Genomic DNA, 144,179 nt, shown 5'->3' with positions numbered 1-144,179 from the left:
ATGGCACCCAGGTGATGTCCAGTAAACTGCTGCACTGGTTTTGGTATCCTACAATGCTGCTCCGAAAATTGGCGTGGGGCGGCCCGGGGGGGGGGCGTGGGGGAGGCGGCGTGAACGGGCCTCCCCAGGTGGCGGCCATCCAGCTGAGTTGCGCCCGCTCTTGCGGCTACAGCGTCTCGCTCACCATGTTGTTGAGTTGCTCCCACTCTTGCAGTGCAGCGATAGGCGGCTGCCACATGACTCTTAAAATGGCGGACGGCTCTTCGGTTTTGGGCCTGGTCCACTAAAATGGCCCTGGGACACCTTGGAACTCGGACGCTTGCCTGCTAGGGCTTGGGCTCCATTCTCGAAAGCGTCCCCTCAGCCGTGAAGATTCTACAAAAGTCTTGGGGGCCCTCGACTCCTGCAGGCTTCCGGTGGGGAGCGGCTGCCATGATTGCTCGTGGAATGACCACGACGGAGCCACGAGATGGTGGTGCTCTCATGCTGACGCCAGCTTCAGTCTGAATCATCCAGAAACAAGGTGGGGCTTTCATCGTTTGGGAAAAAAAAATGTTCTAAACCAATGAAAAGTGTTATTTTTAGGTCATATGACCAAGCCTTCCATCTTTAGGAAACCAAAAGTAAAATGAACCAATGAAAAGTTTTATAAACAAGTCACATGACCTGTTATGCGGCATAGGGCTACAAAAAGCGTAGAAAATCTGTTGGCACGTGAGGCGGCGTCAGTAGCGGACCGATGTGCGAATAGGCCGAAGGCAGCACAACGCGCCGAGATCCGGATGGCACCGAGTTAGTGTCCAGCAAGTTGCTGCACTGGTGTGGCTATCCTACAATGCTGCGCCGAAAGTCGGCGTGGAGCGCCCCGTTGGCCTGTGAGGTCGCGTCAGTCAGTGGGGGCTGTGCGTCTCCCCCAAGATGGAGGCTCCTCGGCTGCAGTGCGGCGCCCCTTAGCGTTTCACTCGCCGTCCAACTGAGTTGCGTCCGCACTTGCGGCTACAGTAGGCCAAAGGCAGCACAACGCGCCGAGATCCGGATGGCACCGAGGTGGTGTCCAGCAAATTGCCGCACTGGTGTGGCCATCCTACAATGCTGCGCCGAAAGACGGCGTGTCCAGCTGAGTTGCGGTCACTCTTGCGGTACAGTGACTCGAACGCGCCGAGATCCGGATGGCACCGAGGTGGTGTCCAGCAAGTTGCCGCACTGGTGTGGCCATCCTACAATGCTGCGCCGAAAGACGGCGTGTCCAGCTGAGTTCCGGTCACTCTTGCGGTACAGTGACTCGAACGCGCCGAGATCCGGATGGCACCGAGGTGGTGTCCAGCAAGTTGCCGCACTGGTGTGGCCATCCTACAATGCTGCGCCGAAAGTCGGCGTGGGGTGCCCCGTTGGCTTATGAGGTGATGTCAATAGTGGACCGATGTGTGAATAGGTCGGAACCAGCACAAGGCGCCAAGATCCGAATGGCAAGTCCTGGATGTTCAGTGCCATAGTTGAGAGTTCTGAGCAGTGCTTGTAAGACTGTCTGAAGCTTATTTGCACCTGCTGCAGCTTCACTATTGCCCTGGTGTGGCCAAAGGTCGCACATGACATAGGCGGCCGGCTCCCGAGGTCCGACGGAACTTTTTTCCTTTTCCTTTTTGCTTCTTGTCCCACAATCCGTTTCATCTGAAGACATGACCAGGTCCCTGAATGTGTGCAGGGGGACGTTATTGATTGAATCAAAATGGCGGCTTGACACAAAGCTGACTCAAGCGTTGCTGTTGATGCTATACAGACAAAAATTGGTTTTCAGTTTGTACATTCTTCAGGATTTTTTTTCCATCCAAGGCTGATTGAGAGTTTGTAGAAAAATGGCTTCAGATTTTCCACATACTACTCTTCAACATTCTTCCTAAATGTAACAATGTGAGACTCACTAGGAGAACGGCTGTTTATGTTTCCTTTCAAAATGCTGCCAACAATATTTTCTGAATGGAAGACACCATCTTGTAGCATAAAGGGCCGAAAGGGGTTCTGGTCTGGCCGATGGTTGGTGGAGACATTTTGACTATATCTTGGACCTGCCCGGCCTCGCCCAAAATGGCGCCGGTATAAATGGGACTCGTAACTCATTGTTGTGTACTGGTTGAACAACCTTGATATCACGAGATATGAATGCAGTTTTGATGCTCATGGCGGGCGGGGACGAGAATTGATTGAATATTTCGACATCCCTATTGATATTAAGTTCTGATGTGTTATTGATTACTGTACTATTGAAAGTTCGAATTAACGTCACCCATGGTTTTTGCACGCAAATGTATATCTAGATAACTTTTTTGTAAGTGGCCCTATCGTATTTTAATTACAAAATGTACGTCCACCGATTCCGCAACTGTTATACACCTTAGTTCTTGCAACCTAATGGCTCGTTCGTTACGTTCCTCTATAATGTAAATGTCTCCTCATCATATACGATTTCAGTTTGCTCCGTGGCCGGCCCACGTGGTTATAGGCCCGTATTTGTATACTGACATTTTCACAATAAAGGTTTTTAAAACAAAACATGGTAGTAGTATTTACATTGGTAAAGTTTTTACTTTTAGTCACTGTTTTCGAATCAGTAAAAGGCAAGTGAAATAAAGCAGTCCAATTACATGACGGATAAAAGGTATAATATGTAGGAACGCAGTAAAGATAAATGGTCAAGGGCAGTTGTGTTTTCCACTCCTGCAACATAAAGTGATCGATGAGAATCTGATAATCAGGCGTATCGGCGACTAAGACAGCAGGCCGAGTCTCTTTTACTCAACGGCTCCGTCATGGAACGAAGAAACGCCCTTTTTCTCGAAAAAGGAATATATTTTACTTGCAGGACAGTTGTAAATTTTCGGGGAAAGTACATTAGCCTGGAATATTATAACATATATGTTTTAAAAAAAAAAGTTCGAAATCAATAAAAAGCGTATTTTTAGGTCATATGACCAAGCTTTTCATTATTAAAATAACAAAAGTAAAATGAACCAATAAAAAGTTTTATTAACAAGTCACATGACCTGTTATGCTTACGTTACGCGCTGCGCACCGCGCCCCGGATCACTTCCGGGTGCGCTAACGCGGCGTGTCATATAACGCATTACGCGACAACGTAGGTCAAGAATATAGTCAAAATGTCTCCACCAACCAGCGTTCGGAACACAACCCCTTTCAGCAGTCCAAAAAGTTCTGTAAAATGACAACAGAGGGGACAGGCAACAAGAACCATCAGTCAAAGAGGGGAGGGCAAGTTCTTCTCTACCGGGTCATGTTGGGGCGCTACCGGAACTGATCGAATTGGTAGTCTACAGTGTTTCTGGATGTTTCAGACTAAAGCTGGCGTCAGCATGAGAGCACTACCATCTCGTAGGTCCGTCGTGGCCATTCCACGAGCAAACATGGCAGCCGCTCCCCACCAGAAGCCTGCGGGAGTCGGGGGCCCCCAAGACTTTTGTAGAATCTTCACGGCTGAGGGGACTCTTTCGAGAATGGGACCCAAGCCCTATCAGGGAAGCGTCCGAGTTCCAAGGTGTCCCAGGGCCATTTTAGTGGACCACGCCCAAATCTGAAGAGCCGGCCGCCATTTTGAGAGTCCTGTGGCAGTCGCTTATCGTTGCATCGCAAGAGCGGGAGCAACTCAACTACATGGTGAGTGAGACGCTGTAGTTGCAAGAGCGGGCGGTAAACAGCTGAATGGCGGAAGAGGCACAGTGTAGCAAAAGCGGGCGGAATGGCAACTAAAACGGTAAAGGGGCGCCCCACTACAGCGTGTCTTCAGGTCATACGGATTGTGGGACAAGGTCCAGAATAGAAGAGTCATCAAAAGGCAAAAAGTTCCGCCGGACCCCGGGAGCCGGCCGCCTATGTCGGGGGCGATCTCAGGCTACACCGGTGCTATAAGACTTGGGGAGGGGGTCGGAGCCAAGCGTCTTCTCCGAGTCCATGGCCATCACACCGCCCCTCGGGGGCCTCCGTCAAGCGGTTTAGGAAGGTAACATATCACATTGTTTTCAAATGCAGTCAGGTCCACAAACGACACTCACTTACTTTGAGAATAGTGAAGCTGCAGTAGGTGGAAATAAGCTTCAGACAGTGTTACAAGCGCTGCTCAGAACTCTGAACTATGGCACCCAACATCAAGAACTTATGCCATTTGAGAATGGCAGTGACATTGAAGCAACTCAGGGACCAAAACCATTAACGTACTTTCACGTATGAAAATCTTACTTGGGGAGGGGGCAGGAGCGAAGCGCCCCCTCCCAGTCCGCGCCACCACACCGTATGTTGAAAATCTGAAGCCATCGTTCTACAAAGTCAACCAACCTTGGATGGAAAAATCTAGAAAAATGTACAAACTGAAAACCAGTTTTGGTCTGCATAGCATCAGTAGCAACGCTTGCTATCAGAGTGCATGAGTTTCATGCTCGATCGATTGAGCTAGCCGGATCGGGCAATAAAAAGTATAAAATAGTTATGTAAATAGTTATTTAATAAAATGTTTTACCCTGTTTCTTTGCTGGTGTGTTGTCTATATTTTTAATATTTGCATAGGGTTTGTCGTTATTTTGGGCGGGGTGGGTGACGGAGCCGAGCTGTCTTGCAGCCCTCATGGTGTGGAGCTCAGTTCATCTCACTATTTTCGTATTTCTCATGAAGGGTTGTTCCTAATATTTCTATTTTAGCGAGGTCAAAAAGAGATCCAATTAGTGGCCTACTGATTTTGCTCGATTACTTTTATTTTTTAACACGATTTTTCACGATTTTTCACTATCTGCAAAGACTAAACAGAGTATTGCGACTTTGTGCTTGTTTGTAAATAGAGAATGAACCAAAGAGAATCAATTGTAAAACAGTAAATGCTTGGATAACAATCAATCAAATGGAGAGACAAGCAGGCACGACGGATTACAATGGGGGTAAAGGCCTGCGTTAACTACTCTTCACTATCTGCAAAGAGAGAGTACTACTAAGAGAAAAGAGGGGAGGGGGGCAGCGTTCAAAGCACATCAGCGTGCATAAACACGAAAACGTTTTTACCTATCACGTACTTGACATTTTACAGCTTTTGATATTTGCTATTAAAAAACCAATGAAATTCACTGAAAAAACCATAGGTTATAGGCCATATATAGTTAGGAATTTACATTTACAAAACCTTGAAAATTCAATGAAAAAACCATTGGTTATAGAACATATATAGTTAGGAATTTGCATTTACAAAACCTTATTTTACTCGCATAAAACCATTGAAATTCCATATATAGTTAGATGCGCTAACTATATATCGCGCACCCGCAATCCACTGCTGATGATGTCACATATTACATCATTCATGACATGGTCAGTGACATCACTGATGACATCACTGATGACATCTCAAATGACATCACTGATGACAACATCCAGTGACTGTATGTTTCTGTAAAGTTAAAATATGTCTTACATATTGAAGAATGAGTGGATGTATAAATGTCTGAATGAAGGATTTAGTAGGTGCATGACTGATTGTATGAGGGAGTGATTAAATGTGTCTCACTGAGTGCATGGGTTAGTGATTAAACTGTATTAATTTGTGCATCATTATATCTGTTGTTCTGTAAACTGCTGCATGTGTTGATCAGTAGCTATATGAGTAACTATATGGGTTATTGATTGGTTGCCCAAGTATTTGTATGGGAGACTGAGTATGTGTGTGAGTGGCTGGGAGGTGTGTGACTCTGTGCATAGATGTGTGAACAGCTGATTCACTAGATGTATGGGTTCAAAATTGCATGTGGAAACAGCTGTATGGGTGGTTGACTGTGTGCATGAGTGTATTGGTGAGTGAATGGATATCTCAGTGCTACATGTCAAAGTAAGTACATATGTAAAACACAGTACATGTGAGAGTTGACATATATAAATAACTGTATAAGAGCTAGTGAATGTGTCAGTGGTTGCATGGATCATTGACAACTTGTATCAGTGATTGTATAAGAGAGAAAATATGTGTTAGTATATGTTTGAATAAGTAAAGTTTGTATAACTGTATAGTTGAGGAAATGGAGGTGTGATTGATTGTTTGCATGACTGACTAGTTGTGTGAGTAACTCCATGAATGAGTGACAGTCTGTGAGTGTCTGTTTACACTGATTGTATCTAAGGTTATATTAGAGTCTGAAGAGGTTCATCGTATTATCACATGAATGATATTATCAGTGATGTAATTTGATATGTCATCAGTGATGTCATCAGTGATGTCGTTTGAGATGTCATCAGTGATGTCATCAGTGATGTCACTGACCATGTCATGAATGATGTAATATGTGACATCATCAGCAGTGGATTGCGGGTGCGCGATATATAGTTAGCGCATCTAACTATATATGGAATTTCAATGGTTTTATGCGAGTAAAATAAGGTTTTGTAAATGCAAATTCCTAACTATATATGTTCTATAACCAATGGTTTTTTCATTGAATTTTCAAGGTTTTGTAAATGCAAATTCCTAACTATATATGGCCTATAACCTATGGTTTTTTCAGTGAATATATATATATATACATATATATAAGCAACGATAAGGCTCCTCTGGGATTAATCCTGTTGTCGGGTGGTCCAACTCCGGCTGGAACCCACTGCCGATTTGTTAATATGAAAAGCATCCAATTCTGGATAATGATGCACTCTCAGTGGTGGAATATCTTCACCAAAGATTTATTGACTGCAAAAACCGCTACGCGTTTTGACACGAAAAGTGTTTTGATCACGCAATTGGACTGCAGCAACAACCGTGCATAAATGCAAGAGTAAAATATAAGTAAACATTGACAGAGGACTTCATTGCTTAAAGAAATCTCAGAAAGTCCAGTAGAGCTCAGCGCCATTTTGTAACGGTATGAAAAGCTATGTTACATCCTACTTCATTCACAAATATGTACATTTCCCACATATTGCGGCACAGCGGTCTTTAAAACTAACATAATTAGTAAGTTATACTTAATCATAATCATTTCCGTACAAGTACGTCTAAATTTGAAAAAAATGATCAAAAAAGTTTCAATAAAGTTTTCCAATATTAGTGTAAGTCCTGGAAAAACACAAAAACTTCGCTCTGAAAGTTCCCAAAACTGGAATTTTACTAATGGCTGCAGTGATACAGACGGTATTAATAATCTCAGTCATACCTATCCTGTATTGAAATTAGGTGTAATCGGACTAGTGCCAATTATATCCCGAGCTGAAACACAGGACAATACTGGGGCTTCTTCTTCCTTCGCCAAGTGGCTGTAAGAATACCCCGTCATTCAGTTTACTAGAGCTCAAACAGAGACGCAACAAAGAGAAATCCAGTGGGAGCCAAGCGTGGACGCTACAACAAGAGGAAATAATAATGGATACCGGAATGGTAAATACCTGTCATCAAGAACATTAACTGACACTGATAAAAAGACATTATTCCTGGGTTTAAAATTTTTTCCAACGGAATTGTTTAATTTTACCAATACTCGAATAGATATATTTAAGTTTATTTGTAAGTTAAAGTTTAAAAAATGGCATACGTTGTACAACATGAGTTTCAATGACTCAGTGGTTAGCAATGAAGGAGGGTTTCAACCGACTACACTGTCTGTGGGTGATGTACATACACTACAAACAGTATATGTATTAGGAGGCATACTCCCAGATACACAGGAGACTAACGGTTTTATGAACTCGGGAGAGTTAGAAACAGGACGAGCTGCCAGTACACCTTTTAACCCTAAATCCATCTTTTCTCCTACACTGCCCCATGACTCCATAGACACTTTCCAAGAAGTGGTTGTCAAAGAACTTAAAAAATACAAACATACAAAGATATTCAACCTCTGAGAGTGCATCATTATCCAGAATTGGACGCTTTTCATATATATACACACTCAAAAGATATGGACATCTTTATAAGTATGTTGCCAGTGAAGACCTTTATTTTTCAGTTTTCAGTGCAGTCAATAATGACGCGTTTCGGCGAACGCAGTGGCCTTGGTCACATGATCACGTTATGTGTTGGTGATTCATTTATTGGATATTTTTCTGTCATGTGAGACCATGACTGCAACTTAATAGAAATAGACGACATACTGTGGCGCGGGTGATTTTAAACTACAAAACATATATACAGACTACTAATACTTGGCCATAGAGAACAATCCTTGCTGTACCACTTATAAACAATTATGGATCAAGGAAGTCAATGAATTCATAAATAACATATATAAATATATAAATCACCATCATAGAAGCAAAAAAAATATAAAATGGACAAATGCAGTTATTTCATATGCTCAAATGGTAGATAAAAGCAGCACTAAAATGCATGAAAAAATAAACAATTGGCACTTAAAATGTTCAATAAATAAGTCAATTAAATGACCTGTGCAAATACTGCAATGTAAACATAGTTATATAAATTTCATTGACTTAGAAAATTGGAATCAATTCTGTAGACGTCAAATCTAAAGTCCAATGCTTTGGTGCAATGTGCAAAACATAGTGCAGATGTGTTGGGTGTCTATAGTGCACAGATAAAAGGTAAAGGTAAAAAAATAGGAAAGCAACTGGATGCAGAGGGAACCAAACATGAAATAATGTGTATATACAGATGTTAGATAAATACTAAGACTCATTTTCATATGTGTAAGGGAGGCCCCTTACACTACAGTACTTCCTGCTAGAACCACCACTAAAAGCAACTGATCTTAAACCTTGTACATAATACAATATTACATTTTGGATATGTGAACAGCTAGACAATGGTAACAGCGATGGCCATTGGACATTTAATGAGTGGCATGAGGCTATAAATAACTACAGATAGTTGCGTAAATCTTCACACAAATTGAGACCCTGAGGAGATTTAGTATTGAGTTCAACTATGTATTTAGATTCAAGTTGTCTTAACTTTTTTTCTCGATTACCTCCTCGTTTATTGGCAGGTACTGTATCGATCACAAAGTATTGGAGACAATTAAGGTTGTTATTATGTTCCAATTTAATGTGACGAGCTACAGGGTATGTGGGTCTGAATTTACAATTGCACGTAAATGTTGCAATATACGTGCATATGTCTGTAGTTTAGTGCTTCCAAATGTAGCGTAACCCAAAATTACACTGTAAAACATAAACAGCATATTCTGTTCGATACGTATAATGACCGTTCAGTTTTACTGGTGTATTAGAGAAGGCCGTGGAGTATGCAGTGGTGTTTATTCCAAATTTGCATGAACAACATGTGCTGCACTTGTAAAAGTCTATTCTTGGTGATAACCAGCTAGTTTTGCTGTCATATTCTGGGCTGGTTTTCACTAGGTCATCGTGCATGGAATATGCTTTACAGAAAGTTAAACTGGGTCTCTTAGGCAATATTTGCTTAAGAGTAGTGTCAGTCAGCACAGTGGCCCATTGTGCATTGATGATGGCTTTAATAGCAATGACCTGTTTCCTGTAGGTGGTAATAAGCCTACACTGTGCAGTTTCTGAGTCATTGGATACAATGTTCCTCAGATGAGGTATGATTTGAAGGGGTTTCTGATGTTGCTTCTCTATTCTTGCTACTTAACAGCAACTGTCTGTCTTTGCTGCTTGCTTTAATTAATGCTATGTCCAATTTAGTAGGATTGTAGCCTCTTTCAATAAACCTCTGCTTAGCTACTCTTTGATAGAAATCTAAGGTCTCATTAGTACTGCATGCTCTTTGAATAAGTAAAAACTCTCCATAGGGTATGCTAGTGATAGTATATTGTGGATAGAAACTGTTCACGTGTAGTAATGTGTTTACAGCGGTGGGTTTTCTGTATAGACAAATGAGCCTTCCTTGATATAAAACGTTGGTAGTACTTGGGTTGATATGTGCAGTAAAATTTAAATTCATGCGATTACAGTTGATAGTATTTACAACGTTTTCCGCCTGGACTTGTGTTCACTTCCAAATTATAAAAACATCATCTATATATCTCCACCATTGTGCTACATGATTCTCTCAAGCAATCCTATGTTCAACCTGTAGGACATGCTCCTCCCACCAACCTACATGGAGACAGGCGTAGGTGGGGGAGTAGCATGCCCCCTTAGCTACACCTTGCATTTGTTGGAAAATATTGCCATCAAATGTGAATGCATTATTACACAAGCACCATCTAATCATTTTGAGCAGCATGATGTGATGATTATATCGGTCTTTTTTTCAAAAAGAAATTGACTGCATTTAAACCATCTCCGTGCCTGATGCTAGTGTATAATGCAGTTATGTCTAGGGTGAGGAACAAATGTTTGGTGGACCATATTTGTGTACTCAAAGAAATCATTGGTATTGATGCAGGGTTACTCCAGAAACTTCTTCAAATCCCCTCACCTATTCCTTGAAGAACTCAATCACACATTTACTCATCAGTGAGGCCCATAACACTGCAAGTCACTTCCACACACACTTGCCCTACTTCAAGGATTCAGTGAAGATCAAATAGGAGAGCGGCTGGATCATAGCGGAGTGTCTAGATTAAACACTAATATTTATAATATATAAATCTGCAGTTTAATCTTTTACCATGGTTTTTTACGAGAAAAGTATTCAGACACACCACCATTATTTTGTCAATGGATCTACTAGTAAAAATTAATTAAAGGATAAACAAGACCAGCTTAATTATTCATTTATTTAATTTTTATTGTAAAGCGAAAACCTTTTAGCATGACCTTTATTAAATTTTATTTTATTCATCTAATTCAAACATCGAAATTTATTTTAGCTCAATAGTTCAGGAAATAAGCAAATTATTTACCACAATCTCAAGACACAGACATTAGCATAGGACAAAATAGTTCCCTAATATCATCTTTCTATTCTCTCTAATTGTTCACCTCATCTAAAGACTCCGTACCCATTCAAGAAAAGTTAAAGTTCAGAAAATTTCAAAGTCCTTACGCCTCAGGAAAGATTCAGAAATCCGGCAGTATGTTGGGATGCAAAGATGAAAATCAGGAAGGAAGAGTTTTTTCTTAAGTCCGAACATACTCTTTTATACCATTTTTTACTAACTAATCTATCTACATTTTGAAACATTTGGGGTCTTTAACAGTTCTGATTGGTCAAATCGAGGGGTGGATGAACATAACTTCATCATTTTATTGTTCCAATTCTGCACGATCATCAAATATGAAAGTGGTCTTTGTTTTAGCTTATGTTGATTCCACTTGTGTCCTTAAGTCGATAGTTTCACATTTCTTCCCATGCTCACGATGCGGAAGTTCATTTTTGTTGGCATTCAATCAGGTCCCCAGGGCACATTGTCCTTGACCCATTCTGCACAGGCACAGGCAGCTCACTCTCGTTCGGAGCTCAGTCGCACATGCGTACAGCACTTCAATCTCGGAGTCACAGAAACGTCCATTTTTGACTCGGCCACATGGGCCAGAACGGGAACTATTATAGAAACAAACACAATTAAACATTAATTGTTGAAATTTAACCCTTCTGTTTACCTCCCACCATACTAAGGTATCCCTGTTAGTTATTACCTAGCAGATAAAGCAACATATGTGCATAGTTTACTCACCATTCTTCATTTTTTTATGCCGCAATTAAACAGACAAAAGCAATGATTAGAGAGGCAGACACTGATGCAGAGGTCTAGCCCGGGACCAGGGTTCAATTCCCCGCCTCAGCGGGTCTTGGGCTCAAAATTCCACAGACCTGATAATTCTCGCCTTGGTGCCTATTCCAATCATGGAGTCCCACTCTGCAACTCTGGGCAATAGCTTGCTTAATCTCCACAACGGCCCACACAACGCTAAGGATGCCTGGCCTCCACCTTGGGGGTGCCCAGGAGTCGACACCTCACAGGGAAAGCCAGGATGGGTTCCACAGCGGTATTCGTACAAGCGCCTTGAGACCCTTGCGGGTGAGTAGTGCGCTATACAAGTATCAATTTACATTTACATTTACATTTATGCCGCTTTTGATTATTTTATAGCAATTGTGTTAATTATAGATGTATCGATATCTCTTTAGTTTGTTTGCAACATATGCAAATTAGTTTCCCGCGTATATTTGTGTATGTGCACTCTATTCTATGTTGGTTAGTTTTCAAAATCACACAATTAGTTCATGTGACTGTTATGAGGAAGTAATTTCACGAGGGGTATACAAAATTTTGTTTTTCCACCTCACTCCATCAACTCCCTCCTTTGGTGATTCATCACCAAACAAATCCCAAAATTTAGCAAATGTTTATCTTAACATGTTTCAAGTGCTTTCAATTAGTATGAGCTATACTCTAGTATCTTCTATTTTCTTTCTGTCTTGATAAAGTTTCTCTTTGATTTCTTCCATATCAATACCTCCTTTTTCACGTTCTCTTTCTTGTTTTTCCTCAATCACTTTCTTCATAGACCTTTTGATAGTTCTCTTCTCTCTAAGTTTACAACCTAATCTTAATATTAGAATCACTACTATTATCATTGTTACTGGAATTAGTACCTAACCTATAATTGATCTACTTATTTCATAAAACCACTTTTTAAGTGCTGAAAAACTTCTACTAAGTTTCCCAAGTACACCACCAACCTCCAGTGGTTCAACTTCCTTATGCAGCTCTTTAAGATTTGTAATATACCTTTCAAGGTTTTGACTTTTGTCTGGAATGTAAGTACAGCAATGTTGTACCTTCAAAATTCCACAAACTCCACCTTCTTTTGCCAAGATTATATCAAGAGCAAGATGATTTTGCATCACCATAGCCCTCATAGCAACCATTTCAGTGTTTACCATTAGAAATCCACCTGCGGTGTCTGTTGACAAATTATCTACTATTGTTGACAATTTTCGAATTTTGTTTGCATTAAAGGAAATACCCACTGCTGGTATCAGTGCTCCAAAAACATCACCTATTATTTCTAACACACTTTCTCTTTTTCTACGACTTAAAGGTTTACCTATCTCATGTATTCCATTAGTACCTCTGTCTACATGGAAAGTTTAGGAAAAACCAGGCCTATATAACAGGACCCATACAGATGATCAGGCAATCTATAATAAGCTTTGTTCCCACAAAAGAAATAGATCACAGGAAAGACTGTCATTTCCACCTTTAAATCCCCAACCTCCTTTTAGAACATATGTATCTTCACATTGACTCCCTCCCAAAAAATAATTATCATACACAGTCTTATCTCTTTGAATACATAATTTCCCTATTAATGGTGTATCTATGTTTACGGCCACATTTACATTATGCCCTTCAATATTTTCATCATCAAATGTCCACATATTAGATTTAGTGTGCTTCACTTTTTCCCTCCTTTTGTACTGATTTCTTCTCTCTTCGACCATATCTAAAAAAGCTTTTTATTCATTCCTCATTTTACAAGTCAAATTATGTTTAAATGCATAATCATGAGTCAACTCTTGTGTTTCCAAAAAATATTCTCAAAAATATTTTGCAGGCTAAATTTTGTTTAGTTCAGCAACAATTTTCAGTTTCGCAAAAACATAATCAAAATTTGAATAATAATACTCCAATTTCCCTGTTCTATAAAACAAACTTGTTAACACACTGCATGTAACTCCATATGTAAGTGGAAGATGGTAGGAAGTCACCCCCTCCGAAACTGATGCTGGCAATTTTACACATACTTAACAGTCACTCGCATCCATAGTCTTAACATACTCAGATAATTATCTTGAAAAAGTATTTCTTGAGAAGCCACTTATTGAGTTATCTTTATGTATCTATTGCTTATACACATGTAATTTTTCATCTTTTAATTCATTATTTCTTTCATTCATACTTGCATTAGCTTTCATTTTTTTCAAAATCAGGTCTGAAAGGAATAATAATAGCTAAAAACAACCATATCAACCTTAATAATCCAGTGCATATTAACCACATTCTACACCATTTTCTATAGATAGCACAATTTGATTTAGTTACATTATTAGTAGCCATTTTGTTTTCAAATATTGTCTCTCATTAAATCTTTACTTTACACTTACAATGTTTTTTTATACCAAGATTTCAAATCTTGTTTCCATTATGCCTTTCCTTTTCCCAATTTCAAATCAAATATCTCTTTTCCTTCCTCTGAGTCACAGTCTTACTCACTTTATTTCTCTTTGCCTTGACAATTCAAGTTCTCTTGCCTGCTGTTTACTTCACCTATAGGAGGTAAGATCATGTAAGTCCATTCAGGTGACTTATATTTTTGATTTGGTTTCCTTACTCTTTTTGGCCTTTGAACCACCTCTATTTACTTTCCCAACAAATCCTTTTGACTGGTTATTTCATTTACTTGATCTTCTGGTTCTCTTGCTTTATTAACCAGTTTAAATTTCAGTCCATCAGCTCCTTTAGGCCAATTATCTCCTTTACAAGCTCTTTTTGTTTTTGGTTCAAGAGTGTTACGTTCCATTCTCCATGCTCTTTTTCTTGAACTCCTTCTCAATTGAGTTTCATCCTCACTGTCACCAGTTTCAGTTTCAGAATTTTCAACAGTTTCATTTATGATGAACTTTATGATGTCTTCTCCTTTCTCAGAATCTGCTTTCTCTTTGGTCAGTACTTCCACTCTGTTAGGAACATCTCCATAACTGGTACTGAGTTCTTTCCTCTTTTCCAGCTTCTCGATTTTGGTTCCTGCTTCCAGAGCTTTCTGACTGTTCTTCAGTATCTTCCTGATTATCAGTTTTATCTTCACTTTGCTCAGTGTCCTTACTGGTATCAGTCCCTACCAAGTCTCGACTTTGAGGTCGATCTTCAAAATTTTGTACTTCAATAGTTTCACCTTCTCCTTCAGATGTAGAGCTAGCATCTGATATCTCGACCAGGTCGAGCTTCAGCATCTGGATCTCTTTCTGGTTCACCTTCAGAATCAGTTGTGCTTTCACCTTCCTCCTGTGGATTCTCAGGCTCAGGCACACAGATGGTGTGGCTGGCGTGCACCCACCTCTTTACTCCTCACATTTAACTGCAGTTGTGCTGACCAGAATGACCTGTCTTGGTCTCTGCCAGCGTGGCACTAAGCAGTTTCTTCTTCGGTGCACTTTTATTCGAACCCAATCTCCAGGTACTAGATCATGAGCTGGATTTTTTTTTTTTAGATTTTATTTTATACATTTTATATAGCGCAAACTTGATCCCGAAGGATATCAGAGCGCTTTACATTTTGAGGCAAAGGTAACAATAGCCTGAAGCCCCTTTGCACCAGGCTGGTCCTGTACATGCATCACACATCAGCACTTAGCCTGAATGTTCATAAATCAACAACACCCTCGGGTCAAGACAATTACATACTCCATTTCTTTACAGCATTCTTAGTTCTTATGTTAATGTTATTATATCCTAATGTGGTTAATCAATCTTCCTCTAAGCATGAACAAATGCCTTTCTTTGGGTTGTCACACCTGTACAACCCCAAAGGCCACCCTAAGCCTATAATGACAAAACATCACTAAGCCACATATTCAAATATGAATACTAAATATAAAGTGCTACTTACTTCCATTACATTTACTATCGTCGGTAATCAGAAATGTCACAAAATATAAGTCATCGAAGCAGAGAACTTGAGAAGACACCTGTGCTTGTATTCACTTTCCCAATGCCAGTGTATAGGGATATAGCATAGGTGGTATCCCCATTTCCTGTGGCCACTACAGGTCCGAGACTGGAGGCTTGTTGGTCCAAAAGCATTTAATTTAAATGTATTATTGTTCATCCAAACTGCAACATCCTTAAGGCAACTCTTGAAGCTCTAAAAGGGAATACCAGCCAGGTGTCATCAGCATAAGATATTGCCTTGACCCCCAGTTGGCATTAAGTGAAAACAGGGGTGCCAAATAGATGTTGAACAGCAGTGAACTTAAAGCTGATCCTTGGGGCACCCCACACCACAAGCACTTCTGCTCGGACTGATAAGGTTGCATAGCCACCCTTTGAGTTCGCTTGTGGAGGAATGACCTCACCTGCTCAAGGGCGGTTCCCATAATGCCGAAGTCATGGAGGCATCAAACCAAAATATCATGGTCTACCATGTCAAATGTCGCGGATAGATCCAGGAGCACCAGCATGGCTGATGCCCCAGAGTCTACAGCCAACCTCAGGGATTCGGCCACCTCTGCAAGGGCTGTCTCTGTACTAAAACAGGCACAAAACCCAGATTGACTATCATGTAAAATGTTATTGACACTGGACAACCTTTTCCAGCATCTTGGCTGGCACCGGCAATAAAGAAATAGGTCTGTAGTTCAACAATACCCCAGACATGCCTCTGCCATAGCAGTGAGGACTCCCCCTCCGAAAAAATAAATAAATAAAACTCCTGCATAGGAAGGAATAGATTTTTCATGTTTAGTATGGGTGGAATGGTCATGATAAATCCCCCCTGTTGATGTATTGGGTTTTACCCTTACTATTGCAGAAAGCCACTTTTGGAAAGTGGACATGTCTCTGTCCTTCCCTATGTCATGTCCCTTAGGTTCGTTCCATCATGTATATACTGATTCCATACATTGTGTCCCAACCACTCGACATAACAGTCTTACATTGGTGACCTTTTACCCAGTAGCTTCCTTCTGTCTGTCCGACAACAGGATCTTGGTACCATATCTTAATCCCTGTACCTGACGTACACAAAACTTGTCCCCAAGGCATGGTAGATATATTCTGCACTTTTTTTCATTCATGGCCAAAATCCAGCTGCATATGCTCCTGTTTGTTTGGAAAAGGATTAACAGGGGATTAGAAAATGTTTTCAAAACATATCTATTCTAGAAAATCCCCGAAGTGACCACTTTAGTATAAAAGACCCACACTCCCCTTACCAAGACAGAGGAGAAATTCCTTCCAGGCTGGACCAAGAGTCTGCAGGCTGAGCCTTTGAAAAGCAGAAATTCGACATCCTGAGCGTTGTGCCATCCTTGACGCAGAGACAGAGTCCTTCATTCAGAACCATCAGGTCAGGGGTTAGCACTTCTCCGGGGAATTTTTGCTCCATTAGGCAACATCGGATTCCATTTGAACATATCCTAGCACTTACATATACATGCTTTACCTACACTTCTAGTCTAGGCGCAGTTAGGTAGGCTACGCATCATAGGAGTACGCCAACGCTATTGTTTTATGTAATATGCTTTTATTGATCTTATTAGCATTATCACAGAAATGTATCTACTTTTTAAAATATTGGTACTAGCCATTACATTTGTCTGCTCCTGTCTATTGATTGTCGCAGCTAGCATATTTCACACTAGACTTACGCTTGGCCAATAAATAATTATTGAAACCATACCAAACATCATTCTATGTATTCTGAGAAAAGCAAGCAAGAGTGACTGAGCGAAAGATACTGTATTGTTTCCACGATATCTGAGGAATCAGGGTTGTCATGTTCAGTGGTTACCAGAAACTACCTACCACACTGTATAGTACAGGGGGTGGTAGCGGCACTGTAGAGCTAGCAGGTCTAATGGCTGGCTCATTCTCTGGGGGTGTCCAGAGTCTGTCTTCACACCAAGCCCTCAGTTTAGGTCATCCAAAATGCGCAGGTCCTGGGGGTCCTACGGAAATACATAACACCTAAACTCTGTGTACCTGCTGCCCTCCTCAATCCACATATGGTCCAGGGTAGCAGCCCCACACTTACATACTCCCTACCTCCCCCAAACACAGGAAGGGCTGCCACATCTACATACTTATGGCATTCTTGGGCTGAGAGGATGGAGTAGTGATTCACACTTACATCTGAACTGTCTGATCCGGACACCTCACAATAGGCTTAACGGCTCTGCTTTTAAGGCAGACAGCAATGAACCAGGTCAGGTGAGAAAGGAAACCCCCAACATTTCAAAGACCTCTCTAGAAGTTTCTGCCCCCTTCTAGTAACTGAGCATCAGGGTATAAAATAGAGCCCTGGCCCCACATCTGTGTGACAGTAGTGGACCTGCCCGAAGCTGGAGGAAAGGATGCTGCATGGGAATGACTGCCTCTATGCTGTGTCTGGCTGGTCCCAGGAACTGCTGTCCTGCTTTGTTGAGCCACCCTCCTGCCTGCTGACCTCTACCCTGCAACCAAGGCACCAAGAACTGCCTACAAAGTGATGCTTGGGAGCTTGTCAACTGCCCTGTTGACCCTACTTGGCTTCAAAGCCTCACCTGCCTAGCAGGTCCTGACTGTGACCTTAGCTTCCATGCTGTCCAGGTGCAAGGGTCCTAGTGCACCATGAATCGCCTCAAGACCATGCCCTCGCCTTGTGACTGCATCAATTGCCAACCACTGGAGTCAAGCAATCCTGGCTGATGAGGGCTGAAAGCCGAAACCGGTCCATGCTTTCCAATATAAAATTGTAAAGCGCTCTGATATCCTTCGGGGACAAGTTTGCGCTGTATAAATCTTTATAAATAAATGAAAATAAATAAATGGACCTCCCTCACAACACCGGAGGGGCCCAGAAGACTCTAGCTCCAATCAACACCAGTTTGCCAGCTGATTACCTCTTCCCCCACTGCCTGTGTATGAGGACGGCCATGGTAACACCAGTCCCATGACTGTCTATCTTAGAAGTTCTCCAGATTCCCTAACCACCAGGCTGACTTCCACGGACCCTCAGCAGCAGTGTTGTGATTCATTGCCATCTTGGACACAACCTGTCTCCAGCGTTTTGGTGCTTTGCAGCTCAATGCCTAAATGCGCCCCCCACCTAATTACAGCTAAAATAGAGCCCCAGCAGAACAGTCTCACTTGCAGAAAGTGCAGAGGATTCTAAAATCACCGCAATGCCCCTGAAGGGAACCCAATCCGTTCAGCACTGTCTGCCTATAACCTTGTAAATCAACTCATATCCTGATTCTTATTAAGAAGAGATTGATTGTATTGTCTTATTTTACGGGCATGTAAATCACCAATATTTTTCTAACACTCTGTGGAGTCTATTTGTTGTGGTGTCCACTGTGACCTGCTCTGTGGGTGTATACAAATACTTTACCAATAGCCTCTTCAAGTTAAGCCTGTCTGCTCTGCGACAAGCTACCAGAGGGTGACTACACCATTCCCTAGGGGGATTGGGAACTTAACCTGAATAGAGTGGTGGTCCCTGATTGGACAAGGGTGCATACCACTGCCAATCAGAGACCTCATTTCCAACAGAATTATATAATTAAAAATCCTCTTTAATGGTAAAGTCAGATTTTAAGTTACAATTTTGGTCTCTGCCAGCCAGGCACTAAGCAGTGTCTTCTTCAGTGCACTTTTATTCGAACCCAATCTCCAGGTACTAGATCATGAGCTGGATGTTTTTCTTTCGTATTTGACTCACTTCCCACCTGATGGAACACAGAAGTTACCACGTCAGACAGGTTTTTGCAGTAATCCAGTATGATGTCATAAATAATAGTCAACAGTTTATCAACTGGCACAAATGCTTGTCTCATCACTCTTCCCATCAAAAGTGGCAATGCATCCGGCCACTTCAGTCCAGTACCCAAGCACATTTTTGCAATTCTGTTTTTTATTGTTCCATTCATTTGTTCAACTACCCCAGAAGCCTCTGGTCTGTAAGCACAATGCAATTTCTGACGAATGTCCAGTGCTTCACAAATCATTTGCAATAACTCATTCTGAAAATACGTTCCACGATCTGTCTCAATAGTTACTGGGAAACCGTAGCGTGGTATAATTTCACGCAACAACAATTTTGCAACAGTTACTCCATCATTCCTCCTAGTGGGAGAAAACAGACAAATGATCACAAGTACATATCTGAGTCTGTTACAAGGTGGTAGTTCAATAAAATCTAACTGCATTCGTGTAAACGGACCTCCCTCCCGTCCTATGGTTCCCAAACTCACAACTGTCTTTCGTCTTGGATTAAATTGCTGGCGCACCAGACATCTCTGGCACAGGCTCTCAGCGATCATCCTAAACTTAAGGTTATACCATGTTTGTCTAAACATTCTGATCATTGCGTCTCTTCCAATATGAGCTTGACCATGGTACATTCGGGCCATATTTGAAATCATGTTATCAGGCATTACTGGTCTTTCATCTTTGTAAACCCAAATGTCATCTTATTCTCTTTGTCTACATCCTGCCTTCAGCCAGATGTTTTTCTCCTCTTCACTATTTTCTTCCTACATCTGTCTCACTTCCTGCCAAGTCTCAACTACTGTGGTTAGCATTAAAGGACTTGAAACATGTTCTTCTTTTCTGTCCCGATTTATGGACGCTAGATTTTTAGCACAGTATTTTGCAATGGAATCAATATACCGGTTACCTCTGGTGACATAGTCATCTCCTTTCTTGTCTGCTGCACATTTCACAACAGCTATTTTATCAGGCAATTGAATTGCATCAATCAACATTTTCACAAATTCAGCATTTCGAATGGAGGATCCTGCAGAAGTTATATAACCTCTTTGGGACCATAGGGGGCCATAGTCATGGACAACCCCAAATCCATACTGACTGTCAGTCACTATGGTAACTCTTATCTCTTTTCCTAGTTCACATGCTCGAATTGAAGCAATCAATTCTGCTATTTGGGCAGAACGAATTCCTTTCAGACAAGATGCTTCCAGGACATCTGCTACTGTGCATACAGCATATGCAGCACTCAGAGCACCTTCATCCGTTCTTAGACATCAACCATCAACAAACATTACATAGTCAGTTTCAGGCAATGGTTCATCTCTGATATCAGGTCTTGGGTTGGTACAATATTCAAGAACATCCAAACATTTATAATCAACCTCATTTCTTACTTCAGCTTCCATGACATTAGGTAACAATGTAGATGGATTTACATTCACACATCGTGAAATTGTCACATTATCTGCACCTAGAATTGTTTTCTCATATTTTTTTGTGATCCTGTTATTAGTAAGGAACTGTGTTTTTTGTCCTAGTGAGGAGAATCTCCACAGAATGAGGTACATATACCCTCACAGGAAATCCAATCACTATCCCTTCACTTTGTTCCAGACTTACACTTGTAGCTGCTACTGATTTCAAACATTCTGGTAAGGCTTTTGCAAGTGGATCCAAAACAGCTGAGAAATATGCAATTGGTTTTCTCAGTTTTCCATGCCTTTGAATTAGGACTGACAAAGAACATCCTTCTCGTTCACTGCAACACAGCTCAAACTCTTTTTCATAATCAGGCATTCCTAAGGCTAGTGCTTCACATAAACTTGTTTTTAGCTGTTTGAATGCTTCCACTTCAGTCTTGTTCAGTACTATAGGGTATTTTACATCTGCTCTTGTTAATCTTTGTAAAAGTTTGGCTCTCAGTGAAAATCCACTAATCTATTGTCGACAATAACCTACCATTCCTAAGAACATTCTCACTTGTCTTTGTGTTTTTGGGGGCTATATTCCTTGTATCATTGTGATTCTTTCTACAGTGACTTGCCTAATTCCTTCAGCGATTTTGTGACCTAAATATTGTACCTCTTTCTGACAAAATTGTAATTTAGATGGATACACTTTATGTCCCTCTTCTGCCAAATGATTCAACAATGCAACAGTGTCTGATACACATGCATCTTTTGTTTTTGATGCTACCAATAGGTCATCAATATATTGAACCAATACAGATTCTCCAGGCATGTTCAATTTTTTTTTTTTTTTTTAAATGTATTCAAAGATTTTTCCCCTTTTTACTTGCACAGGGCACAGCAAAAAGAAACAACAAATACAGAAATACTAAGAAACAAATCAATAAACAATTACATTCTGTTTACATTTACCTCATTCATAAAGAAAAAAAAAAAAAACTAATGCTTTTAGAATATATTACAAAAAGAAGTTATACAGGCATTAACATTAATAGTACTCGTTTATGGCCATAAAAAACAAAACTAATCAGTGTTTCCCTCTTTCCATCTAGTTATAGGTTCCCAAATCCGCCTTTCCATTTCTTGCATAGATTGCCATCTCTAAATTATAAGTCGTCAGTAGTTTATCTAACCACTGATGTAGGTCGGAGGTAAGGGGTCAAGCCATGCTGAAGCTATGCACAACCTCAGTACTGCCATGGCAACAAAAATAAAGTAACAATCTACCATCTGTCTATCATCATTATTTATCCCTTACAGTATTATTTCCGGTGATAAAGTAATCTCTATTCCTAATGACCTATGGAGAAATGCCTCAATATATTTTTGTGTTGTTTGCAGGTAAGTACATGTTGCAAAAAAGTGAACTATATCAGCCTCTAAGGTCCACATCTTGGACATCTAATTCCCACTGTTCCCCCCCATTGTGCAATTCTTGCAGGCGTATAATATAATCGGTACAAAGTTTTATAATGCTGTGCCTGAAGAGCCGCTGAGCATAAAATACTCCGTCTCAATTCCAAAGAGAGATGGAAACATTATTTCCCTATATCTAATTTTTGTGCCCATTTATCCGCCCCCCTTTCCAAATCATCCTGCTTAGATTTCATCAATTCAGAGTAAAATCTTTTAATCGTGCAGTCTGAACCATCCTGTATAATCTCCATAATTGGATTCTTCTCAAATCCTGTCGTCCCTCCCCTCTTTGTTGCCATGAAACTTCTTACTTGTAGATACTTAAAAAATTGCCTTTTCTCTAGTCCATACTTTGCCTGCATCTCCAAAAATTTCATAATTCCCTGCATGCCCATAATAACACCCATCTTTATTATCCCCTGCCTCCCCCGTTCTTTAAAGACGGAGTGGGGGAGAGCAGGATTATCAATCATTATAGTATAGGCATTATACCTCCCAAGACCACATTTTTTCGTAAAAGCCCTCCAGATACTAAATACGGCATAAATCGTCTTGAATCGGGTCCCTTTAAAATAACTTGGATCCACATATTTCAAACATACATTCTCTGCTTCTCTTCCCAGAACTAAGCAATATATTGCCAAGGTACCAAACACATCCTGGCCTCTGCTGCAGTTTCAAACTAATGATTTCTTTAGCAATTGATTAAAGATGAATGGACTCGCAGCATACCCCTGAGGGATTCGACACCATGCTAAGACACAGTCTCCGAACCAAAACGCAAATATTGGCTGGCTCTTAGGATGTAATGGAACAGTAAAGAATACATTACATAGATCAATGACAGTATACTATTCTGCATCATGTGGAATTTGATGTAGGATTACTGCAGGATTTGGCACTATTGGACAACATGGAACAACGATCTTATTAACCTTTCTCAAATCCTGTACTATCCTAAATGTTCCATTAGACTTTTTCAATCCCATTATACGTGAATTACAAGGACTGCTTTCTATCTCTCTTAAAATGCCTTGTTCAATCATTTTGTTTATCACTGGGGTTATTCCTTCAATTGTTTCTGATGTCATTTTATATTGTGGAATATTTGGGTAACTCACTCCTTCCTTTATAGAAACTTTTACTGGATCTACACCTTTCATTATTCCAATGTCTTCTCCTGTAAAATCCCACACTTGCTCTTTAACTACCTCTTTCAATTCACCAGGTATCTTTTCTCGATCAAACACAGCAAACATTTAATTTTTTTCTGCTTCTATCAGTGACATTGTCATTTTGTACAGGCTATCTTCATCTGGGGGTTGTAGTTCAATGCCGTCTGGTGAACAGTATATGGCACAGTTCATTTTACATAGAATATCTCTGCCTAACAGGTTAACGGGACTGTTATCATACACCACAAATCAGTGCATATCTTTGAAATTTCCGATCTCTACTTCAACTGGTTTTGTTAGGGATGTTTTAATTTGGCTATTAGCTACACCTACGACTTGGATGTGTTCTCCAGAGAGAGAAAGATTTTGAACTTCTACTGATCTGACAGTAGACCGGGTAGCACCTGTGTCCACTAGGAAAGTCACATCTACATCATTCACCTTTCTTTTCACAAAAGGACCAGATTGATCTACCTCTAGAGTGGCGCCAAGTACGCACTCTTCTCCCTCTCTCAGACACCGTCAGAAACTATCATCCGACTCACTCCCATCTTCCTTTAACCAATACTGCAGACTCACATTCACTCTAGGTGATCTAATTACCTGCTTGCCTCCGCAGAGTCCTGTCTCTGTACTGTATCTCTGTAGATTTACACTGTGTGGAAGTGGCGGTTGTGGCACCTGACTTTGTTGAGTAACTACCTGCTGCTTTGGCAATGGCTGCAGAATCACCTCATTCTACACCTGAGGATTCAATGATGTATTTTTGGTATTAACCTTTGGTGGATACTTACACTCTTTTTTCCAATGCCCTATCCTGCGGCAATTATGACAAGGGTACTTTTTCTTAAGTTCATCCAAATTCCCTACTAATTTAGGTTTTATAAAATTTCCCTTCATTTTTCCTTGGCTTCCTTCTGTAATTTTATTCTCTAATTGAGCCATTTGATGTTCGGCTACTTTCACTTGTGCCCACATCGCTTTTTCTTTGAGCTTTCTCTGTTTTACTTCAATTTCATTACTACAATATTTTGCATGTCTCAATACCTCATCTACAGAACAGGATTGCCAACCCATTAAATTATGTTTAATCATGTCTCCTATTTCGGGTCTTAATCCAAACACAAAACGATACACAAAATGACTCATATCCTTTTCATTCAACTCCTCATATCCACTGTACTGTTTAAACACTAACAACAATCTCTCATAAAATGCATGTACTGATTATTTTGGTTCTTGTAATGTCCTGTCAATCTTTACCCAATCTGTTTCTTTCGGTTGAATTTTATTTTTCAGAAACACAATTACTTGTTCATACCTTCGCATTACTTCAGGTCCAGGAGCACCTGTCACCTTGTCTCGTGGATATTCAGTCTTTGGCCAATCAACTGTTATTTTGCACTCAGACCATAAATTTGCTGGTACTACTATGTCAAATAATCCATCTAGATCTTCCCATAATACTTTCAAAACTTTACAAATCAATCCACCTGTCGATACCATTCTACTGGTTTTTCTCTCAATCTGAGGAAATCAATAGTAAATGATAATATGTCCTGTCTAGTCCAAGGAACATGTACATATCCTCCTCCTGGTATTTCTCTCATAGAGAATTCATTTGCTACTTGCTCCTTTTCTCTCAGTGGAAATGCTAATGTGGATTTATCACTGCCTTCTTCTATTTTCTTTGCCCATTTTACTTTCCACTTATCCACATCTCCCCATCTTCTCAATAATACAATTAGTCCTTTTATTTAGGTTAATCTTCCTGCGGTATTTATATTCTCAATGTCCTTTTCCGTAAAGTCTACTCTGTAAGGTTTCTGCAAGGTTTTATTCTTTACAAAATCTACATTTAATTAATGAGCCAATCCTTCTAATCGGTCATGCATAGATTTTGCTTTCCAAGTAATACTTTTACACATGAACATCAGTTCATCGTCTTGGTATGTTTTTAACCTATCTGTTCCAATTGTTCCGATTATCAATTCTTACTTGTCAATTTTCAATCTAACCACATCTAATACTTTAGGTTCATGCTCTTTTACCTTTAAAGTTTTGATCCAATCACTTAATTCATGTTCTGTTTGTCCTACTGGGGTCTGTGATAAATAATTTTTTTCTGGAGTCACAGAATCAGATTCTGCACCCATTGGAAATTTATACAGTAAACTTTGATTGAAAGTCAAGTCAGGCGGTGTTATATGACTTGTACGCCTAACCTCAGATAGATCTGGATACACTTTTTCTCTTACTTTTGGCAAACCTTGATTCAAAGGAATTGTCAAAGACGGTTCTTTTATTTTCTGATTTTTGAACACTGGAATTACAGACCTATTGTTACTGGGAAAGTTACAACTTCTATATTTTTAGTAAGATCCTGTATCTTTTTTGTTAATTCATTTGTAGAACGTTTATATTCAGAAGTACTCGGTTGTTCTTCAATTTGTCTCTCTACTGTAACCATGCTTCTTCTGGTCCCATCATTTTGTTTAGGGGTACCGGTAAATCTAGTTTCTATCAATGGAGTATTTGAATCATATCTCATTTCTACTCTTACTGGAAGGTCTCTAAAATTTGAGAATTGTTTTGGAGTTTCAGCAAACCTATCCTCCATTGGAGGAGCATTTGGGGTTGTACTTATGGAACTCGGTTGATAAGGTGCTGGTCTTCTATTTAGTATCTCCTCCAGCACTGTATCCTCTGATTCACAATCCTCATAGCCTTTCCCTCCTATCTCCACATTGTTCCTTTTCTCCATGCATTTTCGCCCTACCATTTCATCAACCATTCTAACCGGATACATCCCATCACACATATCAGCATTTCTCCACCTTCCCATTCTACTTTCATGAGTCTCTTTCCAAAGTCCACGAAATCTACCTCTTGGTCCTCTGTAATCTTCCAACCTTTCTTGCTCCAATTCATGCATCTCATCTTCCCACTCAACGAATGCTTCAAATTGAGTCGGTCTAGGTCTCTGTTCAAGCTTCATCATTTTTTCTCTCAAATTCGGCAACACTGCAAGACTAAAGGATCATACTTCTGGAAATGCTAATGCACCATCATTCTTGGTATATCTAGCCCAATTTTCCAACCATATGCATGTATGATAGCCATATTTTGTCATCATGTACGAAGCAGGCGTTTTAGGTGGAGGGAGTAATTTTCCCTCTCTTGTTACTATCGCCTTGTCCTATTTGAATATATTTTTCAATTTCTTAAACCATGAAGGTTTCTCTTTCTCTTGTACGTCATAAATCTAAATTTGTCTGATGATTTCCAGACTTTCAAAACAATTGCGGACCCTTCCGTAAACTGCTTCGTAACACCAACCTATCACAGCGCGGGTCAGACTACTGTACCAATTAGAACAAGATACGTTTCCTTAGTGCTCAACCAATAATCTCTCTCTTTTGCCTGATGCACCAATCAACTCTAACCCTGTATTGGTCACGTGGACCAATCCCAGCGCGATACCTTTGACGTCAACCCTGCTCCGGTTTCTGCAGCTTCTGATGACTTTAGGCGATTCGTATTTACACTTGTATACAACTAAATCCGTTATAAACCACATAAAACAACTCCATTTGTCTGTTTCGCTAAAACTGAAGTGATAGTTTTCCTCTTTCACACAAGTATTGTGTATTTCCAGTAGCCACGCTTACATCTTCTCTACCACAGAATTTTAGACTCGCGATAAAGTAGCACATCCCTCTACCTTACTCTTCTCTCAAGCTCAGGTTAAGCCCTATTACTGTCCCAGCAGTAAGTTTTAAATCAGGATACACAAGGATCCCTGTACTTTAAGGCCAAGATTTTATAGACTGCCTTTGCTATGCATTTATCCTTTCACATGTAAAGTACCCTAGACTTGTGATATACGACGATACCACTACTTTGAAACAGACTATGTGATGTGCGACTTCACTTGCCACACTTCCTCTGCCTGCAGACAGAGTAACTAGCTTCCCACACTTTCCGGAAGCCTTTTCCAGACTACATATAATGTAATACAGACTCAACAGGTGTTAGTCATAAATTCTGTACATCAAAATTCTGTATACATTGCCCTATACTTCTTATCCTAGTTAACCTATAGCAACCTATTCTCTGCTACCAAGTAATTAACTGATGCAGCGCTTCTCCAGAAACTTCTTCAAACCCCCTCACCTATTCCTTGAAGAACTCAATCACACATTTACTCATCAGTGGGGCCCATAACACTGTGAGTCACTTCCACACACACTTGCCCTACTTCAAGGATTTAGTGAAGATCAAATAGGAGAGCTGCTGGATCATAGTGGAGTGTCTAAATTAAACACTAATATTTATAATATATACATCTGCAGTTTAATCTTTTACCATGGTTTGTTTACGAGAAAACTATTCAGACACACCACCATTATTTTGTCAATGGATCTGCTAGTAAAAATTAACTAGAGGATAAACAAGACCAGCTTAATTCTCCATTTATTTAATTTTTATTCTAAAGCGAAAATCTTCTACATGACCTTTCTTTATTCAATTTTATTTTATTCATCTAGTAAAACAACCTAGAGAAAGAAGAATTAAATTCAAACATTTATATTTATTTTAGCTCAATAGTTCAGGAAATAAGCAAATTATTTACCACAATCTCATGACACAGACATTAGCATAGGACAGAATAGTTCCCTATCATCTTTCTATTTGTTCACCTCATCTAAAGACTCCGTACCCATTCAAGAAAAGTTAAAGTTCAGAAAATGTCAAAGTCCTTACACCTCAGGAAAGATTCAGCAATCCGGCAGCATGTCGGGATGCAAAGATAAAAATCAGGAAGGAAGAGTTTTTTCTTAAGTCCGAACGTACTCTTTTATACCCTTTTTACTAACTAATCTATCCAAACTTTGAAACATTTGGGGTCTTTAACAGTTCTGATTGGTCAAATCGAGGGTTGGATGAGTATAACTTCATCATTTTATTGTTCCAATTCTGCACGATCATCAAATATGAAAGTGATCTTTGTTTTAGCTTATGTCCATTCCACTTGTGTCCTTAAGTTGATAGTTTCACATTTCTTCCCATGCTCACGATGCAGTCAGGTCCCCAGGGCACATTGTCCTTGACACATTTTGCACAGGCACAGGCAGCTCACTCTCGTTCGGAGCTCAGTCGCACATGCGTACTGCACTTCAATCTCGGAGTCACAGAAACGTCAATTTTTGACTAGGCCACATGGGCCAGAACGGGAACTATTATAGAAACAAACACAATTAAACATTACTTGTTGAAATGTAACCCTTCTGTTTACCTCCCACCATACTAAGGTATCCCTGTTAGTTATTACCTAGCAGATGAAGCAACATATGTGCATAGTTTACTCACCATTCTTAATATTTTATGCCACAATTAAAACAGACAAAAGCACATTTATGCCGCTTTTGATTAGTTTATATCAATTGCGTTAGTTATAGACGTAACAATTTCACTTAATTAGCCGATTATGGTTTGCAACATATGCAAATTAGTTTCCCGCGTATATTTGTGTGTGTGCAATCTATTCTATGTTGGTTAATTTTCAAAATCACACAATTGGTTCATGATACTGTTATGAGGAAGTCATTTCATGAGGAGTATACAAAATGTTGTTTTTCCACCTCGCTCCATCAGTATCATGTATGCACGTAGGGAGGTTAGTAACATGTTCCTGTAAATAATAATCAACGTATCTGCTAGTACACTCAAAAATATTTTTTTTGTGGAAATGATAGGTCTTCCTGGTATTGGGCTGACCCCTTTATGGACCTTAGGAACAAAATAGATTGTGGGCGTCAGGGGGAATTCTTTATTTAAAAAATTGAATTCGTCTTTTGATATCAAGCCCTCTCTTTTCCAGGAAGTAAGGTAATCTTTGTAGTTCTTGCTGATCTTTTTAACCTTCAAAGCACTGATTTTTGTATAACTATCTAGGTTGTTGAGATGCCGGCATGCCTCTGCTTTGTATTCATCTTTACCCCACAGTACAATATTTCCACCTTTGTCGGATTTATTTATGACCACAGTCGAGTTGTTTTTAAGTTTGGCCATAAGCTGAAAGTACTGTGTTGTACGGTAGTTGGACGTTTTTTCGTATCTTTTAGAGTAGCAGTAGTGATTTTTCAATTCGTCAGTCACTCTGTCGTGGAATATATCTCCCACATCACGGGGCATAACCAGCACAACCGTAGATGGTGCTTTGAAAGGGCTCTGCCCTGGCACCGAAAAGTTGACTCCTTCCTTGTCTGCTATGATCTGAGTGCTAATATCTGACATGTTGATATCATTTTGCTCTTCCCGTAAGGCATGTAATGTGGTCAATTTCGCCAGCCATGAGCCCAGTATTGGACACCTGAGTTGATGGTTCCTTTGTTTTGGTAGCATGTTTTTTTATTGTGAAGAACTTAGTTAATTTGAGCTTTCAAATGAATTTATACACATTGATGCAGGTTTCACTATAATTGAAGTTACTCTCCCTGCAATAACTTAATCCCAAGGCCAGTAATTGTATTTCTGCCTGGTTTAGCTCAATTTTGGTCAGGTTAATTATGGTTTTATCAATTGAGGTTAGCATTGTTGCCAACATTTCTTCTGTTGCCTTTGGAGCCTGAGGCATTTGCGCCTTTCGTGCCTTCTGAAGTTTTTTTTGTTTTGTGCTGCATTTGTGTTCCGCTGTCGTAGTGTCTGTTTCCGCTGTTCCCTGATAAAATCCATCTTCTCAGCATATGTTAAGATTCCCCACTACATTCTGATTCTGTCTCACTGGGAATTGTACTGGCATCAGATGTAGAGGCATATGTGTCATTGTTGATATTGGGGTTCACTTGCTGTTGTCTGAACTCTGGATTGATAGTTTTTTGCTTTTAAAGTGAATCATATTTGCGAGCGAAAGTAAACACTTGCCCCTGTTCATAGTTGTTTTTGTCACACGCAAATTTGTATGCCTTTCTATTTTTGATTACATCCACTTGTTTCTTTATTTCCTTAATGCTTTTTTTCAATGGAATCTTTGTTGCTGGGATTTGTAAGTTTTTCCAAATCATTGTAAATGCATGCAATGTCTGTCATATTGGTATCACGGTCTATTTTAGCATATTTATTGAGTAAACATACTATGCATATACTTTTAAATGTAATTTAAATACAAAATATTAAAACAATTAGAATTAATATTAAAATTAATTTTTTTTTTAGTAATGTAAACTATATATATATCTTCAATTTTTTCACAGAGTACATCACATTGTAATAGGAAGTCTTAAGGACTGAGGACATTAATTTTGGAAATGCGGATATAATCACTTGATATGAGGTGAATGAATGTACAGCTCTGTGAACTAGAACAGATGTTACATTGTACCCTATCTCATTTCAATGTATGTATATATTGTTGTAGGAAGTATTATCAATGATACTTCTAATTTATCAAGTGCATATATTTATATGTTAATATTTATAGGTATATTTATATTGCGATTTTGCACAAGTACCTGCCATCCATGATTGTTCCTGTGCCTTAAATATGTTTTCTATGTCTATACAACTGGTGACCTGTGTTTAGCTCGTTCCACAGTATTTAAACACTCCCATTGGTCCTGTAATGTCATGTGATCAAGGCTTCGGTGACGCAGCCGAAACGTGTCATGCTGGTGACAATGGAGAAATAAACCACTTGAATTGCACATTTTTGGCGTTTTTGTGATCTGTACATGTGGAGACACCGGTGATTGTGGCCGAAGTTCAGGACTTTAGGACTTCATTCAATTTTGGCAGAACGCAGCCGTTGCCGCCTTTACAGATCCTCTTCTCTCAACGGGCTGCCGGGCTATGCGGCCGATCTCGTGGAAGCGATTCATGACCTAACCCGGAAGGAGTAAGCAAGTCGACGGCCCCCCGCACGTGTGGAACAGTGGAAGCGAGCGGAATCACCGGTGGACTCAGAGTTTCCCTGGGAGCACCCAGCTAGAGTCGAAGGACCCCGTGGGACCACCAGGAAGTCTTTGTGGTAAGCCGGTGGGGGCTCACTAGCACACACAAGTGTGCGAACACAATTGTGCGGGTGAGAGGATATTTGCGCTATAAGATAAAGACTGCCTGAGACGCCATCTCGAGAGCGTTCTAGGTGAAGTGGATTAAATATTTCCTCATTTTACTATGTCTACACCAGCAGAGGCATTAAAGAACCGGGAGGCGTTGGCGGATGCCATGTTTGTAAATCTCCCGACACTAAGAACGAATAAAGAACAGACAGAGGAGAGTAGCACTACTACGGATTTGAAAGGCAAACTAAAAAAACTGGAGAAACTATTAAGGACTGAAACGACTAAATGGTGGGAGAAGCGCTCAACATGAAAATTATAGAGAAGTGGGAAGAGTACCGAGGGGGTTGAGGGTACTCATAGCACCATATTTTGAGAACCTCAAACCCCTCATGCTAAAAGAATGGGCAAAAAATAACCTGGAGGCATCCATGAATATGATATGCATACTTATCAAGCATGTGACATCGACAGGCATGACATTTTAAAGGAAATAGAACAAGTAAACAATGAGTTGGATAAACATGAGAACAAGGATTTCATCAAAAAATACAGGGATGAAATCGATGCCAGATTAGTGAAACATCAAGAGACAATAAGTACACGCAAACAATACAAATTTGCCTGTGATAAACAGGATTATGAAACATGCAGGATATTTACATTTGCGCGTAAATACGACACCATGAAAAGACAAGCTCTTATACCAAAAACTGTCACACAAACTACAAGTGATGGACTAGAGGCAGGGTTCTCTGAGACAGAATTAAGTTCTACCACAAGCAGTGTTAACTCAGATGATGGTATGGCAGGAGCATTAAATCAGGCTCAAATTCCTACTCACTATGCGCCATCCGAGGAGCTGGGTTTTTTAATAGAAGACAGATTCAAAACACTGCAACCACGGACCCAGCAGCAGCGGAAAATAAACGATGGAGTAAAAACAAAAGATGCAACAAAAGGAGGAAACGCAGGAGGGAGAGGTTTCACAAAGAGAGGCAGGGGGAAGAAATGGTAGGCACGTCTCGCGGAGTAACCAAAGGTGGCGATTTTGGGATGGAAACTGCACCTAACATAGAACCTGACCACAGTACATTAGAGGACAACACAGTGGTAAATGTATGCGATGTCACTCTTTCCAAAGCTGAAACACAATTATTGTCTCTGGGCCTCTCTTTTTGTCCAAAAAACTCCTTCAACTATGTACAAACTCGGATTGACGTTTTTAAGTTCATTCGGAAATTGAAACTAAAAAAGCATTTCAAGATAACTAATGCTCATGATCAAGCCACTGACATCACTAAAATGTGAGAATCTTCTAGCAAATTACAAGTGTCGGATATTAGAGCATTACAGGTCGCACAGGAATTGGCCTTGGAGGAGGATCATGTTGAAGGGTCAACGCAAGCAAATCTACAGGCAATGGGTATTAACATCACTCAACCCTGTGTCACACATTTCAAAGTACCCTCCACTTTGATTCCCTTAATGTCCAAGGACGCGATTGATACATTCAGTTACATTGTAATAGAAGACCTGAAGGGGTTACAAACCAGCATTTCTAGAAAGGCCAAAAGACAAACAGATATGGAAAAACAATATACAAGCCTTATGAAAAAGCTTAGGAATGACTCCAACCTTATAATTAATAAAGCAGATAAGGGAGGAAATATTGTTTTTTGGCCACGGACCCTTTACATGGACGAAGCTCAATGACACTTGGGTGATGTAACCTGTTACAGAAGAGGGAACTTCAATGACATAAGATGTTTAAAAGACAAAGTACATAAGGAGCTTAATCAATGGAAAAGAGAAGAACTCTTAAGCAAGCAGGAAGATGCTTTTTTAAAGAATGATTTCCCGGTGACTCCGACCTTTTACCTCATTCCAAAGATTCACAGGTTAACGACCCCGGTACCTGGACGACCAATTATCTCTGCCCAGGGAAGTTTGTTGGAAGCAGTTTCCAAATATGTGGACCACTTCCTCCATGACTTTGTAGAGAACCTTCCTTCATTCATTAAGGATACGGGGCACTTTCTTACCCAACTCAAGGAAGTGGAATGGGAACCAGACTTTGTACTTATTGCCCTTGATATCAGTACATTGTCTACTAGTATCCATTATGAAGATGGGCTCAATGCTGTCAAGTATTTTCTAGACAAACATAACATCATATTTAGACAGCATAACGCTATGTTGCTTAGAATTATACAACTTTGCTTAATGAATAGTTATTTTCTGTTTAACAGGGAAGTATACCAACAGCAAAGGGGTGTGGCTATGGTTGCATTCTTCTACCGAACCTATGCATGCTTGCATGTTGGGTGGTGTAAGGAGCATGTCCTCATGGGTACGCATAAGCTCAGACTTTCAGACAGCATAGTTCATTTTTAGAGATTCATAGATGACATCTGCATGATATGGAAAGGGTCACAGGAATCTGCTAGGGACTTTGTGATTGTGATAAGTGAAAATGTCTTAAATCTTAAATTCACGTCCCCAATAAGTACAACCCATGTTCAGTTTCTTGATGTAGAGGTCTATATTAATGACAACAAACTTGAAACTAGGCTGCACAGGAAAACTACAGCGGGTAATGCAATTTTGCATGCAAAAAGTGTCCATCCTGGCCACCTGATTAAAGGCATACCCTATGGGGAGTTCATTAGAATGCGTAGGATATGTAGCTCGGAATCTGAGCTGGAGGCCTGTCAAACTGAGGCACACAATAGATTTCTCGCCGGCGGCTACTGCCCAAAGGAATTAAAACACTCCAGGGAGAGAGCAACAGTATGAGCAGAGAAGAATGCCTGGCAGGCAGCACTAGTAGCAGACAAGTACACAGAAGCCATGACCTCAGTAAGGAAGGAGAGAGATATGCCTCATTGCAACTTTCAACACAGGAGAAAGAAAAGTGAGGGGGATATTGAAAAGACATTGGCCGCTGCTCAAAACGGATATCAGTTTAGCTCCATTGCTACCAGAGGCGCCATCCATCACCTTCAGGAGGGCCCCTTCCATGAGGGATTCCCTTGTGAAATCTTTCCTGAAGTAAAGAAGGTAAAGAACTGGTTATCCAATAAAACAGGTTTCCACAGATGTATATCATGCATGGCGTGCAAATTCGGTATTAATACCAGTGAATATTGCTCTGCATTTGACCCCAACCCAATTCAAATCAAAGGGTTGTACACATGTTGCACAGACTTTGCAGCATATGTACTTGAATGCACCTGTGGGCTCAAACATATAGGCAGCACAAAACTCCAGGCCTTCAATCGTATCCTCCAGCACTTGAGGGCAATTGTAAATTCAGATTCCAAAAATCCAGTTGCCCGCCACTTCGAATTAGTCCTTGGCAAAAACCTGAATGATTTGAAGTACTTTATAATTGATGCGGTACCCAAAAGTATAAGGGGAGGTAACAGGGAGAAACAGCTAAGGCAGCTGGAAAGCAAGTATATCCTTCTATTAGAAACTAGGATCCCTAATGGGATGAATACAGGGGAGGACTTACACAGTTTTCTATAGATTCTGAACTACTTTTTATTTTTCAACTGTGTTTAAGTGAGATAATGCGTTTTAGTCTCGTCTGATCCCTGGTCAATACCTAGGTGTTGAGGGTGGTTCCATTTTCCATTTATAGGGTTCCCATTATAGGTTTAACATTAGGGTCTTGCGAATACAGCTGCATCTTCTACAACCCACGGATCGGTGTACAGACAGTCCCATTCAGTTATGTTAACTCCAGCCTATTGTTTGCACTTTATGAATCGAGCACTTGCACTTTTAAGATGTGATCAGTCAGTTCTTAGTGCCTGGGATCTATAACAAATCTTAGTGATTACAACTTTAAGATGACATTTACATTTATTGATTTATTTAAACATTAAGTCAGAATAACCATTTGGAACATGTCATCCGTTCATGTGTTTTTTACTGAGACCTTATGAATTTTAATGCTTTTTTCTAACTTGGAGTTTTGATATGTCGTTTTTAATATCTTTTTATCCAAGACACTTTTAGAAATTTGCACTTTGCACACATTTGCACATTATTTGCACTTGCACTTGCACTTAAATTTTTCCACAGAGTACATCAGATTGTAATAGGAAATCTTAAGGACTGAGGACATTAATTTTGGAAATGCGGATATAATCACTTGATATGAGGTGAATGAATGTACAGCTCTGTGAACTAGAACAGATGTTACATTGTACCCTATCTCATTTCAATGTATGTATATATTGTTGTAGGAAGTATTATCAATGATACTTCTAATTTATCAAGTGCATATATTTATATGTTAATATTTATAGGTATATTTATATTGCGATTTTGCACAAGTACCTGCCATCCATGATTGTTCCTGTGCCTTAAATATGTTTTCTATGTCTATACAACTGGTGACCTGTGTTTAGCTCGTTCCACAGTATTTAAACACTCCCATTGGTCCTGTAATGTCATGTGATCAAGGCTTCGGTGACGCAGCCGAAACGTGTCATGCTGGTGACAATGGAGAAATAAACCACTTGAATTGCACATTTTTGGCGTTTTTGTGATCTGTACATGTGGAGACACCGGTGATTGTGGCCGAAGTTCAGGACTTTAGGACTTCATTCAATTTTGGCAGAACGCAGCCGTTGCCGCCTTTACAGATCCTCTTCTCTCAACGGGCTGCCGGGCTATGCGGCCGATCTCGTGGAAGCGATTCATGACCTAACCCGGAAGGAGTAAGCAAGTCGACGGCCCCCCGCACGTGTGGAACAGTGGAAGCGAGCGGAATCACCGGTGGACTCAGAGTTTCCCTGGGAGCACCCAGCTAGAGTCGAAGGACCCCGTGGGACCACCAGGAAGTCTTTGTGGTAAGCCGGTGGGGGCTCACTAGCACACACAAGTGTGCGAACACAATTGTGCGGGTGAGAGGATATTTGCGCTATAAGATAAAGACTGCCTGAGACGCCATCTCGAGAGCGTTCTAGGTGAAGTGGATTAAATATTTCCTCATTTTACTATGTCTACACCAGCAGAGGCATTAAAGAACCGGGAGGCGTTGGCGGATGCCATGTTTGTAAATCTCCCGACACTAAGAACGAATAAAGAACAGACAGAGGAGAGTAGCACTACTACGGATTTGAAAGGCAAACTAAAAAAACTGGAGAAACTATTAAGGACTGAAACGACTAAATGGTGGGAGAAGCGCTCAACATGAAAATTATAGAGAAGTGGGAAGAGTACCGAGGGGGTTGAGGGTACTCATAGCACCATATTTTGAGAACCTCAAACCCCTCATGCTAAAAGAATGGGCAAAAAATAACCTGGAGGCATCCATGAATATGATATGCATACTTATCAAGCATGTGACATCGACAGGCATGACATTTTAAAGGAAATAGAACAAGTAAACAATGAGTTGGATAAACATGAGAACAAGGATTTCATCAAAAAATACAGGGATGAAATCGATGCCAGATTAGTGAAACATCAAGAGACAATAAGTACACGCAAACAATACAAATTTGCCTGTGATAAACAGGATTATGAAACATGCAGGATATTTACATTTGCGCGTAAATACGACACCATGAAAAGACAAGCTCTTATACCAAAAACTGTCACACAAACTACAAGTGATGGACTAGAGGCAGGGTTCTCTGAGACAGAATTAAGTTCTACCACAAGCAGTGTTAACTCAGATGATGGTATGGCAGGAGCATTAAATCAGGCTCAAATTCCTACTCACTATGCGCCATCCGAGGAGCTGGGTTTTTTAATAGAAGACAGATTCAAAACACTGCAACCACGGACCCAGCAGCAGCGGAAAATAAACGATGGAGTAAAAACAAAAGATGCAACAAAAGGAGGAAACGCAGGAGGGAGAGGTTTCACAAAGAGAGGCAGGGGGAAGAAATGGTAGGCACGTCTCGCGGAGTAACCAAAGGTGGCGATTTTGGGATGGAAACTGCACCTAACATAGAACCTGACCACAGTACATTAGAGGACAACACAGTGGTAAATGTATGCGATGTCACTCTTTCCAAAGCTGAAACACAATTATTGTCTCTGGGCCTCTCTTTTTGTCCAAAAAACTCCTTCAACTATGTACAAACTCGGATTGACGTTTTTAAGTTCATTCGGAAATTGAAACTAAAAAAGCATTTCAAGATAACTAATGCTCATGATCAAGCCACTGACATCACTAAAATGTGAGAATCTTCTAGCAAATTACAAGTGTCGGATATTAGAGCATTACAGGTCGCACAGGAATTGGCCTTGGAGGAGGATCATGTTGAAGGGTCAACGCAAGCAAATCTACAGGCAATGGGTATTAACATCACTCAACCCTGTGTCACACATTTCAAAGTACCCTCCACTTTGATTCCCTTAATGTCCAAGGACGCGATTGATACATTCAGTTACATTGTAATAGAAGACCTGAAGGGGTTACAAACCAGCATTTCTAGAAAGGCCAAAAGACAAACAGATATGGAAAAACAATATACAAGCCTTATGAAAAAGCTTAGGAATGACTCCAACCTTATAATTAATAAAGCAGATAAGGGAGGAAATATTGTTTTTTGGCCACGGACCCTTTACATGGACGAAGCTCAATGACACTTGGGTGATGTAACCTGTTACAGAAGAGGGAACTTCAATGACATAAGATGTTTAAAAGACAAAGTACATAAGGAGCTTAATCAATGGAAAAGAGAAGAACTCTTAAGCAAGCAGGAAGATGCTTTTTTAAAGAATGATTTCCCGGTGACTCCGACCTTTTACCTCATTCCAAAGATTCACAGGTTAACGACCCCGGTACCTGGACGACCAATTATCTCTGCCCAGGGAAGTTTGTTGGAAGCAGTTTCCAAATATGTGGACCACTTCCTCCATGACTTTGTAGAGAACCTTCCTTCATTCATTAAGGATACGGGGCACTTTCTTACCCAACTCAAGGAAGTGGAATGGGAACCAGACTTTGTACTTATTGCCCTTGATATCAGTACATTGTCTACTAGTATCCATTATGAAGATGGGCTCAATGCTGTCAAGTATTTTCTAGACAAACATAACATCATATTTAGACAGCATAACGCTATGTTGCTTAGAATTATACAACTTTGCTTAATGAATAGTTATTTTCTGTTTAACAGGGAAGTATACCAACAGCAAAGGGGTGTGGCTATGGTTGCATTCTTCTACCGAACCTATGCATGCTTGCATGTTGGGTGGTGTAAGGAGCATGTCCTCATGGGTACGCATAAGCTCAGACTTTCAGACAGCATAGTTCATTTTTAGAGATTCATAGATGACATCTGCATGATATGGAAAGGGTCACAGGAATCTGCTAGGGACTTTGTGATTGTGATAAGTGAAAATGTCTTAAATCTTAAATTCACGTCCCCAATAAGTACAACCCATGTTCAGTTTCTTGATGTAGAGGTCTATATTAATGACAACAAACTTGAAACTAGGCTGCACAGGAAAACTACAGCGGGTAATGCAATTTTGCATGCAAAAAGTGTCCATCCTGGCCACCTGATTAAAGGCATACCCTATGGGGAGTTCATTAGAATGCGTAGGATATGTAGCTCGGAATCTGAGCTGGAGGCCTGTCAAACTGAGGCACACAATAGATTTCTCGCCGGCGGCTACTGCCCAAAGGAATTAAAACACTCCAGGGAGAGAGCAACAGTATGAGCAGAGAAGAATGCCTGGCAGGCAGCACTAGTAGCAGACAAGTACACAGAAGCCATGACCTCAGTAAGGAAGGAGAGAGATATGCCTCATTGCAACTTTCAACACAGGAGAAAGAAAAGTGAGGGGGATATTGAAAAGACATTGGCCGCTGCTCAAAACGGATATCAGTTTAGCTCCATTGCTACCAGAGGCGCCATCCATCACCTTCAGGAGGGCCCCTTCCATGAGGGATTCCCTTGTGAAATCTTTCCTGAAGTAAAGAAGGTAAAGAACTGGTTATCCAATAAAACAGGTTTCCACAGATGTATATCATGCATGGCGTGCAAATTCGGTATTAATACCAGTGAATATTGCTCTGCATTTGACCCCAACCCAATTCAAATCAAAGGGTTGTACACATGTTGCACAGACTTTGCAGCATATGTACTTGAATGCACCTGTGGGCTCAAACATATAGGCAGCACAAAACTCCAGGCCTTCAATCGTATCCTCCAGCACTTGAGGGCAATTGTAAATTCAGATTCCAAAAATCCAGTTGCCCGCCACTTCGAATTAGTCCTTGGCAAAAACCTGAATGATTTGAAGTACTTTATAATTGATGCGGTACCCAAAAGTATAAGGGGAGGTAACAGGGAGAAACAGCTAAGGCAGCTGGAAAGCAAGTATATCCTTCTATTAGAAACTAGGATCCCTAATGGGATGAATACAGGGGAGGACTTACACAGTTTTCTATAGATTCTGAACTACTTTTTATTTTTCAACTGTGTTTAAGTGAGATAATGCGTTTTAGTCTCGTCTGATCCCTGGTCAATACCTAGGTGTTGAGGGTGGTTCCATTTTCCATTTATAGGGTTCCCATTATAGGTTTAACATTAGGGTCTTGCGAATACAGCTGCATCTTCTACAACCCACGGATCGGTGTACAGACAGTCCCATTCAGTTATGTTAACTCCAGCCTATTGTTTGCACTTTATGAATCGAGCACTTGCACTTTTAAGATGTGATCAGTCAGTTCTTAGTGCCTGGGATCTATAACAAATCTTAGTGATTACAACTTTAAGATGACATTTACATTTATTGATTTATTTAAACATTAAGTCAGAATAACCATTTGGAACATGTCATCCGTTCATGTGTTTTTTACTGAGACCTTATGAATTTTAATGCTTTTTTCTAACTTGGAGTTTTGATATGTCGTTTTTAATATCTTTTTATCCAAGACACTTTTAGAAATTTGCACTTTGCACACATTTGCACATTATTTGCACTTGCACTTGCACTTAAATTTTTCCACAGAGTACATCAGATTGTAATAGGAAATCTTAAGGACTGAGGACATTAATTTTGGAAATGCGGATATAATCACTTGATATGAGATGAATGAATGTACAGCTCTGTGAACTAGAACAGATGTTACGTTTTACCCTATCTCATTTCCATTTATGTATATATTGTTGTAGGAAGTATTATCAATGATACCTCTAATTTATCAAGTGTATATATTTATATATTAATATTTATAGGTATATTTATATTGCGATTTTGCACAAGTATCTGCCATCCATGATTGGTCCTGTGCCTTAAATATGTTTTCTATGTCTATACAACTGGTGACCTGTGTTTAGTTCTTTCCACAGTATTTAAACACTCCCATTGGTCCTATAATGTCATGTGATCAAGGCTTAGGTGACGCAGCCAAAACGCGTCATGCTGGTGACAATGGAGAAATAAACCACTTGAATTGCACATTTTTTACGTTTTTGTGATCTGTACCTGTGGAGACACCGGCGATTGTGGCGAAGTTCAGGACTTTAGGACTTCATATCTATATATATATACATGTGTATATGATTTAGGTGTTGCTCTGAAGATGGGTTGGCCGATATACGGCGTAATGTGCACTGTAATGCTGCTGCATTAGTGAGCAATGGGGAGGTATTTAACGAAAGTTGATGGCACCCGATAGCCGATATACGGCGCAATAGAATGAAATTGTAAAGTTTGAGCAATGAGGAGGCACAAATTTGATTGTACAGTTTGTTGGATAAACATGATGATTATCCATACAATACAAGGTATAAATATATGAAATCCAATGTTATTATCTGTTATGTATAGATTTTAACCACTTCAATATGGTGGCCGCATGAAGTAAGTCCATTTTCCATCTCTGTGTCCTCGGAAGTCACGTGATCGGAAAGTCATGATTGTCGGTTTTGTATAAAAAAATGCTGGTTTTAAGGCGCGCATGTAAAACATCAGATGAAGGTGGATACTGAAATGCGTCATGTTTTGCTAAAATAAAAAACGGATGGATAAAATTACCCCCACGAGTGCCTATTTTCCTTGGTGAGACACGGAAAGAGAGTGAGAATTAATTACGAGGCTGCACCGCTGCGGCGAAGGCACCCGTATGAGAGTGCGCCCTACCGATGCAAACGAGCGGAATTTGGATTTGGGCTGCACCACCCCAGGCAGAAGCCCGCCACCGGGACTTCATGGCCGGAGAGTCAGAGGGCGCCCGACATGAGGAATGGAAGAGCGGGTAAGCGATTTCCAATTTTTAATGGCGCATTCGCTCCCGCACAAGTGGCAGAATAAGGGGTATAAGATTAAGTTGTCCTTGCCAGTAAACAAAAACATAACAATGTTTAACGTGTCGGCACGCCGAGAAGCGGCACAAGACATGTTCAAAATAGAGATACCATTGCAACATGTACAAAGTAACAAAGAAACAGGAGCAAACACCAACATAACTGCCAAATTTAACACATTGGAGCGGGTATACGAGAGAGAAATAACAAAATGGGAGAAGGCATCCTCCCTCCAAAGTTATATTGATATGGAACGGGTGCCGAGAGAACTAAGGATTTATACTATTCCGGCGTACGAAAAGCCAGATCCACAGTTATTGGAAGCATTGGTGGAGCATATAACGCAATCATGCAAGGAGATGCTGGTGATATTAGCACTGTTCGAGTGGAGTGACAGAGATAAGGCCACGCAAGAAATAGAAAAACTGGAAGCCGAAATAGATAAAGAAGAAGATAAGAAGAAAATTGAGAAACTCAGAGAAAATATGAAAAAACGCTTGTTGAAATATGAATCCAAAATAAAACAACGAAAACAAGAAAAGTTTGAAAGGGATGCTCGTAGCTATGCCCAAGGTCGAGTCCTAATGTTTGCGAACAAATTTGAAGGAGCCAGGAAAGAAATGGCGACAAGACCACCTCCTGTGACAACAGCATGGGTGGAAAAATCAGAGTTGGAAGTAACTGGTGAATCCTTTGGTGAAGATGTCGCAACCACCTCAACCTTCAAGAAGACCTCTTCTCAGGAGGAATTTCGGGTCACGCGTTAGACATGGCTAAGAGGGGGGAAAAACAAACCCCAGAAGGAACAAGAGGCCAACCAGGAGGGGAGGATGGAAAAGGTGGTCAAAGCGCCCGGCAAAGAGTAACTCGCAGCAAGAAGGGCAAGAGATGGACATAGAAAATCCTACCATCGTCAACTTAACATCGAGAGCACTATCAGCGAATGAAGAAACACTGATGAAATTGGGCCTCACGTTCTGCCCTTCATCCAACTTGGAATACACTCAAATGAAAATCGACTTATTCAAGATGACCAGAAAGCTGAAACTGCACAAATACTTTAAAACAAGACCTAAAGTGTGCGACAAACGGAAACCACATAGAGTACCTAAAGAAACAGATGGAATAACAGGTGAAGATCTGAGTACCTGGGAGGCAATGGTGACAATTGCTGATGAAAAAATAAACACTAACACATCAACATTAAACACAGTGGAAAGAGCATCTAGATTGGGGTGGAACAAGAAAGAGATGCTAGCCCCTTTAAACCTGAACTGCAATTCCTACCCCAACTACCAATGGATGCGATTGATGTGTTCTCAGAAGCAGTAATTAAAGACTTGCTGACATTAAGAACTAGGATGAATAACAAACTGGATCAAAATCTGATGAAAGGACAAAAAGAGGCTTTGAAGTTGATCAAGAAGATAAAACAATCATATGCAAGCCCACAGAAAAGGGGGGGAAACATTGTATTACAAAAGAGAGATGATTACTGTACGGAGGCATTCAGGCAATTTTTGGATGTAACTTGTAATAAGAAAGTTAACAGAATGTTTCATCAGGAGAGTATTTCCAAGTATGAAGATTTGATTTAAATGTGGTACAACAAGCAAATGTTGGACATGGAAGAACTTTTGTTTTTGAGATGTCCTAACCCTATTGTTCCCACCTTTTATCACGTACCCAAAATCCACAAAAATGCACAGAGACCACCTGGGAGACCTATTGTGTCTTCCCAGGGTAGTCTCACAGAACATTTGTCAATTTTCATTGACCACTTCTTGTTTGAACTGGTAAAGGAGTTACCGTCATATATGAAGGTTTCAAGAGATTTTCTGTGTTGTATGGAAGGGCTGTCATGTCAAGATGAATATAAAATGATTGTGTTAGACATAACTAGTCTATATACCTCTATAGATCATGAACATGGTTTACATGCAATATCTAATTTCTTGGCAAAGAGGGCTTTGAGATTTAGTATGCATAATGAAATGCTGTTACAGATTATAGAATTCTGCCTGAAAAATAATATCTTCCTGTTTGGGGAAGAATCTCTCTGGCAGACGTCGGGCACAGCGATGAGCACCTGCTTTGCCCCCAGCTACGTGAATTTATTCGTGGGATGGTGGGAGAAATAGGTGTCCAGTTCGCCGGAAGGGAAGATCTGGATGTCCAAGGTCATTGCTTGGTATTGTTATATAGATGATTTGTGAATAATATGGAACGGGTCAGAGGAATCTGCAAGAGAGTTCATCATCTATCCTAACAACAACACGGTCAATTTAATATTCAAAAGGGAAATTAGCAAAGAAACAGTAAATTTCCTAGACTTGCAAGTTAATGTCACTGAGGGAAAATCATGCATGTCCCTGTATCGTAAACCCACGGTGGGTAACTCCATTTTACATGCTGCTAGCAGTCACCCTCCACGACTGATAAAGAGTATCCCCTTATGGGGAATTCTTACGCACCAAAAGAAATAGTACCAAACAAAGTGACTTTGAGAAAGCAGCATGGGAAAGCCAGCAAAGATTTCAAAAGAGAGGGTATGATGAGGATTTGCTCAAAAGAATTCTGGGCAGAGTTACTAATATCCCCAGAAAAGAACTGCTGAAGGCAAAAGCCAAAGAAGTGAAAAATTATGAGAAAACCAAATTAGACTAATCACACCATTCTCAGGTAATGCCAACCAACTTAAGAGGATTCTTAGAAAAAATTGGCACATCCTGGAAACAGACAGTGTAATTGGTGAAGATATACCTGCCCAACCTCTGATCATCTTTAAAAAGGCCAGATCGTTGAAGGGTAGCCAGGTGCACAGCAATCTGGAAACCTTGCTGAGGGTAGGTGGAACCCTCAAAGAAATGAGGGGGTTCTACCCATGCAGCAAGTACAAAGCATGTGTAGGAAGTAGGAGAACATTTACATATGAAGTACCAGGACAAAAAACACTGAGGCTCATTAATAAGTTTCTGACATGCAACTCCTCCCATGTAGTATACTGTCTGGTATGCCCATGCGGACAAAAGGACATTGGGAGTACAATCCCTCTATTGAAAATTTGAATCTTAGAACATATGAGAGCGATTGCCAAGAATTATGCCAACTATAATGTGGTGAGGCACTTCACAGAACATCATCAAAGCAATAGGGATCTATTGCGGTTCTATGGATTGGATCAGGTGCTTCCAAATGTGCGGGGAGGTGATAGAATGAAAAAGCTAAGGAGACTAGAGTCTAAGTTTATCATTGATCTCGAAACAAAAAATCCTAAAGGGATGAACAGTGGGGAGGAGATGGCGGTACATTTAGGAAAAAAGGCTCAGTGGTGTAAGCTCAAATAGGATAAATACATGTTCAGGTTTTTACGCAATAATAAAGAAAATATGATCATGACAAAACGAAAAGCGATGATGATGAAATATTGCACAACTTAAGTGACAAAAGCCGATACACATCGGGATTTTTTTGAGTAAGGTGTTGCTCTGAAAATGGGCTGGCCGATATACGGCGTAATGTGCACTGTAATGTGGGTGCGTTACTGAGCAATGGGGAAGTCTTTAACGAAAGTTGGAGGCACCCGATAGACGATATACGGCGCAATGGAATGAAATTGTAAAGGTTGAGCAATGAAGAGGCACAAATTTGATTGTACAGTTTGTTGGATAAACATGATGATTATCTATAAAATACAAGGTGTAAAGATATGAAATGCAATGTTATTATCTGTTATGTATGGATTTTAACCACTTCAATATGGCGGCCGCATGAAGTAAGTCCGTTTTCCATCTCTGTGTCCTCTGAGGTCACGTGATCGGAAAGTCATGATTGTCGGTTTTGAATAAAAAATGCCGGTTTTAAGGCACGCATGTAAAACATCAGATGAAGGCGGATGCTGAAACGTGTCATGTTTTGCTAAAATAAAAAACGGATGGATAAAATGACCCCCGCAAGTGCCTATTTTCCTTGGTGAGACACGGAAAGAGAGCGAGAATATATACATATGCATATATATATTTTTAAATGCAATTAGAACAAAAGCATGGTGCACATTTCTCATAAATATTAAATTACTTTATTCTGCTTCCTCGGCAGACAAACGTGTTTCGGCCATGCTGGCCTTTGTCAATGTCAATGCAAACAATGTTTTTTTACAATTATATACACACCCTTTTCCTCCATATCATTACTGGTTGAGACAGAAAGAGGACTAGGTCATGAACTTTCCTCATAGTCCACACAGTTTTCACAGCAGCCATCTTAGACCAAGCAGGAAAACAATCGACTGTGTATCCTCTCAACATGATTTATATATACAGTACCTTTCTTGTTGCTTAAATAACCAAACATACATGCATTATTGTATAAATACATTTAAGTACTGGTTATAAGAATTTTTTGGTCATAAAAATTTCCACCACGCCATGTCCAGTCCTGAATAGTGAAATAGGTTGTGTATGCAGAAACTGCCAATACATCCCCTGATGAGGCACTCCGGGGGTGATCAATAATATGATTCACAACTCAAGAAAGAGGTTTAGTTCATTTATTCTTGGTGCGTTTATCCAATATCTTTAAACTGATATTAGCAGCATATCAGAAACAGCATAAATCCATGGAGGTTGACATATGAACATTTCTCCAATGCATTTCGGGCAAAAATGCCCTTGATCACGGAGTGCTGTGGAGGAAGGCAAAAGGGAATAGGTAAGGGGGAGGTTCGAGGTTGTGGGTTAGGGATCAGGGCTTATTCGTGCTATAAGTGAGGGGGGTGTGAATGTAAAATTACCCGAGTGAAATGAGTGGTGCTCGGTTGTTGCACGTGAGGGAATGGGTAGTGTAGGGAATTTTTACCGCGTGAGGTCAAGGAAGTAAAACGGATAGGCGGCGTGCGCTTCAAATTAATCTAAAACTGCGGGGGACTTACTTCATAGTAACGCGTAGCGGGGACCGCTGTCCATACAGCTGTGAGGTCGCTGTCAGGTGTGTTTGTGAATGGAGGTAATTAATGCGGTGCGTTAGAAAGCGACAAGGGGCTCACAAACTAAACAAAGGACTAAGAGAACGGAGGACTGGAGGGAAAAGTGGCGCGGCCATGTTGGAATGGGGTAAACGCTAAAAAGCTCATGTAGAATACATGGGGTGTGAAAGATGAGGGGTAGAGAGAGTAAGGAGCAAAGTAAACAGTTAAACAATACATCATCGGTACATTAGAGATAACAACTATATTCAATGCTGTCATTAAGACCATGAGGCTTCAAGGTCTGTAATCGATAGATCCATTCAAGTTCTCTTTTCAACAATAGTTTGTGATTATCGATCCCTTCTCTTTTCGTGAGAATTTCCAATACTATGAATTTCAGTTGTGCGATGGTGTGGCGTGAATCAGCAAAGTGTATGGCAACATTAGATTTCTCAAGTTTCAATCATATGTTGGACTTATGTTCATTTAAACGTGTTTTTATTTTTCGTTCTGTTTTGCCAACGTATAATTTCCCACAGGGGCATTTTAAGGCGTAGATCAAGTTCGTGGAGTCACATGTGGCATCAACTTGGAGTTTGATGTTGTGGCCTTTCATAGGGTGTTGGATGCTGTTGCCTTTAATGACACAGTTACAATGATTGCAGTTTAGGCAAGGTTGGGTTCCGCGATGATGTGGGGTAATTTCAATAGGTTTAGAGAGAATCTCTTTGATGTTCCTGCTTCTGGTGTGAGCAAATATGGGTGGTTTCTCAAAGATGCCCCGGAAATCAGGTGCCATCTGTAGTATAGGCCAGTGCTTAGATATGATTTTTTTGTATGTGGAGCTGGCTGTGGAAAACTTAGAGACTACCACCATGCGTTGTTCTGTCTCCTTGTTGGTTTTTAGTAGGCTGTCTTTCCTAGCAATTTTAGCCACTCGGGTCTGTGCTTCACAAAGAATGTTCTCAGGGTAACCTCGGTTGCGGAACCGGTTATGCATTTCTTTAATGCGTGTTTCAAATGTGGATTCATCAGATACAATGCGTTTGACGCGCAACATTTGAGAAAATGGCAGGTGTTTCTTCAGGGAACCTTGGTGGAAACTAGAAAAATGTAAGGAATAGTTGTGGTCTGTACTTTTCCTATGGAGATCTGTAACCAGGCCTTGAGGAGTGATTTTAATGTGGACATCCAGAAAGGAAATATCCGTGTCGCTGATTTGCCATGTAAGGTTGATTCGTGGATCCTTAGTATTGACTTCTGTGAATAGTCTGTTGAGTGAGTCTTTGGTGTCAGACCATATTATGAACAGGTCATCAATGTACCGAACGTACATTTTGCAATTGTTTTGGAAACTGGGATTGGTGTATATATGATGTTTTTCAAAATTCTCCATGTACACATTTGCATACGTGGGGGCAGCGCAATTTCCCATCGCCATTCCGGATAGCTGAAGGAACCATTGGTCGTCTAGTTTGAAATAACTGTGATAAAGGGTGAAAATCATAAGTTCCATTAGGAAAGTTTGCATGGATGTGTCGATATCACTGTTAAGTAGAACATGTTCAATGGCCTCGATTCCTCCTTGGTGGGGTATCGAGGTGTACAGGGAGCTGACATCAGCAGTACAAAGGACAAATGGTTCACAGTTATGGAGTTGGATTTCTGATAGTTTCACTAGAAAGTCAGTGGTGTCCTTAATATAGCTAGCTGTTTTGGTGACGAATGGTTGGAGGTACTTATCAATGAATTTGCCGGTACTTTCATGTATCGATCCCTTTGTGGACACAATGGGTCTGAATGGAGGGTCCATGAGATTTTTATGTATCTTGGGACACATATGGATGGTCGGACTTTTGGGATGATCAAGTAATAGGTAGTTTTTAGTGCGTTCTTCAATGGTGCCTGCTTGGTGAGCTTTATTGACAATGTCTTTCAAAATGTTCTGAAATTTAAATTTAATTTAATTTGAAGCGCACGCCGCCTATCCGTTTTACTTCCTTGACCTCACGCGGTAAAAATTCCCTACACTACCCATTCCCTCACGCGCAACAACCGAGCACCACTCATTTCACTCGGGTAATTTTACATTCACAACCCCCTCACTTATAGCACAAATAAGCCCTGATCCCTAACCCACAGCCTCGAACCTCCCCCTTACCTATTCCCTTTTGCCTTCCTCCACAGCACTCCGTGATCAAGGGCATTTTTGCCCGAAATGCATTGGAGAAATGTTCATATGTCAACCTCCATGGATTTATGCTGTTTCTGATATGCTGCTAATATCAGTTTAAAGATATTGGATAAACGCACCAAGAATAAATGAACTAAACCTCTTTCTTGAGTTGTGAATCATATTATTGATCACCCCCGGAGTGCCTCATCAGGGGATGTATTGGCAGTTTCTGCATACACAACCTATTTCATAATTCTTTGGTGTATGGACGGACAACACCACCCTCGAGAGCACCCTGAACTTTAAAAACGTTTTCTAAAAACGTCGACTAACTGTGCTGTGAACCCCCTATCTTTTCTTTTTGTCAGTCCTGAATAGTGAAATTATTGTGCTATTATACAAAGACATTCTGGTAACAAAGAATTCATTGAAACACCACACGGTATCTGGCCCTGAATGGGCAATTTCTGTCTCAACATTCCAATAAATGTCAGTTGACCTTTTTAATATACAGGGTTTTGGGTGTTAAATTAAAAAAAAAATCAATTAGTTTCTTAAAAAGATATTAAAAACTACCAGTTTCCTGAGGAGTAGGAGACATTGATCCACTTCAAATCCTCTATGGTGGGCAAGTCATATACAGGTTGGTGGTAATCGTTCTATCTACCACTGTTCCTCTAACCATCATATACACAAATGCAAACAAGTTTTCTAATAAAATATCAATTTGCAATTCAGCTCCTTCCATTCTTAATTTAGCATGCGAAGAGAACACAAACTGAGATTTCACACCTTTACAAATACAATATCATGTTTTTCATTACTTACTTGGCCTCCACTTTATCAATATCTGGTCAGTATTTTATAGTTTGTTTTATTCAGTTTCCTCATCCCATGTCTTAGGTTCTAACCCACACGTATCCACATTTCTTCCTCACAGTTTAATCCATTTGGTGCTAAAGTGCCGCGTTCAATTATATACATGGATTCTTACTGTCTGAGAGTTTTTATCCGGTAACCTCCTCTTCTAAGAGGGGGAACTCAATCCAGGCAGAAGAAGTTCATTAAGTTGCTGTTGCTTTTGTGCATTTCCGCAAAATGCCTGGCCACAGGATAGCTGGTGTCTTTCTTAGTTATTGCACGCATGTGCTCCAGGATCCTTTTCTTTGCCTGATGTATCGTGCTTCCCACATACCGTAGGTTGCACAGACACATCAGACAATAGACTGTGAAGTCTGAATTGCAGTTAAGTAATTTGGTGACAACTTTGGCTAGTTTACGCCCGGGATTGTGTAGGTTTTTACTGTTGTGCTATTTTTACACGCCTTACATTTTAGACATGGGTAGGAACCTTTAACGTCATGCAGACTGGCATCCCTCTTGGTAAAATAACTATGCACTAGCATATCCCTAAGTGAAACATGTTTTCTATAGGTTATGCTTGGCTGTTTAGTTATCTGCTGGCCTATAATTATATCTGCCTGAAGTATCCTCCAGTGATTTTTTAAAATCTGACATATATGTCCTGAATCTGAAGAAAAGGTTAAAACAAGTCTGTTGTACCTTCATTGTCTTCTTTTGGAGGTTTATTTAGAAGATTTTCCCTCCTACGCTGTTCTGCCCTGGCTACTGCTGTCTCCAAAACCCGCTGTGGGTACCCTCTTTGTTTAAATCGGTCCACAGCTTCTTTTGTGGCTTTTTCATAATTTTTGTTAGTGATACAATTTCTTTTTAAACAAAGACATTCACCATAAGGAATGCTGTTCACTAAGCAGCGAGGATGTTGGCTAGAAAAATGCAAAGTTGCATTCCCCGCTGTGGGTTTGCGGAACAGTCTAGTCTTTAGAGTGCCACCATCAGCATAAACTAACAGATCTAAATATGGCACTTCTCGTTCACTGATTGTACTGGTAAAGTGGAGATTCACCTTGCTATTGTTTAAATTACTGATATACTCTTCTAGCTCTTGTCTCCTGCCTGTCCAGGTGAAGAATATATTGTCAATGAAGCGGGTCCAGATTCCTATTTTCTGAGACCACACTTCATTGGTACCCGCCCAGGCCACGTGCTTCTCCCACCAGTCTATGAATACATTTGCGTAGCTGGGGGCGAAGTATGTGCCCATCGCAGTTCACTGCCTCTGGATATACAGTTGTTCACCAAAAGTAACATTTTTATTATTCTAACAAAATGAAAAAAATTGTTAAATCATCTGATTGTGTTCCGTATATCTGAGTGGTCTCGTTTTTAAAAAGGATTTCACAGCCGCCTCTCCCTGACCATGCATGTATATAAGCTGATGATGTCAAGAGTAACAAGTAGTTTGTATTGTTCCCAGCTGATAATAGCAATCTGTTTAATAAAATTAGTACTGTCTTTGATATAAGATACTAAATCAAAGACAAAAGGGCAAAGTACATTGTTCAGCAAAATTGAGGTATTCTCCAAAAAACTATCCATAGAGGAGACTATTGGTCTCCCAGGCGGTCTTTTGTTATTTTTGTGCAATTTTGGGATATGATAAAAGGTTGGGGTCACAGGGTTATCCATTTTGAGGAAATTATACTCATTTTGACCCAGAATCCCCTTACATTTCCAAAAATCAATAATTTCATGAAATACAAGCATACTTTGATCATCATTTTTGGTAGAGATCTTTTCATAACACACATGATCATTTAATTGTCTTAGAGCTTTCATTTTATATGAAACACTTTCCTGAATGACAATGTTCCCGCCTTTGTCTGAAGGCTTCATCACAATTGATAGATCTTCCTGTAGAGTTTTGATTGCTTTTCGCTCTTCCAAAGAAATGTTTCTGTGTTGTCCCTTTGTTTCTTTTGGATTTATTCTTAATCTATCCAGATCCTTAATTACCATTTCATGGAATCTATTGATCATGTAAAATGCAGTTCTCTGTATAAATTTTGATTTCTGCTTTAGATTGCTGACAATTCCGGTTTTTGCTGTGTCACTCTGTTCTAGAAACTCTGTGTCACTCACTGCTTGCGCCGTGTTTTCCCCTGAGGTTCTGCGATTTCAAATTTCGTCCCGTATCTAGCCACCATTTTGTGTCCCGTCGCCATTTTGTGTTGCCCTCACTCAGGCAGCACGGCGAACGATGTGCTTTTGCTTTTCCAGCTGCTATGTGTCCTTTCAGTTAAAAGTACCTCCATTGTCCTTGTTCATGAAACCCGATGTCAGGGTCTGGCTGAGTTTGTTAATCCATGTCTGGTTCAATTGATCCCTGTCTCGGCCGACTATTTGCCCTCTCCTATTCTTCCCTTATACTATCTTATCCGACTGGCCTTCGCTATTCTCTCCTTGTATGCTCCTATTACACAACCATCCTTTGAGGCACACAAGTACGTCCTGCCACCTGTGAAAGGGGATTGTGGACACTATCACTGATTAATTTGTCGGGAGGGGTAGCACACGGGGTCCGAGAAAGGGGCACATTTTTGGGGTACCTGATAACTTGTTTTCCTACTTTTCTCATTGGTTCGTTTTGTATGTGCAAGGAGTGGGATATTGTAAATGTGTTTGCTATAAAAGATTGTGCCCCACGGATTGAAGTGGCAGTCTCCTTAGAATCCACCCCGCGTGTAACTTCTAGAGCAACTGTGCTTAGCTGCAGCTAATAAACCTGGCTTCCACGCTCAACGGAGTGTCTCGTGTCTCTGTTAGTTACAAGACAGGTGAATCCGGGATTTAGGCGTGCCCTGCGCCGCCCGGCCCATAAGGCCCGGTTCTCCACCCCCTCCAGTTCTTCCCTTAGGCCATGAAGTGCTCTTAAAGCTGGTAATTTCCTTCCAGGTAATAGATCCGTCCAGTCAATTGTCCGGTCTGGATCTATACAGGATTTTGATGTTTTTCCTCCAAACATTTTCTTCAATTTCAACTTGCGTATAAAAAGATAAAGATCTATATGTGTTTGGATATAGTCCCATTTGTTTGTCGGACAGAATAACTGTCCCTTACGTAGTACCTGTTCCTCCACCTTTGATAGTTCTCGTTTTGACAAGTTAACTACGGTTAGATCGTCTTGCCTCACTTTTTGTTGCCTCCCCTTTTGCTCCTTGTTACTCTTGGGGTGTATTGCACATTTGCCTTTTTTGCCCATTCTTGTTTTCCTTTTTCTGATTCTGGGGGTCTTGTTCTCTGCTGCAGTTGGCGCCATGACTGCTGGATTATTTCATATTCCTGTGGAAATTTTTCTCTTCCTCCTATGTTATCCGTCACACTTGGCGCCCTTTTGTCTCAGAATGCTCTGTTTTAGTTTTTCTTGCCTCTTGAACTGATTTTCTGGGAAGATCAAATTTCTTAGCAAATTTCAGGACCCTACCTGATTCATAATCATGCTGGTCTCTAGCAAATTTTTCATGTTTACGTCTTCTAATGATCTCGTCATATTTGATCAGACGTTGTTTCATTTGCTGTCTTAGAGTTTCTGCTGTATCTTTTTCCGAATCCTCAGCAATCAGCTCCTCTAATTTCCTTATTTCCTCCAATAATTTGACTCTGTCGCTGATTGCGTATTTAATCAAAATTTACACCATCCCCTTTACTGATCGTGTGGTGTGGTCTGACCACTCTAGTAGCAGATTGGGATCTGGGTTCTCATAAGATGGCACTGTGTATATCCTTAGACCCCAGGGATTGCGATCAGCTTCGAGATAACGTTTCAAAGATGCTGACGCCCACCACTTACATACTTGTACGTTTTTTCCAGCAGTTGAAATATCCCTTTAACTAATTAGGGGGTGTGCTGTTCCCTTGTTTATTTTTTTCTTTTGTTCCTTCATGGGCTCCAACTGTAAACACCAAGGCAGCCTTGTGGTGTTTAATGAATTATTTGACACCATACTGTTTTTTTATAATAGCACAATAATTGCCCATTCAGGGCTGGACCTAGCGAGGTGAACATTTTTATGACCAAAAAATTCCTATAACCAGTACTTAAATGTATTTATACAATAATGCATGTATGTATGGTTATTTAAGCAACAAGAAAGGTACTGTATATATAAATCATGATGAGAGGATACACAGTCAATTGTTTTCCTGCTTGGTCTAACATGGTTGCTGTGAAAACTGTGTGGACTATGAGGAAAGTTCATGACCTAGTCCTCTTTCTGTCTCAACCAGTGATGATATAAGGGTGTGTATATAATTATAAAAAAACATTGTTTGCATTGACAATGAAAAAGGCCAGCATGGCCGAAACAAGTTTGTCTGCCGAGGGAGCAGAATAAAGTAATTTAACATTTATGAGAAGTGTGCGCCGCGCTTTTGTTCTAATTGCATTTGAAAAAATGTATTGACGAACTAACCGACGTCTGTGGTGGCACCCACCCAGCAAGTGTGCGGCGAACTCTTGGTGAAATATATATATGTGATCAAGACCGGGTTCCCTGGTCGAAACGCGCCATGTCTGCTTGGGAGGAATAAAGCACTGAAATGCATACTTCGCCGTCTGTGGTCCATTTCCTGAATGGTGCCTTTGGGAGAGAGAGGTGCTTCGCAGTCGGGAACTGTGTATTCATATATATATATATAGAAAAGAGAAAGCCTCTGAAAGGACCTATATTTCTTTTAACATTAAATATATCTAAACATTTTTGAGAAAGATGCCAAAGGAAACTTTAAAGTATTATTCAAACATGAAGAATTTATTTAACTATTTTTTCATTTTCAGCATTTTCGACATTTTTAAAAAAAAACTTTTGTGCAAAAATACATTTCATTATCGTAGTGAAGAACACATTCTTACATACAGATTTTAGTAATAGTAATCCTATCATTCAAAAATTGCCCTCTAATAGCGATTTATCCTAATGATCATGCAACACAGACTCATACATCAGTCATACATTTTCTAGAAGGTAAAAATACAATTCTAACAAACTAGACACATAGACAATATGGTAAAAAACATTAGACTGGCACAAATAGTAGCTCTAAGGTGTACTTAGTATGGTACGTATAGGAACCTAGATGGTATGGTTCTACTGGTTATGTTGAAATTAACCAGATCGTATCCCGGACAGTAGATGGTAGGCCGACGTACGTTTCGGTGAATGTCACCTTCCTCAGGGCCAAAGACAACGGACATACAAATAATTCATATACTATATTTAAAAATATGAGGGCTTGGTACAGAGTTCTGAAAAACAGAGAATACAAAAACTTTATAAATATAGAGATTTATTCACTTATTTTACATCATAGTATTGATCGGTGGCATCATATATATACATACGGTCTTTTTAAGTTTAATGAGTGCTCATAGCTAGCTAACACATCTTACTAAATAGAGGTTAGACCATAGAAACGGTGAATCCACATGGTGAGAAGTGAGAGGTAAAGGGTGTAGGGTAAAGTTACAGAGTGTACCCATTAGATCTGGTTCACCCTACAGTGCCAAAAACATGCAGTGCTTATAGAGTGTTTTAGTGTGCCGGTATCTGAGAGCTACTTAGCTGAAATGAGCTTTACCTATGATATAGAGGATCTAGGCGTGTCATAGAAGAAAAGCTGGCTGGTTTCTTTAAGACATTTGCTGGAAAGATATAAAGAATATTTATGTAGTTTGTATTGGTTATTGGAGGCTAGATTGCGAAATGCTAGAATGGTGGATATTAAATTACCTCAGTATCCAGAGTGCGCTCCTATTAAGTGTCTTAGTTTTTGAGCCACCCGGGGGACTTCTGTGTAGCAACAGTTAAAGCTGCATGAATACAGATAATAAGAGATGATCAACATTCTAGCTGCTATACAGGCAGCACCCCTTATACCAAATCCCGTGTCGGTACTTTAACAAACTCTATCTGAGCAGTTTCAGCTTTCTCATTGTGCGCTATACCTATTGTTCTAGAGGCTGTAAACACATGCATTCGAATTACTCCCCGTGGTGAGCTGCATCCCTGGAGGTATCGATCACGTTACTGGAACGTTAAAAATCAGGTAATTTGAACTCTTTTCAAACGCTTAGTCGATTCTCCGTCAGCATATAAACATTGCTGCCGTTCTATTCCAACGCGCTACAACCACAGTTTGCAGCCGTACAACCATCCTTTCGCCGCCAAATGTAAATCTCTGTTCAGCTCCTGCCATCTACAACTAATAAGAACCTCAAAAATTCTTTTTGGTATATAATCAATTCAGGCCCATTTGAGAGCAAGAAATGTTAGCATTAGAACAGGTGCAGTCACCACTGTGCGCTGCGCAATCTGCGTCATTAAATGCCACACTTTTTTATAACTTTGGCTATTTTCCCATACAGATTTAGGTGGTTTTTGCATCAAACGTTCAATGTACCCTTTCTAAAATCATCGCGGATTACGAACGATCAGGTACTATCCATAACATCTTATTTCAACTCACTCTCAGTCCTGCCTGTATAGCAGCTAGAATGTTGATCATCTCTTATTATCTGTATTTATGCAGCTTTAACTGTTGCTACACAGAAGTCCCCCAGGTGGCTCAAAAACTAAGACACTTAATAGGAACGCACTCTGGATACTGAGGTAATTCACCATTCTAGCATTTCGCAATCTAGCCTCCAATAACCAATACAAACTACATAAATATTCTTTATATCTTTCCAGCAAATGTCTTAAAGAAACCAGTCAGCTTTTCTTCTATGACACGCCTAGATCCTCTATATCATAGGTAAAGCTCCTTTCAGCTAAGTAGCTCTCAGATACCGGCACACTAAAACACTCTATAAGCACTGCATGTTTTTGGCACTGTAGGGTGAACCAGATCTAATGGGTACACTCTGTAACTTTACCCTACACCCTTTACCTCTCACTTCTCACCATGTGGATTCACCGTTTCTATGGTCTAACCTCTATTTAGTAAGATGTGTTAGCTAGCTATGAGCACTCATTAAACTTAAAAAGACCGTATGTGTATATATGATGCCACCGATCAATACTATGATGTAAAATAAGTGAAAGAAATCTCTATATTTATAAAGTTTTTGTATTCTCTGTTTTTCAGAACTCTGTACCAAGCCCTCATATTTTTAAATATAGTATATGAATTATTTGTATGTCCGTTGTCTTTGGCCCTGAGGAAGGTGACATTCACCGAAACGTACGTCGGCCTACCATCTACTGTCCGGGATACGATCTGGTTAATTTCAACATAACCAGTAGAACCATACCATCTAGGTTCCTATACGTACCATACTAAGTACACCTTAGAGCTACTATTTGTGCCAGTCTAATGTTTTGTACCATATTGTCTATGTGTCTAGTTTGTTAGAATTGTATTTTTACCTTCTAGAAAATGTATGACTGATGTATGAGTCTGTGTTGCATGATCATTAGGATAAATCACTATTAGAGGGCAATTTTTAAATGATAGGATTACTATTACTAAAATCTGTATGTAAGAATGTGTTCTTCACTACGATAATGAAATGTATTTTTGCACAAAAGTTTTTTTTTTTAAAACGTCGAAAATGCTGAAAATGAAAAAATAGTTAAATAAATTCTTCATGTTTGAATAATACTTTAAAGTTTCCTTTGGCATCTTTCTCAAAAATGTTTAGATATATTCAATGTTAAAAGAAATATAGGTCCTTTCAGAGGCTTTCTCTTTTCTACTTGGTTTGTCTCCCCCCTCTGGACCTTAAAGTATCTGGGAGAACTCTCTTCTCTGATATCTCTCAACAGTTTTTACTGTAGAGTTCTAATCTTCCCTGATTAGCTCTGTTAGCAGCTCATAGCACACATCTCTTTGCTTTTGATAGACCTCACTTACCACTCACACTACACATTTCCTTTTCCAACCCTATCTACGTTGAGTTTTATATTAAATCACATCAGTGGAGCCACATTTCCCCTTCTCCTACCAAAGTTATGGACTACCTAAAAACATTTGGTTTCTCCGATGAAGATTTCCTCACTATGATGGACCAAATTACAGGCGGTAATAAGACTAATACCACCAGTACACCTAGTACCAACACTGATTGGTTAAAACTAGTGAACTTAAAAAAGAAAGCCAAAAGAATGGAATCACATGCCTTCTTTATGGGAGAGTATTTAAAAGCGGGAGCTATTCCCATAGGACTTAGAGTTAGAAACATACCGGCCCTATTTGTAGAAGTTCGCAGTTTCTTAGAACGTTGGTCCCTCATAGCGAATCGCTGCTCACGCGATTGGATGATCCTCATTATAAATACAGTTAAAGATATGCTAGTGGCATTACAGAAAGAAATCCACGAGTTAGAAGAGAAGCTAAAGGCAAATCCATCGTTAGAAGAAGCCAAGAAAACCTTACAAGAAATAAATTAAGAAATAGAGGAATTTGATACATACCTCATGAAAAAGAAAATGGACAAACTAAGAAAAGATGTCCGCTGGTTTGCACAGGAAAAAATCTACCCTTATTTAAAACAAGATTTTTATAATCAGCAACAAGAAGACACAGCTGAAGGAACTAGATCATATGATCAAACCCATCACAACTCTAGATTCAACAAAAGAGTCAGATTTCAAACTTTTTCTAACACTAATTCCTCAGATTCAGAACAAGAGGGACTAATGACAGAAGAAGATTATGACTATGGCTACCCTAACCATAATCAAAGAGGACACTTCTCAGGAAGACCAAATCGAGGCCCACGACAGCCTTTTTTAGTGAGGGGCAGAGGACGAGGAAGACCTCGCTATCCGACAACAAACCAAAATCAATATCAACAACCGAACCAATACCAACAACCGAACCCTCCACATCCTCAGCCATATGTCCAAACGAGACGGCAACAATATTGGAAACAATAAAAAATCATAACAACATATCCATACCAATATTCAATCTTTCTTCACACAAATTATCATCTGAAGAAGTGAAAATCTTAAGCAAAGGTTTATCATACGTTCCAAGTACTGGAGCAAACAGATTCCAAATCCATCAAGACATCTTCTCCTTCTTCAGGAAAATCAGGTTAAGAAGGTACTTTGAAAACAAAGAAACAAGAGAGGAAGAGGAAAATCTATCAGGCTGCCACCCTCCCTCCACTTTCACCCCTACTTTGGACATGTTAGGACCGGAAGTGGCAATATTTGAGAAAAGTGTTCTGAATGAACTGGAGAGAGTTCTGAGATTTATTCCACTGCCCTACACAAACTTAGAAAAAGAGGAAAGATTAGCTTTGCAAACGCTACAAAACAATCAAGACATTACAATAAAACCATGCGACAAAGCAGGAGGGATTGTGATCATGGACACATGCCACTATGCAGATAAAATAAACCAAATGCTAGGAGTGGAAGAACATTACAGAAGAGCAAGCAAACGATCGCTTACAAATCTAGCAGAAGAAATTAAAAAGCTAGTATCAAAAGCTTTTGTAGAAGGGTTCATATGTCAGAAAGAAATGGACTATCTTATTAACACCTACCCTGTAGTTCCTGCCATTTATGGTGTTCCAAAAACACATAAAAACACTTTGGACCCACCCTTGAGGCCTATAGTAGCTTCCATAAACTCCAGCACGGAACCCCTCTCAAAATACTTAGATAGCTTCTTATGCCCTCTAACTGCCACATATGCCTCGTACATTAAGGATACTGGGCATATGATCAAAGTTCTTGAAAACTCCCCATTCAATAATACCACTCAACTGCTAGTGACATGTGATATAGAATCCCTATATACGAACATTCCTCAAGATAAAGCATTGGAATCTGTTGCATCCCTCCTGACAAGAACACCAGGAACAAGACCTGACACCTTCATTTTGGAGTGCTTAAAATGGTCCTACAAAATAATTTCTTTGAATTTGGAGATGAAGTATACCATCAAGTGAAAGGTGTAAGTATGGGGGCCTCTTGTGCCCCCAGTATTGCTAACATCTATATGGGGGAATTTGAACGGAAAAACATCTATAATGAAATCGCGCCGTTCTTTGAGAACATCAGTAGTTGGCACAGATTTATAGATGATGTGTTTTTTATTTGGTCAGGAACAGAAGATCTCCTAAAGGAATTTATGGAATGGCTCAATCTAGCCGACAAAAACCTGAAATTTACACATAATTTCTCCCCAAACCAAGTGGAATTCCTGGATATATGGGTCCGACATACAGATGGCAAACTGACAGTCGATTTATACCGCAAACCCACAGCTAAAAACACCATCCTGGAACACAGCAGCTACCATCCCAACTGCCAAAAAGACTCTATCCCGTTCGGGGAGTTCTTACGAATAAAAAGAAACTGCACATCTATGAAAGACTTCATGATACATGCCGACCAACTAACAGAACGACGACTAGCAAGAGGGTACCCCAAACGTCTCATACGTAGCTCTATGAAAAGAGCGAAATATTACAACAGAGATGTCCTTTTAAATCCAACTCCAAAATCCCAGGACCAAAAACTTGTCTGCGTCCTAAATCACTCTACCATTAACAATAAACTAAGGAAAGTGATTCACAATAATTGGAAAATACTGAACACAAATGACCAGGAAAGCAGATTAAGCAAACCGATCCTTGAATTCAGAAGAAACCAAAATCTCCGTGACAAGTTGGTACATAGCAGGTGGAAGAGCAAAGAAAGAAACAAACAGAAAACCTTGGATGGAAACCCCCTGCCAAAAGGCAATCACAGGTGTGGAAACTGCCACGCATGCGACCAGGTTATTCTAGGTGAAAAATGGACTTATGGACATAAGCAAGGAAACCTAAAAGAAATGACTAATTGCAGAACAAAAAACGTTATATACTTGATCCTATGTCCATGTGACATAGGATATGTAGGGGAAACATCGAGAGAACTCCGCACTAGACTCTCGGAACACAAATCTGCAATTAGAACTCAAAAAATCAATGCCCCTATGGTTTCCCATTTCATCCAATATGATCACAATGAAAAAGATATACGTTGGCAAATTCTGGAACATGTTCATACACCTCCAGGCAAAGATCCTTCAATCTTTCGCAAAAAACACGAAACTTTCTGGATACACTATCTGGATACAGTCCGTTTCGGACACAATGAAGAAATTTCATGGATAGTAACACTCCAGTAAGTTGGCCATCTCTGAAACTTTTTATCTTGCCACTTACAAACATGCCTTGCCTTAGCGCAAGACTTACTTGTCATCATTATTGACTGCATACTTCTACAAATAGGTCGTGTATAGCTCCATTGTAAATGAATTTTGTAATGTTTTGTCATAATTCGGCTCTATATGCCCCTACTTTTGATCACTTTTCATCCACTCCAATATGGCCACCACAGAGGTAACAGACTTTACACAAGTCCATCTACTATGTTTGATTCAAACACAATGCATTAGCCCTACATCTCTGTTAGTGTCCTCCCACTTGATCTTAATTGCTACCTTGTATTTAAAACGTTCCCGGCACTCACAATTCTCTCATGCAGGGATCACTGACCAGAACCCCCGGTTGCGGCTACAGCACCATAAACAAAAGGTAAGAGACATTGTTGGAACGCGCCTCGCTCAGGATGCCAAGTCGCACTTAGTCTATGTGAACCGCTCGTTTTAAAACGATACGCTTTTTAAGCGTGCTTTGCCTAAGTGAATAGCCACATTTAATTTATTCTGTGTGAGCTACTCGTAACGCGCCACCGCCCGCATGCAAAGCCGTACTTAGTTCGTGTGACCCATTCGTATCAAAACGATACGTTTTCTAAACGTTCTCTAAACGAGCTTTGCCGTAGTGCCCAGCCACATTTAATTTATTTGGTGCGAGCAACTCGTAATTGTAAACCAAACTGCAGCACCCCTTATACCAAATCCCGTGTCGGTACTTTAACAAACTCTATCTGAGCAGTTTCAGCTTTCTCATTGTGCGCTATACCTATTGTTCTAGAGGCTGTAAACACATGCATTCGAATTACTCCCCGTGGTGAGCTGCATCCCTGGAGGTATCGATCACGTTACTGGAACGTTAAAAATCAGGTAATTTGAACTCTTTTCAAACGCTTAGTCGATTCTCCGTCAGCATATAAACATTGCTGCCGTTCTATTCCAACGCGCTACAACCACAGTTTGCAGCCGTACAACCATCCTTTCGCCGCCAAATGTAAATCTCTGTTCAGCTCCTGCCATCTACAACTAATAAGAACCTCAAAAATTCTTTTTGGTATATAATCAATTCAGGCCCATTTGAGAGCAAGAAATGTTAGCATTAGAACAGGTGCAGTCACCACTGTGCGCTGCGCAATCTGCGTCATTAAATGCCACACTTTTTTATAACTTTGGCTATTTTCCCATACAGATTTAGGTGGTTTTTGCATCAAACGTTCAATGTACCCTTTATAAAATCATCGCGCATTACGAACGATCAGGTACTATCCATAACATCTTATTTCAACTCACTCTCAGTCCTGCCTGTATAGCAGCTAGAATGTTGATCATCTCTTATTATCTGTATTTATGCAGCTTTAACTGTTGCTACACAGAAGTCCCCCAGGTGGCTCAAAAACTAAGACACTTAATAGGAGCGCACTCTGGATACTGAGGCAATTTAATATCCACCATTCTAGCATTTCGCAATCTAGCCTCCAATAACCAATACAAACTACATAAATATTCTTTATATCTTTCCAGCAAATTTCTTAAAGAAACCAGCCAGCTTTTCTTCTATGACACGTCTAGATCCTCTATATCATAGGTAAAGCTCCTTTCAGCTAAGTAGCTCTCAGATACCGGCACACTAAAACACTCTATAAGCACTGCATGTTTTTGGCACTGTAGGGTGAACCAGAATGGGTACACTCTGTAACTTTACCCTACACCCTTTACCTCTCACTTCTCACCATGTGGATTCACCGTTTCTATGGTCTAACCTCTATTTAGTAAGATGTGTTAGCTAGCTATGAGCACTCATTAAACTTAAAAAGACCGTATGTATATATATGATGCCACCGATCAATACTATGATGTAAAATAAGTGAAAGAAATCTCTATATTTATAAAGTTTTTGTATTCTCTGTTTTTCAGAACTCTGTACCAAGCCCTCATATTTTTAAATATAGTATATGAATTATTTGTATGTCCGTTGTCTTTGGCCCTGAGGAAGGTGACATTCACTGAAACGTACGTCGGCCTACCATCTACTGTCCGGGATACGATCTGGTTAATTTCAACATAACCAGTAGAACCATACCATCTAGGTTCCTATACGTACCATACTAAGTACACCTTAGAGCTACTATTTGTGCCAGTCTAATGTTTTGTACCATATTGTCTATGTGTCTAGTTTGTTAGAATTGTATTTTTACCTTCTAGAAAATGTATGACTGATGTATGAGTCTGTGTTGCATGATCATTAGGATACATCGCTATTAGAGGGCAATTTTTGAATGATAGGATTACTATTACTAAAATCTGTATGTAAGAATGTGTTCTTCACTACGATAATGAAATGTATTTTTGCACAAAAGTTTTTTTTTAAAAAATGTCGAAAATGCTGAAAATGAAAAAATAGTTAAATAAATTCTTCATGTTTGAATAATACTTTAAAGTTTCCTTTGGCATCTTTCTCAAAAATGTTTAGATATATTCAATGTTAAAAGAAATATAGGTCCTTTCAGAGGCTTTCTCTTTTCTACTTGGTTTGTCTCCCCCCTCTGGACCTTAAAGTATCTGGGAGAACTCTCTTCTCTTATATTTATATATATATATATATATATATATATATATATATATATATATATATATATATATATATATATATATATATATATATATATATATATATATATATATATTATTCCAAGGTGCCTCTGAACACAAGGACGCCACTCCGCTGGTGCAGTGTAACAACACTATTTATTTCAAAAGGGCTGCAAAGTTGGTCTGGTTTTCATACATCCCCCCCGACGCGTTTCGAAGCTCCTGCTTCTTCTTCATGGGGTCCTGGGCAGCACGTGACGGAATTGACTGCAGCTGTCGTTTTTAACCCAAACTGCATGCTCTCCCTGGTGAGGCATGCTGGGGGCTGTAGTCCAATTTGCCCCTTCAGTGGGGTCCGTGATGTGTCATACTATTGATGCCTCTGGAAATTCGTTTCACAGCCCTCCAGTGGGCTTCCGGCACACAATTCAGCCCTTCAATTCTGACGCACCAGCGCTGAAATCAGGCAGAGAGAGCCCCGCCATTCAGTCCCGTTTTAGAGAGTCCTGCCGGGTGGTGTATCCTCCGCGGCTGAGGCCGCCGCGTACAACATTATTCCAAGGTGCCTCTGAACACAAGGACGCCACTCCGCTGGTGCAGTGTAACAACACTATTTATTTCAAAAGGGCTGCAAAGTTGGTCCGGTTTTCATACATCCCCCGACGCGTTTCGAAGCTCCTGCTTCTTCTTCATGGGGTCCTGGGCAGCACGTGACGGAATTGACTGCAGCTGTCGTTTTTACCCCAAGCTGCATGCTCTCCCTGGTGAGGCATGCTGGGGGCTGTAGTCCAATTTGCCCCTTCAGTGGGGTCCGTGATGTGCCATACTATTGATGCCTCTGGAAATTCGTTTCACAGCCCTCCAGGGGGCTTCCGGCACACAATTCAGCCATTCAATTCTGACGCACCAGCGCTGAAATCAGGCAGAGAGAGCCCCGCCATTCAGTCCCGTTTTAGAGAGTCCTGCCGGGTGGTGCATCCTCCGCGGCTGAGGCCGCCGCGTACAACATTATTCCAAGGTGCCTCTGAACACAAGGACACCACTCCGCTGGTGCAGTGTAACAACACTATTTATTTCAAAAGGGCTGCAAAGTTGGTCCGGTTTTCATACATCCCCCCCGACGCGTTTCGAAGCTCCTGCTTCTTCTTCATGTGGTCCTGGGCAGCACGTGACGGAATTGACTGCAGCTGTCGTTTTTTAACCCAAACTGCATGCTCTCCCTGGTGAGGCATGCTGGGGGCTGTAGTCCAATTTGCCCCTTCAGTGAGGTCCGTGATGTGCCATACTATTGATGCCTCTGGAAATTCGTTTCACAGCCCTCCAGTGGGCTTCCGGCACACAATTCAGCCCTTCAATTCTGACACACCAGCGCTGAAATCAGGCAGAGAGAGCCCCGCCATTCAGTCCCGTTTTAGAGAGTCCTGCCGGGTGGTGCATCCTCCGCGGCTGAGGCCGCCGCGTACAACATTATTCCAAGGTGCCTCTGAACACAAGGACGCCACTCCGCTGGTGCAGTGTAACAACACTATTTATTTCAAAAGGGCTGCAAAGTTGGTCCGGTTTTCATACATCCCCCCGACGCGTTTCGAAGCTCCTGCTTCTTCTTCATGGGGTCCTGGGCAGCACGTGGCAGAATTGACTGCAGCTGTCGTTTTTAACCCAAACTGCATGCTCTCCCTGGTGAGGCATGCTGGGGGCTGTAGTCCAATTTGCCCCTTCAGTGGGGTCCGTGATGTGCCATACTATTGATGCCTCTGGAAATTCGTTTCACAGCCCTCCAGTGGGCTTCCGGCACACAATTCAGCCCTTCAATTCTGATGCACCAGCGCTGAAATCAGGCGGAGAGAGCCCCGCCATTCAGTCCCGTTTTAGAGAGTCCTGCCGGGTGGTGCATCCTCCGCGGCTGAGGCCGCCGCGTACAACATTATTCCAAGGTGCCTCTGAACACAAGGACACCACTCCGCTGGTGCAGTGTAACAACACTATTTATTTCAAAAGGGCTGCAAAGTTGGTCCGGTTTTCATACATCCCCCCGACGCGTTTCGAAGCTCCTGCTTCTTCTTCATGGGGTCCTGGGCAGCACGTGACGGAATTGACTGCAGCTGTCGTTTTTAACCCAAACTGCATGCTCTCCCTGGTGAGGCATGCTGGGGGCTGTAGTCCAATTTGCCCCTTCAGTGGGGTCCGTGATGTGCCATACTATTGATGCCTCTGGAAATTCGTTTCACAGCCCTCCAGTGGGCCTCCGGCACACAATTCAGCCCTTCAATTCTGACGCACCAGCGCTGAAATCAGGCAGAGAGAGCCCGCCATTCAGTCCCATTTTAGAGGGTCCTGCCGGGTGGTGCATCCTCCGCGGCTGAGGCCGCCGCATACAACATTATTCCAAGGTGCCTCTGAAAACAAGGACGCCATTCCGCTGGTGCAGTGTAACAACACTATTTTTTTCAAAAGGGCTGCAAAGTTGATCCGGTTTTCATACATCCCCCCCGACGCGTTTCGAAGCTCCTGCTTCTTCTTCATGGGGCCCTGGGCAGCACGTGACGGGATTGACTGCAGCTGTCGTTTTTAACCCAAACTGCATGCTCTCCCTGGTGAGGTATTCTGGGGGCTGTAGTCCAATTTGCCCCTTCAGTGGGGTCCGTGATGTGCCATACTATTGATGCCTCTGGAAATTCGTTTCACAGCCCTCCAGTGGGCTTCCGGCACACAATTCAGCCCTTCAATTCTGACGCACCAGTGCTGAAATCAGGCAGAGAGAGCCCCGCCATTCAGTACCGTTTTAGAGAGTCCTGCCGGGTGGTGCATCCTCCGCGGCTGAGGCCGCCGCGTACAACATTATTCCAAGGTGCCTCTGAACACAAGGACGCCACTCCGCTGGTGCAGTGTAACAACACTATTTATTTCAAAAGGGCTGCAAAGTTGGTCCGGTTTTCATACATCCCCCCCGACGCGTTTCGAAGCTCCTGCTTCTTCTTCATGGGGTCCTGGGCAGCACGTGACGGAATTGACTGCAGCTGTCGTTTTTAACCCAAACTGCATGCTCTCCCTGGTGAGGCATGCTGGGGGCTGTAGTCCAATTTGCCCCTTCAGTGGGGTCAGTGATGTGCCATACTATTGATGCCTCTGGAAATTCGTTTCACAGCCCTCCAGTGGGCTTCCGGCACACAATTCAGCCCTTCAATTCTGATGCACCAGCGCTGAAATCAGGCAGAGAGAGCCCCGCCATTCAGTCCCGTTTTAGAGAGTCCTGCCGGGTGGTGCATCCTCCGCGGCTGAGGCCGCCGCGTACAACATTATTCCAAGGTGCCTCTGAACACAAGGACGCCACTCCGCTGGTGCAGTGTAACAACACTATTTATTTCAAAAGGGCTGCAAAGTTGGTCCGGTTTTCATACATCCCCCCGACGCGTTTCGAAGCTCCTGCTTCTTCTTCATGGGGTCCTGGGCAGCACGTGACGGAATTGACTGCAGCTGTCGTTTTTAACCCAAACTGTATGCTCTCCCTGGTGAGGCATGCTGGGGGCTGTAGTCCAATTTGCCCCTTCAGTGGGGTCCGTGATGTGTCATACTATTGCTGCCTCTGGAAATTCGTTTCACAGCCCTCCAGTGGGCTTCCGGCACACAATTCAGCCCTTCAATTCTGACGCACCAGCGCTGAAATCAGGCAGAGAGAGCCCCGCCATTCAGTCCCGTTTTAGAGAGTCCTGCCGGGTGGTGTATCCTCCGCGGCTGAGGCCGCCGCATACAACATTATTCCAAGGTGCCTCTGAACACAAGGACGCCACTCCGCTGGTGCAGTGTAACAACACTATTTATTTCAAAAGGGCTGCAAAGTTGGTCCGGTTTTCATACATCCCCCGACGCGTTTCGAAGCTCCTGCTTCTTCTTCATGGGGTCCTGGGCAGCACGTGACGGAATTTACTGCAGCTGTCGTTTTTAACCCAAGCTGCATGCTCTCCCTGGTGAGGCATGCTGGGGGCTGTAGTCCAATTTGCCCCTTCAGTGGGGTCCGTGATGTGCCATACTATTGATGCCTCTGGAAATTCGTTTCACAGCCCTCCAGGGGGCTTCCGGCACACAATTCAGCCATTCAATTCTGACGGTCCAGCGCTGAAATCAGGCAGAGAGAGCCCCGCCATTCAGTCCCGTTTTAGAGAGTCCTGCCGGGTGGTGCATCCTCCGCGGCTGAGGCCGCCACGTACAACATTATTCCAAGGTGCCTCTGAACACAAGGACAGCACTCCGCTGGTGCAGTGTAACAACACTATTTATTTCAAAAGGGCTGCAAAGTTGGTCCGGTTTTCATACATCCCCCCCGACGCGTTTCGAAGCTCCTGCTTCTTCTTCATGGGGTCCTGGGCAGCACGTGACGGAATTGACTGCAGCTGTCGTTTTTTAACCCAAACTGCATGCTCTCCCTGGTGAGGCATGCTGGGGGCTGTAGTCCAATTTGCCCCTTCAGTGGGGTCCGTGATGTGCCATACTATTGATGCCTCTGGAAATTCATTTCACAGCTCTCCAGTGGGCTTCCGGCACACAATTCAGCCCTTCAATTCTGATGCACCAGCGCTGAAATCAGGCGGAGAGAGCCCCGCCATTCAGTCCCGTTTTAGAGAGTCCTGCCGGGTGGTGCATCCTCCGCGGCTGAGGCCGCCGCGTACAACATTATTTCAAGGTGCCTCTGAACACAAGGACGCCAATCCGCTGGTGCAGTGTAACAACACTATTTATTTCAAAAGGGCTGCAAAGTTGGTCCGGTTTTCATACATCCCCCCGATGCGTTTCGAAGCTCCTGCTTCTTCTTCATGGGGTCCTGGGCAGCACGTGACAGAATTGACTGCAGCTGTCCTTTTTAACCCAAACTGCATGCTCTCCCTGGTGAGGCATGCTGGGGGCTGTAGTCCAATTTGCCCCTTCAGTGGGGTCCGTGATGTGCCATTCTATTGATGCCTCTGGAAATTCGTTTCACAGCCCTCCAGTGGGCTTCCGGCACACAATTCAGCCCTTCAATTCTGATGCACCAGCGCTGAAATCAGGCGGAGAGAGCCCCGCCATTCAGTCCCGTTTTAGAGAGTCCTGCCGGGTGGTGCATCCTCCGCGGCTGAGGCCGCCGCGTACAACATTATTCCAAGGTGCCTCTGAAAACAAGGACGCCATTCCGCTGGTGCAGTGTAACAACACTATTTTTTTCAAAAGGGCTGCAAAGTTGATCCGGTTTTCATACATCCCCCCCGACGCGTTTCGAAGCTCCTGCTTCTTCTTCATGGGGTCCTGGGCAGCACGTGACGGGATTGACTGCAGCTGTCGTTTTTAACCCAAACTGCATGCTCTCCCTGGTGAGGCATTCTGGGGGCTGTAGTCCAATTTGCCCCTTCAGTGGGGTCCGTGATGTGCCATACTATTGATGCCTCTGGAAATTCGTTTCACAGCCCTCCAGAGGACTTCCGGCACACAATTCAGCCCTTCAATTCTGACGCACCAGCGCTGAAATCAGGCAGAGAGAGCCCCGCCATTCAGTCCCGTTTTAGAGAGTCCTGCCGGGTGGTGCATCCTCCGCGGCTGAGGCCGCCGCGTACAACATTATTCCAAGGTGCCTCTGAACACAAGAACGCCACTCCGCTGGTGCAGTGTAACAACACTATTTATTTCAAAAGGGCTGCAAAGTTGGTCCGGTTTTCATACATCCCCCCCGACGCGTTTCGAAGCTCCTGCTTCTTCTTCATGGGGTCCTGGGCAGCACTTGACGGAATTGACTGCAGCTGTCGTTTTTAACCCAAACTGCATGCTCTCCCTGGTGAGGCATGCTGGGGGCTGTAGTCCAATTTGCCCCTTCAGTGGGGTCAGTGATGTGCCATACTATTGATGCCTCTGGAAATTCGTTTCACAGCCCTCCAGTGGGCTTCCGGCACACAATTCAGCCCTTCAATTCTGACGCACCAGCGCTGAAATCAGGCAGAGAGATCCCCGCCATTCAGTCCCGTTTTAGAGAGTCCTGCCGGGTGGTGCATCCTCCGCGGCTGAGGCCGCCGCGTACAACATTATTCCAAGGTGCCTCTGAACACAAGGACGCCACTCCGCTGGTGCAGTGTAACAACACTATTTATTTCAAAAGGGCTGCAAAGTTGGTCCGGTTTTCATACATCCCCCCGACGCGTTTCGAAGCTCCTGCTTCTTTTTCATGGGGTCCTGGGCAGCACGTGACAGAATTGACTGCAGCTGTAGTTTTTAACCCAAACTGCATACTCTCCCTGGTGAGGCATGCTGGGGGCTGTAGTCCAATTTGCCCCTTCAGTGGGGTCCGTGATGTGCCATACTATTGATGCCTCTGGAAATTCGTTTCACAGCCCTCCAGTGGGCTTCCGGCACACAATTCAGCCCTTCAATTCTGACGGTCCAGCGCTGAAATCAGGCAGAGAGAGCCCCGCCATTCAGTCCCGTTTTAGAGAGTCCTGCCGGGTGGTGCATCCTCCGCGGCTGAGGCCGCCGCGTACAACATTATTCCAAGGTGCCTCTGAACACAAGGACACCACTCCGCTGGTGCAGTGTAACAACACTATTTATTTCAAAAGGGCTGCAAAGTTGGTCCGGTTTTCATACATCCCCCCTGACGCGTTTCGAAGCTCCTGCTTCTTCTTCATGGGGTCCTGGGCAGCACGTGACGGAATTGACTGCAGCTGTCGTTTTTAACCCAAACTGCATGCTCTCCCTGGTGAGGCATGCTGGGGGCTGTAGTCCAATTTGCCCCTTCAGTGGGGTCCGTGATGTGCCATACTATTGATGCCTCTGGAAATTCGTTTCACAGCCCTCCAGTGTGCTTCCGGCACACAATTCAGCCCTTCAATTCTGACGCACCAGCGCTGAAATCAGGCAGAGAGAGCCCCGCCATTCAGTCCCGTTTTAGAGAGTCCTGCCGAGTGGTGCATCCTCCGCGGCTGAGGCCGCCGCGTACAACATTATTCCAAGGTGCCTCTGAACACAAGGACGCCACTCCGCTGGTGCAGTGTAACAACACTATTTATTTCAAAAGGGCTGCAAAGTTGGTCCGGTTTTCATACATCCCCCGAATGCGTTTCGAAGCTCCTGCTTCTTCTTCATGGGGTCCTGGGCAGCACGTGACGGAATTGACTGCAGCTGTCGTTTTTAACCCAAACTGCATGCTCTCCCTGGTGAGGCATGCTGGGGGCTGTAGTCCAATTTGCCCCTTCAGTGGGGTCCGTGATGTGCCATACTATTGATGCCTCTGGAAATTCGTTTCACAGCCCTCCAGTGGGCTTCCGGCACACAATTCAGCCCTTCAATTCTAACGCACCAGCGCTGAAATCAGGCAGAGAGAGCCCCGCCATTCAGTCCCGTTTTAGAGAGTCCTGCCAGGTGGTGCATCCTCCGCGGCTGAGGCCGCCGCGTACAACATTATTCCAAGGTGCCTCTGAAAACAAGGACGCCACTCCGCTGGTGCAGTGTAACAACACTATTTATTTCAAAAGGGCTGCAAAGTTGATCCGGTTTTCATACATCCCCCCCGACGCGTTTCGAAGCTCCTGCTTCTTCTTCATGGGGTCCAGGGCAGCACGTGACGGAATTGACTGCAGCTGTCGTTTTTAACCCAAACTGCATGCTCTCCCTGGTGAGGCATTCTGGGGGCTGTAGTCCAATTTGCCCCTTCAGTGGGGTCCGTGATGTGCCATACTATTGATGCCTCTGGAAATTCGTTTCACAGCCCTCCAGTGGGCTTCCAGCACACAATTCAGCCCTTCAATTCTGACGCACCAGCGCTGAAATCAGGCAGAGAGAGCCCCGCCATTCAGTCCCGTTTTAGAGAGTCCTGCCGGGTGGTGCATCCTCCGCGGCTGAGGCCGCCGCGTACAACATTATTCCAAGGTGCCTCTGAACACAAGGACGCCACTCCGCTGGTGCAGTGTAACAACACTATTTATTTCAAAAGGGCAGCAAAGTTGGTCCGGTTTTCATACATCCCCCCCGACGCGTTTCGAAGCTCCTGCTTCTTCTTCATGGGGTCCTGGGCAGGACGTGACGGAATTGACTGCAGCTGTCGTTTTTAACCCAAACTGCATGCTCTCCCTGGTGAGGCATGCTGGGGGCTGTAGTCCAATTTGCCCCTTCAGTGGGGTCCGTGATGTGCCATACTATTGATGCCTCTGGAAATTCGTTTCACAGCCCTCCAGTGGGCTTCCGGCACACAATTCAGCCCTTCAATTCTGACGCACCAGCGCTGAAATCAGGCAGAGAGAGCCCCGCCATTCAGTCCCGTTTTAGAGAGTCCTGCCGGGTGGTGCATCCTCCGCGGCTGAGGCCGCCGCGTACAACATTATTCCAAGGTGCCTCTGAACACAAGGACGCCACTCCGCTGGTACAGTGTAACAACACTATTTATTTCAAAAGGGCTGCAAAGTTGGTCCTTGTGTTCAGAGGCACCTTGGAATAATGTTGTACGCGGCGGCCTCAGCCGCGGAGGATGCACCACCCGGCAGGACTCTCTAAAACGGGACTGAATGGCAGGGCTCTCTCTGCCTGATTTCAGCGCTGGTGCGTCAGAATTGAAGGGCTGAATTGTGTGCCGGAAGCCCACTGGAGGGCTGTGAAACGAATTTCCAGAGGCATCAATAGTATGGCACATCACGGACCCCACTGAAGGGGCAAATTGGACTACCGCCCCCAGCATGCCTCACCAGGGAGAGCATGCAGTTTGGGTTAAAAACGACAGCTGCAGTCAATTCCATCACGTGCTGCCCAGGACCCCATGAAGAAGAAGCAGGAGCTTCGAAACGCGTCAATAGTATGGCACATCACGGACCCCACTGAAGGGGCAAATTGGACTACAGCCCCCAGCATGCCTCACCAGGGAGAGCATGCAGTTTGGGTTAAAAACGACAGCTGCAGTCAATTCCGTCACGTGCTGCCCAGGACCCCATGAAGAAGAAGCAGGAGCTTCGAAACGCGTCGGGGGGGATGTATGAAAACCGGACCAACTTTGCAGCCCTTTTGAAATAAATAGTGTTGTTACACTGCACCAGCGGAGTGGCGTCCTTGTGTTCAGAGGCACCTTGGAATAATGTTGTACGCGGCGGCCTCAGCCGCGGAGGATGCACCACCCGGCAGGACTCTCTAAAACGGGACTGAATGGCGGGGCTTCTCTGCCTGATTTCCGCGCTGGTGCGTCAGAATTGAAGGGCTGAATTGTGTGCCGGAAACCCACTGGAGGGCTGTGAAACGAATTTCCAGAGGCATCAATAGTATGGCACATCACGGACCCCACTGAAGGGGCAAATTGGACTACAGCCCCCAGCATGCCTCACGAGGGAGAGCATGCAGTTTGGGTTAAAAACGACAGCTGCAGTCAATTCCGTCACGTGCTGCCCAGGACCCCATGAAGAAGAAGCAGGAGCTTCGAAACGCGTCGGGGGGGATGTATGAAAACCGGACCAACTTTGCAGCCCTTTTGAAATAAATAGTGTTGTTACACTGCACCAGCGGAGTGGCGTCCTTGTGTTCAGAGGCACCTTGGAATAATGTTGTACGCAGCGGCCTCAGCCGCGGAGGATGCACCACCCGGCAGGACTCTCTAAAACGGGACTGAATGGCGGGGCTCTCTCTGCCTGATTTCAGCGCTGGTGCGTCAGAATTGAAGGGCTGAATTGTGTGGCGGAAACCCACTGGAGGGCTGTGAAACGAATTTCCAGAGGCATCAATAGTATGGCACATCACGGACCCCACTGAAGGGGCAAATTGGACTACAGCCCCCAGCATGCCTCACCAGGGAGAGCATGCAGTTTGGGTTAAAAACGACAGCTGCAGTCAATTCCGTCACGTGCTGCCCAGGACCCCATGAAGAAGAAGCAGGAGCTTCGAAACGCATCGGGGGGGATGTATGAAAACCGGACCAACTTTGCAGCCCTTTTGAAATAAATAGTGTTGTTACACTGCACCAGCGGAGTGGCATCCTTGTGTTCAGAGGCACCTTGGAATAATGTTGTATGCGGCGGCCTCAGCCGCGGAGGATGCACCACCCGGCAGGACTCTCTAAAATGGGACTGAATGGCGGGGCTCTCTCTGCCTGATTTCAGCGCTGGTGCGTCAGAATTGAAGGGCTGAATTGTGTGCCGGAAGCCCACTGGAGGGCTGTGAAACGAATTTCCAGAGGCATCAATAGTATGGCACATCACGGACCCCACTGAAGGGGCAAATTGGACTACAGCCCCCAGCATGCCTCACCAGGGAGAGCATGCAGTTTGGGTTAAAAACGACAGCTGCAGTCAATTCCGTCACGTGCTTCCCAGGACCCCATGAAGAAGAAGCAGGAGCTTCGAAACGCGTCGGGGGGGATGTATGAAAACCGGACCAACTTTGCAGCCCTTTTGAAATAAATAGTGTTGTTACACTGCACCAGCGGAGTGGCGTCCTTGTGTTCAGAGGCACCTTGGAATAATGTTGTGCGCGGCGGCCTCAGCCGCGGAGGCTGCACCACCCGGCAGGACTCTCTAAAACGGGACTGAATGGCGGGGCTCTCTCTGCCTGATTTCAGCGCTGGTGCGTCAGAATTGAAGGGCTGAATTGTGTGCCGGAAGCCCACTGGAGGGCTGTGAAACGAATTTTCAGAGGCATCAATAGTATGGCACATCACGGACCCCACTGAAGCGGCAAATTGGACTACAGCCCCCAGCATGCCTCACCAGGGAGAGCATGCAGTTTGGGTTAAAAACGACAGCTGCAGTCAATTCCGTCACGTGCTGCCCAGGACCCCATGAAGAAGAAGCAGGAGCTTCGAAACGCGTCGGGGGATGTATGAAAACCGGACCAACTTTGCAGCCCTTTTGAAATAAATAGTGTTGTTACACTGCACCAGCGGAGTGGCGTCCTAGTGTTCAGAGGCACCTTGGAATAATATATATATATATATATATATACATATATATATATATATATATATATATATATATATATATATATATCGTTTGCCACCAAACACAGCGTCCGCTGTGTGTATGCAACTCCACTCCAATCAATTGATCCAAATAATTACCATTAGACAGCGCGTTTTGCTGCGGAAAAATTTATTCCATATTCAGTTCCAGCATGTAGTACACGGCTAGTATAGAACCAACCCAACGCGTTTCGGCGATACCCGTGAGCAAGGCGAGAGGTATCGCCGAAACGCGTTGGGTTGGTTCTATACTAGCCGTGTACTACATGCTGGAACTGAATATGGAATAAATTTTTCCGCAGCAAAACGCGCTGTCTAATGGTAATTATTTGGATCAATTGATTGGAGTGGAGTTGCATACACACAGCGGACGCTGTGTTTGGTGGCAAACGATATTGACAGGGCGACCTCCGCCCCTGGATTGCACCGCGGTTGAAAGGTCCCAGCGTAAATGGAGGAAGTGGACTGATTTATATATATATATATATATATATATATATATATATATTATTTTCCTCGTTATGCGTTCCTTTCCAAGGAAAAACAAGCGCAGACCCAAATCCGTGCTTCGAATTCTTTATTGCCACCAAGCTAGTCCCCCATGATGCGTTTCGGCCGTCCCATGGCTTTGATCACATATATATATATGTATAAAGCTACTTGTTACCTCGCGCTGCCGCAAGAAGGAACCACACTCCAAGTTTCTTTAAAGCAAACTTTTTTAGTATGACTGATGTGTTTCGCCGTTTCCGGGCTGATTCTGAGTCACCGTCCACACACAGAGGTGCTCTACTTTTTCAATACAACAGTGATTTGTAATTCATAGACATAAAAGAAAGACCTTGCAGAAAAAGAGTTAATATGGTTAATATGCTCTTAATGAGAAAACAGACTAATATTCCTTCAAAATTAATGCAAAATAGCAACATTCCCTAAAATGTCACGGGAGAACGGCACAATTACATATAAATGCATTGTGTATTTAAATAATGTCAAGAGCAATTAATTACTCATTCCATGTAAATGCATTGGGTATTTAAATACTGTCAAACACATTTAATTACTCATCAATCATGATATTGGCCAGTGCCCTGATATGTTGGAGGTAATAGTTCTGTATTCAGCCGCCCAGTGGCGGATCCACACCTGTGATATGTGCTGTAATCAAATTGGTCCTAATCTTACTATGAGCTTCTCAGCTCAAATTAAGAGATAGTGCAAAAAAAATAGAAACTGTCTCACAAAACAATATGAAGCAAACCCCTTTCCCTGTGCTTGTTTCATCCCTACCATCTCGCACAGTATTTGAAACCAGAAAAGATCTCAATCAGACTTGAGAGGCCCCCAAGGGGGTCTACCCAGTGATGACTACCCTAGGTGCACATGGAGCTCCTCATCGTGGTTGAGGCCACCAGGGAACTTGCTTCCCAAACGGATTAAGTAATTCGATTCCATTCTTCTCAACTTTCTTTCTCTATCTCCCCCTCTTGTGTGACTCGGAATCCTGTCAATAACAAAGAAGGACATTTTAGAGGATATATTGCCACAGTCCCATGTATTAGATCACAGTGTTTGGCCAAAGTGTATTTCATATTCTTGTTCCTTAAACGTGAAGGGGGGAGGAGGCACACACCTGTTCTAATGTGTAAACCCTTTATGTCTGTCTGTAAACAGTGGTGCTATACTGTGACGCTTGCTGTCCATACAGGCGTATAAATCAAGAAAGGAAATACTAACCAGCTTGGTAGTATACACTGTGCATTGTGCACTAGAATCCTAACGGATCCTGTGATGCTCAAAAATATATTCCACCAATGAAATGGGTAAATCATCTTATACAGGATTGTGCATCCGAGGACCGGACCGGTTTCGAGGTAACACCTCTAATCAGCCCGGCTAGCTTGACTCCAGTGGTGTGGAGTGCCTGGGACCCATGTCTGGGCATCCCCAGCGCACTTATGGCGGCAATTGCAAACAAAACAGGTGATGGACCGAATGTGGATCAATGTCACACATTCACCCCAGTCCAAAGATCTGGGCCCAAATCCATCGTTTTTTTGCACTCCACACCACCCTGGGTTAGACAATGGCGATATGCAAATCAGCTCTGACCCTGTGCCCCATGGGAACAGTCCAGTCCGAACTACAAAAGCCATGTCCTTCCCAGAACGGAATCAAGCATCCGAGGACCGGACTGGTTTCGAGGTAACACCTCTCATCAGCCCGGCTAGCCCTAAGTGCGCTGGGGATGCCCAGACGTTGGTTCCCGGCACTCCACACCACTGGAGTCAAGCTAGCCGGGCTGATGAGAGGTGTTACCTCGAAACCGGTCTGGTCCTCGGATGCTTGATTCCGTTCTGGGAAGGACATGGCTTTTGTAGTTCGGACTGGACTGTTCCCATGGGGCACAGGGTCAGAGCTGATTTGCATATCGCCATTGTCTAACCCAGGGTGGTGTGGAGTGCAAAAAAACGATGGATTTGAGCCCAGATCTTTGGACTGGGGTGAATGTGTGACATTGATCCACATTCGGTCCATCACCTGTTTTGTTTGCAATTGCCGCCATAAGTGCGCTGGGGATGCCCAGACGTGGGTCCCAGGCACTCCACACCACTGGAGTCAAGCTAGCCGGGCTGATGAGAGGTGTACCTCGAAACCGGTCCGGTCCTCGGATGCTTGATTCCGTTCTGGGAAGGACATGGCTTTTGTAGTTCGGACTGGACTGTTCCCATGGGGCACAGGGTCAGAGCTGATTTGCATATTGCCATTGTCTAACCCAGGGTGGTGTGGAGTGCAAAAAAAAGATGGATTTGGGCCCAGATCTTTGGACTGGGGTGAATGTGTGACATTGATCCACATTTGGTCAATCACCTGTTTTGTTTGCAATTGCCGCCATAAGTGCGCTGGGGATGCCCAGACGTGGGTCCCAGGCACTCCAAACCACTGGAGTCAAGCTAGCCGGGCTGATGAGAGGTTTTACCTCGAAATCGGTCCGGTCCTTGGATGCTTGATTCCGTTCTGGGAAGGACATGGCTTTTGTAGTTTGGACTGGACTGTTCCCATTAGGCACAGGGTCAGAGCTGATTTGCATATCGCCATTGTCTAACCCAGGGTGGTGTGGAGTGCAAAAAAACAATGGATTTGGACCCAGATCTTTGGACTGAGGTGAATGTGTGACATTGATCCACATTCGGTCCATCACCTGTTTTGTTTGCAATTGCCGCCATAAGTGCGCTGGGGATGCCCAGACGGTGGTCCCAGGCACTCCACTCCACTGGAGTCAAGCTAGCCGGGCTGATGAGAGGTGTTACCTCGAAACCGGTCCGGTCCTCGGATGCCTGATTCCGTTCTGGGAAGGACATGGCTTTTGTAGTTCGGACTGGACTGTTCCCATGGGGCACAGGATCAGAGCTGATTTGCATATCGCCATTGTCTAACCCAGGGTGGTGTGGAGTGCAAAAAAACGATGGATTTGGGCCCAGATCTTTGGACTGGGGTGAATGCGTGACATTGATCCACATTCGGTCCATCACCTGTTTTGTTTACATATTGATATCAAGACATAAGAAAAATTCACAAATGTACAACATATCACATGAAAATCATATTGTGTAGTCATTACATCATGAACGACACATCAAATCATCCATAAATGCTTAAAAAGAGAGCATGACTGGAGCGTCCCTTCATCAGGGGAAACCTGTGAACAAAAACATCCCTGTCACAATAACATAAAAGCTTATAGGCTGTTTTTTAAGACATAACAACATGTGGGTGCCACTACATGATTTCATCAAAATACATAAAGTCGAAGTTGTTCAAAAGGGCTACTGTGTGTAGTTTAAAAAGTAATCACACATGTGCGATAATGGTGAGAAAGATATTCAGAACGAAACACATGAACAGTGTGTAAAATAGGTGAAAAAGGCCGACAATACGCGCAGTGATAAAGAAACCAAAACGATGGGGACTCCCGAGAGGAATGGGGACAACATAAAGAGTATAAGAAGATACCTCTTTGATCTCTCAGTGTCAGCAATGTGGGGAAAACCACTCCAATGCTGAAAACAATAAATAAATGCTGTGGTGAGAAAAGGTACTGACTGGAAAATAAAACACTGGTGGAAGAAGAGTGTGCTCACCTAAATAACTGCAGAGTAACAACGAAGAAGTGCCTACACAATGCCTACGCGCTGAGGGAACTGGTGTGACCGCAAAGTAACAGGCAACAAACCACGAGCCACCATTCACAAAAAACTTGGTGAAAATGTATGAAACACATAAAAGAAAACACTCACCGAATGTGGCGGGGGAGGAATTCCGAAACTAGATTGAAATTAGGAAATCCAAATGTCGGATATCTGCGAACAAATTGCTACCATGAGATCCAGAAAAAGTACAGAAAGTCAAAACAATGTGACCCTAGAATAAGCACGGAATAGCGTTTAACAATAACGCTTACCTTAACTCTAGTCAAACGGGACTGAGCGGGACTGGACTCTACTCAAAAACTGCTTGCAACTAAAAGAGGGGGTAAACGGAGTCACTTGCGGGCTCCGATATAATCCACATGATGGAGTTGAAAAGCGGACTGGGGAGGAAATAGGCGGAGACCATCTTGCTAGAGTGTTCAAGAAGAACACATATAATAAAGGAAAAGCGCAATAAAAACGCAGTGAAAGGAACGCAATGAAAAAACTGAAAAAATCCTAGACGGAGGACATAATTATACACATGTGTATATGGTATAGAAGGGCTGAAACGACCTAATCATAATGTAAAAGAAGGCCACAACAGGCCAACGGACACTGCCTGCAGAAAACACGTGTTGATAGAAACATGCCATTGGTAATGTGGTCGCAAAATGTTAATTTGGATGGGTGCACAGCTGATGTGTTTATTCGTTATTTGTTTGTTTTGTGGGTTCACCGCAGGTGGCGTTATTACCCCTAAAACGCCTCTATAAATGATTAGTACGCGATTCCAGTGGGTCACTGGGACCATCCCTGAGGGAACACCCGGTTCTCCTATCTGTGAACAAGAGGATTCCCCCATAGTTTTATCGATAATGTTGCAATATTTATTCTTTGTGATATTCTTCAAAAAAGTTCATTTAAGTTGTTTTATGTTCCATAAATGAGACATTATTATATTCAAATCATATCCAATGCATTTCGGGCATGTACACAGCCCTTCGTCAGAGAATAATACTGTTAGGGAAAAATAAAGGTATAACATGTTTGTGGTCATTATGCCACATTGTAGTAGAATCACGTAACAGTTACATTCATTACATTGTATTTACCATCTGGTCTCTTATAACGAAAACGCCGTGAGAATCATGTTTGTGGTCATTGTGTTACATTATAGTGAAATCACGTAACAGTTAAGTGCATTACATTGTGTTTGCCATCTGGTTTCTTACAACAGAAAAACGCAGTGAAAATCATGTCAAAATGGAAATTCTTTTTGATTAAAGACTTAAATGCCTGTCCTTGTTCGTAGTTGTTTGAACGCTAAAAACAAATTAGAAAAATAAAAACGTGTAACTATCTAGAGTTCGCATTCCTTCCATGACATTAAATGGTATCTAATGTATTGTCATGTTTAACTAACCTGTCGCGCATGGTTGGGTAACTTTGTTGCAGCGTTTTGGTGTCCTTCTGTGTGAAGACGCCACTCGGGAGAGTGTTCGCCATTATGTTTACCAGTTCGGGGTTAGTTGCGGTCACGTGGTGTATTACAACTAAGAACAGACTAATCTAAGGAGCTTTATTCCTCCATGAGGAAATTTCGAATAAACCTATATAAGTCTCGTCAAAGACAGTAAAGAGGTAACTGGTAATTGACAGGATGATGGAAAAATGGATAAAAATGAAATTAAAATTAAAGGTAATAGGTAGAATCGAACCCTGTGAGAGGAAAATAACATTTATGTGTGCTTTAGTGTGTTGAGCTATATGGTGGTCTGAGTAACAATGACAAATTCACATGTGTAAATGAAAACAGTATTGAGATATTCATAACAATCACAGTCGTACCAAGTGGTACCCATGGAGCATACTTATAGATAACACGAAAATTCAATCCTATCGTTAAGTCCATTGGGTTTTTAGGTACATAGTCTATATATCCAAAAATGTACTCTCTGTAGAAGATATTTTGTATTGTCTCTTCCTTCTGTTTTCTTGACACTTTCCAAAATCAGAAATTTAAGTTGTTCAATGTTGTGTTTTTCTTCCATAAAGTGCATTGCTACAGAAGATTTGATGTTATTAAGTCGAATGTTGGACTTATGTTCTGTTATCCTGACTTTTATGCGACGCTCAGTCTTTCCAATGTACATTTTGCCACATGGGCATTTTAATGCAAATATGACATTAGGTGTGTCGCATGTTGCATTTACTTTTAATTTAATTTCATGACCTTTCATGGTGTGGTTGATTTAATTGCCCTTTAGGATGTTGTTGCAATGGCCACAGTTTAGGAATGCCTTTGTGCCCTTGAAAGTTTCTGCGATTTGAACTTGGGGTTGGATCATTTCTCCCAGATTTCTTGCTCTGGTGAAAGCAAATAGAGGAGGTTTTTTAAAACAATTGTTGAAATCCGGTTCCAGGGTTAGCATTCGCCAGTGTTTAAGTATGGTCTTCTTAAATTTGTTGCTTGATGTTGAAAATGTAGATATTGCCACTATTCTTGTTTGCTCTTTTTTGTTACTGGGTTGTAACAATGTTCTCCTGTTGACCTGTGTTAGTTTGAATTTGGATTCCTCTATAATTTGTTCAGGGTACCCTCTTTGTCTGAATGTATTTCCTGTTTCCAATATTCTTTGTTCCATTATAGTTTGTTCTGATGTGATTCTTTTTACTCTCGCCATCTGGGAAAATGGTAGATATTTCTTAAGATTGTGTTCATGTGTTAGATTTACTATTACTATTCTCTCACCAATCTGATTAACAGCAGGGAAAGAGTTGGGCTTGAGGGTATACATTTGCTATTCCCACTCCAACACAAGCAAAAGCACTGAACGTGTTGAACTTTGGATGACTTAGAATCACTATTTCCTCTCCAAACTAAGCAACAGTAGAGAAAGTGTTGGGCTTTGGAGAGGTTAGCTCTACCATTCTAATTCTTAGTTACTTAAAAAAACACTTGAATATGTAACAACATATAAATATTGAAACACATTTAAAATAAATGAAAAATATATACAATGTAGAAATAAATTAATATGTCAATATAATGAAACAAAAAAATGAATAATGCAAAATAATGTAATAAATGTAAAGCACAATAAATATGTATTTAAAATAAGTACATTTCACCGTACTACTGAGAAAAACACCAATAGAAAAGAAAAAATTAAAACAATTATAAATATAACATTTACAACATTAAAGTCATAATTAAACAAAACAAATACAAATAAAGCAAAGTATAACTAGCAAATGCATCTTAAAATGTTTATGTACTTCAATTAATGTATTACTAATTAAAATACAACAAATATTTGACATAGCAAATAATCAATTACAAAATATGCATAATTAATTAACCAGTAATGATTTATTTTAACCTAAAAACTCATTTCAAATAAAAAACAATACTTCATATTTTCAATGAGTTCCCATACTACTCCTTTACAAACCCAACAATTTACTACAAAATTGTAAATTAGTAATTAAACTGTAGAGAATTTAAATTGCAAATTAAAAACTTTCAAACTTACAAAATACATTTTAATACTAAGAATTGCAATTAGCTAGTTAACTCCGTGGGCGCGGCCGCGATTCTGTGCCTGTGCGGCACATTCCGATCGCGGGTGTGGTCATGAGGGCCGGGAGCCGTAATCAGCACACGAGCACTGTGTGCCATGACGGCTCCTGGCCGTCATCAGCTTGGAAGGGGTTAAATAATTAACATGTATGAATGAATGCGAGGTATTCATATAGTAAACACAGCTACTCAGAAATGAGTGTCCCAGCGCTAAAACATAACTGTTCACCAACTTAGGGCCTGATTACGATGTCAGTTGGAAAAACTTCCTGACTCCTTGTCAAATTCGGTTGCAACTGACTCATGGTCAGATGTTCCGCCCAACCAATTATGATGCTTCAAATACTATTCAAAAAGTCTTCAATGGGAGCCTGAATTTCGACCGACAACACAGGCTCCCATTAAAAAAAAATAAGGGGTGGTTGCGGAAAACCTTGCACCCTGTTGCAGGCACCCTATGGTGCCTGTCACACTGTGCATTATTCTACAGGGAGATCCATTGGGTACCCCCATGGCCTGCAATCGGAGGCCTCAGGATGAAGGAGGGCCTGCTAGGGGCCCTCAAAGTCAGTTTCTGACAGCCTTTTTGTGTCGGATAGTCCGAGTAAGAAAGGCTGTCCGATTTCGACCTTGTCGTATTACGTCAGTCGGAAACACGGTCCATAGATCTTTACGATTCAGGTTCGACCGACTTAGAGTTTCCGAATGCCCGTCGGACCCGATTCCGAATTACCAAACGGTTACCTTTCCATTGTAATCAGTGATTCTGCAATGTTTCCGACACAGTTTAGGAAAATCCAAATGCTGTTCAGAGCCTTTCCGACCCACATCATAAACAGGCCCTAAATATTTAATATTTAATAACAAAAAATATTTTTGTACTTGGAAAAACAATTATTTAAAATGTAAATAGTTTCCCGTCCTATTCCCCTACAAACCCAACAATTTACTGCTAAATTATAAATTAAACTGTAAAAAATGTAAAATACACATTAAAACTTCAATTTAATAGGGAAAGTTTTGAAATCCGGCAGGGTCTGCGTTTAAATTCCCACTCCAATCTGAGCAATAGTAGGGTAAGTGTTGGACTTCAGAGTGGTTGGATTTTCTATTTCCTCTCTAATGTAAACAATAGTAAGAAAAGTGTTGGCCTTTGGAGGCATCAGATTTACTATTATTATTTTGGATGGGTCAGATTTATCATTCTCTCTCTTTATTGAAAAAAAAAATCTAGACCAAAAAAGTAACACGTCAAAACATATTTAAATAATAAATGTCTTGATTAAATATAAAACAAATACAATTACATTCATTAGCAAAATACAATTTTGCATTACAAATATAAAAAGTAAGATTTGAAAAAATGTTAGAAATACTTTCAATTGATACACTTGCATCCCTATTACCTTAAAACTTACAAAACAAACACTGACAAAGAATTAAAGTTAATAATAAAATAATAAAAAGTTAAGTTTGGTAATGTTAAATTATTAAAACGTGTAAAATTAAAACAACACATTAAATTTAAAATTAATTAACGCAATTTAGAAATTACGTAAACTGATCAACCAATGAACAATTAATTAAAAATAAACAAATAATAAACAAAAGTAAGCACTACATTAATTTTTATAATTAATTACATTTCACAAAAAATAATTATAAATTACAAATAATAATTTGCATTTAAAAAAACTTCTACCCTAGTCCCCTAACAACCCATCAACTTACTAGTAGACTAACAATTTCTAATTCAATTTTTTAAAATATAGGACCTGATTACGATGTCAGTCAGATGAGCATCCAGCCGACACCGTAGCGCAATGGAACCACCTGACTATTAGCCTGCGGTTCCATCCGCAGTACTAGGATGCGACCGCCCTATGGGTGGTGAAAAACATCAATTTTTCTAATGCAGCTTGTGCAGTGGCCGGAAAAGGGGTGCAGCACAAGCTGCAACAGAACAATATACCTGCACCGTGTGCCAGGCACCTTGTGGTGCCTGCACATGGTGCAGGGATGTTTAGTAGGGCCCCTATGGTGTCCCCAGGCCACATAGCGGAAAGCCAGGAAGAAGCGGGCCCTGCCAGTGGCTCCCAAAGTCACTTTCTGCCTGCCTTTTCATGGCAGGCAGATCGCCATGAAAGGCCAGGCGGAAAGTGACATCATAATCCTGACGACAGAGCCAAAGCTGGCTCCTCTATCATTTTGGGACTACAATTCCACCCACAGCCATGATGGGCTCTGTGAGCCAGTTGGAAGCAGAGCAGAATTCCCATATTGGGGTTCCCTCCGACCACCAGTATCATAATACTATGGTCAGATGGAAACCTATGATATTGGGGCGGAAAGTGTCATATGACCTGTAGGTTGACTTTCGGCCCAACATCATAATCAGATCCTTAATTTCTTTTACAAATTTACAAAGTGAACTAAAACAATAGAAACACATATTATTGTAATATTAACAACCTGTAATACTAAAATAACACATATACAACTATATTGGAAGAAACAATATTAGCCAACAACATGATATTCTTACCGTCTATATTCTATCCATGATATTTTTGCCATCACAACATTCTTGACAACTTATTTGTAGCCCACAATATTTGTTATACAATATTCTGTTGTAATTCCTTTCCAAACATGGTAAGCACAAATACCAAAGGTACAGTTTCTATGGGTAGTGCATAACTTTCAGGTAATTCAATTGAATGTCTTAATGGGCAATGTTAATTGTTCATCTTAATCTTATTACCATATTCTTATTTAAGGAGAATGCACATAATTAAAGCTTACTTCATAGGAAGTTTATTTAGGATACCTTTATTGAAATCTGGTGAGCCCAACTTTGCACAACATGGGATATTTTCATATTAATGACCTTTATATCTGTTTAAAGCATCAATTCAAAGTACATTGTATGAGAAGCAGACTTTTTTGGGCCAATGCCAGCCAAACCTCCGAAATTGAGTTCCATATTTAAGGGATGATTCTTACAACAATTTGTGGTCTTAAGTGGATCTTAGGTGATCAGTGAGTCAGATCTGTGCATGGTAAAACGTCATATTCCAGTACATAGAATCAGGGGCCAGGTGTACTAAGCATTTTAACAGTCGCAAATGCTCCAATTAGACATTTGCAGATATTGAAATTCTTTTTCTTGTATACTAATTACTTTTAGGAGTTGGAAATGTTTTTCTGACTCTTAAAATGGGAGTACGAATGTACATTGATTTAATATCTGGAAGGAGAATGTTGTAGGCATCCCTCCAAAATACCGAGTTGTTATCTAATGTATCAAATTCCAGTTTCAAAACATTGATACTTTATGAACCTATCAAAGGAGGTGGTAATGGAAGGGCAGCATTTGAAAGCCCTTAACCCTTGTGAATGTAAAAAATAGTTTTTATTAGAGGAGAGGATGTAGAGGAGTTATAAGTCCAAGCCACCTCCTACACAAGTTTAAAAAAAATCGATTTTATTAAAACTTCAGACCATTCATTTTCTTTAAGGCAAACAGGGTCCATTAAAGAATTGTATGGCCCTTGTACAAAACCATTTTGTCTCCAGAAAGGCTCCAATTCATAAATTCGGAGCAACTTCAAAATGGCATTTTCGTATTCGCAAAAATGGAACTTCGATTCGTAATACATTACTGAATTGCAATATGAGTTTGGGAATACATATCGAAACTTTTTGGGGATTTGGTAGGTTAATGGCATCCCATCCATATATTTAAGCCCCCATTAGGATGGCGGGCGGACTTTGCGCGCCGGCCATCCTCACGGTACTAGGGACCGCCCTCCATAAGGGCGGGGGTCCCGTGCATGGCATTAGGATGCACCCGCCACAGTGGTGGGCGCATCCAGCATTCCTACCATTGTGGCGGGCGGTGCACTCAGCACCGCCCGCCAGAATAGTAGGAAGGCATGCAGTGCACTTCCATGCACAACATGGTAGGCATTTCCACCACGGAAAGGCATTGAAAATTGCGCATCCTAATATGGCTGGCGGTGTCTGATAGACACCGCCACCATATAAACCCTTTTCTGCATCAGGATTCAAGCAAGCCGGGCCGAAGACGGCTGTAATGCCAGAAACCAGTCCCCAGAAGCTTGTTTCCTTTCCAGTTAAAGAATTGGCTTGGTAGTTTGGTCTGCCCTGTTCCCATGATGCACTGGGCCAGGGACAGACTAATTTGCATGTAGCCAGGTTCTGAGCTGGGATGGTGCAGTGAGCTAAAAAACGGTGATGGATCAAGCCCTGGTCTGTTGACTGGGTACGAGTGTTCTGCTTAATTCAGATACTCTGTCCATCACCACACCCTTTTCTGAATAGAATGGTAGGAAGGCATGCAGTGCACTTCCATGCACAACATGGCAGGCATTGCCACCATGGAAAGGCATTGAAAATTGCGCATCCTAATATGGCTGGCGGTGTCTGATAGACACCGCCACCATATAAACCCTTTTCTGCCCCGGTCGCAAGGCGACCGGGGCGGAAAAGCGCAGACTGTCTTTCCATCCTCCGCGGACCCCCCAGCCATGTTAATATGGCGGGGGGTCTTTGCAGCAAGGATGGCGGGCGGATTGCCCCTGCCAGGCCGGTGGTGGCTACCGCCAGCCTGGCAGCGGCAATCCGCCCGCCATCCTTATGGGGCCCTTATTCTTTAAGGTATGCATTAATGTTTTGCAACTACAAACCAGTCGCCAAACATTAATAATTTGCAGCCTACTTCTGATAGGTGGTAAGCCACTCTCAAATGGGAAGGGAACGCCAAGGGACTGCTTCCCCTTTGTGAATGATGAAAAATCATTTGTGTCTGATCCTAAAAACGTTTTTTTAAAAACACATCATGTTCTCCTTTAAGGCAAATGGGCTGCACATAAAAAAAGTTTGCTTTGTTTGAAAGCGATTGCAGACATGGTAGTCTGCTGGCCACCACTCCTGTCATTGTCACCAATTGTAGTGGGCCACAATTTGTGATCTACCTCAGGCATATTCATGAGGTAGGTCAATTTGATATTTTGTGAACTGACTCAGTAGTACATAAGACGCTTTGCAAAATACCAATGTATTTGGTAGAAGTTGATGCCCAAATTGCGACCACTTCTAAAAAGAAACATGAGTACATTCTATATTTAGAAATTACAATTTTAATGTGGTATTTGTCGCCTTTTATGATTTCTTAAATAGGATGTTTGCATATGAGGGCTCTACATTTGCTTTATTTAAAAACAAAAAATAACAAATATGGAGGTCTGCTGGCCCCAACAGGCCACCAGCCTTGTGATAGCCTCCAATGGTGGTGAATTACAATTTGCAACCTACCTCCTTAACAAGGTATGTTGAATTGCAGCCCACCTACGATTCAGATTTATAAGACGGACCTCTTAGTACATAGTCAGATTACTCCATACAATTACAAAAACAGATTACATACCCATACAAAGTGATGAAGCAGCATAGGGAAAATAATACAAAAATTGGTCTTACCTGCCGCTGCAGGGGTTCAGCTTTTCCACGAGCAAAGTCCATGGGCCACATTGCCCAGGCTTCCAGACTCCCCACCCAATCCAGACGATTCTCTCATGTTATTATCCAGCATGAGAGAAGCGCTGGGATTGGCCTTAGTACGCTGATTTGACACTATTTCAGGAAGAAGGAGCCTGTGCCTCTTCTTCACCCAGCTGTGCAATACAGCTCGGTTGGAGAAATGCTAGTATGCATTTCAGTTAGGCCATCCTAAGATGGCTGGCCAAACCGACAGGCACACTTACAGTGCCCAACTCTTCCTCCTCCCTGCTGAGGTCCATAGAGGATGGCCCTGCCCCACCCTAGACTTGGGCCACTGTGTGGACTCCGCTTGGCCAGGGAAAAATAAAATGACAATAATTGTTTAATTTAAGTGTATTTTTTTCTGCTGGCTTTGAGCAGTGGGGCGACGCTGCTCCTCCATAACCAATGAGCCACCACTGGGTTACTCTGGTCCTATCACCCTGCATTTGCTCTAACCTATTAAGCCATTCAACGTTTTTGGCTTACAATATACAAAACACAAGGGGAGCATTTCTCATGAGGCACATTACTTCATAATATCATGTTTTATATAACAAATATTCAGTTTGATTCTTTTTGAAACACAAATTAAAACCATCTACTAAAAAATAATTGTAATTGCTTTCATGAAAATTCCTCCTCAGGAATTTATCTGAAGGATTTCAAATGCAACTCTGCCCGTTTTTTGTCACAGCCCTTAAATTCTACTTTGTTTGCATATGTCAATTGTCAGTTACTCTTTCTTCTCAACCACTTTTCTGTGAGAGGCAGAATATTAGTTTTAAAGTTATTGGGTTGGTGCACAGGCTTTAGTTTATGAATTGTGGTGCTTTTGTGCGGTGCTCCCAAGGTATCACTCTCTACCTCTTAGAGTGTTAAGAATATGGATGATTGAAGCATCCCCTGGTTAGGGGATGCCCCTCTAGGCACAGCTCTCAATCCGCTGTATAGCGTGTAAACCTTGAAGAAAATAATCCGATCGGAATCTAGCTTTGAATGATTTGCATTTATTTAGAAGAAAATTGTATTCATTATCTTCTTGTCCATTTACTTTTTGATGTGTAACGTTTTTTTACATTTTTCACATTTATCCACAAGGCGTTCCCAATGCATTTCGTGCATTATGTGCACTTCGTCAGGGGAATATCTAAACAAAAAAAGCAATGATCACATTTAGAGGATAACATCCTACGTAAGTGTAGGTATTCAATATTATGATGTAACTTAAAACATCTGACTCGAGTGTCACGAGAAATTGTGGGGTTCATTCGTTGTTAAAAGGCGATGAATTTAGAAAAAGTGAAGACATGGATTAAAGAAGAATGAAAGTGGTAAATAAATGCTCCACTTTCTTTAGCCACAGCGATTTTATTTTGGTACACGCAACAATAGGATTAATTATTCAGCACCCAGAGAAATTAACCCGACTCTGAGAATCACCCATGAATTCACCCGTTTATTTACCGCTTTCACTCTTCTTTAATCCATTGTAGTGTAGTTCCTATTTTCCCAATAGGCCCTGCGCATTGGAATAACATAAACAGTAGTATCGACGTAGAAGTGCGGATCTTCCAGGCGTCTACTGACTATGCTAAACTTAATTGGGTTTGTTACGAACTAGCTCAGAGGTCACTGGAAACTTTCTTCTCTGAATAGGAAGTGATCAGCTTCCCTGGTACAGACAAGAAGGGATTCAGTTTTCCAACAACCGTGCAACATGACAACTTTGCTCCTCAGATCAAGAGTCAATCTCTAGGGTCGTGTGAACAATAGACAGTAATTTTACTCAGTCAGTGGTTGTGCAGTTTACTTTCACAATATGTAGAGAATAGAGAGACTGGCGTTTTCAATAAAGGGTAACGTTTATTGAACAGTCTTTCTTCTCGTACAAGAGAAATGAATTGCCACAATTGCAAGACTTGTTATTATAAAAAGTACGTACAGTAAGATGAGTATTACGAAATAATACTGTAAAAGCATTGATATGGTTTCTGAGCCATACAATGGTTTAAAATGAATAAAACATATATACATTCATATATACATTAGGCTAAAATACTCAACTGGTGCTTCTAACTACGCCTACCCCAGTGTACCTGACCTAAGCCTAATACTTGGGAGGGGAGTAAGTAAGTAGCTTTAAGTTAAGTTAGTTTTGCCAAGGTTTGCTTCAAGAATTCTCTCTAAGGGTTTAGTCAACACCATACCTCTGGAATAGTATGATGGAGGTCTGGTATCTCCTTCAGGGGGTCGATATCCCAGTCACCCGCGAGGGTAGACTAGAAACGCCGGAGCTGGATTTCTCTGCAGGAGAAAAGACAGCGTCTCTCTCAGCGCGTCGAGGAGGAGGAGGGGCAGCGTCCGCAGGCAGCTTGCATCTGCTGGGCTCTTGCAGGGGGATGGCTGTTCAGCTCCCAAGTTCACCACACCATTGTTCGCTAGTTAGCAGCGATAGCAGTAGCGATAGCAGCTATGGTATCATCAGCATAATAGCTTCTTCAGCAGCAGCGAGACAGTAGCAACATCAGCATTTGCTTAAGGCAACGTTGGTAATATTTATACCTGAAAGGTGCCTTGTTTGACGTACGTTTTTGGACATAAGACGTCAATAAAGATGACACTAGGAAGTGATCGTCTATCAGTGCTCATTAGAGTTCTATTACTAATCAAAACATAGCAAGCGGGGATTTCCAGGTTGCTGAGTTTTTATCTTGTTGAAGAACTCGGAGTGTTAATCTAGGAATCTTAGATAGTAACTTCTGCTATGTCATTGCACAAAATGGTTGCAAAGGAAGTGGCAGAGAAAGTGATTCTGAAATGTGGCTCTGTTCATGTGAGGCCAGAGACGAGTTTCTGAATATTGCACTTGAACGGTTATGCCAATATAGGGAATAAACGGATTTATAGCCGAATAGGGGCATAAGGTCACAGTATCGATCAGGGTCCTAGATTAGAACGCTACACCGACTCCACGAATTCATGTCCATCAAATTACTAAAACTAGAGCAATAAGATGCATGTGTAACATTGCCCACCCCAAAATACATATATGCATTTGAAATAGGCGTATATTGTAATACGTGAAAATTTAGGTACTGTACGTTTTTGAAGCATAGAAATCATTCAAAAATTATAGCATATGAAATCAATGAACGATTATGCAAAAAGAATTACACATGAAATATCTCTGAATACAGAAGAAGGGCGAGATAATTTCATCACATATAAATGCATTGCAGTAAAATGTGCTAGAGGCTGGTGTAAAGTTATTATGTCTCTAGATGTATATAGAAATAGAAGTAGAAGCTTCTGTTCTCTATGAATATTTTTACTTTAAGCAAAGAATTTTTCGTGCCAGAAAAAGGGTGAATATTAAAAAGTGTTCAATTCAAAAGAATTATTGCTTGAACGGGGACATTAGAGTTCCAATGCTTTTAGCAGTTTTTGTTGTTCAAAACTGAAGGCCGAATTCAGAGTTCATGGGAACGCTGTGTGTCGGAATGCTTCTCTAAAGTTATTGTTTCTGTTTGGGTGAGAACATCATATCAGACAGGCTCTCAAAGAATTGGTCTACAAAATCAGGTGACAGTTCGACCAAATTCGATAGTGCTGTAACTTGGCAGGTGTGAGAATGATTGCTGTCATCAAAGGCTGGATCAGCAATGCTCACAGAAGGTTGTACCTGGGTGATGTTGCTTTTGTAACTCGCTCCACTGTTACCACTTAGTCGTAGCACAGGAGTCTCAATGAATGCCGTCATCAGGATTGGTAGCCGCTGGGGACAACACAATGTGTGAGCCGTTATCGGACTGAGCAAAGTATCGATATCCATTGGTACTGCTGATGGAAGTGAAAGACAGGTGTCCAACACGCACTCATCTCCGCATAGCATACATCTAAGTACAGGTAAGATGCAATTTTGCCATATCGGTCTGAATGAAAGGAACCAGGTCATGTTTAGATCTCTCAGCCTGGCCAATCCAAGGACTCTAGTTATTCTGTCCCTGTAGCGCACTGCTAGGATTCTTTCTTCCATTCCCATAGGAGTCATGTCTGAGCTGTGACTTGCCATATCGAAGCAGGAGGGTCAAAAATAAAATCCCTGCTACTAGGCCCAAAAATAGGGGTATGCCGCCAAAAACAGAGTGGACAAAATTTGGAACGATTCCCAGAATTGCTTGAAATGGTGTAAGCAGTCCAGTAAAAATCGTCTTAAATATGCCTGGGATGCCTGTGGCACTAGACATGTTAAGGAGTTGGCTCAACATTTCTACGAAATGCACTGGGCAATTTGTTGATAAAAGGTCATGAACCTCCGTAGCTGTCCTTGAAACTAGGAGATCTTACGTCTCTTTTGATGACGTGATGGGCACTGTTGTCTGCAAAAGCACAGACTTCATTTTGCTTAAAGTATCAATTCGTATAGAAGAGAAATGCAGACAAGGCTAGATGGGAGTCTCTATGTCTCCAGGCCCGCTCGGGAACAATGCTTGCATACAGCATTTGACCATGGAAGTTACGTTTACGAGATAACTTTTCCCTGGAACAAGGCCACAACATCTGTGATCCGTTCTTAGAATGTAACTCCGATTCGCGAGTTGCATAAAGAAGGGCTCTATCTGCGTTGCAGGTGTGACAAGCTGGTGGCATGAAAGGTTGTTAGAATTACCTTCACAGGCTCTGTGTAAATTAATACCCTGGCACAAAAGTATACCGCTTAGTGAACGTTTACAGTTTTCACCACTAAGAAATACATTTTTGTCGCTGTCACTATAGCATGAATGTGTGTATGGTAATTTCCATGCTGACTTAACATATCCTTTACCTAATCGTTCATACTGGCCAGTAGGTATGTATTCAAGGCACTTTTTAAATCGGAAAGTTGTTATCGGAATAGTGATAATTCCGTGTATTATCCATTCAATGACAGGACTTTCTGACATTGTCAATGGTAATCTCTCAAGTTTTTCGATGCTCAGGATTGTATAGTCTGCTCCTTTCTGTGCCAAGCTGATTTGTTTATCAGTAAGGTTAAAAATGGAAAATAATGACGTTGTGTTGATTAAACTCCAAGGCACATAGCCTGAACGAAGATTTTGCAGCGTCCAGCCTAATTGTACAATAGAACATAATTGCGCCTAGCCATGCTGTAACATTAGCAAGTCTCTGTCTATTATATCAAAGGCAGAGGATACAATATTGTCCAACGAATATATTCTGGAGGACAGAGTCATTAACCCATTGTCCACTACAGAAAGTGATTTTTCCAAATTGTTACGATCAATTTCTCGTATTTTTTCTGCTGTTTCAATTTGTGTGACTTTCCAAGCCTCGTTGTACGCAGCATAGATGCTGGCCGCTATGAAACGCTTTTGACGCTGTTTGCGTGGTCCCATAATAAAATCGCGCAAATCAGCACCCTCTTTAAGTAAAGACAAGTGTTGCTTAATTTCAGCCAGTGTGGATGATCCTAGCCATTCGAGGAAGAGTTTCCCTACACTGTATGTTGTTACTATCCCTGGATGTTGTCTCTGGGAGCATCTAGGATCTTGTCTGGTCATTTTTAACCCCTGTGTTTTGTTCAGAAATCTATCTTGACAGTTGTTTGTGTCAGTAGGCCAGATTAACCACTTTTTCCAATCAGGATGTTTCCTGTTAAAATGTAAAATTTTAGTTACGTCTATCTCAATATCTGTTGTTGCATTATCAGGTATTGGCTTCGGAATAGACGGTTTGTTAAGGTCTTTGATCTTAGCTAGGCCAAGACAGGATGTTTGGTGAATTGTGTCATTTAAAAACATCATTTGTTCTGGTATCATGCAGGTTCTGAATAGTGCTTCTAGGCCTTGTACCTGCCAATCTTTTGTACCCCAAATGGTTTTTGTTTCAATGTTATTTTTCCAATAATCAAAACCAAATGTCATCATTTTTTCATAAAATGCTTCTGAATATATTAATTTAGTGTTTGTCAGCATTGTTTTCATTCCTGTTTTATCTAACATTTTGTAATAAAACGTTTCTGCATCACTGGTGTTAAACCCTGAGAAGTACTTGAATTTCTCAAAGAATGTTTTAGAACTACTTTTAGGTGGTGTAGCACAATCTTCCCATTGATTATACTTAAAAACATTTCTAGGCTGTGCAGATTTATGCAAATAATGATTGCGATAATGTGTATAACAGAACAACTGTTCATAACTAGACGAACCTTGTAAATAATCATGTTCTGTGAATCTAGCTGACATTACTAAATCAGACATCATGTCATTAATACTGTTAAAGTCCCAATCATCAGAGAATGTACTAGGTTTTACAAAGTCACTTAAGGAAACCTTCAGTTGATGAGGGTACTTCAGGATCTAGACCGGACCATAGATCTCATAGTCAGTTTTCTCCCATACTACCCCACCGAGTATTGGAATGGCTGTGACATTTACTGTTGACAGTTCTCTTTTCTTCACGTGGGATGATCTGTGTGGTTTGAGGACTAGGTTGATATTCTGGCTTGCTGTGTCCATTCAACTGTAATAAACTTTCCTAAAATTAAAACTAAAATTAGGCATAGTAGGAGTATGAGTATCCCTGAAATAATCCAATGCTCAATCAACGGTGTATCCAGATATAATTCTTTGATTAGTTGAAGGAGTTCTGTTGTATTTTCTTTAAAAGTCATTTTTGTTTCAGGCATCACTTCGGGGTTGCTTTGATCCTCGGAAAAGTTGTCGAAGTCGATGAAATAACCAGAGGCAGTTCTGTCAATTGTTGGGATTGTTCTTTCAATCTGTCTTTCGGTAGCACTTTCTGATTCCACATTATTGTAGACTGGTGTTTCTTGACGAACTGTTTCAATCTGTGTCTCAAGAGGCACGAGTTCCATGGTATTATTGCATAGTCCTTCTCTGTGCACTGCAGGCTGATCGAATGTGATTAGTCTTTCAGTTTGAACCTCTTGGATTGTTGCAAGTTTGGGTATTCTGTTGTTTCTTGGGAGTCCACTGGGCCTACTGTTGATTATAGGCCACATGCTTGTGGTTTTACCAGGTCGATAGATACAACTCTGTTCTCCTTTTTACCAGCAAGGGGTGGTAGTACAACTGATCTTGTTCCGGTGACTGCCAAGACAGGTACTGCTTTTCTGTAAGAAGGCCCAAATTCCTTCTTCACCGCTATTTTTTCTCTGACTAGATCCCCAATCTTTGGAATCCAGACAGGCCTTGCTGGGGCTGTTGCTTGTGGTGCCTCGTCAGTGGTATCTGGCTGTTGCTTTAACTTTATGTTGCTTAAGGATTTTCTTGTTTTATTCAAGTCCTGTGAAACAGCCAAACGATCTTTGATGTCAAAGTCTGTTTTCATATCTTGTACCACTGATACTTGACTATCTAAGTCCTGAACTCTCATTCTGATTCCGAACAATAGTTCGTAAGGGCTGAAACCTTTTAGAGAATTTCTTGGCAAGTTATTAAGACTGGTTTGGACACTTATTAAATGTTTGACCCACCCAGCACCCGAACCTAATACCTTCGCTGTTATAGATCGCTTTATGTCCCGGTTTTTTCTTTCTACCACACTATTCCCTTCGGGGTGTGACGGACAAGAATACCGCAACCCAATTCCCATGCTAGCCTTGGCCTCCTTATAAGCTCGAGAGCTGAAAGCAGGACCCTGGTCAGAATGGAACGTGGCTATTGCGTATGTGCCGATAAAGACTCGCAGATCTTTTATAACCGTTCTGGCGTCAGCCGAGCGCTGGGGCCACATCCATATGAACCTCGTACAGGAATCCACTGCTACCATGATATATCTATAGTTGCCGTCCTTTTGTAGGGGACCACAGTGGTCCAGGTAAACACATGTAAATGGTTTATCCGAGATGAGAAGGGGAGTCTGCGCTGGTCGTTTTACTGTTGATACTTTTATCCTTTGGCATATTTCGCATTCTAATACATACTTTTTAGTTTGTATTCTCATGCGAGGCCACCAATATCTCTGTTTTAATAGTGATATTGTTGCGGAAATGCCAGCGTGTGCAGAGGCAAGCCCTTCGTGTGCCGCTTTGATTAGTCCTAATCTGTGCTCCATGTTTGGAATTACCCTATACCCCACTCCAGGGATTCGAGCAAAAGGAACATTATTCGTATCTGTTGAATAGAAGTACTTTTCTGGAAAGCCTTTTGGGAGTGTTTTCTTATCATCTTTTACTGACGCACTGACAGCTTGTAGAATGTCGCGGTCTATTTTTGTTTGCTTGCAGCTACGGAAGCCGTTTGCACAGCTGCCTTCGCGGCTTCATCAGCCAATGAATTCCCTGCAACGTGAACGCCATCACGTTGATGATTCAGAGTGTGTATCACGTGAGTCTTTTGCAGTTCTTTCTGTAAAAGAACTACTTGTTCCCAAAGCATTTTATGCTTTATTGTGCCACCTTTTGCATCTTTGAAACCATTTTCCACCCAATTCTGCAAGTATTCATTATAAGATTGTACGCAATAATAAGAATCGCACACTATTAGTGTGGGGAATTCGCAATCGGTATTTTCTAGCGCCATCTTAAATGCTACCAATTCAGCTCGTTGAGCTGAGCAATCTCCTAGAGATTGTGTTTTAGTGACCATTGGTCTAAATTTACCTTTGTGCCAATGACCTTTAACAATCGCGCACGCAGCACTATAAGCTTGTTTGTCCCCAACTGCGGGTTGTGCTGATCCGTCAGTATATATAATACTTCTGTATTCTTCGAGAGGCAGGATTTCAATTGGCAGAGGACATTCATATTCATATTGTAAAAATTCCTGTGTTTTTAAGTTAGGATCAAATTCGTAAACTACGTCTGTTGCAGCAAGAGAATTAACCCACTGAATCCATCTCGATGCAAAGCTTTAGCATTAGGAATGCTTGCTTTAGTTACCGCTTCTAAAGCCGGTATAGGTGTTACGATTATTATTCGTTTACCTTGTGCTAGGGGCCTTTCTTTTGCTACAGCAGTCTGAACCGCAGTTAGAATTTTCTCAGTTGAACTGAATTTTATTTCAGCCTTTGTGTACAAATGTGATTTGTAAGCTATTGGTACCTTTTCTCCCTCATTAGAGGTTAGGTACGTGAATCCGCATCTTCCTGGGATGACTCGGATTACAAGATCGCGTGTGTTGTCACGTGTATCTAATTTTGTTTGTTGCTAACATGTCTGTTTGCAGTGATCTCAAAATTTCTGTGTGTTTTTGAGGCCAATTGATTTGTTTAAAATCAGGTTTAATTAGTTCGTAGAGAGGTTTAACCCTCTCTGCGTAATTTAGAATGTATGTTCTTCCGAAATTCAGAAAATCTAGTATGGATTGTAAATTCTTCAGCGTTTTTGGAGCTTGGAGTACAGCGCACTTCTCTAAGAAGTTGTCCGCTAGGCTTTTTCCTTCACTTGATAATTCGTATCCTAAGAATAGTACTGTCAGATGGGCAATTCGAGACTTTTTAAAGTTGAATTTGTAACCTTCTGCTGCGAACCCAAGTATAATGGTGTTCACTCTTTTCAAGTGAGTATCCAAGTCATCGTCTGTGAGATAGATATCATCTACGTAAGATAATGCCTCATCATCATATATTTGTAGTAACTCTGTTACTCTAGCTGAGAATAGTCCTGGGCTGTTCTTGAACCCCTGTGGGAGTCAACAGAAATTTTTCTGAGACCCCATTATGGAGAAAGCGGTCAAATACCTGCTTTTTGGTGCAATGTTTTGACAAAAGAAACCATTAGATATGTCTAATGTCGTTTTATACTTTTTCCTAATTATGTTATTCATTAGTGCAGCACTCTGCGAGTTTTGTACTGCAAAAGTTTTGCAACATGCATTAAGGTGTCTGTAGTCCAAAACTAGACGATAAGAATTGTCTGGCTTGGAGACAGGAAACAAAGGATTGTTCATTTGAGAGGTGCATGTTTCAATCACCCCCTGGTATTCAAGTTGATCTAAGATCTCCCTGACTTGTTTTTTAGCTTCTTGCTTAATGGGATACTGCCGTTGGGCAGTTGGTTCACTTTTTAACTGGATTTTGTGAGGAGGTGAGTCCTCATCCTATCCTACATGATTTTTATATAATGCCGGTGCCTGGGCTACTGCCCATTTCCTTGCATAAGTATATTTTTTGTGAATCGGAATGTGATTCGAGAAGGCAGGCATAATCATTTCTTTGCCACGAGGGCACTCCCTGACAAACTCTGGGGGCCAATCTTTTTCAGCTAACAGAATATCATAGCCTTTTGAGAGTTTATCCCAAAATAGACCCTTTATTTTCCTAGTCTTATCACCCTTTATACGCAATGTTATTTCGTATATTTTATGGGGCTCGCTAAGTCTGGTGTCAGCAGTTTCAACCTGAATGTATTCATTCGTGTCCACTGTCTCCAGATGACTCATCAAGATCTTGCGGGCTATAGTGATTTCTGCTGTGCTGTCTAACATTGTCTGTGCCCACTCCCCGTTTTTCAACTGTGTCCTCAGTATTCTCGGCATGGTTGATTACTCTAATACTGGCTACCTTCTTTTTTGGAAATTGAGATTTTTTACTCTGAGCAGGTTCCTTGTCTTTGGACTTGGTGTGCTGTCCTGGGTCTGACCGTCCTCTTCTTTCCGATTTCTGCGAAAAAGATCGAGAGGGACGTGTATCAATACTTTGATATCTATCAGGTTTTTTCAAATTATCCCTATTTCTAAGGTTATATCTTTTCTCAGAGGGCTCCCTCTGGGGAGACTGGTGTTCTCGAGTCGGAGTTCTTTCCCTCCGTCGAGGAGACCTTCCTCTGGACTGGAAAACTTTTTCCTTGGGAGTGGATTGTTTATTTCCATCCCAGCTCTTTTTAGGAGTATTTGAATTATTTTTAATAAATAACTTTTCAGGATTTTCGAGCAGTTGGGGCTTTACTGGTTTTCCACCCAAGCTGTCTCTACCTAATTCTTCATAGCATTTCTCTATGATTCTGGCAAGCTCAATTGGCTGATCTGTTATATCTGTTTCCTTCAACTTCTGGCGGATCGCCACAGATGCTGCTTCTCCTTTCATGTTGGCTAATAATATAGCCGAGACCTGCTTGAAGTCTTTCAGTAATTTCATACCAAGAGTTAAAGCAGGTTCAGGACCGTATTCATTTTGAATCTGTCTTAGTACATCTGGTATTACCGCCATAGACGGAACACCATGTGTTTTTGTGTAAATGGAAGCAAAGACTGTACCCCAAGTGTTGCAGTCCTCTACGTGTGGTGCGATTCCCATAGGAAGGCAGATTGTCAAGATTCTGTGTTTCTCGATAGGGGTAGTATCCGGAAATACTGCCTCTATTTGAGTTATTTTTTGTGCTAACCAGAAAGGAATTTGTTCCCGTTTTATGGGTGTTTTACCAAGACATGACTGTATGTTCTGTGGTGTAATTTTATTAGTGTTCCCCTGATGGGGGTCAGCTGTGGTACATTAACAGCTGGTTGGACTGTTGCAGTCCGCATTACATATTGGACTAATTGCCTATGTATTTTTATAAGTGTTTTTAGCTGTACTAACAGCTCTTCTTTAGACATTTTTGCAATGTCCGGATGTGGTGTGTAGCTGGTTTAAAGCGGCCACGTTGCTCCTGGTCTACCTAGTGGACCGAGCCTGGTAATATGATCATTATGTTTTAGGGCGCCATTAAACCAGAGCAGGTGCTCTTGGAATTTTAGTGGGATTTCAGTCTCCTCGAAAGGAGCGTACTCATCCGGAGGTTTCTCCATTTTGTAATAGTGAAACTCTTTTGTTCTAGCGTTTGCCGCTGGAAAGTTTATCCATGAATAGAATACCTCTGTCTGCCGATATTCGTGTGCCTCTATCACGAAAATTACTGTACCACCTTGTGGTGTCAGTCCGTTTTATATAAGTTTTAAAGTTATAGATTTTCTTAAATGTACCGGGATGATAATTGCATCCGGTTCAGTCTGTAGGAGACTCGTGTCTTCCTCTATTAGTAGGGTTGCCAGTCTAGCTGCTTCCCTTTCTTCTTCACTGTCTGACATTTTATTGTCAGAAAAGTTTTTGCAGAGTAGGTCTCCAAGGAGACAAAGATTAGGTGCACAATATTTTGGAACACTGTATCCTTCAACGTTGAATAAACCAGAGCTTTACATAGGAATCTCTTCCTACTGAGTTTGGGTGGATTTTAACCTTTCACCCACTCCAGACGTCTATTGGAGTATTTACGGGAGAAAGGGGTCTGTGTGAAAAATGCACGACTGAGTTACTCTAATGTCTTGCGTTAGTTTATCGCCTTACCAAACGTTTGGGCGCCATGTAGTGTAGTTCCTATTTTCCCAATAGGCCCTGCGCATTGGAATAACATAAACAGTAGTATTGACGTAGAAGTGCGGATCTTAAGGCCTCTACTGACTATGCTAAACTTAATTGGGTTTGTTACCAACTAGCTCAGAGGTCACTGGAAACTTTCTTCTCTGAATAGGAAGTGATCAGCTTCCCTGGTACAGACAAGAAGGGATTTGGTTTTCCAACAACCGTGCAACATGACAACTTTGCTCCTCAGATCAAGAGTCAATCTCTAGGGTCGTGTGAACAATAGTCAGTTATTTTACTCAGTCAGTGGTTGTGCAGTTTACTTTCACAATATGTAGAGAACAGAGAGACGGGCGTTTTCAATAAAGGGTAACATTTATTGAACAGTCTTTCTTCTCGTACAAAAGAAATGAATTGCCACAATTGCAAGACTTGTTATTATAAAAAGTACGTACAGTAAGATGAGTATTACGAAATAATACTGTAAAAGCATTGATATGGTTTCTTAGCCATACAATGGTTTAAAATGAATAAAACATATATACATTCATATATACATTAGGCTAAAATACTCAACTGGTGCTTCTAACTACGCCTACCCCAGTGTACCTGACCTAAGCCTAATACATGGGAGGGGAGTAAGTAAGTAGCTTTAAGTTAAGTTGGTTTTGCCAAGGTTTACTTCAAGAATTCTCTCTAAGGGTTTAGTCAACACCATACCTCTGGAATAGAATGATGGAGGTCTGGTATCTCCTTCAGGGGGTCGATATCCCAGTCACCCGCAAGGGTAGACTAGAAACGCCGGAGCTGGATTTCTCTGCAGGAGAAAAGACAGCGTCTCTCTCAGCGCGTCGAGGAGGAGGTAGGGCAGCGTCCGCGGGCAGCTTGCATCTGCTGGGCTCTTGCAGGGGGACGGCTGTTCAGCTCCCAAGACCTCTCCCCTCAATCCCTGTGCAGCCAGTATTCCCCCATTGAGGAGTAAGCGTTTTCAATTATTCTGGCAATGTGTGTTTAGTGTGTTGTTTGTCTTGTATTGTATGTGATTTTGGATCAAGTTGGAATATTATCACGTCGGTAATCCCTAGCACTATTAATATATAGTCATGACCTAGGCACGCACGATCTGGCTTGTGAAAGACTGGCTATTAAAAAATAGAAATATTTATGCGTGTTCACCTTTACACCCATATTGATATGTGTGTCCTTTTAGAAACTAAATAACTTCCACTCAGAAACAATGCCGATTCACCGCACTATGGATAATTCGCATTAACTGAATGTGGGATGATTCACAGATAGAGCGGACTACGTCACTTCACTACGTTGCAGGCATGTAAACAGCTTTTATGACTTACGATCCTCTCTTTCTTCACAGGTTTTTTGCCTTTTATTGTAACCACCTCTGGGTTACAATTATATTTACCCACTTAGCGATTTGCTATTTTGGGTCCTGAAAGGGTTGCAGGTATGGCAGGGTGTTAGTGTACCCTGACCACCCAACTCCTTTTAATCATTTTTGGTCCTGAAGAAAAACCGGTAACTCCCATTTGGTTTGAAACATGTAGACCCAACACATACCACAGATACATTTGGTCCTAATTAGGCCTTTATTGTATCAACATACACTGTTTTTAACATTGTCCAGTAGTCTTAGAATAAATATTCTTTGGATAAGTCATACCAGGACAATTTTTAACTCACTGACTTTTTTTTTCTTTTTCTCCACATTCATCACTCACATACCCGCTCCACTGTATCTCAGGTGTCGCAGCACACCTTGACGGCACTCGGCTGTCAAGGTGGGCCCGATGATGAAGCATGTCACCGACCAGGTTGGTGAGTGAGGGGTTCTTTAAAAACAAAGAAGGACTTCTTCTTTTTTTACATTAGTGTCTCATCCCACCAATATCGGTTGTCTAACCTTGTCTTTGGTGGTACTCCTTATTTTTGTTATATAGTTACCTAACCAGGGGATCGGGAGTACCTTTCCGTCCACCTAAGTGGATAAAATCCCTTCGCTCTCTAACTTTGTTCAATACAGCTCCCAAGTTCACCACACCATCGTTCGCTAGTTAGCAGCGATAGCAGTAGCGATAGCAGCTATGGTATCATCAGCATAACAGCTTCTTCAGCAGCAGCGAGACAGTAGCAACATCAGCATTGGCTTAAGGCAACGTTGGTAATATTTATCCCTGAAAGGTGCCTTGTTTGACGTAAGTTTTTGGACATAAGACGTCAATAAAGATGTCACTAAGAAGTGATCGTCTGTCAGTGCTCATTAGAGTTCTATTACTAATCAAAACATAGCAAGCGGGGATTTCCAGGTTGCTGAGTTTTTATCTTGTTAAAGAACTCGGAGTGTTAATCTAGGAATCTTAGACAGTAACTTCTGCTATGTCATTGCACTAATTGGTTGCAAAGGAAGTGGCAGAGAAAGCGATTCTGAAATGTGGCTCTGTTCATGTGAGGCCAGAGACGAGTTTCTGAATATTGCACTTGAACGGTTATGCCAATATAGGGAATAAATGGATTTATAGCCGAATAGGGGCATAAGGTCACAGTATCGATCAGGGTCCTAGATTAGAACGCTACACCATGTCTTCACTTTTTCTAAATTCATCGCCTTTTAACAACAAATGAACTCCACAATTTCTCGTGGCACTCGAGTCAGATGTTTTAAGTTACATCATAATATTGTATACTTATACATACGTAGGATGTTATCCTCTAAATGAGATCATTGCTTTTTTTGTTTAGATATTCCCCTGACAAAGTGCACATAGTGCACGAAATGCATTGGGAACGCCTTGTGGATAAATGTAAAAAATGTAAAAAACGTTCCACATCAAAAAGTAAATGGACAAGAAGATAATGAATACAATTTTCTTCTGAATAAATGCAAATCATTCAAAGCTAGATTCCGATTGGATTATTTTATTCAAGGTTTACATGCTGTACAGCGGATTGAGTAGTAAGTTTCAATGGGGTACACCCTAAGAAACCTCTGACCTGGGTCAGTGAAGTTAGTTACAATAACAATGGTCAGAGTCTATCGATTCAATTGAAACAATAAATGTAAGACAAGCAATTAATCAGGTGTAGAACAAAATGATATTGTATGCCAAGGTGTGCTTATGTTATTTAATCATCAGTTCAGCACAGTATTTCACAAGTACCTGGTTCAATTCAACAGGTATCTAGATATAAGGAGTATCATTGTATCCAAACAAAAAGAAATACAATTATTCAATTACGTCATTGAATCATATACGTATCAATGGAAATTCTTCTCATAAATATATACCATTTACAAGCTTCATATAAGGAAACAAAACAAAACGTTGTACATCAATTATTTACATGAATTAGTTAGGTAGGATAGGTGTGATGGGGAACATGTGAGGACTGGGTAAAGGTGGTTGTGACTAGGAACAATCAAAGTAAGCCATTTCTTTTTACATGTTCCCACCAGTGTGCCTGTCAGCCTCTTTAAAACATGATACACTCATTTGAGAATATTATTATTCATAGGCGCTCCTGTTTTCTCCTGTCCTGATGAAGACCCCAATATGAGGATCAAACCTACCCTTTAACCAGGGGGTCGAAACGTAGACCTGATCACAAACACTCGCCAAGCATAGGATTAATCAACAGAGTAACACATTTCCTATGTATATGTGTATATTGGAACTTCAGATCTAAAGACAGACTGTAAAGGGTTTATTTTATCCCACTGTGATTGTTCCTAGTCACAACCACCTTTACCCAGTCCTCACATGTTCCCCATCACACCTATCCTACCTAACTGTTTTCCTATTTCCTATCACTTAGAGCGCGATATTCATGTAAATAATTGATGTACAACGTTTTGTTTTGTTTCCTTATATGAAGCTTGTAAATGGTATATATTTATGAGAAGAATTTCCATTGATACGTATATGATTCAATGACGTAATTGAATAATTGTATTTATTGTTGTTTGGATACAATGATACTCCTTATATCTAGATACCTGTTGAATTGAACCAGGTACTTGTGAAATACTGTGCTGAACTGATGATTAAATAACATAAGCACACCTGGGCATACAATATCATTTTGTTCTACACCTGATTAATTGCTTGTCTTACATTTATTGTTTCAATTGAATCGATAGACTCTGACCATTGTTATTGTAACTAAGTACAGCGGATTGAGAGCTGTGCCTAGAGGGTCATCCCCTAACCAGAATAATAGTTTTGTCATATCTCTAAAATGTATTTGTAGGCTTGGAAATAGACCAAATTGAAAATGTTCAGTCTCTAAGAGTTGATTATTGGAGCAATGCAGAATTTGATTAAATACCTGGAGTAATCAAAAAGACCCAGAGTTGTTAAAAGGGTGCATACCAAAACATGTTTTGCAGTGAGCTGCCTCTTCCTCAGGACTCGCATACACTCTTAATAATTCATGAACAACGTCTAGAGATAATCCTTGCTTTTACTGTTGATGAGCATACTCACCTGAGTTAGAAAAAATTAAGCTACAAGCCAGCAGCTATGATCTCAGACATGCCATGATTCGGACACACTGCGGGAACTCCTTGAGTTTATGACCAGGCAGATTGAGCACCCCAGAAGTGCAATCATTGTAAATATGTAGGTTAGTGAAAATATTTCCTGTTCGCAAACTGGTCGCAATTTGCGTCTAGTATTTTGGGATCAGTTATTTGTATATCTGCCCTGGGATATGTGTTTCTACAGGTGTAGATGACACGTATTACTCTGAAACATCTTTGAGATAGCCAACTTATTAACTCCTGCAAGTCTCTAGAAGGGATTAGACATTGTGTTCACATGGAAGTGTCAGGATGGTGGTCATTGCAAGACCTATGAAAATAGAAACTGTCTCATAAATAAATCTCAGCCATAACAACTTGAAAGCATCTGTAAAGACCCAATAAATGCAGCAACATGGGCACATTATTAACAACGGAATCAATAGCTAACCCAAGTTATTGGGGACCAGCTGACTCAAGAGCATATAAGAATTCATCATTCACATTACTGCTCAGCTCCAACACAATAATGCAATGTAATGTAATTATATGTATAAAGTGTTAGCATTCACCGATGGCTCCTTGGCACTAAGAAATAAACAGAATTCTAAGACAAAGCCAATTGAGAAGGCACACATGTAAAGAAACAGGGGGCATATTTATCAAAGTTTTGCGTCACCCTTACACCATACAAGGTAACACAAGGGCGACACAAAACCTAGGCGAGATTTCACAAGCCACAGTAGGCCACCTTGCGTGACCCGGTGATGCTTAGTAAATCTGGAGTAACGCAAGGCAGCACAAGTTGCTGAATTGAATTACTCTGCCTCAGGGAGGAGTTCCATGGGTGGGGCGTGGTGGTTCCCATGCATCCACCCATGGATTTTGGCACATTCCCAGATTTACCATGAGTGGTCAACCTGAGAATACGTCAAAATACTACGCCTTCCCATGGGAGGTGTAACACAGAGAAATATCTTTATTTCTTCTAGTTTTTTCACAAAATCTTCACGTGCTTTATTCTGCAGCACACATAGGAATAGGAAAAGTCTCAAAAACAATCTTGCCTGCAATGCAGGCAACTGGCGCTAGGCAACCAAAAGTGTGTGAGTGCAAGGAGAGAGCAGTAATTCATCACATCTTAATAGATATGGCTCATTCCTGCCCTCTGCTTTCATGCAACACAGCACAGCAAGGTGTCTTGATGTGTTGCATTGTGTTGAAACTTTTTAAATATGGCCCAGGATATTTAAGGAAGGATCAGCAACTTTATATACGAATTTTCCATTCGCAAAAAGTGGGCGCAACTTTTTGTGTAGAGAAAGAAATGTTGTGAACTGACCCGTGTACTAATAGGTCAGCTCACAAAATTCAGAATAGTAGTGGGTCTAAATTTGGCCTACCTATTTGCGACCCATATGATTGGCTAGTCACAGGCATTGTGGCATGTCAGCAAATGCTTTTAAATAAAGCAATTTTTTTTTTTTTACTGCAGCTAATTTTCCTAAATGAAAAAAAAGAGATGCATTTAAGAAAAAAATGAAAATTGGCGAATGGTTCACCATCAGTTTTGAATTGGTGATAAGATACTAACGTTTTTCGACGAGATGTCCATTATAAAACAGTATTGCATCCCAAGCCTTTCGTCCTGATCATGAAAGGGACCTTTATTATCCGGGATAACTTTTTCCTGGAATAGTTTAAAGGGTTTAAGGATTTGTTTCTCTTAATCTCTGTATAATCTCTTTTAGATGGTCCCTCAAACCTTCGACTTTAGAATGGGATTTTCTGCTCTAGAGACTTCTGATTAGCCTCCAGTTTCCAGGATTTCACCGACAGGGCCCTTCGCCCCACTTTTGCTGAATCCACTGAAGCTACAGCTGCCCATACATTATCAAAAGTCACATCTAATAAAAACTGTGACAGGACTTTTATTTGTGCCAGAATGTTGGTAAAATCTGTACCATTTTACATAGAGTCAAACACTTCCTCAAAGTTCTTGAATAGCATCTGAGTGGCATAGGCTGCATGAATGCTAGCTCTTATTCCAAAATTAGCAGCAGGGTATGATCATTTTAGTTGTGACTCACCTTACTTGTCAACAGCATCTGACAATTGTGAATCCTCAGATGACAATGATGAAGAAGTCGTCATAGATGACAAAATGGAGTTAACTTTCATGATCTGGGGAATGGTGTCCTCAAATTGTTCAATCACACATTGTTTATTGAAAAAACCGTAGTATATTTTCCAATATCCTTCCATTCCTTGGGGAGCAGCAGACTGTCAATCACAAGTCCAATGTACTGAGTAATGTTAATGTTAATGTTAATGGGGACTTATATAGCGCACGGCTACTCCTAGGAGTGTCCCGGCGCTTTCTGACCCATTACTGAAAAAGGAGATGAAAAAACAAAAACATAACAGATTACTGATTGTAAAGCCAAGTTTTCAAGGCCTTTCTGAAGGCAAACAGGTTGGGAGTGTGGCGAAGATCAGCAGGAAGGGAGTTCCATAGTTTGGGGGCGAGATGTTTAAAGGAACGTCCACCTATCCTGACTTTCCTAATGGGAGGCACCGTTGCCAGGCCAAGACTTTCCGAACGGAGAGATCTGGTGGGTTTGTAGAGAGAGAGCCGTTTCTGAATGTACGAGGCCCCTACCAAATGGAGTGCCTTATGGGCCAATGTAAGAGCTTTGAATGTAATTCGCTTCTTGATAGGAAGCCAGTGAAGGGAGGAAAGCAACTCAGATGATCTAGCTTGCCGGGGTAGGCCAAAAATAGCCCTTGCCGCAGAATTGTGTACTACCTGGAGTTTATGCAGGAGGTAATCCAGTATAAAAACATCTCCTCATCTTGAGTGTTACTGAAATCCTAAAACGTCCGTGGAAGGCTTTTGTGGGACTCCTTTCCCTCTTCAGGAGTATCCTGATCATTGACAGTGTCCAATTTCTGCTGGTTAGGCTGTGAATCATTTAGTGCTGCCTTCACAGCTTGATTAATCATGAGCTAGAGGTCTGCCCTAGACATTGAAAGCATATTTTCCTTCCCTAAAGTCTCCACATTTTTCGTTTTTGTGTAGACATTCCTCCTAGTGTAGCCTTGTCAGTGTTCAAAAAGAATCTGGCAGCAAATGTGCACAACAGGAATCAAAAGAACCAAGAATGAACTTTCAGGTTGCATACCAACCAAATCGCATTGTGGAACGAGAACGCAGGGCTTGAAATAAGCCCCAAATAAGTCTCCTGAGACTAGTACACCTGCCACATGTTCACTTGGTACCAGGAAAACCACTGGAATACTCTGGTTCCTGCTTGGACTATCCATGAACCATGTGGATTTCAGCTCCCCGCTCCAGTCACGAATAAGGGCACAAACAGTGCACTTTCTTCCCACCCCCTGCACTGCACTGAGCAATCCCACATCAAAGCAACACATGAAACAAACCGCAAAGTATTTAAGCAAAGTGAACGTGCGCATCTTATCGGTCTGAGGCAGGTATAGTAAACTGGAGGTGGGGATTGCGCAAGAAGCCAATAATGAGGTATAGTAGACACTGAGAAAACACTGCGTGGCTGTCAGGAGGAGGGGCTGCCTCAGCGATATAATGACTAGGATGAGGAGGACCCATGAGGGGGTAATTTGTTCTTTCAGTGATAGATGGACTAAAACTGCACTGACTGTATTTATTTGAGAAGACCCGTTTTAATTGAGAATCACATTTTTGTGTTTTATCATCTTTCTTAAGAATAAAGGCACATACAAGTAGATACAATTACAACATAATTGAACTTTAAGCTAACAAGGATTATTAAACAATGCAAAAGTAACTAAAGCTGTTTATAATTTTACAAATTTCATTGGAAAAGAAGGGAAGAAAAAGAAAAAAGAGAAGGGAATGGACGCATACAACAGTAATGGAAGGCTGAGAACAGTAAACTAAACTTTAGAAATAAATTGTTGGTAAGATAAAATAAAATTGAAAGATAAAATAAAGTTGAAAGTATGCAGATAAAGTAAAACTTTACAGTGGTTTAAAACTTTCAGAGACTATATAATTAGAATTTTACAGAACAGTGTTGTCTAAGAAAGGTAGTAATGGCACCCAATATAAAACTCTATTGAATTGTGCCGGACAAGAGGAGGCAAAAGTACCTAATCTATGATAATGACAAACATTGTACCAAAAGCTTCAAATGAGATATTAGAAGAACATTTCCAATTAATTGTAACTTGTTGAAAGACTAAAGCCAACATGAGGTCAAACAATCTATTTGTAGAAACTGTTAAAGTGGCAAACTCATATAAACTCCCTACAAAAAGTGATTCTGGGGACATAGCACAGTGTATATCAAAAACTGTGGTAAGTTGTGACCAGACCTTTTTCCAGAAGGATGCAGTGGGTGTACATAGAAAAAGAAGGTGCTTGAGGTCACCATTGGGATGACCACAAGACAAACAGGCAGTCATTAATTTGGAGAATTTGACAATAGTGAAGGAGTATGATATAATTTGTGATATAAAATGAATAAGTATTAAGTAGTGGTAGCAGTTCTAGAAATCTTGTTTAATCTGGACCAGATTTTATTCCAGAAGAAGATTGACTAAGCCCATCCCAAATCTGTTTCCCAATTAAGTTCTATTTTGGTTTTAGCTCGGGATAAATAAAGGGTGAAAAAAAGATTTATAAATAGGAGAAGCTTTAGGGATAGAGATCAGTATTCTAATTAGCTGTGATCCTGGCAGAAAGGCTTTAGGAATTGAAGGTAGTGAGTGAAAATTATATCTATAATACTGGTAAATGTATGCCTGAATGAGCGAGGACACTGCAATGCTGTCTGGCTTTGAAGAAAGAAGATATGATTAGAACCATCAAATAAGTGTTGAACCCATACTATACCTTTTTGTCTCCAAGAATTCCAATATAGGGGTTTATTTTAAATAGTAATAAGATGATTATACCTTCGGGAAGATTGCAGAAAGGAGTCACAAGAAATAGTATAAGGTTGATAATATGGTTTCAACAGAAAACAAGTAGGTTTGAATAATTGTGAAGATGTATTAATGTTCTTGGAGGAGAAAGAAAAAGATTCTTGAGGAGAGAACAGAGGAAGGATAGAGTGTTCAATAGTGAGCCATAAAGAGCAAAGGAGGAAGGTGAATTAAGGAGCCATTTATAGGCTTGTCTCAATCAGAAAGTTTTATGATAGTTCCAAAAATCAAGAATGTTCTACCCACACTCTGTCTTGACTTTTTTTAACATGTGATAGGGATGTTCTAGATTTGTTGTTATGTGAATGAAATGTAGAGAGGAGAGAGTCAACTTTTTAATAAAAAAATGGAAGATGAATGTATACTCGAAAGCATGGACAAAATATACAACAGAAGAGCTCCAATCATCATTTTTATGGAATCAAGACCACCCGACCAAGAAAGGAATAAAGGATTCCAGGAATACAGTAATTTATCAAGTCTATTTATTCCTTCTATCATGTTTATGGTGACCGATTCTTTCATAGAATGGTGAACCAAATACCTAAGTATTTAATCTTAGAAGTATTCCAGTGAAAGCCAGTAGAATCAAAAGAGTGTTTAAGACATATTTTTGGTAATGGGTCAGACTTCCGTTTCACCCTAATTTATTTTATAACTAGATACTAAAGAGAATTTAGATATTTCATGAAGCAAGGCAGGACTTGAGCGATCTAGGTTGGAGAGAAATAGAAGAATTTTGTCTGCATAAGACAACAGTATCAAGTGTTTATCCTCATACTGAAAACGTGTTATCAGGCTATTGTGGATTTTGGACAAAAAGTGTTCAAGGGCTAAAACAAATAAAAGTGGAGATAAGGGACAATCTTGTTGAGCACCTCTTTTTAAAGGAAAATATTGGGAAATTAATCTAATAACTACTACAGAAGCGGTGGGAGCTTTATAAGGAAGAGATATAAGAGAGATACTATTGGATTCAAAACCATGCAGAGTAAGAGATTTAAGTGAAAAGGTTCAGTCAATACTGTCAAATTCCTTTGCTGCATCAATAGCATATTGCAGCCAACAAGATAGAAAGAGAAGAGGCTTTATTTAATCCATTAAAAAGATTCTACCCTTAACAAATTTAGATTGCTCCTTGCCTACCAGTTTAGGTAAAAATGATTCTAGACACATGGCTTATAACTTGGCAAAGATTTCATAGTCCACATTTACAAGGGAGATAGGCCTATAGTTGTTGCACTGTGTAGGTTATTGACCATCTTTATGGATAAGACATAAAGTTGCTTCTTGAAAAGTGCCACAAGCAGTCCAGGAAGTATTTAAAAAAATGAAAAAGCTGCAAAGGTTTAGGAAGAAGAATACTTGAAAAGTGTAAATAAAACTCAACCGTGAAACCATCCGGATATGGAGTTTTACCTTTCTTGAGTGAGTTGAGAGCTTCGAGAATGTCTGAGAATGATAGATCATTATCAAGGGATGCAAAATTAATATCATCATGGACAGGAGGAGTGATATCTTTTAAATATGCCCTAATACGAGAAGGTTGAGCAGAAGATTCTGGAGTATATAGGTTTTGATAGAGTTTCATAATTTCCTTTGAAATATCTTGATCTTTTTACAGCTGTTTTCCAGGGGAAGAGTTACTAGAGTCAATAGTAGTATGTTGTTTCCGGATTTTTAACTAGAAGTTTTCATACTTTGTTATGTCCTCCATAATAGCGAGCACTGCTACAAAGTTGTATGGAAGATACATTTTCTGTAGTTATTTTGTTAAAATGACATTTAGCACAGTTCTTGTAGGTTAGTTCCCGAAGTCAAACTATAACATAGGTGCTCTAGATGTTTAAGAGTAGATATTAAGTGTGAGAAGGTGGGTTGGTATATGCTGTCCACTAGTTAAAGTGGGCACCTTGTACCAGTCCACACAACCCTTATGATGTATGAGGTCGAAGATAACCTTTATTAACAGCTTTCCTAGTGGTAGCTATGGAGAGCAGCCTTAATGCTTAATCTTGAAGGCATGTAAAGCAGCTTGTTTTACCAGGATATCACCTCCTAAATGAAAGGAGAACTACACAGTGTTTATATAAAATATGTATTTGTTAATATAACACTCTCTACTAGTCTCTATTGGAGACTAGGGCATAACGCACACAATACTGAATCAATAGAACATTCGTAAATAGCACAATACACAGCGGGCTCCAGTGGGAGACCGAACCATATACTAAAAAATGGTATAACAACTACTTAACTAGACACAGTGCCTAGAGCACGTATAATTGCTGGGACCCCAAGGAACCACTCAGAGGAGTGACACAGGGAGTCCACAGAGGACGGGTGCAGTGAGGCAGCATGGACGCGTGCTCCGTACAACCCTTTTGAAAAGTTGCACTTGGAAAATTACAAGTTAAGGACACTTCTAAGAGGACTTCGAGAAGACCCTTTGGCACTTAGGAGGTTCCAAGGCAGATCCACCCATGAGTACCATGGTACCCGTTTTACCTCTCCCAGACTAGCTGGGTGCATAGATGTCATGTGGTGTCGGAAACCTTAGTAGTTTTCAATGGAGAACTGCAAAGAAGTACTGCTGCCAGGAAGGCGAAGAGTGTCTGGTGGAATCCAAGCCTATAATCAAGGTGAGAGGAACCTGAAAGCAGAGGGGACAGAGTCTGGGTAACTTCTGGTGACCAGGGGTTCGGAAGTCGAATGCCCACCGATGTCGGGTGCTTCAGATATAAAGAAGTGTTACTTGACTCTGCAGCCACGGGGACCAGCAGACATCTAGGACAACCAGAGTCCAGAGGTGAGCTGTCCACGAAGGATGACGAGAGCTGAGGGGTCGATGTCTGGCTGGAGCACCAACAATCCTTGGCAACTGCAACCCACATGTTTAGATGAAACAGGTTACCGTGTGAACCAACAAGATCTAGGGGACTCTCCAAGCAATGGAGAGTCAGGGCACATCTGGAGCAACTGGGTAATCCCAAGAATTCACAAGGTGACCCTCGATAGGACCCACAGGCTAATGGACCAGCGATCACAAGGAGACCTCAAGCAAGTATGCAAAGTACCAGCCCACAGGACACTCGTGGAGTGGAGGCCAGAAATCTTAAGTGCAAATACTGCTCAGGGTCAGGACTATACGAAGTCCAAAGCACAGGCTCAGGAATTGTCACTAAGCATAAGCAACTGCAAAAATACACGGTGCACAGGGGTTCCGGTTGCACGGCCCCCATGAGGGATAAGGGTCTCAGAATCACTGAGAGGGTAGATCAACATCAGTGACCTTCGGGAACTCACCTCCTGTGTTGCTGAAATCTTCAGAGTCCTCAGGAGCTTGGGAGAAGCAAACAGAGTAAATGCATTTAGGTGCCTGCTTTTGCAGGGGAGTAACTCCTTTACTCCAAGAGAGATTCTTCAGTCGTGTAGCATTGTGCAGGCAGTCAAAGAACGTAGTTTCTTCTTAGCAGAATCTTGTCCAGGTAAAATCTAAAGTCCTGTGATCAGGTAACCCACTTTATACCCATGGGAAGGGGTTGGATAGACTCTGTGGATCCTCCTATGGGAGCGGCAGGACAGAAGGGTGGCCACACCCATGTCCTTTTTCCAGTTTCATGCCACCTCTATTGTTAGAAATAGAAGTGCTAAACTTGGACAACTCAAACATTCCAATAGATGCATGGAAAAGAGCAGTAAACAGACAGGTCAAGCATATATCACATGCAAGAGACCTGGAAAGCTTACATCACCAAGTATAATTTTCCTCATTGGACGCCTAGTATATAGAAAGAAAACCAGAGCCTTATCTTGAGCAAGCTTTATCTGTCCAAATCCGAAAAAATATCACTTACATGAGGATTCTCGCATTGCCCATCGTGGATTTTAACCAAAGCTGGGCTCGTCCGGATAAGTTAGTTGCATGTAGACTTTGTAATTACCATCAGGAATCCTGGCTCCACTTGTTGTGCTGTTGCCCAAAGTTAGCTAGTGAAAGGCACCAATTGGCTACCCCAATCTGCAGAGCTCAGGGCATCACACGATGCAGTGAAGTCTCAAACTTGTGTTTCTCTTCAATCTCAACTCAAACAGTGGCACAGCTGGCGAAATTCATAGATCTAATTCAAGCCGCATTGTCCGCAAAAATAGAGCTCCAAAAAGAAAACAGTCGGCTCGGAAGCATGGGAGCCGCGGACACACCTCCCGTTTAAAGCGAATGCACTTTGCACTCAAACTGTATATCTAAAATGTGACACTGTTTTTAAGGTTTTATGCTCGACCTGGTCGTAGTAACAAATAGGGAACTTAACGTATTTTCTTTTTTCATAATCTTTGTATATTGCTAGTATATTGTAATGATTTTAAGTAATCGAACAATAAAATTCTTTTTGTTTCAGTTTGCAGAACTGGTTTGAACCGGACTATTCACTGGGACACCAAATGTGCCCCCATTGCACACTTTCTGACAATCAGAGTGTGCACCCACCCAGCCCCAATCCTGTCTGGGAGGTGGTTACACCTCCCTGTGACATGATGCCTATTGTCATGCCTTCCTCTGTGCCAGCTTAGCTCAGCAGCTGGAGGGCAGACCCGCGTCTGTGGCTGGCAGCATCCATTGTGTGCTGCCCAGGTAGAGAAAGCCGGTACTGTGTATACCAGTGAATATGTCCCTCTAGAAGAGTGGAATCATACCTTCTACACCAGTTACTGGTGTGGAGGTATAATTCCAAGGTGTTTGACACCAAACACATGTTTCTAAGTAGACGTTTTAAAGTTAGCATTTACCGCAAGGTTATAACGCACTTAAAAATATATGTCTGGCTGCATCACAGACAACTCCCGAGAATGGTCTTTGAAGGCTGCAGAGGGGCTCTGCGCATGCAGGGTCACCCTCTCACATAAAACCCAGCACCCTGCCTTCAGGATTGATAAGGCCTGCAATAGGGGTGACTGATAGGTGTTTAAGTGTAGTGATTTAGAGACCTATAGTGAACCTATTTCTCAGTAAGTGGTGCAAGAACCATCTTACACAGTCTGCAGTAGTAGGCCTGTTGTGTCAATTTGGATTGCCTCTCATGGGTGGTATAATACATGATGCAGCCCATGGGAGGCCTTTGGGGTACCTATGCCCTGGGTACATGGGTACCATATACTAAAGACTGATAAGGGTCCCCCAGAATCCAATCCGGAGTGTACCTAAAGTACATGCATTGAAATTTACAGGAGAAAGTAGATAGACTGTGGTCCTGGATAGCAGGATCCCAGTCAGAGTAAGCCAAAAAACAGTGTGACATCAGCGGAAAGTGGGGGTAACCATAAGAAGCAGCTACTACTTTCCTACAGAACCCCCAAACGTAAGGACATTAAACTAACCTTGACCAGTTCAGTCTTCATGTTCAAGTGGAAATAACTGGAGAGTCCATCGGCATTGGCATGGTTACTCCCAGGTCTATGTTCCACTCTATAGTCTAACCCCTGCAGGGAAATAGACCACCTCAAATGTTTGGGGTTTTCACCCTTTATCTGTTTTAGGCATAAGAGGGGCTTATGGTCTGTCTGAACAATGAAGTGAGTGCCAAACAAGTATGGTCTCAACTTCTTCCAAGCCCAAACCACAGCAAAGGCTTCTCTCTCAAGATCTGACCAACGTTTCTCTCTGGGGGTCAGCCTTCTGCTAATAAAAGCTACTGGCTGAGCCTGACCCTCTTCATTCAGTTGTGATAACACAGCCATACCCCAACTCAGATGCATCCGTTTGAACAATGAATTGTTTGGAATAGTCAGGACTTTGCAGAATAAGAGCAGTGCACATGGCCTGCTTCAGGTCATGAAATGCCTTTTGGCAGCTAACTTTCTTAGGCATTCTTTTGGAAGTAAGACCATTCAAAAGGGTCACTATGGAGCCATAACCTTTGACAAATCTCCTATAGTACCCAGTCAGGCCGAAGAAAGCTCTGACCTGAGTCTGGGTAGTTAGAGCAACCCAATCCATGATGGTTTGGATTTTGTTCTGCAATGGTTGAACCTGTCCTCCACCTATAACGTGGCTTATGTATACAACCATACACTGCCCTATCTGGCATTCGGTGGGCCTTGATAGTGAGGCCTGCCTTCTGCAGGGCCTCCAAAACATTTCTTAGGTGGACCAGGTAATCCTCCCAGTTGGAGCTAAAGACAGCAATATCATATGGATAAGCAGCACTATAGGCTTCCAGACCTGTGAGAACTTTATTCACCAGCCTTTGAAATATGGCAGGTGCATTCTTCAAGCCTAAGGGCATCACCACAAATTGGTAGTGCCCACTAGGGGTTGAGAATGCTGTTTTTAGTTTTGCATCCTCAACTAATCTGGTTTGCCAGTAACCAGCTGTCAGGTCAAATGTACTGAAGAACTTGGCTGAGGCCAAAGTATCAATAAGCACATCTGCAGTTGGAATTGGATGAGCATCAGCCCTAGTGACTGCATTGAGTCCCCTATAGTAAACACAGAACCTCATCTCTCTCTTACTACCCTGGGTGTGAGGTTTTGGTACTAAGTCTATTGGACTAGCCCAAGGGCTATCCGAGGGTTCAATTACTCCTAGCTCCATCATTTTTCAGGCTTCAGTCCTGATACAGTCCCTGACATGATCAGGTTGCCTGTAAATCTTACTTTTAACAGGCAGACTGTCACCTGTGTCCACCTCATGTGCACACCAGGTAGTGTGACTTGGAGTCAGTGCAACCACGTGTCTGTACTAACTAAGAACTGTCCTGCAATCAGTCTGTTGCTGTTCAGTGAGGCTGCCTGCCAAGGCTACTCCATCAACTGAACTTTTATCAGGGTTCTGTGAGAGGAGATCAGGGAGTGGATCACTCCCTTCCTCCTGTCCCTCATCAGTAGCCATGAGCAAGCCCATGTTTGCCCAGTGCACATATGGCTTGAGCCTGTTCACATAGAGTCCCATGTGGGGGCTCTTGGGACATCCAAGGTCCACCAAGTAGGTAACCTCTCCCTTTTGCTCATGAAGGGTATTTATTAATTATTATTTTATTATTATTATTTATTAATGCAATTTATAGAGCGCGAACAATTGCCCGAGGGCGTCTCGGCGCTGTGGATGAAGCAAAAGGAAGGGAGGAAGAGGAAGAGGTTTTATTGGCAGAATAACCACGTCTTTATCTTGCGTCTGAAGATGGTCAGAGTGGGGGCAGCCCTTATGTCTGCATCAAGGGAGTTCCATAGTTTGGCTGTTGACACCGTAAAGCTGCGGTCACCCCATGTGACCGTCCTAGTGCGTGGGTCCGTCATGATGGAGGCGTTCATGGATCGAAGTGATTGTTTTGGGACATGGAAGGCGAAGGATTTAGTAAGGAATCGCGGCCCTTGATTGTGTGTGGCTTTGTATGCGATACAGAGGGCTTTAAACTTGATTCTGTTTTTCACAGCTAGCCAGTGGTATTTTTTGATGATGTGGGCGATCAGTTGGAATTTTGGAGTGCCTGAGAGTAGTCTGGCCACTGCGTTTTGGATGGACTGCAGCCTTTTAATGATTTTGTGTTGAGCATTGACCAGGAGTCCGTTGCAATAGTCCACGGAGGACATGACAAATGAGGTGATCAGTAATTTGCCAGACTCGGGGGGGGGGGATGGGAGAATCTTTTTTATGGTTTTGAGTTTAAAGAAAGAAGATGATACGATGGAGTTAACATGTGCCGCATAGGTGAGTTTGTCGTCTATAATGATTCCCACATTTTTAACCTTGGTTACTGGGCGAGGTGGGGGACCTAGGCTGGAGGGCCACCAGGCGTTGGGCCAGGTGGGGGTGAGCTTGCCAAAAGTCATGACCTCAGTTTTGTTCGAATTTAACTTGAGGCAGTTAACTGACATCCAATTGCTGATGGCCAGCATGCCCTGATGGAAATTGGCCGCTACTTTGTCACCGTTCTCTTTGATGGTAAGAACCAGTTGGGTGTCGTCAGCATATGATGTAAGCCCCATCCCCCAGTCCTTAATGACCCTGGCTAAGTCAGTAACATAGATATTAAATAATGTTGGACTGAGGGATGAACCTTGAGGGACACCACATGGTAGGGTCATTTGTGCTGATTGGAAAGTGCCCAACTGGACGGTCTGGGTACGGTGAGCAAGAAAAGAAGTCAGGAGGTCTTTAGCTTTGGCTTGGATACCTATGGCATTGACACGATCGAGCAAGATGTTTTGATCGACCGTGTCAAATGCCACTGTAAGGTCCAGTAAAATGAGCACCGCTGCTCCGCCCTGGTCGAGAGCTGTTCTTATCTCACCGGTGGCTTTGATGAGCGCGGTCTCAGTGCTGTGGTATTTCCAAAAAGCAGAATTGGCTGTCATCTAGAAGGGAGTGTTCTTCAATGTATTGGGAGATTTGAGAGTTTATGAGTTTCTCTGCCATTTTGGCTGGGAATGGCAAGCCAGCAATCGGTCAATAATTGCTGGAGTCATCAGCCTCGAGATGGGGTTTTTTCAGCAGGGGTTTGATGATTGTGTCTTTCCAGGTAGTAGGATAGCTTCCGGTATTGAACATGGTATTGATGATCTTGGTAAGTTGGGGTGCTATGATGTCTGCTATGGGAAGGAGAATGGATGAGGGGCAGGGATCCTTATCAGATCCTGATTTAATACTGTTCATGATTTTAGCGACTTGGGTAGGGTTGGTGTTTTGAAATTGTGAAAGAGAAGAGTGATCTGTGAGGGTTACAGTGGGGTTGGATTTGATATTTGTTATGTCCGCGAATTTAATGTATATGTTGTTTACTTTATCGAAAAAGAAAGTGGCCAGGTTATTGCAGAGGGTTTGGGTGGGTTTAGGAATTGATTGCGGGGGCAAGTGTGAAAGTTTTGCTACTACTTGGTAGAGTTCCTTGTTGGAACTTTGAGCTTGCTCGATTTGAGAGGAGTAAAAATTGCTTTTAGCTTTGCAGATCAAAATTTTATATCGGGTAAGTTCTTTTTTGTAATTTTCCTTGTCAGCAAGGGAGCATGTTTTTCTCCAGCGTCTTTCTTTATTTCGGCACAGCTGTTTCTGTAGTCTTAGGGCCTCGGTGAACCAGGGTGCCGATGGGACGCTGCGGTTCTTGGATGTAGTTGTGGTAGGGACTAATTTGTTTAAGGCCAAGGAAAGCCAGGTGGAGTATTCTTCGGCTGCAATATTTGGATTTTGAGATAGATCTGTGGTGGAAACGGACAAAAGGTCACGGAGTTGATGGTAGTCAAGGTTTTTCCATGATCTGGTTGTTTTTATAATGCGAGCAGTGTTATCAAGGGGCAGAAAGGGCCTGGACGAGATTGTGAATGTAACCGCGTGGGGATCAGTCCATCCTAGAGGGAGGATTTCAAGGATGTGTACGTTTTTGTCATTGTTGAATATGCCGTCTAACGTGTGCCCTGCTTCCTGTGTGGTACCTTCGACCAGTTGGTGTAGGCCGAGAGATTCTAGATCAGTAACAAGGGTTTTGGTATCATTATTAGTGAGGTTTACTAGGGGAAAGTTAAAGTCACCTAGATTGGTGATGTTGTCAGTGGCGAGGGATTCCATCTTCTCTGCAAAGGTGGCTAGAAATTGAGTTTTACTGCCTGGTGGTCGGTATAGGAGAACACCTTTAAAACGTTGGGATGGGCCTAGTGCTACAGAGAACTGCAGAGCCTCACAGGTTGAAAGTGGTACAGAGCTGATTGTTGTCATAAACTTGGTCCGATGGATAATAGCTATTCCACCTCCAGTCTTTATTTGTCTGTCCTGCCTGAAGATGTTATAGCCTTCAGGGGTGGCTATCAGGAGGTCAGGTTCAGATGAGGGGTTGGTCCAAGTTTCTGTAAGGAATAATAGGTCTAATTCGAGAGTGCAGATTAGTTCAGCTACCTCGTCTCTGTGCTTGCCTAGGGATCTAGTGTTTATTAGTGCAGCTTTGATGCGATTGCGAGTCATAGCGGGCCGGGTAGTTTGTATGCTTGTATCTGTTGAGGAACTTCCAATTTGTAGTGACAGTGTGGCAGGAATTGAGGTGATAGAGCGGATCAGTAAGGTTATAGTTGAAGTTGGGACATAAAGATGGTGGTCGAAGGTTATGGAGGGCATTGCGATGATATAGAAGGGATGGGGCTGATTGAAAAAGACCAGGGGGTGAGGCCCTTGGCCCGGGCGAGGCGCGGACGGGCGCAGACGGGCTTGCCTTTGGCGTGCCTTCAGCGTGCTGCCGGCGCGTCCGCTGAGCTTGCGCTTGCCCTCCGCCCTAAGTAATCTGGGGCTGCTTGGAGACTGGAGAGCTACTTGCGGGCCCATGAGCCGGAAGTGAGTATTCTGTTTGCTCCCGGTGTAGCCCTCCGTACTAACAGCACCAGCCATGTCGGTCAGGGGCCTCGGGGCACAGGGTGAATTACACAGTAATCGTGAGTGGCTCAGAGTAAGTGCAATTTTAAAAAATACAAGTACTTTCAACAATTTAAAAATGTCCAATATTTAAAATTGACGAGCAAAAGAAAGCGGCAACCTCTGAGTCAGGCTGCTAGCATCCACTGGGCTCCAACTATCTCCTCGCCCTAAGTAGTCTGGGGCTGCTTGGAGACTGGAGCGCTACTTGCGGCGCCATGAGCCGGAAGTGAGTATTCTGTTTGCTCCCGGTGTAGCCCTCCGTACTAACAGCACCAGCCATGTCGGTAAGGGGCCTCGGGGCACAGGGTGAATTACACAGTAATCATGAGTGGCTCAGAGTAAGTGCAATTTTAAAAAATCCAAGTACTTTCAACAGTTTTAAAATGTCCAAGATTTAAAATTTACGAGCAAAAGAAAGCGGCAACCTCTGAGTCAGGCTGCTAGCATGGGGCCCACTCCACTTGTCTCGGAGAGCTGCTGGGTCCACAGGCACCAACACCTATACATTCGGTCCTTGCTGGTACACAATCATAACACCTTTTTGGTCATGCCAGGCCTTTTGCAATTCCTGGCTCGTCTCAAGGTTTTGGGTTGCCTTCTTCATGTACTCAGCCATCCTGGAGCGGAGACCAAGTACATAGTACACTATGTCCTGTTTTGGTGGTTTGAGAGGTAACTCCCATCCCTCTTTAACAAAAAATAAGGAACCCCTAACTGGATGTCCAAACAGAAGTTCAAAAGGGCTATAGCCAACCCCCTTCTAAGCATGGGCGGAAAATCTGTTTCGCTCGCGGATTTTGCGGAATTTCGGTAACTTCGCGATCCGCGAGATTCGCGAATTTCCCGCAAAATCCGCAAATTCGCACGCAGCAGATTTTTGGTTTTTGGTGATAAAATTTTGCGGCGTGCGGCGTTCACTTACCGTCATTCAGCGTTTGCCGAGTTGTTTTTCTCGATATTTTTGCGAGTGCTGCGTCATTTTGGATCTTGCTGGGGGATCCCGCAGGAGTTTGGCGATGAATCGCGAGAGTTCGCAATTGCGAACATGTAGGTGCGGCGGGCAACAACAATCTTGCGCTCGCAAAATTACAAAATTTGCAATTCTGCACAAGAAATCCACTAGCAAGCAGCATAGACCTTCTGAAAATGATGATTTTTAGCAGAATAACTCCTCAGGTTGACATTTGCCTGCACTTTTTTGGATTTGAGGCCTTTTAACTCTCTTTGGATCACTTTTGGATTAGAAATCAACTTTCATAAGTAAGTTTGTTTGGGGCATTACAGTTGTTGTTCTGCAGAAAGCACTCAACAGGTGCAAAAGTTCACTCATCATTAGTAACCATTCCCTGTAGTACTTCCTGAGGGCCCCCTCTAGAGTTCAGTTGCCTATGTTTGTTTGGGGCATTACAGTTGCTGTTCTGCAGAAAAACGAATTTTCAAAAATGAAAGCACTCAGCAGGTGCAAAAGTTAAAACTCATCATTAGCAATAGTAACCATTCCCTGTAGTGCTACCTGACTGGGGCCCCTCCAGAGTTCAGTTGCTAGTTGTAACAATTGTATTACCCTGCTCTGACCCTCACAGCAGGCTCATTGAATATCTACAAGTAGGCCACAAAGGTCCTGGAAAAAAAAAGTTGCACTGCAACAGAAAGCAAATTACAGATAAGGAAGCAGGTGCCAGACTGGAATTTTAAAACAGTGACACATTAATAAACCAACCCCAAATTAATTCATGTCAGTTGAAGCAGGGCAGGTGTGCTTGCTTTTCCCCCCCATAATCTACAGTGATGATGAACCAGAGGGTGGCATTGATGTACCAGAGGGTGGCATGGGTGAAACAGAGGGTGGCAGTCGTTAAACAGAGGGTGCTGGGAACCTGTGATGATGAACCAGACGTAGAAACAACATAGTCGCGATCGTTACGAGCCGACAAGTAAGTTCGCAATTGCGAACCGGTACCAAACCCTCGCGAACTGGCAGAAACCCTTGCGAACACAAAAAAAAAAATCCGCGAATTCGCAAATACGCAAATTTGCGAACGCCAGATTCGCAAAATTCGCCCATGCTTCTGAGAAACCTCTTTGTAGGCAAAGAGAAGCCAGGGCAAACGGATGTCTCATCTGTGCCTAAGCTTTTCAGGGAGACCTTTCATCATGCCCTTGAGGCTTTTGTTGAATCTCTCAACTAATCCATTGCATTGTGTGTGATAAGGGGTGGTGAATTTGTAATTCACTCCACACTCCTTCCACATTGCAGTCAGATAACCAGACATAAAGTTTGCATCTCTATCTGATACTACCTCCTTAGGGAAACCCACTCTGGAAAAGATTCCCAGGAGAGCTGTAGCCACAGCAGGAGTTGTGGTAGTCCTAAGGGGAATTGCTTCTGGATACCTAGTGGCATGGTCCATCACCACTAGTATAAATCTGTGCTCAGATGCAGTCAGATCATCTATGGGATCAACAATACCAATTCCAACCCTCTCAAAGGGAACCCTCACCACAGGTACTGGTACCAGGGGGCCATTTGTAGTACCACCTGCCTTACCACTGGCTTGGAAAGTGATGCAGGAGCGACAAAACCCCTTTGTGTCTTCTGATATGTGAGGCCAGTGAAAGTGAGGGACAAGCCTGTCCCAGGTCTTGCTTTGGCCTAAGTGTCCTGCTAATGGGAGGTCATGTGCCAGTGTTAATAGGAAACCTTTAAACTTCAGAGGTATAACCAATCTCCTGGTAGCACCAGGCTTGGGGTCTCTACTCTCTGAATACAGAAGTCCATCCTCCCAGTAGATCTTGTGGGATCCACTGGCACTCCCAGCAGCCTCAGCAGCAGCAGCTTGCTGTCTGAGGGGTTTAAGAGAGGGTCAGCTCAGCTGCTTCTCTTGGAAGGCACCTGGTCCATCTTTTCAGGATCCAGGGACTGTTCAGTGGAAGACATATTTGCCTGCACCTAGTCATGCACTGTTCCGGTCCAGGGAAGGCATGGCTTGGCAGTTCGGGCTGGACTGTTCCCATGAGGCACAGGGTCAGACTGATTTGCATATGGCAATGTCTGAACTGGGGTGGCAGAGTGGGCTAAAGATCGGTGATGGAACAAACCCAGATCTGTTGACTGGGTGTGAGTGTTTGATTAGTTCAGATGCTCCGTCCATCACCACCCCCTTTTGTACCTCCTTGTTCGCCATAAGTTGGCAGGGTATGCTCAGACGTGAGTCCCTTGCTCACTTTGCCACTGGATTCAAGCAAGCCGGGCTGAAGACAGCTGAAATGCCAGAAACCGGTCCTCGGAAGCTTGTTTCCGGTCCAGGGAAGGCATGGCTTTGCAGTTTGGGTTGGACTATTCCCATGAGGCACAGGGTCAGACTGATTTGCATATGGCCATGTCTGAACTGGGGTGGTAGAGTGGGCTAAAGAACGGAGACGGATTAAACCCAGATCTGTTGACTGGGTGTGAGTGTTTGATTGGTTCAGATGCTCCGTCCATCACCACCCCCTTTTGTACCGCTTTGTTCGCCATAAGTTGGCAGGGTATGCTCAGACGTGAGTCCCTTGCTCACTTTGCCACTGGATTCAAGCAAGCCGGGCTGAAGACGGCTGAAATGCCAGAAACCGGTCCTCGGAAGCTTGTTTCCGGTCCAGGGAAGGCATGGCTTGGCAGTCGGGCTGGACTGTTCCCATGAGGCACAGGGTCAGACTGATTTGCATGTGGCCATGTCTGAAATGGGGCGGCAGAGTGGGCTAAAGAACGGTGACCGATTAAACCCAGATCTGTTGACTGGGTGTGAGTGTTTGATTCGTTCAGATGCTCCGTCCATCACCACCCCCTTTTGTGCCGCTTTGTTCGACATAAGTTGGCAGGATATGCTCAGACGTGAGTCCCTTGCTCACTTTGCCACTGGATTCAAGCAAGCCGGGCTGAAGACGGCTGAAATGCCAGAAAACGGTCCTCGGAAGCTTGTTTCCGGTCCAGGGAAGGCATGGCTTGGCAGTTCGTCTGGACTGTTCCCATGAGGCACAGGGTCAGACTGATTTGCATATGGCCATGTCTGAACCAGGGGGGCAGAGTGGGCTAAAGAACGGTCATGGATTAAACCCAGATCAGTTGACTGAGTGTGAGTGTTTGATTGGTTCAGATGCTCCGTCCATCACCACCCCCTTTTGTACTGCTTTGTTCGCCATAAATTGGCAGGGTATGCTCAGACGTGAGTCTCTTGCTCACTTTCCCACTGGATTCAAGCAAGCCGGGCTGAAGACGGCTGAAAAGCCAGAAACCGGTCCTCGGAAGCTTGTTTCCGGTCCAGGGAAGGCATGGCTTGGCAGTTCGAGCTGGTCTGTTCCCATGAGGCACAGGGTCAGACTGATTTGCATATGGCCATGTCTGAACTGGGGTAGCAGAGTGGGCTAAAGAAAGGTGATGGAATAAACTCAGATCTTTTGACTAGGTGAGAGTGTTTGATTGGTTCAGATGCTCCGTCCATCACCAACCCCCTTTTGTACTGCTTTGTTCGCCATAAGTTGGCAGGGTATGCTCAGACGTGAGTCCCTTGCTCACTTTCCCACTGGATTCAAGCAAGCCGGGCTGAAGACGGCTGAAAAGCCAGAAACCGGTCCTCGGAAGCTTGTTTCCGGTCCAGGGAAGGCTTGGCTTGGCAGTTCGAGCTGGTATGTTCCCATGAGGCACAGGGTCAGACTGATTTGCATATGGCCATGTCTGAACTGGGGTGGCAGAGTGGGCTAAAGAAAGGTGATGGATTAAACTCAGATCTTTTGACTAGGTGAGAGTGTTTGATTGGTTCAGATGCTCCGTCCATCACCAACCCCCTTTTGTACTGCTTTGTTCGCCATAAGTTGGCAGGGTATGCTCAGACGTGAGTCCCTTGCTCACTTTGCCGCTGGATTCAAGCAAGCCGGGCTGAAGACGGCTGAAATGCCAGAAACCGGTCGTCGGAAGCTTGTTTCCGGTCCAGGGAAGGCATGGCTTGGCAGTTAAGGCTGGAGTGTTCCCATGAGGCACAGGGTCAGACTGATTTGCATATGGTCATGTCTGAACTGGGGTGGCAGAGTGGGCTAAAGAACGGTGATGGATTAAATTAAACCCAGATCTGTTGACTGGGTGTGAGTGTTTGATTGGTTCAGATGCCCCGTCCTTCACTACCCCCTTTTGAAGAGCCTTATTAGCACAATCTACCAAGTCAACCCAGTCCTGAGTCTCTGCCTTCTGAACTTAATCCTGAATTGCTTAGTGTTTAAGCCAAACCCATCAATGAGAGCTCTCTTCAAGACTGAATAATTATCAGCATCCTCTTCTCTTACAACGAGGAGCTTATCTCTTCCTTTGTCAGCAAAGGAGATCCACAAGGTTGCTGCCCACTGCTCTTGATGGACCTTCTGTACCTTACAGGCCCATTCCTAGTGCAGTTATCCATTTGTGGATGTCGTCCCCACTTTCATTGGGAGGGACTATCTTGTTCAGATTCCTATGATCGTGAGAATACTCTCTACTTCTAGAGACACTGATGCTGCCACCATGGGACTCTAGTCCCAACCTTTTAATAGCTCTCTTGAGCTCTAAGGCTTCCCTATTCAATGCCAGTTGCTCTCTTTTGAGCCTAAGCTTGACTGCCTCAAGCTTTAGGAATTACCACTCTCTATCATAAGAGTTTTCTCTCTTATTATATGCCGAAGTTCCTACAGAAGTCCCTGAGTGTCTAGATTCTTCAGAGGGAGACCTAGGTCTACAAGGTAAACTCTAAATTCTACCAGGAGGATTAAAGAGGGGGCCCTCAGGGCCTTCTCCATGCTCTTCCTGATCCTGATTTGCCAGGTTAGGATCGACTTGATTCTCCTGGTCAGGGTTTGATTCTAAGTCAAAGAAGGTGAGACCTCCTAGCTTATCCTCATTCCCTGTACCACCCACTCAACCTACTTCATCAGACCCTGGGGTCTTTCTGAGGTCATCTAGAAGCAATATCTCTATAAGACATTGAGTGTTGGCACTCCTCCCTGTCCTCAGCTTCCTTGACACACACATGGCTTTCAATTCTAAAAATGGAATAGCATTGCACCTAGTTGGCAGAGAGCCTCTGGTCTCTTCTCTAGAAGGCATACTAGTGTTATGTGGTGTAGAAACCTACCAAACCTAGTGGAGACTAAACTCTCTTGAGTTGGACAAAGTGTGTGCTAAGACCCTTAAGTTACCCAACTCCAAGTTCAGTATAAATTAATTTATTCTAATCTTGATTGTATTATATGTACCAAATACTTTAGTGGTTTTCAGTTAATCATTCAATGAGATTTATCTGGCAAAACAATAGCAAGCTTGAATCCAAACTGCTGCACACCAATGTGAGAAGGTGGGTTGGGATATGCTGTCCACTAGTTAAAGTGGGCACCTTGTACCACTCCGCCGACCCTTATGATGTATGAGGTCAAAGATAACCTTTATTGAAAGCTATCCTAGTGGTAGGTATGGAGAGCAGCCTTTTTGCTTAATCTTGAAGGAATGTAAAGCAGCTTGTTTTACAAGGATATCACCTCCTAAATGACTAAATGAAAGGAGAACCGCACAGTGTTTATATAAAATATGTATTTATTATTAGAACATTGGAATGTTGGTAGCTCCATTGAAAACAATGGAGTGCTCCGGGCTTATAATGGCTGGTATAAGCCCGGACCTCCAACATTCCAATGTTTCTTTGTTCACAGCTTTGGATGTGAACAAAGGCTTCAGGAAGCCTGAGGAGATTTCAATCCCCTCACATTCCCTGAAGGCTTTGTTTTATTTATTAGAACATTCTGCCCTCTAGTGGCAGAATGTTCAAATAACCTTATAGCCCTTCGTAGCAGGGCTATACTGGCAATTAAAGTCTATGGAAAGTCGCGGTTTGAAAATTACAAGTTAATGATACTTCTAAGAGGACTTCTAGCAAACCCTTTGGAACATAGGAGGAAATAAGGCCAACCCACTCATGAGTACCGAGGTACCTGTGTTACCTATCCCAGAGGACCCGGGTACATAGGTGTCAAGTGGTGTTGGAAACCTTCATCATTTTCAATGGAGAGCTGCAAAGAAGTACTGCTGCCAGGAAGGCGAAGAGTGTCCGGTGAAATCCAAGCCTAAATTAAAGGTGAGAGGAACCTGAATGCAGAGGTGACAGAGTCTGGGTCACTTCTGGTGACCAGGGGCTTGGTAGTCGAATGCCCACCGGGTGCTTAAGGTACAAAGAAGGGTTGCTTGACTCTGCAGCCACGGAGACCAGGAGATGTCTAGGACAACCAGAGTCTGTAGATGAGCTGTCCCACAAAGGATGTCGGTGAGCTGAGGGGTCGATGTCCGGCAGGAGCACCAACAAGCCTTGGCAACTGCAACCCATGCGGTCAGAGGAAACAGGTTACAGTGTGGACCAGCAAGGTTCAGGGGACTCTCCAAACAATGGAGAGTCAGGGCACATCTGGAGCAACCAGGTAAGCCCAAGAATTCACAAGGCAACCCTTCACAGGATGCACAGGCCAACAGTTCAGGGATCGCAAGGAGACCTTAAGCAAATATGCAAAGGACCAGCCCACAGGACACATGTGGACTGGAGGCCGGAAATCTTCAGTACAAACCATGCTTGGGGTCAGGACTACATGGAGTCCAAAGCACAGGTTCAGAAATCATCACTAAGCATATGCTACTGCAAAAATACATCGTGCACAGGGGTTCGGGTTGCAGGGCCCCCACGAGGGATACTGGTCTCAGAATCACTGAAAGGGAAGATCAATCTCAGAGACCTTCGGGAACCCACCTCCTGGGTTGATGACATCTTCAGAGTCCTCAGGAGCGTGGGAAAAGGAAACCAGGTAGATGTGTTTAGGTGCTTGCTTTTGATGGGGAGTATCTCCTTTACTCCAAGGGACATTCTTCAGTTGTGCAGTGTCATGGAGGCAGTCAAAGTACTTGGTTTCTTCTTAGCAGAATCTTGTCCAGGTAAAATCTAAAGTCCTGTGATCAGGTAAGCCACTTTATACACATGGGAAGGGGTTATATAGATTATGTGGACCCTCCTGTGGGAGAGGAAGCACAGAGGGGTGGCTACACCCATGTCCTTTGTCTAGGTTTGTGCCAGAGCTGGAGCCAATGGTTCCCAGAACTAGTATGAGCCAGACTATGCACAGGGACACCAAATGTGGCCCCAGTGCAGACTTTCTGGCAATCAGAGAGTGCACCCACCCAGCCCCATAACACTAAATCCTGTCTGGGAGGTGGTTACACCTCCCTGTGCCAGGATTCTTATTGTCATGCCTTCCTCTGCATGAGCTTGGCTCAGCAGCTGGAGGGCAGACTCATGTCTGTCCTGACAGCATCCATTTTGTGGTGTGCAGGTCGAGGAAGCTGGTACCGGGTATGCTGGTGACCCACATATGTCCCTCTAGAAGGGTGGAATCATACCTCCTACACCAGTTACTGGTATGGGGATATGATTCTAAGGTGTTTGACACCAAACACAACATGTTTCTAAGCAGCCATTTTGAAGTTAGCATTTACTGCGAGGTTATAATGCACTCAAACATATATGTCTGGCTGCATCACAGACAACCCCGGAGCATGGTCTCCGAAGGCTGCAAAGGGGCTCTGCTCATGCAGGGGCACCCTCTCACGTAAAACCCAGCACCCTGCCTTCAGGATTGATAAGACCTGCCATAGAGGTGACTGATAGGTATTTAAGTGTAGTGATTTAGAGAGATATAGTGAACCTATTTCTCAGTAAGTTGCGCAAGCACCATCTTACACATACTGCAGTAGCAGGCCTGCCGTGTCAATTTGGATGGCCTCTCATGGGTGGCATAATACATGCTGCAGCCCATGGGTGGCCTCTGGTGTACCTCTGCCCTGGGTACATGGTGTACCATATGCTAGGGAGTTATAAGGGTACCCTGTAATCCAATATGGAGTGTACTTAAAGTACATGCATTGCAATTTACTGGGGAAAGCAGATAGACTGGGGTTCTAAATAGCAGGATCTCCGTCAGACTAAGCCAAAAACAATGTGACATCAGCAAAAAGTGAGGGTAACCATAAGAAGCAGATACTACTTTCCTACACTAAGGACTTATGTTATTTGACAAATTGTTTATTTATTTTTTAAATGGAGTCGATGATATAACCTTGAGCTGCTGATTTAAAGGTATCCCATAATATTTCTGGAGATGCATTTGATTATTTGTGAAACACAAAACATTAATCAGAAAAAGAAGCGAAGGAAGTGGACAAAACGGGGTCAAGTAAAAAATAAATTTTAAACCTCCACCTAGTGTATTTGGTACGTGCTGGGAGTAGGTCCACATCCGCAACCACTGAGGCGTGGTCAGAAGTAGCAATAGGTTCAATAGAAGAATTAATGAGGTTCTGTGATATTTACTTACTAACAAAGATGTGGTCATTTACTTCTGTGCTGAGTTGAGGTACCATATGCACAAGGATTTAAGGATTGCCGGCTGATCTCAGTCTGGACCCAAACGAAACTTGAGTACATAAGAAACTCTGCCCCAAGCCCTCCCCTCCCCTGCCCCGCCTCACCGCCCAGCAGCACTCCCTCCAGGAGCCGCAACTAATCTCTGCAACACCTGCTGTGAAATCTTGACTTGTAGGTTATATGTCCAGCGGAAACATTAACTCTGTAACAGTCTTATGTTGATTCAAACATGCAACTAGGAACCACAAATGTTTGCAATAAATGGAATAAACATTTGCCTAAGCTATGCTACCTTACCAGTATTATACCTTAAGATTGATATATATACCCTGGTATCACTGCAACAAGTGCTTCAACCCTTTAAGATATTTTAAAATGCTGTCTGTCTGTGACTGATATGGAGTGGATTTCAGAGAAATGTTGGTAATGAAGAAATGTAAGGCTTGGGCTTTGCTTGAAATATTTATCATGAATTTCAGGTAGACGATGGCCAATTTAGAGTGTGCAGAGCATAGCACAGCAGTGCTCCCCTCCTTTACTGATTTGTGCTAGCATTTGGTATTATCTCTTGCGGTTTTGTGAATACACCTGGATGTCTGGCAGTCAGAATGTCTCAGTCTCAGACATTGCCATGTCTACCATTTACCCATATCCTCAATGCCAAAGGTCTAGGATGTGGAAAGCAATGAACTTTAGGTAGCCTTTATATCAAGTTTGCCTCTCAATCTTATCTTCAACTCAGTTCTTCGGCCCTCCCTAACACTTTATCGAATTGCAATTTGTGTGCGCGAGCAAATATCGAATCGGTATTTGGAAGGGAGGTGTACAGGATGTCCCTTACAAAAACTGATTCCTTAACATATGTATAAAGTTTTGCAACTGGAAGTCTGGGTGCAAAGCATTAATATTTTATTATCAAGTCGAGGAGGTGGTAACTAGTTGCAGAATGGGATGGGTACCCCAAGAGGCAGGCTCACCTTTGTGCATGTGGACAAATACATGTTTTTAGAAGTAAACATTGGTAGTCCCTTGGACCAGTGCCTGCTCCTAAACAATGGTTGAACATTTGTTCATTTTTGTTTTAATTGCATTTGCATGTGGAGAAGTGTGGCTCACCGCTTAGAGGAGGCAGACCCGGACGCAGAGGTCAGACCCGGGACCAGGGTTCAATCCCTGACGTGGCTGGGTCTTGAGCTCAAAAATGTTCACGGACTCGATAATTCTCGCCTCGGTGCCTACTCCAATCATGGGTTCACACTCTGCAACTCTGGGCAATAGCTTGCTTAATCTCCACAACGGCCCCACCGCGATGGGATGCCTGGCTTTCACCTTGGGGATGCCCATTAGGGGTTATCTCGCAGGGAAAAGCCAGGACGGGTTCCTAAAGCAAGCGCGTTGAGACCTTACGGTGAAAGGCGCTATATAAGTACATATGATTTACGATTTAGAAGTAAACAGTGGTAGTCCCTTGGACCAGTGCCTGCTCCTAAACAATGTTTGAACATTTGTTCATTTTTGTTGTAATTGCATCTAGTGTTCCATTTCGGAAAATAGGCTGCAATTAAAAAAAAAGATATCTTTATTTAAAAGCAATTACAGACATGGGTTCTCCTGACCCCAGCATGCTAATATGCCTGTGACTCTAGTCAGACATTGTTGGCCGCAATTTTCAGCCTACCCTATGCATATTAATGAGGTAAGTTAAATTGCAACCACTACGATTTGGTATTTTGTAAACCAACTTATTAATACATAGGTTGTTTTGCAAAATACCAATGCATTCAGTAGAACACAGCTTTCCAAACTGTGTGGTGCGACACATTACTGTGTCGCGCCACAGCCGTAGGTGTGTCGGCAATGAGATGACTTCTGCCGGGAATCGGCAGAGTCGAGCTGCAGGGGCTCTTAGAAGGGGCGAAGCAACAACAAAGCCTCATTCACATGCACAAGGTCTTTAACGACCTGTGAAGTGCTCGGGTGCGGCTGTGAGCAGTCCCGGGCTGCCACACGCGACGGGAGGGGGGGGGGGATGAGTGGGGGCTGAAGCCCTCTGATGCTAATGGGGGTGGGGGCTGAAACCCTTTGATGCCCACCTCATCTCATGTAGAAGGCAACCCTCCGGGCACTCATGACCACAGTCGTTTGAAGCTGTCACCCCAGCCCCATTCCATTTCTGTAGCTGCAGTGTGTGGATTTCGGTATATTTGCCTGCCTATTGTATTGACCTTATATCACTACCCTGCTGTTTATTTTTTTTCTCTTTACAATTATCCTCTTGCTTTGATCAACACAGTAACTTTATTACTTTGTTGCTGCCTTTGTATGTACAAGATCTTTTGTACTTTCGCAGTTTGCTGGCCTTTTTCAGCTCGATAGCGTAAATGTTCTCTTCTTTACATACTGCTCAAAAGGCTGCACGTAGTTAGATTTCATTCTGGGGATGGTAACTTCCTGGCTTTGTTGTAGTGTTAGTCCTACCTATGGAGCAGTTTGAGTGCTGCTCTTGGGGAATTTTTAGCCAAGATGAACACAATTGTCATAAATCTGCTTGTATTCTAGCACAGTCCTTCTGGTGGTTTCCTACAGAGTGCATTGCGTGCTGCTGCTACACTCATAGTCCACGCACCAGATAATCTGTGGTACAATGATAACTTTCCAACTCCCCCTTGTCCTGTGCAGGGTTGATTGGGGGGTGTGGGGTGGGTTGTGTGGGGTGTGTGTTGGTGGGTTGTGGGGGGGTGTAGGGGTGTGTGTGTGTGTGTGTGTGTAGGGTGTGTGGGGGGGTTGTGTGGGGTGTGTGTGTGGGGTTGTTTGTGGGTTGTGTGTGGGGTGGGGTATGTGTGTGTGGGGTGTGGGGCCTGAACCCACCAAACGGTTGATAGGGGGGTAGGTTGTGTGGGGGGGTGGGTAAGGTGTGGGGGGCTGTAGGGGTGTGTGTGGGGTGTATGTGGGTGTGTGTGTGGGGGGTTGTGTGGGGTGTGTGTGGGGAGGTGTGGGGTGTGGGTGTGTGGGGTGTGTGTGGGTGTGTGTGTGTGGGGTAAGTGTGTGGGGGTTGTGTGTGGGGTATGTGTGTGGGGGGTGTGCGGCCTGAACCCACCATATGGTTGATTGGGGGGTGGGTTGTGTGGGGGGGTAAGGTGTGGGGGTGTAGGGGTGTGTGTGGGGTGGGTGGGGGTGTGTGTGGGGTGAGTGTGGGGGCGTTGTGTGGGGTGTGTATGTGTGGGGTGGGGTGTCTGTGGGGTGGTATGTGTGGGGTTGTGTGTGGGGTGTGTGTGGGTGTGTGTGTGTGTGTGGGGGCTGTGTGTGGGGGGGTGGTGTGTCTGTGGGATGGTATGTGGGGTGGTATGTGTGGGGTTGTGTGTCGGGGTGTGGGGGGTGTGGGGGCTTGTGTGGGGTGTGTGTGTGGGGGTGTGTGGGTGTGGGGGTGTGGGGTGTGTGTGGGGGGTGTGTGGGGTGGGGTATGTGTGTGTGGGGTGTGGGGCCTGAACCCACCATACGGTTGATTGGGGGGTGGGTTGTGTGGGGTGTGTGTGGGTAAGGTGTGGGGGGTGTAGGGGTGTGTGTGGGTGTGTGCGGGGTGTGTGTTTGGGGTGTGTGTGGGGGGGTTGTGGGGGGTGTGTATGTGTGGGGTGGTGTGTCTGTGGGGTGGTATGTGTGGGGTTGTGTGGGGTGTGTGTGGGGGGTGTGGGGGGTTGTGTGGGGGGGTTGTGTGGGGTGTGTGTGTGGGGGGGTGTTTAGGTGGGGGTGTGTGTGGGGTGGGGTATGTGTGTGTGGGTTGTGGGGCCTGAACCCACCATAGGTGGTTCGGGCTCGCTCGCTGCGCTTCCTCGCGTTACCGTGTCCCTGAATTGTTTTTCACAAAAAGGTGTGTCACCAACATGAAAAGTTTGGAAAGCTGTGCAGTAGAAGTTGGTGCACAAATGGTGATCACTTCCAAATACATTTTAGTATTTGCGAAATTTGAAATTGTAGATTACAAATCATTGTTTTTTGTAATTTACGATTTCTCATTTAGAATATTAGTACATGAGGCCCAGAAGGATTATAAGGACATAAGGCTATTAGAACATTCCACCCACTAAGGGTAGAATGTTCTAAAATAAAAAGTGAGGAATCTGCAGACAAACATTTGAATGTTGGAGATCCGGGTTTAATACCAGCCATTTTATGCCAAGAGCTGCTTCACTGTCTTCAATGAAGCTCTCAACATTCCAATATTCTAATACTGAATATCGACCCCAAAAATATTGTGTTGCAAAAATATCAAGGACAGAATATCGAGGGACAAAATATGTCCCCTTCATTTGGTATTAGAACATTGGAATGTTGAGAGCTCATGCCTATGACTCGGCTATACTAAAGGGGAAGTAATTTCGTTGTAAAACCAAGTTAACTTCTTGTATTTTTCTGGTGATTTGTCACTTTTCTCTCCGAAATCTTGTCGGATTTTCAAACCACATTTCACAGAAAACATTGCTCTGTTCACAGACCTGTGGAGAACAGATTCTTCTAAACACAGAAAGTTTCAATATATATGCAAAATTTGCAATTGCTAAGTAGATGGCATTTGTCTATTTCAGTTGTGGGTGTTTTAGTGAGTAAAGCAAGGCAAGTTTTTGTTTACCCAGGATGATATTCTTGCTGCAGCCAGAAACCAGCTCTGCTCAATCCGCTGTCAATCACTGCGGAGTTTCTTTTCAGGTGTAGAGGAGTTATTGCATGTAATGAGATTTAGCCTGAAGCTTTCCCACAAGTTCACAATGTTTGCCGGGTATGTAAGTCATGTATCAGTCCCATGCCATCATATATAGCCATATTTGGGCCTGTTCTGAATAGGCCTGGGGCTGAATATGATCAGATTTCTGAGGTGTTTCTAGCCTACAGGCGTTTAGATTCATTCCAGAAACTGACGTGCTTCATTCAGTCATGGCCCTTCTTACAAAGAAGCAGCTGGGGGAATATACAAAGATGATTACTGATTGGTATTGCTTTCGAGATTTAGATTTTAAACATTCCTTAATATATTAATATTGATACCTGGCAAGGTGTCACTGGCAAGTATTGCAATTGCTACAGATAAATGATATACCGATTCACTTAGTCAAAGAACCTTATTGTGTAAATAATATTACAGCAGCCATGTAAGATCATCGTTTAGGACAGTTCAGCCCTAGTGGGGAGCAAGACACAATCCAAATTGGTTGATAGTGGATACTGTTTTACCCCTTTTTCTTATCACTGTGACAAAAGAAGTATATCCAACACAAACAGGAACAAATGCCACTACCTAAGTTGGGATACGAATTTGCCTTTCTTGGTAATGTAAACAAACACCCGATAAATGTGCGACTGCTTGTGCATGCGGTCTTATATTTCTGGCCCTGCCAGCACACTAAGCTGGTTTGTGCACAGAGGCCTCTGCCCGTACCTGACAAAAGCGAGGCCCAGGACCTGTTCTGTGACCTGTCAGAATACACCAAGCATACCCTTGAGAGGACAGTGGATTACTGCCCCTTTGTTGGCTTTATCACATAAGGCGTTGTGGCCATATACCATGTTTTGTGACTTTATAGTTGAACAGACCTTTTTATCTGTGTCTGTGAGAATGTGGTCCGCTGGCTTCTCTCTTTTACATGAAAACTTAGACCCCTGCCCTGACATCCTTTGTGTACATTGAGTGTGTGTGCATATTTAAAAATGCAGGTAGCACATGTACAGCATTAGTACATTTTGTGTTTTTGAGTCTGATTGCTGAAACCAGGGACCAATTTTCAATGCCTATGGTTTACCATGGGAAAAGTTGGAAGATGAGTACAGCTTCCCCAGACAGTGGAAGTGTTTAAGCTAAATGTCTGTGGCTGGAGGGTGGAGAGCCACACACTGAAGTGAGGAGATGGGGACATGACTACCTTTAGTAATTCCATGAAGACTTTGTTAGCAAGAGGCTTTTGATTAGTTCTTCCTGAGCACTGTCATTTGATAGATAACAGGGGTGAGTAGTAATACTGCAGTTTCTGTTGTTCAAGATGAGGACGTTTGTAGGTTCAAGGCTGCCCTTTTTGTCTATCTCTGATTACTACTTCAGAAGGAGTGCTGATTGCTCCCATTTTGTAGGTGCTCCACTTTGGAGAGAGCCCCAGTGCTACCGGCTGTGAGAAAGATTACTTTGCAAACAGGCTGCATTTGCGAGCAGGCTGAGAAAGACACTTGAAATAAAACCACCCCAAACTGGTTCTAAAGTTTGATAAATTGGATTCTCATGCCCTGTATAGTGAAATGTATGCAAAAGTGGGAGACAAATAACTCAACATGTTTCTAGCTTCACATTCTTCATGATCAAGGAAGGGTATGCTGGGCATAAATCTCAAAAGACTGCTGTGTGACTAGGATTGGTGTTGGCCTGACAGGCAGTCTCCCAGAGGAAAGAGGCCATCGCCTAAAGTCAACACATTTTGCAGGAGGAACTGAGGGTCTTCTTGGTGCCTAGAAGCTTGCCTGCCTGTAGAGAGAAGGAAGGAGGAGAGACTATCATGGATGAGAAGCCCAGCATCTTCATGGCCTAAGTAGCACCAAGAGAAAATGGACTGCCTGAGAGAGTGAAGCTAAGAGTCACAAGTCCTGCAAAGGGTCTCCATGTCTCTCTATAGTTCCTGGTTAGAACTGCAAAGGTCTACAAATATCTGCACATTTGCCCGGATTGGTTGTATTTACCCTGCAGTGTGTATCGCCAAGGTCAGGGTTGCGTCTGCCTTGCCAAGTGCATTGGCTGAGATCAGGGCTGCATTTGCTGTTCTGTATGTATTGGCTGATATTGGATTCCAACTGTCTGACTGTGTGTGTACCCACCCGAGGTGGGCTTCAACTGCCTGAAAGTGCACATTGTATTTTCACAAGAACAAGAGAACCCAAAAGGTATATCATAGGAACCTTGGGCAATATCAATTTACAAAAGACAATGGTCCCTATATGTGGACAGGATAGCAAAAAATAATAATCATACACCTAATAAGTAGTATGTTTCTTTGTCCAGCCGGACAAGAATTTTATTTTAAATGATCAAGTTCATAGAGGGAGTTTTAAGACCAAGATAACAAGTGGGCACAGCCGTGACCCACAACATTTAAGACAAAACAACAAAGAAATGGCCAAAAAGGCAAAGCGAAAATCTGTCTGTATACTATTGTTCAGTGCTACAGACTCAATCTCTTAAATATAACCAAACCATTGCATCAAACAATTTAGCATTCATCATATTGCATATGGGGTTTTTTGTCAATGACGTTTCGATGCCTTTTTAAATTATGACATCATCATCAGGACAAGAATTCTCAGTATTATTGTTTTGTTCAACAATTATTAACACACACTTCCATCGGACTGCTGTATTAGCCACAGTGCTCCTGCCAATACAAATTGAGCCATCGCGCTCCGTTCCTGGCGATTCCATACAACCCTGATGGAAGCCCCGGAATTGTTTTGAAAGAATGCCAATAGCCATGCGGTTTCTCATCAGTAACCCAGAACGAGGCAACCAGCGAGTAAACCGAAATTAATGCGATAATAGCCATTGTGTTAATAATTGTTGAACAAAACAATAATGCTGATAATTCTTGTCCTGATGATGATGTCATAATTTAAAAAGGCATTGAAACGTCGTCGACAAAAAACCCCATATGCAATATGATGAATGCTATATTGTTTGATGCAATGGTTTGGTTATGCTTAAGAGATTGAGTCTGTAGCACTGAACAATAGTATACAGACAGATTTTCGCTTTGCCTTTTTGGCCATTTCTTTGTTGTTTTGTCTTAAATGTTGTGGGTCACGGCTGTGCACACTTGTTATCTTGGTCTTAAAACTCCCTCTATGAACTTGATCATTTAAAATAAAATTCTTGTCCGGCTGGACAAAGAAACATACTACTTATTAGGTGTATGATTATTATTTTATGCTATCCTGTCCACATATAGGGACCATTGTCTTTTGTAAATTGAAAGTGCACATTGGCCAAGGTTAGGGCAACATCTCCTATGACAAGCATCTGTATCTGTCCAGAGTGGGCTGTGGTGGCAGCCTGTCACTCAGCACCAGGCTATACCAGGCAGCTACACTCAGAGAAGATGAGCCACACCCTACTTTTTCGGGTAGATGCTGTTGAAGCTGGCACACAGTCACCACTGGCCTGAGCCTGAAGTGGGATCGAGACACTGAAGTCATGTTGATGAAGCGCGAAAGACTAGGGATTGATTTCCTACCCACTATGAGACTAGGTTAAGAACCCATTTGACTTGTGGGGAAATGTAACCTGCACCTCAACATTATTCATTTTTCTGACATTGTTTTGCTGGGGACAGAGCCAACTAGGTTTACCTTGGTGGGTGGGGGAAGAGGTGTAGTGCCCACAAGAGAATCATGATCAGGGGTACCACTCTGTATGCTGGATTGAATTGTATAATATTGAGTACTGCTTCTTAATTAAAATGTGTTTTTTCCCAAACAACAAGCATCAGGATTGGACTAGACAATAAAGTTAATGTGTCTGTTGGTTGATTGATCAAGGCTTGTGTCCCCAAACTACCACCCTGGGAAGCCCCTGTCTGCTTGTCCTCACTAACATAAGAGTCAAGTGCAGAAAGAATTGTACTTAGCCCAATTTGCTGAGCAAATTTGTAGTAAGGATGCCAGAACACAAGTGACAAATGATCTTAACCATCACTGTTGGGCCCAGTGGCCCCTGTTTGGCCTTTGCCCTCCTCAATGGAGTCTGGCAGCCTATTACATAACATCTGGTATTTACAATGCTTGGAAATGGCAATTGTTCAGTTTGTAGCACTACAAAACAATGACCCTTTTTTTATCATACTGTGCATGGAGTAAATGCAAATTGCAATATCATTAATGCTAAAAATAGATCACTCCATTTTTTTTATGAGGAAAACACACAGACTGTGTTCTCTTTTTCTAGATAAATTATATTCCACCACATGCAGTGTTTAATGTTCAAGACCTAAGTCTATATTAAAAGGATATTGCTAAAATGAATGATCTAAACGAGCTAAAATAAATAAATGAATAAAAAAATATACATGTTCAACTGCTTGGCAAAGCAAAACATTTGTACTTACCTGTAATTCGTTTTATAAGGGAGAATGTTGAACACGTTTATACATGGCTACTTCCAGAAACAACTGCACAATCACCTCCTTTTCAACTTTTGAAAACCAAAAGATGCAAAAGCCCAATAAAGGTAAGGTAATTACACACTCTTTATGCACAATCAAATCCTAGACTTGTGGGTAGGCAAATGCCATCACTGAAGACAATTAGGAATACATGTCCGAATGCTACCCAGTGGAAAAATCAAAGATTAGATTGACACTCTCACTAGCTAAAGATGACTAACCCATTCAAGAACTGGAGGATAACTTTCCTAAAGGGTGATCCAACATTTCGTTGACACCCCAACAAGCCGATGGCTAAATAAGGTTGACTCAATGCATCTTTCTAAATTAGACTTGATCTTTCTCCACTAGAAACAATGAAGCCCAAACTAGCAGGACATGTCCTCTCTAGATGATATAAAAAACATCCCTTGACTGGTTACAGCCTTGTTGGGCCTCATCAGTGAAGTTAAGTGGGACAACGAGCATTTTAGGAAGATCAGAGAATACCCATCACACATAAGGCGCCACATTGAAACATAAAGGTGATGTTTAGAGTGCTTGCAAATTTCTTACTCATTTGCATTCACGTGGGTCCATGCTCCAGTTCATTGATTTTTTTGCCTAATTTGTCACTCCACAAAGGAACTCTCCATATGTAAATCAGACTTGGTTCTGCTCCAATAGAAATAGTTTGACCCACACAACCAAGCCAAGAACCCTCTACATGGCACGTGAACCAATACCAGACCCAAGACCCCCAAGTTACAATTCTAACTCCTACTTTACTTACAAAGGGGGAAGGGCAACATCTTTGAAAAGTATACGTTCTTTGCATGCTGTACAGCTCACACCCATCGTTAATTTTAACTTATTTTAGTCAACATTGAAAACCTAACTTTAATTATTGTATTACAAATGCATTATTAAATTGAATTAACTTTATTTATAAATTAAATAATTAAGTAAATAAAAAATGTTATATGCAACATTTAGGGGCCGATTATGATGCTGGTCGAAGTTGCCTCTGACCGACATCACTGCAGGTTCAGAACCGACCGACCTCGGGTCAGCGGTCTGAAACCACAATTACGATGTGACCGCACATGGTGAGGATGCAAACTTCCATTTCCGTAAGGAAGCTTGTGGCGCGGGCAGAAACCGCCTGCAGCACAAGCTCCCATAGAGAAATGGGAGTTTGTGTAAATCCCTGCACCTTGTGGCAGGCACCTCAAAGTGCCTGCCACACGGTGCAGGAATTTACAGAGGCCCCCAACCGGAGGCTGCAGAAGAAGAGGGATCCCTAAAGTTGCTTTCCGACAAGCTTTCCATGTCGGAAAACCCAACATGGATAGCCTGTCAAAAACCGAAATCATAATACTGACAACAGAAACGCCGTCCGTACAGGATTATGTGGTGGTTCCGACTAGCCGATGGGCTCCTTGAGTCCATTGGAAGCTAGTCGGATTGACCAACCGGTTTCAAATTTGACCGCAGTCATTGTAATACAGCGGTTGGGTTTGAAACCTTGGGTGTCGACCGAAAAGCTTCTGACCGCTCCGACCGACATCCAAATTAGTCCCATAATATTTTAAAACTAGTATTTAAAAACATTAATTATATATTTGACTACATATATTCACAACCAATTTTAATAAAAATACAAAAATCATGATTTTTGTATTTTGTACACAGTAGTGTGGCTCACCGGTTAGAGGCGGCAGACCCGAGAGCAGAGGACGGCCCGGGACCAGGGTTCGATTCCCGACGCGGCAGGTTTCTGGACCAGGGTCAGCGGACTCGATAATTCTCTCGCCTCGGTGCCCACTCTGATCAGCGATCACACTCGGCAACTCTGGGCATAAGCTTGCCTCATCTGCACTAACGGCCCCACCAGACCGCCGGGGATGCCTGGTCTCACCCTGGAGATACCCATTAAGGGACCATCTCTCAGGGAAGCCAGGAAGGGTTTCGCAGCGGTCGAAGCGCGGAGATACTCCTCCGGGAGTCTATCCTAGCGCTATATAAACCCACAATTAATTAATTAATTAATGATACAGTATATCTAAAATAATAAAACTTAATTAAATATTAAATAGTCAAAATAAAATTATAAAATAACAAATTAATAAATAAAAATGAATACAATATAATGTATTTAATAAAAATAGCACTGATATGTATTTAATAATTTATTTCTAAAGATAAATATAAACTTCTTCTCTAAACATTTTTGTAAAATAACATAAAATAGTATAATACATTAAAACTTGCATCAGCATAATAAAAAATACCAAAACATATTAATAGAATAATGTTTTATGTGTACAATTATTATGTTTTAGAGATATAATTAATTATTAACGTATAATAAAACAATAAAATATATTTTAATAATGTAAAAAAAAATTGTAATAATAGTTCAAGTAAAAGAATTCCCAACACATTCCCCTGGAAATCCAACAAATATTAAATAGGAAAGGAAGAATAAAAGCTGACTTTGTGAATTCATAATTAACTCAATTAAATAATTATCAAGCAATTAAGAAACTATACATAACAATATAAATATGTTTTCAAAAACTGCCATATCCAACAACAAAACCAACATCCCATATAAAATCACAAACATTTAAAATATGTAATACTTTACTTACAGGGTTTTAAACAAATTCATACATTATTCATTGATTTGAACATTATTGGTTCAATTGCTTTCATTGCTTTATATTTTAAAACACTTCCCATTCTTTGCCCTACAAACTCAATTATCATTAAAATACAAAATATAGTAACGTAATCAAATAAAGCAATGAGTTCAATTCACATAAATATTTATTATAAAATGTGATAAACACACAAAAATAAAGCAAAATCACAACCTTACTTACAATGATGTTTAAGAAAACAATAAAAATAGTTTTTTTTCTATTTTACAATGTTACACAAACTAAATTCTTTCCTTTGATAATATGTTCCACAATATTCTGGGCATCACAATAATTTAGAAATAATAATATTTTCAAAAATAGTTTTGGGGTTATTTTAGGGTGCCACACCCAATAGGTAATTGCAAAGTCTCTTGCACATTTTCTATTACATTATTAATTCTCTCTTTGGCCATCATTAGGATGGCGGGCATCCTTGTGGTGGAAGGGACCATTTTTGAGCGCTGCTGTTTCATATCCTTGGTATTAAGACAAGGCATTGCTTGCCCCAAACACCTTTTACCACCATAGTATGGAAGTAGGTTTCTGGAGGTGGCAATGTCTCACAAGAACGTTTGTGTATATTTTTTGTGTGGCATTTTGTTTTGGTGGTGATTGCTTTTTGTGCTGTTGTGCATTGTGCTGCATTATTGCAGTGTGGATTTGTTGTATTGTACTGCAATTCTTGTGTTGATATTTGATTTGACTGCTTTGTTGTGAAGTGGCATGTTATGTTTTAATTGTTCTGTTACATTGCTTTGTCTATGTTATTATGTTATGGTCTGTTGTTCCCTTTAGATATGTCTAGCAATGCTGCTGCATTCCCAGACAAAAGCATAAAGCGTTAAACCTCTGTGTGACAAGTAACAATGTGCCACTATCTAAGGTGGCAAAATAGTGCTACTCCAACTTTTCAACTACTTAGAAAACCAGCCAACCCAAAACTGTAGCAGAGACTGGGTATTAACGTAGCACTTCTATTGCTCACTGTATGTGACGCAGCCCCATATCTCTATAGTCTTTTAGTTTTCATGCTGTCTGTCTGTGGTTAACACATGTCCAAAGCTAGAATTATAGGCGCTTCAGCTCCAAAATTATTTTGCCATTGTGGGCGCTTCCTTTCTGCAAGTAACAAGGTCATTTGTTGTGATGTGGCCCACTCTTGTATTGGTACTGTGAGGCAAATGCCTGTAGTCACCTTAATATAGCCCGTGACTTGGCTCAATAAGAAACTTAGCAAAGGGATAAAGGTATATGTGGGATTCACAAAAAGGTTTGGTGGGATTTGCCTTCCTGCGTTAATCATGATTTGCATTGAAAAGGTGCCTAAACTAACTCAAAGCAGCAATAACACTACTTTCCATTACGGGGACCTACCATGCTTGATACAATGGAATCAGACATGGGGTTTGACCCAAATCTCAATGTACTAATATTAGTAGATTGGGATTTGTACCAAAATGTATGAATCCTAGAGCCAGGCATAACAATGGAGCATCTTATAAAAGTGTCCACGTTTTTCAAATTTTGCACATGTGCTGCACTATATAGCACATCAGTCAAGTGAGTAAAGTATAAAAGCATAGCACTTGCACTGGAAGAATTGCTCTAGGAGCATAAATACTATTTTAGAGATGTACAGTCTGTCCAGGGTTTACAAAATAAATTGAGCACACACAAGTTTAAATCAACAACAAACACACTATTCTGGAACATTTCATATATTAAACTCCCAATGAATTGTATCATATCTTTAATCATAAACAATTAATAGGAAATATAAAACCGAAACTTCCACATTAAAGTAAGGTGAATAGGGAAACCCTTCTAGTAAAGCTTATTACAAAGGCAGTTCTTAATGGCATAACCAGTGAGTTAATGGGGGAGAAGTTGCAATCTGATTGAAAAGAAATAGTTTCATATCAATTATCGGTCTGGTGTTATCCAAGACCTTTTAATGTCACGAAAACGATATCATTATAATATCCTTACTTATGAGGGCTTTCAGCCCTCCCTCTTCATCTATTGGTTTGTTGTTGTGTCACTTACATTTTTCTTCCACCCACTACAACATACAACACTAGGCTACAGGGCAGCCCACCTCAGCCATTCTCTAACTTCACAGTGAATGATGACAGTAAGGGGGATATTCGCAAGAACTCAACACACAACAAATTTCGCAAGCTTCTCAAAACCAACCTGTTCCCACAATAATTTGCCTATTCCCTTCCCGTTTTTTGCTTCCCCCCTCAGTGGCTAGTACAATCCCAGCGCTGGGACGCCCCCGGGCAGCCATGCGCTCTAGAAATCCCGTTTTCATTTCATTTCATTTCATTTCATTCAACTCCAATTCATCCCCATTCTAACACAACAAATGTGGAGCTAGATTTAACACCCCATTCACAAGCTGGTGCAAACTGCAGACATTAGCAGTATTCCCACGATAACTGCCCCAAAATGTATCTCCACGGTGAACACCACCAACTAACCCTAATGAGAAGCAGTGTGGCCGTTACCATGCAAAAACACACGAAAAATCCACAACACTAGTTTCACAACGAAAAACAAGATCCGCGATGCTAAACAAAAACAGGCAATATGCCGTGGTAGAAGCATGGAATTAACACCTGCTCATTGCTGGTGTAAAGCAGGAAGACTATCTGCAGCATGAAAGGGAGCCCAGCCAAGAACACACCGGAATACCCACAGATGCCATGGAGACGAT

The sequence above is a fragment of the Lissotriton vulgaris genome, chromosome 1_1 (genome assembly GCF_964263255.1).
Source record: "Lissotriton vulgaris chromosome 1_1, aLisVul1.2, whole genome shotgun sequence".
Classification (NCBI taxonomy): Eukaryota; Metazoa; Chordata; class Amphibia; order Caudata; family Salamandridae; genus Lissotriton; species Lissotriton vulgaris.
Note: the sequence above shows the minus strand (reverse complement) of the source record.